The 121,896-nt window shown below is 44.8% G+C and overlaps 1 protein-coding gene across 1 annotated transcript; it reads right to left on the bottom strand.

Annotated features, from left to right (window-relative positions):
• Positions 1-637: 637 nt before the first annotated feature.
• On the bottom strand, positions 638-78,178 carry LOC121281424 (solute carrier family 22 member 4-like). The gene is made up of 5 exons (XM_041194369.1): positions 78,056-78,178; positions 48,893-49,046; positions 18,467-18,638; positions 2,298-2,424; positions 638-793 (listed from the first exon to the last, which is right to left on the bottom strand). The coding sequence occupies exons 1-5, from the start codon at positions 78,176-78,178 to the stop codon at positions 638-640; spliced, it is 732 nt and encodes a 243-aa protein (XP_041050303.1).
• Positions 78,179-121,896: the final 43,718 nt, after the last annotated feature.

Here is a 121,896-nt window from a genome sequence, read left to right as displayed (position 1 = left end):
ATTGGGGAAAAAGCCACAAGAAAATTGCAAGAAGTAGGAGGAAAGCATAGTGTAAACAAAGAATCTAGACATCATCTGGGAGCACTTCAATACAATGCATGTCTTTATGAACTGATGGAACAGCGCAAATGTGGCCTCATCAGTAAATCCTTATAAATTAAGAAAAGATTTCCCATTGGTTCAATGATTTTATCCAGTGAGAAATTAAGGCATAAAAGTTTGCTCCCATGGACTGTGATGAGACGGTGGCAGTTGGGTCAAGACATTCAGCCCCATGAGAAAAGGATTGTAAAATGGCTCAATGAGTCAATGCAGAATGTACTATGGAAATGAACCAAACAAATCATGTTTGATCTCTCGTTTGTGCAGCCGATGGCACTAAAGTTATCCTAAGACCCCATGGAAGAAAAAACAAATCAGTCCGAGCTTTCACGACGTAAGCTTTTTGAGGGTTTTTAACTTCCAAATGTGTGAGTCTGCACTCACTCAACATTAGCTTGTTCTTTTGAGACTTTAATCATTCAAGCAAAAGAAAACAATCTAGTGATGTAACTGAGGAAATGTTTATTAAGCAAGAGAAGTAATCCTTAAGCAGTGCAGTGACTTTACTGGCTCAATATGGTTCTTGCTTCCCCATTCAACCTAGGGCACAAGGTGCCTCATGGTCTTCTCTCTCGGTCAGTTCTGTTGTCTTCTGCTCCCAGTTGGTAAGCAGTCTCTTGCCTTCAGTTTTCAAATTCAGCATGCTTGGAAGCTCAAAACTGGTGCTTTTTAATTCTTTCCAAACCACAACCTATGTGCGTTATCAGTCATGTTCCTGAATTCTGATTGGCTCAGGGAGCATATGATCAGTCCCTGATTGCTTTAGGTGTTGCATGATCAGTTTCTGATTAGGTTCTCGAGGGTGATAGTCATCTATTGATGCTATTTCCTGTTGTCTTTACTGGTTCTCTAATGTGCCAGTTACTTGCGGGACCGTACCCTCATTATAGGTTTTCTGTTATTTCATCAAATTTTATGGCTGTCACTGAGATTGTGGGGTGCCCCTTTGTCTGCTTATTTGAGATATGAGAGCATGTGGTGTCAAGCTCTAATGATTAACATTTTGACTCATCTTTGCAAATGTTTAATTGATGTTTAGATATCCAGTAGAGTTGTCATTAAGGCAGGCACCAATCAGTATGTCAATATATATCAAATACTGCTTGCTGGTGTGGAATTCTAAAGTGACTGCTGGTACTTGGCACAAGTTAATTAAAAATAGTAAAACAGTACAAATGTTGCATAGCCTTATAGAAATTACAAAGTTACAACTTCAATAAGATCTACGTTAAAATATATAAAATCAGTGCTTAAAGATGATGGTGTGTTAAAGTTAAGGTAGCAAGATACACTTGTAACATCACATTCAATTAGTACATGTTTCCCAGTAACAAGAATCAAGAGAACTATATAGTTCCAAAAAACTGATTACAGAACTTAACTAAGCTTACAGATGGTTACATATTGTAAAGCAAAGTGATTGTTGCTCCTTTAAAGCATTACAAGTTAAAAACTACACTAATTTAGGACATAAGAATGAATGTTTCACAGTTGCTTTCTTTAAACAATGGGCCTTTCTAACTTCCCTCTGAGTCATAGGTATGAGTATCATTGATATTTTTAAATTGCCAGTAAGTATCATGGTTCCAGGCTCGGACTGCTCAACCTTGACGATTTTGCAGCATTTGCTCTGTAATTAGGCCATTAAAACACATTACATGGCTTGGAGCCAAGTTTTCTGTGTAAACATTTTGTTATGTTACAGTTCCATTGGGGTCAGTCACTTTGTCAAGTGGGGATGTGACTGCAAACAGAGCTAGTCATGTGATGTATTAGTGTCCTACACTGACTACAGTTAAACAGAATATCATATTGGATTAATTGATTAATGCACTTTGCTTACTTGATCATTACACATAACTAAGCTGCAAACTAATTGTAAATAATGATTAAACCTAAACCTTTCTACAATGCTTAATTGCTACATGATAAATTTGTTTTTGGGTGAAGTCGGATTTGGGTTTTGAGATCCTTAATGACTAAATAATGTGATGGCGCTCACTATCTAGGCTCATATATAAAAAATAATAGCCATTTGGACAAAGGAGGTGACTGACCCCCATGGAACTGTAACATAGCAAAATGTTAACACCTTCAGAAAGAAGGATGATGAGAAAATTGACAATTAGGGAGTAGGCCAATATTAAAGGGTTGAACAACCGCACAGGAAACAAATGCAGTATTGCTGTCAATACCTCAAGATCATTGAAGGACACCGCTGGTGGAGTGACACCATTTTTCTTTACAACGTGTCGGAGTATTGCTGCAGTCTCCTGTACCCTTCCCTTTATCAGCAGCCAGCATGAAGATTCAGGAATAAACCTGGGATTAAAAGTACTTTATGTTAAATAAATTTGCACCCTGATATGGCCTTTAGTGTATTGAGATCTAAAGGGAAAGAAGAAACTGGGGTAGATTTTTTTATCATTATTGCCCCATTTTATTAAGCATCACCTGGAAACAAAATCCAGGGTCAGGATTGCCTGTCTCTGACACAACACAGTGGATTTTCATTCTTTTAATCTGAATTTTTTCTTGTTACCAGCCTGCAAGCTTCCCTCTGCACTCTGACCCAGATCCTGGAATACTTCACAGAATCACAGAATTGTTACAGTGCAGAAGGAAGCCATTCGGCTCATCATATTTGCACCAGCTCTCTGAATGAACATTTCACCTAGTGCCATTCTCCTGCCTTTTCCCCAGCAGCTTGCACATTGTTTCTTTTCAAACGATCTTCTAATTCCCTCTTGATTGCCTTGATTGAACCTTCCTCAGGCAGTGCATTCCAAACCTGAACCAGTCGCTGTGTGAAAAAGTTTTTTCTCATACTGCTTTTGCTTATTTTACCACTTACCTTAAATCTGTGCCCTCTGGTACTCGATCCTTCCATCAATGAGAAAGGTTTCTCCTATCTACTCTGTCCAGACCCCCCATGATTTTGAGTACTTTTTCAAATCTCCTCTCAGCCTTCTTTTCTTCAAGGAAAAGAGTCCCAACTTCTCCAATCCATTGCCATAAGTGGAGTTTCTCATCCCTGGAACCATTCCTGTGAATCTTTTCTGCACTCTGTCCAATGCCTTCACATCCTTCCTAAAATGCAATGCTGTACACAGTACTCCAGCTAATGTCTAACTAATGTTTGAAGGACCGGCTGTACCTGCAAGAGTTGAGGAAACAGATTTGCATGTGCCCACCGAAGAACCTGTTGTTCGAACAACATCAAAAAAGCAGGTCACTGGCAAAATACCTGAAGCTGTAGAGCTGAGACATTCTGCACATGTAAGGAAATCCCCAGAAAGACTGAATTTGTAAATTACTTATCTATATAAATAATGATATATTGAGAAAATCATAATTGTAATTGTAAAGGTGTACAGCGTAGAACTTCAAAAGGACATAGACATGTTAGTGAAATGGGCAGATAGGTGGCAAATGAAGTTCAATGCAGAGAAATGTGAGGTGGTACATTTCGGTAGGAAGAACATGGGGAGACAATATAAAATAAAGGGTACAACTCTAAAGGGGGTGGCAGGAGAAGAGGACCTGGGCATAAGCTATGAAAGGTGGCAGGACAGGTTGAGAAAGCAGTTAATAAAGCATTTGTATCGTAGGCTTTATTAATAGTGGCATAGAGTTTGAGAGCAAGAAGGTTAAAGCAAAATAAAAGCAAAATACTGTGGATGCTGGAAATCTGAAACTAAAATAGAAAATGCTGGAAAAATGCAGCAGGTCTGGCAGCATCTGTGGAGAGAGAAACAGAATTAATGTTTCAAGTCCGTATGCCTCTTCTTCAGTAGACAGTTCTTATGTAGAATATATTTTATTTATTTACAAAGTAACTCAGCAGCTACACTTATGTACTTGCAACAAAAACCCTGTGTCTACATTACAGACTCTTACTCTAGACTATAAACTACTGACTACTAACTACAGCCTACTAAGGTAGCCCATGCTACTCGGTCATTGGATAATAAGATCATGTGACCTTCTGTTATAACATTCTTCTTAAAGGTATATTACATATCAGATTACCACCATTCCTCTCACTTTACTCAATTACAATTACAATTTTCCTCACAATATCAAATTATTTACATAGATAAGTAATTTACAAATTTGGTCTTTCTGAGGATTTCCTTATGCGTGTAGAATGTCTCAGCTCTACAGCTTCAGGTATTTTTGTCAGTGATCTGCTTTTCTGGTGTTGTTCGAACAACAAGTTCTTCGGTGGGCACCTGCAAATCTCTTTCCTCAACTCTTGCAGGTACAGCCGATCCTTCAAACAGGAGATGTTGATGCAGTCGTGAACACTGGAGGGATCGTTCTCTGATATTTTGTTTCTCTCCTCCTTATATGATTTATATGTCTCTGTATGACTTGGTCTTCTACTTTCACATGGTAAGAAAGAGGTCCAGTGACTTCACTTATTTCACTTGATAACCGCTTAGGTCCTTCACAAAAGTTTTTCACATATACTGTCTCTCCTATGGTAAACTTTCTGTCATGACTATGCCAATCATGCACAATATTCTGACTTCCCTGACTCCTTTCCACCTTCTCCCTTAAATTTGGCATTACTAAGCTCAATCTCGTCCTGAGACGGCATTTCATCAACAATTCCGCAGGTGTGACACCTGTTGTCGTGTGAGGGGGTGGTCCTATAATGGAACAGAAAACGTGCTCACTTGGTCGCTATGGAGTCTCCAGTTAGTTTCTTCATAACATTTTCGAATGTTTGAACTGCTAACTTAGCCAGTCCATTCAAAGAAGGGTGGTATGGTGAAGCTTTTAACATGATAATACCATTGAGGCTGATAAACCGTTGAAACTCAGCACTTGCAAATGCCGTGCCGTTTTCTGATATGACCACTTATGGTAGTCCGTTGATGGCAAAACTTTGTTGTGGCTTGTCAATTACAACAGAAGATGTTGGTGACTTTACCTCATATATGTCCATCTATTTTGAATGAGCATCAACAATAAGGAGAAACACTGTTCCCGTAAATGGCCCTACATAGTCAATATGCAATTGCACTCATGGTCTTCCTGGCCACTCCCAAGGGTATAACTGAGCTGTTGAAGCTAACTTTCGCACTTGCTGATTCTGCATACAAATTTTCACTAAGCTCTCTATTTCTCCATCCATTCCAGGCCACCATAGATAGCGGCGTGCTATGGTCTTAATTCGGGAAATACCTGGATGTGCACTATGTAATTCAGTTAACAAAAGTTTTCATCCTTTTGGAGGAACAATCATTCTAGCTCCCCACAATAAGATACCATCCTGGCTGGTTACCTCCTATCTTCTGTTTCATTTAGTCAGATTCCTGTTCTTGTGACCAAACATGAAGAACTTGTTCTCGTACTTTGGATAAGATTGGGTCTCAACTTGTCCAATCTCTGATCTGTCTAGCACATACTGGTGGTGAATCTAAGACGTTCAATAATAAAATGAATTCTTGAGGAACTGGAATATCCTCATCATTTTCTTTCAAAGGCAAATGACTAAGTGCATCAGCGTTTGCAATCTGATTTCCAGGCCTGTGGATGAAAGTAAACTCATACGTTGCTAGAATCAACAGTATTTTTTGTGTTTCTGTGTCTTCTTTCAATGATTCTTCTTCTTTCTGACACTGATTTTATTTTCAGGCTTCTTTTCGACTTCCATATTAGCCAGACTGCTCTCAGATGTAAGCTTGTCTTGAGCGAACTCAGTGGTTGAGTCTCGTAGAATTTCATCATTTGTCTGTTTCTTGGAAAATTCTACAGGTTTTGTTTCCAAAGACTCTTTGGCTCCATGCAGCTGCTCCTTCAGTTCTTCCATCTCTTTTTTGATTTGGTGTACTGCCTCCTGGAAAATTAAGCCGTGTCGTGTCTTCTCTGCCAACTCATCCTTCATTTTACTTAGAGGAGTGCAGAACTCTTTCCACTTCTCTTCATTCTTTTCCAGAGGTGCATACTTCAACAGGAGGGAAACTGGTAGTGCCTGAAGTCTTTTGGCAGATTTTCACTTTCTTATTGGAGGTTGTTCACCTCGGCCTGGACTCTGTGCCTCAGGATGGTCTCTCCTAGTTCTTCTTGCTGTCCTACCATGCCTTTGCTTGAAACATCCTGCATTTCTTTAGGTTGTTGAGTCTTTATATGCTCCTTTTCCAAAACAAGCAGGTTTTCAGCTTCCTTTTCAAATCTCTGTGACAAATCAAGGTTGATTTCCCTCAGCCAGTTTCATCCTAATAGGCTTGGTCCTCTGCCTCTCAATACCAACACTGGTAGCTTTGCTGATTGGCTTCCATACTGTTCAGTAACCCTGCTTATGCCTTTGATTTTGATGTCTTCTCCTGTGTAAGTTTTCAATTTGGCGTCTGTTTCTTCCAAATTTAATTTACATTCCCCATGATTAAGGTATTTAAAGGTACGCTCACCTATCACCATAGAGGAAGCTCCTGTATCCACCTCCATTCTGAAAGGCCTATTATTGACCCTCACAGTTACGTAGATTGGTTTTGTTCTTCCTACCTTTAAATTATGCAATGAATAAATATCAGAAGCTATTACTTCAGGCTCTTCTATGTTAGGAATCTCATGGGGTTTTTTCTTTTGATTGAAAGTCTGCCTGATTCTATCCTTGCAATATCTCATGAGGTATCCGTTTCGATGACAGGAAAAACATTGATTTTTTCAAACTTCTATTCATTACAAGGTTGTCTGCTTCCATCTCTGTTACCATTATTCCATGTTTTTGCTGCAAAGTCATTTCTTTTCATTTGTCTGAAAGCTATGGCTGCTTCCCACTTCTCATCAGAGCTGTGCATTTTCAAACCCATTTTGTTTGGGGTTCCCCACCCAATGTGGAGGATGACACCATTTTGCACTCCCTGCATGGCTTTCGAGTCCCTCACTGAGCTCTCCATGGCCAGTGGTATTTCCTGTGCCTTCTGAAAAGCCAAATTTGTTTCAGACAGTAATCTCTTCTGAATTGAATCTTCATTTATACCACACACCAGACGACCTCTAAGCATATCATTTATAATGTACCAAACTCGCAATATTCTGTTAACTGTTTTAGACTTGCCACATAACAAGCAACTGTCTCCCCTAGGGCTCTATTTCTTGAGTTAAATTTGAACCATTGCATTGTTACCGAGGGCTTGGGCTGGTAATGATTCTTCATAAGGTCCACTAAATCATCAAAACTTTTTGAATTTGGGGCAATGGGTGCCATTAAATTTTGGATCAACCCATAAGTCTCACGCCCACACGTGTATAAGAGAATCGCGCGCCTCTTCTCCCTCCTGCAATGTCATTAGCTTGGAAAAAGAATGTGAGGAATTCAGCATATTGAGATAAATCGTCCACCATTGTGTTGAAAGGATCAACTCTTCCAAACTGCGGCATGCTTCAAGGGGACTGCTTTGACGATTAGGATGGAAATTCTACTCACAATTAGCATGTGGAGTATGGCCCGATTTCAGTTCACTTGATTTCCTTCCTCGCTTTTCTTTCATGTTTTTTTCATCCTTCCTTGCTTTCTCTTGCTTTTTTCAACTTGTCGCCAGTTTGTTGGAACCTTGGTCACTAGTTTAATTGGACTAACGGATCCGGGTTGCATGCTTGTTTTGGGATGACTGAGTTGATACCATGGATATATCAGATTAGTAGACAGTTCTTATGTAGAACACATTCTATTTATTTACAAAGGAACCCAGCAGCTACACTTGTGTATTTACAACTAAAAACCTGTCACTGTATTACAGACTCTTACTCTAGATTACTGACTACAGACTACTAAGGTAGCCTACGCTACTCGGTCATTGGATAATAAGATCATGTGATCTTCTATTATAACGTTCTTCTTAAAGGTGTATTACCATAGTGGTCCTCAACTTCTTCATCTTGGGTCCATTTTAGAGCCCTGCTGCTGATCCTTCTGGAATATCTCAGTTGGCTGCCCTCTGCTGCATTCTTGCTGATATAGGTGCCTTCATTGCAAGGGTGGCTGACTTCATCAGCTTCCCAAGGATTGGATGTGGCCTCATAAACAAGGAGGACGATGGCTTTTACATCAGTAGCCAGCTTCCCTGAGGTCCAGGTGTCATAGACCAGGGCATCAGCTGCACCAATCTTGTCATGAAGGCAGCTGCAGAAAGACAGACTCATTTGTAGGAAGGGATGGCATTCTATTAATGTCCAGGTGGTCTGTGACCATAGGAAGAACTTCCTGCACGTCTGTGGATGCTTCCCAGGAAACTGCCACTATTATTTTATACTCCACAAGTCAAAGCTGCCTCAGCTCTTCTACTCCACCCCTCATGTATACAGATAGATTCTGGGTGACAAGGGCTATCCTCTGAAGCAATGGCTTCTAACCCCACTAAGAGATCCTCAAACTGAGGCCCAGTGCAAATATAATATGAGCCAACTGCACATCTGGACACTCACTAAGCAGGACATAGATAAGATTTCAATGCCTTGACCACTCTAGTGGAGCCCTACAATATTCACCTGCCAGGGTCTCCCAAGTGGTTGATGTATGCTGCACAACATGGCTTAGTAGAGGGCTGTGGTGCTTGAGGGGGAAGAGAGAAGGGGAGGCTCCAGAGAAGGAGGGGCAGGAAGAAGAAGAGGAGGAGGCTGATAGAGAAGGAAGTCCAGGAGATTCAGAGGCAGAGGAGGCAGAACCACATGGAGGATCATAGAGACGGGCCTGGAAACGTGGGGAGGAATCCATGCAGGACCCCATTGTTACAAGGGGCCAACTAATCCAGCAGCAGTTCAGGCGAGGGCAGCCTGAGTAGCTGATGATAGAGAACGAGGAACTGAAAGAAATTAACATTACTAAAAAAGTAGTACTGGAGATATTGATGGGACTGGTATTTGTTAAATTCCCTGGACCTGATGATCTACATCTCAGAGTGTTGAAAGAGGTGGCTGTCGAGAGAGTGAATGCATTGGTGATGATCTTCCAAAATTCTATATTCTAGAATGATTCTTGCAGGTTGGGAGGCAGCAAATGCAAACTCACTATTTAAGGAAGGAGAGAGAGAGAAAATAGGGAGCTACAGACCTGTTAGCCTGACATCAGCAGTAGGGAAAATGCTAGAGTCCATAATAAAGGATGTCATAACTGGACATTTAATAAATAATGGTCAAATTGGGCAGAGTCTTATGAAAGAGTCCCTTATGAAAGGAAAATCCTGTTTGACAAACCTGTTGGATTTTTTTGAGGATGTAACTCGTCAAATAGATAAGGGAGACCAGTGGATTTGGTGTATTTGGATTTTCAGAAGGCTTTTAAAAGGCCCCATACATAAGGTTAGTAAACAAAATTAGATAGCATGGGATTGGGGGTAATAAATTGTCATCAATTGAGAATTGATTAACAAACAGAAAAGAGAGAATAGGAGTTAGCAGGTGTTATTCTCAGATTGGTGGGCTGTGATGAGTGGGGTTACTACAAACATCAGTGCTTGGGCTCCAGCTACTTACAAATTATATCAATGATTTGCATGTGGGGAACAAATATAATATTTTCAAGTTTCCTGATGACACAAAACTAGGTGGAAATGTGAATTATGAGGAGGATGCAAAGAAGCTTCAAGGAGATTTAGACAGGCTAAGTGAGTAGTCAAGTGGCAGATGGAATATAATGTGGAAAAATGTGAAGTTATCCATTTTGGTAGGAAAAACAGAAATGCAGAGTATTTCTTAAATGGTGAGAGGCTGGGAAGTGCTGATGTCCAAAGGGACCTGGGGGTCCTTCTTCATCAGTAACAGAAAGCTAAGACGCAGATGAAGCAAGCAATTAGGAAGGCAAATGGTATGTTAGCCATTATTGTAAGAGGATTTGAGTACAGGAGTAAAGAAGTCCTGCTGTAATGATATAGAGCCTTGGTGAGACCAAACCTGGGGCAGGGCCTGCTCGCCGATACGTAAAGTGACGCGCGATGATGTTGGGCAGAGCTCCCAACATCACCGCACCCCATTTAAATTTTCAGGTAGGCGGGCGCGTAGCAAAATCAGCTGCGCACCCGCCAACCTGACAATGGCCAATTGAGGCCATTGACAGATCAATTAAAGTAATCAGTGGACCTGCCCGTCCAACCCTAAGGTTGGCGGGCAGGCCAGGAGCCCCGGTGGGAAATAGAAAATACATGAAACCTCATCCACAGGCGGGATGAGGTTTCATGTAGGGATTTAAACATTTTAATAAAGTTTTTTTGGAAACTATGAACACGTCCCAGCTCATGTGACATTGTCACATGAGGGGACATGTAAGGGAATTTTCTTTTTCTATTTTTAATATTTTTGAAAGTAGAGGCCATCTCCCTGAGGCAGCGCTTAGCCTCAGGGAGATAAGTGCGCTCTTTCATGCGCATGCACGAAAGAGCGCACTCTTGATTTTAGGCATTCCACCCTGCCCTCACAGGGAGTGCATAATGCCTTAATTGGCCCACCATATAAAATGGCACCCCTCCCCTCCGATCGGGGGCCCCAATCAGAAGTGCGCCCGCATATGCTCGCCATCAACTTCCCGCCCGATGGGGGGAAAATTCTTCCCCTGAAATATTGTGGATAATTTTGGTCTCCTTATCTGCTGGGACTTGTGAGTCCCAGTTGCCGCTTGTTGTGGGATGGCTGAGTTGGTACTGTAGATAGAGTTGATCAGCTACAGAGGTAGCCCGCACTATTCCACTATTGGTTACAGAAGGTCATGTGATCTTCCTTTATAACATCCTTTTTAAAGATATACTACACATTACATTAAACCATAATTACCACATCCCTCCCCATTTACTCGGAAATACATTTTACACTTATAATTACAATTTTCTCAAAATAATAAATTATTTATACAGATAAGTAATTTACAAATTCAGTCTTTCCGGGAGTTTCCTTTGCCGTGTAGAACGTCTCAGCTCCACAACTTCAGATGCTTTGTTAGGAACCTCATTTTCTGGAGTTGTCTGAATAACAGGTTCTTCGGCAGGTACCTGCAACTCTGTTTCCTCAACGCTTGCAGGTACATCTGACACATCAGATACATCTGTACTAGGTTGAGTTCTCTCAACAGGAAACGACCTGATCGTAAACACTGGTGGAATTATTTCTTGGTCATTTGTTTCTCTCTTCCTTTGATGATCCACATGTCTCCATGCGACTTGGCCTTCCACCTTCATGTGGTAAGGTAGAGGTCTGGTCACGCACTTATTTCATCTGGTAACCAATTTGGTCCTTCTCCAAAGTTCTTCACATATACCGTCTCTCCCATGGTAAATTTCCTCTCACGACTGGCATAGTGTATCGTTTTCTGACTTCCCTGACTCCTTTCCACCTTCCCCCCTAAATTCGACATTATTAGGCTCAATCTTGTCCTGAGACAGTGTTTCATCAATAATTCTGCAGGTGTGACACCTGTTGTTGTGTGAGGGGTGGTCCTATAATGAAAAAGAAGGTGTGCTAGTTTGGTTGCCAAGGAATTGCCAGTTAATGTTTTCATGCCTGACTTGAACATTTCAGCCAGTCCATTTGAGGAAGGGTGGTACAGTGAAGTTTTTACATGAGTGATACCGTTGAGGCTGATAAACCATTGAAACTCAGCACTTGTAAATGTGGTGCCGTTGCCAGAAAGAACCACTTTTGGTAGTCCATTAATTACAAAACCTTGATGCAGCTTCTCAATTGTAGCAGAAGACGTTGGTGACTTCACCTCATATATGTCCATCTATTTTGAGTGGGCATCAACAATGAGCCGAAATATTGTTCCCATGAAAGGTCCCACAAAGTCAATGTGTAACTGTAACCATGGTCTTCCTGGCCACTCCCAAGGGTGTAACGGAGCTGTTGGAGGTAACTTTTGCAATTGCTGACATTGCTCACAATTCTTTACTAAACTCTATTTCTCCATCCATCCCATGCCACTGTAGATAGCTGTGTACTATGGTTTTCATTCGGGAAATTCCTGGATGTGCGTTGTGCAGTTCGATTATCAATGGCTCTCTTCCCTTTGGAGATACTATCACACGTGCTCCGCACAATAAGATACCATCCTGGCTGGTTATTTCATGTCTGCTGTTGAAGTACAGTGTTATTCCATCAGATACAGGTTCTTGTGACAAACCAGGAAGCACTTGTACTTGTACTTGAGATATAACTGGGTCCTTACTTGTCCAGTATCTGATCTTTCTAGCACATACTGATGATGAATCTAAGAAATTTAACAAAAACACAAGTTCTTGTGGAACTGGGACATCTTCATCATCTTCTTGTAAAGGCAAGTGACTAAGTAACGGCATTTGCAATTTGATTTCCAGGCCTATGTACAAAAGTGTATTTGTATGCTGCCAGGATCATTGTATTCTTGCCGGCTATGTGTGGTATAGCCTTGTCTTTGCTGAACAATCCTAGCAATGGCTTATGGTCTGAAACAAGAGTAAAATGTTGACATAGTAGTGAAATTTCTTGACACCAAAGATGATTGACAAGCCTTTTTCTATCTGTGAGTATTCCTTTTCTGCTGTGGTAGGCGTTCTTAACACATATCCAATAGGCCGTTCCGTGCCGTCACCCATCTGATGGGAGAGCACTGCTCCCGCTCTGTAGGGGGATGCGTCACGTGTCAACACCAATTCTTTCCTCTGATCATAATGTACTAATAGGTTGGATGAGTGCGACAATTGTTTCACCGTAATGAAGTCTTCTTTTTGGGGTGCCTTCTAAGACCAACGTTGGTTCTTCTTGAGCAGATAATTCAGGGGTGCCAGTTGTGTAGGCAAATTGGGTAAAAACCGCCCATAATAATTGATAATTCCCAAGAATGATTTGAGCTCTGAGGCGTTCTTTGGCACCGGCGTCTCTCTTATGGCTCTCACCTTTTCCTCAACTGGCTGGAGGCCCTGTGAATTTACCCGCTGACCAAAATAGATTAACTCCCTCGCTTGGAAAGTGCACTTTTCTTTTTTTAAACGTACTCCAGCTTGCAAAAAATGTTTTAAGACTTCCACTAAGTTTGCCAAATGCTCATTTTCAGTGAGTCCAGTCACCAAAACATCATCTAAATAAACTACAAAGTGGGGCAGTACCTGCAGTAAACTTTCCCTTTTTTTTGGAAGATGGCGCCAGTTGAGGAGATACCACAATGCAATTGAGTATATTGTCACAACCCCTTGTGGGTATTAATTGTGACAAATTCCCGGGTGGCCTTCCCTAACTTTAATTGTTGATAAGCATGACTCACATCAAGCTTCGTGTTGGTGGTTCCACCTGCCAGCTTGGCATAGAGGTTTTCGATTTTTGGTGTGGGGTGTTTGTCCAGCTTAACCAATTTATTAGTTTGTAGTCTCCACAAATCTGGATGCTTTGGTCGGTTTAATTACGGGGACTATTGGCACTGCCCTTTCTGAGAACTGCATAGGTTGTATAACTCCCAATTTCTCTAATCTATCCAGTTTGGTGTTGACCTTTTCCTGCCTTTATGAATCATGGAGTTGCCTCTGGATCCACATTAATTTTTGCTTGCAGCCGCTGGATCTTCTCAAGTTCATCCTCAAAGACTGAGGTGTATTTTTGTCGTAGCTCTGGTATCCCACATGCTCTCAGCTGGAAAATTTCAGCCCATTCTAACTTAAGCTCCTTTGGCCAGTTTCATCCCAGAAGGTTTGCCCCCTCAACTGCTACCATCATCAATGGAGTTTTACCGATTGACTTCCATAATGGACAGTAACTCTGCTTATGCCTTTGCCTTGGATGTCTCTGCCAGTGTATGTTTTTAGTTTGGCATCAGTTTCCTCTAAATTTAATTTATGTTCGCCATAATTCAGGTATTTGAAGGTGTGTTCACCAATTACTGTAGCGGAAGTTCCTGTGTTCACTTCCATTCTAATAGGTCTGCCATTTATCTTTACTGTTACATTTATTGGTTCTGTCTTTCCAACCTTCAAATAAAATAACAAATACACATCTGAATTTGTTGCTTCAGGCTCTTCTACCCTGTAGGTCTCACGTTTTTTTTTTCTTTTGTTTGAAAGTCTGCCTTATTCTTTCCTTGTACTGTCTCATTATGTGTCCACTTCTATGACAATAAAAACATTTAATTTTTTTAAACTGCCAATTGTTATAAGAATGCTTATTTTCACCTCTGCTGCAATTATTGCTCATTTTCGCTGCCAAGTCATTTCATTTTATTTTTCTGCCAGCAGTTACTGTTTCCCACTTCTCGGCAGAGTCTTGCATTTTCGTGCCTTTTTTGGCTGGGGCTTCCTGCCCAGTGTGGAGGATGGTGCCATTTTGCGCTCCCTATACGGCTTTTGAATTCCATACTGCACTTCCCTTGGCCGGTGCTATCTCTGGCACCTTCTTAAAATCCAAATTTGTTTCGGACAGTAACCTCTTATGAATCGTGTCCTCATTCACACCGCACACTAAACAATCTCTGAGCATATTGTTTAAAGAGGTACCAAGCTCCCAATGTTCTGTTAACTGTTTCAAACTTGCCACAAAACAAGCAACTGTCCCCCTGGGCTCTATTCCTTGAATTAAACTTGAAATGTTGCATCATTACTGAGGGCTTTGGCTGGTAATGACCATTTACTAGGTCCACCAATTCATCAAAATTTATTGAATCTGGGGCACTGTGTGCCATCAAACTTTGAATTAAGCCGTATAGTTTATTCCAACATGTAGGTAAGAGGTTCGCCTGCTTCTTCTCTTCCTCCCTGATGGCGTTTGCTTGGAAATAGAATGTGGGGCATTCAATACAATGAGACCAATCATCCGTGGCTGGATCGAAAGAATCAATTCTTCTGAATTGCAGCATTCTGTGAGGGGATTACTTCGATGATTTGGAAGTTCTAATTATGATTACTGTGCGAGGTAAAGCCCGATTTTGTTTCTCTCGGCTTCTTCCGTTTAGTGATTTTGCTCTCGATGCTAGTTTGTTGTATCTTCCTTCTATCCTCACTTTTTCCTTGTTGCCAGTTTATTTCATCCACGTCGCAAGTTTGTTGGGTTTTTGCTTTATCCTCGTTTTATCCTTGGTATATCCTCGTCACCACTTTGTTGAGACTTGTGAATCTCAGTTGCACGCTTGTGTGGGATGGCCGAGTTGGTACTACAGATGTAGTTGATCAGAGGACACTTCTTAGGTGGAACACATTCTATTTATTTGCAACGTACTCAGCAGCTACTCGTGTGCTCTCCCATCAAACCCTATCTTCATACTTCAGACGCTAACTACAGACTGCTGGCTAAAGAGGTAGCCCATGCTATTCCTTTATTGGTTACAGGAGAACATGTGATCTTCCTTTATAACATTCTTCTTAAAGGTATACTACACATTATATAAAACCACAATTACCATATTACCTTTTCCACAGAGGGAGTGCAATGAAGGTTCATCAGACTGATCCCTGGGATGTTGGGATTGTCTTATGAGGACAGTTTGAGGAGACTAGGTCTGTATTCTCTAGAGTTTTGTCATGAAGAGATTTTAATGTCTGGAATGATTTCTGTAAATAATATATGATATAGCTCATGGTGTAGGTAACATATTGGCATGGATAGAAGATTGGCTAGCTAACAGGAAACCAAGAGCAGGCATAAATGGATCATTTTCTGGTTGGCAAGATGTAATGAGTGTTGTGTCACAGGGAGTGTTGTGCCTGGGCCTCAACTTTTTACATTTTATACAAATGATTTGGATGAAGGGACCAAAGGTATGTTTGCTAAATTTGCTGATGACACAAAGTTAGGTAGAAAAGTAAGTTGTGAAGAGGATATAAGGAGGCTACAAAGGGGTATAGATAGGTTAAGTGAGTAGGCAAAGATCTAGCAAATGGAGTGTAATGGTGGAAAATGTGAAATTGTCCATTTCGGCAGGAAGAATATAAAATAAGCATCTTATTGAAATGGTGAGAAATTGCAGAGTTCTAAGATGCAGAGGGGTATTGGTGTCCTAGTGCATGAATCACAAAAAGTTAGTATGCAGGTAATTAAGAAAGCTAATAGAATGTTATTGTTTATTGCGAGGGGAATTGACTATAATAGTAGGGTGGTTATGCTTTGGTTATACAGGGCATTGGTGAGACTACATCTGGAATACTGTGTACAGCATTGGTTTCCTTATTTAAGAAAGGGTGTAAATGCATTGGAAGCAGTCAGAGAAGGTTCACTAGACTAATGCCTGGAATAGATGCGTTGTCTTATGAGGAAAGTTAGGATGGGCTAGGCTTTTATCTGCTGGAATTTACAAGGCAAAGAGGTAACTTGATTGAAACATATAAGTTCTTGAGAGGTCTTGTTAGGGTGAATGTGGAAAGGATCTTTCCTCTTGTGGAGAATCTACAACTAGGGGTCACTGTTTAAAATAAGGAGTTGCCCATTTAAGAGAGATGAGGAGAATCTTTTTCTCTCACAAGGTTGTGAGTCTTTGAACTCTCTTACTCAAAAGGCAGTGGAAGCAGAGTCTTTGAATATTTTAGAGGCAGAAGTAGATAGATAAGCAAACAAGTGAAAGGTCATCGTGAGAATGTGGAATTAAGGTTACAGTCAGATCAGCCGTGAGCTTATTGAATTGTGGATCAGGCTTGAAGGGCTGAATGGCCTACTCCTGCTCCTAATTCATATGCTTGTATGTTTGTATGTTCGCAAATTGCATAAGGACCTTTTGTGAAACTGGACTGGAGTACAAGAATAAGGAAGTCTTGCTCCATTTTACAGATACCATCAATAGCTTATCTTGGGCGACTTTGAAGCAGAATTTTGAGCCTTATTCCATCAGCTGGTTTCAGAGCACCCTGGCTATGTTATGTGTTTCACAGACTGAATGTGATAATTACACATTGATCGGAGAAGGCCACATGGTATCTACATTATGCACATTTATTATTGTGGTGGTTTAGTGAGAGCACCATCTCAAATAATTTGTGTAGTTTTGGTCACCACATTTAAAGAAGGAGATATTGTATTGGAGGTGGTACACTGAAGGTTCACCAAATTGGTTCCTGGGCTGAGAGGGATGTCCTATGTGGAGAGGTTGAGTAAATTAGGCCTATTCTCTCTGGAGTTTAGAAGAGTGAGAGGATCTCATTGAATCATATAAAATTTTGATGGGGCTTGATGGTTTGACACAAAGGTTTTCCCCTGATTGGGGAATCTAGAACAGAGATGCACAGTCTCAAAATCAGGTTTCAATCATACTGGACTGAGTTGAGGAGAATTTTAATTCATTCAAAGGGTTATGAATCATTGGAATTCTCTACACCAGAGAGTTGTGGATGTCCCAACACTGGGTATATTTAAGGCTGAGATACAAAGTGTTTTGGTCTCTCAGTTAATCATGGACATAGGGTACAGATATGAAAGTGGGGTTGAGGCCAAGGATAAGCCATGATCATATTGAATGGTGGAGTAGGCTCGAGGAGCTGTCTGCCAAACTCCGGCTCCTAATTATTATGTTCAATGGTCTTATGAAAAACCGGCACTATAGAGGCAAATTTTGTGGTTGGTGATTTAAAACAAATTATTTCTATCACATCAACAATGGTACACAATGTTCACATCTTGTGGTCTTCTCCCACCAATGAGTACTTCTCACATTGAGCCTGTGAACCACATTACATGGCCAGGATTCTCTGAAACCAGTTGCTGTGATGAGGTGCAAAATCCTGCTTCAAGGTATCCCTAGATAAGCTATTGATATCTATATTTTTTTGTTTGCTAATTATCTTTACATTGTTTAACCTTTTTGAACAATCTACCAATATTCCCATTGCTGAGACAGATATTGAACCTCACAACAAGACCCTAAAACTGCTTCCTGATGTGTGGGGATTGCTAACAATTTGGAACCTACCCAATTGATGTTGAGAGTCATTTCTGACTCTGTAAACCAGGCTTTTTGCATTTCCTTTGTTTTAACTTTGAATTTTCCAATAGATAGATTTATATTATTGGTTACTTCTGCTTTCTGTCTTCTAAATATCAAGCAACTTATTGAAGTTCTAATAGCAGTTTCATTTCCCTCCACCTCAAAATCATGCTGTTAGAATCACCGGCCCATTTTAAAACCCACTTAAGTTTCAACCCATTGATTTCAGTCTGGCAAAACAGGGCTGGCAATTGGTTCCATTCGATTACTCCTAAGCATTGAAGGTAAAAATTACCCCTCCTGAATGTCCATCATCTCATTACAGTCAAGGAGACATCACTATACCTCTTTATTACACTGCTAATGCCAAACGCCACCCTTATCTTCATTCGAGAAAAACTCACACTTTCTTTACCTTGGTTGGAATCAGTGGCAGAAGTTAACAGCAATAAAAGTTCTTACCTGTTGCTTACCCAGGTTAAAGTTTCAATTCCTACCTACCACCATAAAGGAATGTACAGCAGGCTGGAGAGGGACAGGATGAAAAGCAACACCGGCCAGCTTTGTATAAAGTACGCAACCAAAGGCAGGGCCATGTAGCCGATTGCAAAAGAAATGTAGAACCCTAGTGCACCAAAAAGAACATGAATGGATTTCCCAAGACGTTCTGATCCTGTAAGAAGAGAATAATCAGGTCAAGGACAACAGTATTGTGAGTCATTTTAGACTTTCATTTCACTGCCTATTATTGCCACTCTGAAATAAATGATTCTTTAGTCTTCATTTCAAAAAAAAACTTTCAATAAAGAAGGTGAATGCTCTCTAAACTAAGTCACAGACCAAGCTGTGTGAAAGATCCTAACTGCAGATATGTCACCACAGCCTAGCACATGCATTTCCCAGAGGCCATGATTGAGCAGCATAAATTTGAAGTAGAAAACAATGGATAATAATTAAACACGAAGTAAAGTTTTAAAAGCAAAAAGGAAATCTGTAACAGGCATTATTGGAGATCATTACAGTTGCGCCTGTTTCCAAGCCTGGACAAAGTTGTTCGTCGATGCTCTGTGCTGACTCCTACCTACTTCAATGTTACCTGTCATGCTCTGGTATATTATGAATTTTCAGTCAAAACTTTATATTGTAAAACCGAACTCAAAAGGTTGAAAAAGATGGCTGACCAATGGCCACCTGACTCCTTTTATAGCTTGAGACTGCCTCAGGAGGGAACAAAAGGAACATTGCGAACTGTTGTTTAATGAATGCCTTTTCCTGAAACTAATCCAAGAGGGTATTGCCAAATTGAATGTGTCATCCAAACACAAAGACCCTATTTGTCTCAAACTCTCAATGTGTCAAACAACAACATAGGATGTGTAATCAACACATCATTTATTCAGGAAAAGGACTTACAGGTTGTGGAAGTTGCATGATGAGGAAGCCATTTTGTTGTCTGTTTTTTAAATAAGCTAGAAGCGATTCTACAGAGCATTTCACTGCAAGTCATCAAACTAGCTGTAAGTCATCCAAGCTGCCAAGGTAATAAACAAGAATACCTTGAAAGTCAGAGATCCTAACAGAGAGAAAGACCCTTTCCAACCTGTTCAAACTTCAAGTTGATCTGAGAACCAACCTCCTGGAAATTTGTTAACAAGAAACTTCAACTTACTGAGAATCCTTCACTTTACCATTTCAACTTTAAAATATCAACTGCTTCTAAGTAAAATATGGGCTTGCCATGAAAGAGGCTGAGATAATTATAGATTGTAACCATACATCACTTTCATCTGTCTCTACTCTTTGTGCAATCGAGAGTGTGCGTGAAATGAGTGAGTGAAATGTTGGAGTTGTGTTTTAAAAATCCATGGAAAATATGTGATACTAAATAGCATTCTTTATTTTGAAACTCATAAAAATCTTCTGCTAGAATTATTGAATTGGGATGCTTATTCCAAGGTTAAGAAAACACACACATCTTATATACAAAAATAATGACCACAGGCAGTAAAAAAGTCCATTTCATAGCCCACCATAGGCCCTTTGACTTTAAGTATTGACTCCAACATATTGACTGCTATTGACTTCTCATTTGTTATCGTGTTTTTATGTATCCTAACAATTGTTAGGTAGCCAGGCCTGTGGAACTGGAGTTTTCCCTGTGTTCATTCTGTTGCGATCCCAGCTGATGTTACAACTGGACAAGCCTGACCCCAGGTGGGAACCCAGCTTGATAGATCCTAACTTTTATTTTTTGTTTAGATACATGGAGAGTGGCTACTGAACAGAGTCATAAGTGTCAGCTGATTAACTTTTAACTAAAGATTAAAACATTTATTAAGCAAGAAAAGATGGGGGAGAATTTTCCCTATGTCGGGTGGGCTGAGCGGGAGCTGGCGCGGGTGATCGCGGATCTGATCACTGCCCGTGATCGGGTCCGCACCACCATTTTGCGCAGGCGGGCCAATCATGATTCCCGTGCACAGCGGGAGTGGGTGGGTGGCAGTGGGCGTGCTCAGCCTGCCAGGTCCAATGGCGACCTGGCGGCCTGTATAAAGGAAGGCCTGGCAGCCTTGGAAAGGCTGCTTGCAATGGCTGGGCGAAGGGCTCTGCAGAGGGCCGATGGCAGTGACGCAAGTCTGGAGGGTAGAACATCGGGGCAGACCAGGCCGGAGGGTAGGCCAGTTGAGGCAGTGTGCCCCTTGCGTTTCAGACGAGTGCCTAGCTGCCCTCCTGGAGGAGGTGGCAGCGCGGTGGGAGGTCCTTCTTCCGAGGGACGGGAGGTGGACACCCGCAAACCCCCCCCCCCCCCCGCCTGACGAAGCGTGTGGGGGAGGAGCTGGCCGAGAGTGTTAGCTCCCATGATGTGGTGTAGCGGATATGGCTCCAGTGCCACAAAAGGTTCAATGATCTGCGCTCGGGAAGGGTGAGTAGCATGTTGCCTCAAGTCACTTAACGCAGCTGTCACCCTTTCCTCCCAAACCCCCCCACACCCTGCCCCACACCTGCACCAACTCTGAGTACAGTAACGTCACTGAATCCCTCACGGCATGAATCCCTCGCTGGGTGTGACAGCAGTGATTGCCCATGCCCAGTTCACACTGAGAGGGTTGATCTAGGATGTGTTCTGCATCTGCAGCCTGTGTGACACTGACCCCCAGAGTATAGAATGAGGTTGAAAGTCAATGGTCTGCACCTAGGCAGAGTGCTGGAACTGAGAAGCATGTCGAAGTCAGGGTGCTAACATGCTGGGAAGGGAGCTTCCAGTTGGCGGGGCACCAATCCATCTTCTGGTGTTTGCGCTCCATGTGCTTGCGCCTCCTTGCTTATCAAGGAGTCCATGCAGAGCATCACCGATGCACTGAGCCTTATGGCTGAGTGCCATGCTTCCTCTATGGAGAGAGAGGTGAATCTCATGGAGAGGCACCTTCAGGAGTACAATCAGGTTCTTCTGGGGTTGTGCTCGGACTTGCAAGCCCTCACAGCGGCATTGGCCACAGCTAGTCAGTGCCAGTGTGGGAGATGGTCTGGGCAGCAAATATCCCAGCTCGACCTATGGTGAGCAGGGAGGTCCGAAGTGACCTCACGTCGGTGCAGCATCTGCCTGTCAACTCTGCAGGCTCCTCTCAGGGCATTCCGGATGAGGGCAGCAGCTCCTCCACCCCTCTGCCAGTGACCGTGGCATCTGATAAGGCTGTGGGGACTGGGGAGAAGCCAGCTGTAGAACTGGCCACTCCCTCCCAGGCGGGGCCACCAAATGCTTCGCGGACCATAGGGCGTCCACTAAGGTCATCGAGGCCAACAGGACAGCACAGTGAGCAGGCTGCCTCAGATGCCAGCGTCAGTGAGGGGACAGCACCTAGACATAGCACCCATAAGCATAAATTTAAGGCACCTTATGCACACCATGGGTGCTTTTATGTTGGCCCATAGTACTCAGTCGAAGACTCGGTGTGATGTCCAACACCATTTTTGTTTTGATTTATGAATTTACTTTTGTTTACTCAATAAATTTTGACACGTTGCCATGCCTCAGGGTGATCCCTTACTTCTGCAGGTGTACGGAAAGCCATGATGTTTTGAGTCAGTTGTTTGACATTGACCTTTATTGACAAGGGCCTTAGTTAATATCCAGGCTGTTTTCGCACTCAGGTATCGAGTGTGGAGCCTGCAGCCCTGGCATGTGTTGAAGGTCCATCTGTGGTATGCTAGCTGAAGGTTCTTTGGATTAAAGCCTCCCACGTGTCCCTGCCTCCCTGGAGTATGCCCGGGTCAGCGTCTACCCCCTCAGCATTTCCCTGTGCGTGATCATCCTCGGACTCACTGCTGGACTCATCGTGTGCATCCGGAGCAGCTGTGTCCACATCTTCCTCACACATTGTGTCGCCCGTTTCCAGTGTTAGATTCTGGAGAACGCAGCATGCAACCACTATCAGTGACAAACGATCTGGGGGGTACTGCAGTGCGCCCCCTGACCAGTCGAGGCATTGGAAGCACATCTTGAGAAGACTGATGGTTCTCTCCAACACAGCCCTTGTGGAGGCGTGGCCCCTATTGTACCACTGCTCAGCCTTTGTTCTTGGATGGAGGAGAGGCATCATGAGCCACCTTTTGAGGGGATAACCCTTGTCACCCAACAGCCATCCATCCAGCCAGGCTGGAGCACTGAAGAGCCTCAGCACCTGGAGACATAGAAGGTGAGGGCAGCTGTGACCTTTAGAGCCACTGGTACGGGGTGCCCACCCACGCAGTTTGCAGAGATCTCAGGGCCTATCATCTGACAGATGGAGGTGACTGTTGAGAGAAGGAGCCTCCTTTGGCACTGGAACTCAAGACATTTTGAGGTAGCTGCTTCGCCACCTGTAAACCCTGGCAGCAGGATATTGGCATCTTCTGCGGCCCCTTCCACCTTGGGCTACCTCTTGGCCCAGCACCCCTTGTGCCTGCGCCTTTCCTCCCAAAGATGGCTCCCCTGGAGGCTAAGTGTGGACTCCTGGCCTCCCCCCCACCATTCTGGCTTCCCCCCCCCCCCATTCTGGCCCTCCCTTCCTTCTCGGAGGAGGTGCCTCCAGAGGAGAGCACAACTCCTATTCCCAGGCTAAGGGAAGGCTTCCTGAAAGCTGCAGGCCCCAGAAATGATTTCTACTGTGGAGTCCTGACCAAGGCTTTTACTCCTGTCCTAGCGGCTGGTATGAGGTTTGAAGTCTTTCTGTTCACTCAGGCAAGTACAAGTAACTTTCACACTTAAGCCCCTCAAACACCACATTCGTGATCCCACTCACTCCTATTATCCCACCTGTGGATGAGATTTATACAAATGTTTCCTACCCGCCTGCCTGTTGCACCTGTGTGACATCCTGAAGATCACATGGGCTGGGAAAAATCAAGATCAATTGCTGCCTCAAGGGCCTTAACTGGCCCGTTAATTGATGGTGGGCACGTATCTGAACTTATAACGTGCCTGCCTTCCCAAATATTGAGATAGCACGCAGTGACATCAGGACACTCGCTCAATGTCACCACGCATCATTTTACATGCAGGCATGCAGGGCCTGCCCCCGCATGCCAATGGGAAAATTCTGGCCATGAACTATATTACAATACTCCTTCACCTACAATTATACTTTTGCAGATATATACTAATTTGTAAGGATAACATAAGTTATAAAAACTGTCCTATACTTTAATGTTCACAGTCAGTACACAGTCCATGTAAACCAGTTGACAACCTGTGGTCAGGCACTCTACACTCTGAAACCAAATGACAGATGCCACTCCAAACAGATGCTATGGATCACTCATCAATTCCCCCCAAATACTTGTTACACCGTAATTTAACCAGTCTCATTGAACTCCGTCTTTCACACAAGGGTTTCTAATCTCCACTCTCCAAGAACTCGCTTTGGAATCTTCTTCCAGACTGATGCTTTCTCTCATTTCTCTTCTGCAAGGGTCCACCTCCAGGGTTTCAAACTCTCCTTCTGATGTTCCCCTCCCCTGGATCACCACATCCATTCAAACTTCCTTCCATGCACTTTCTTTTAAATGCTCAGCCATGCCAACAGTACCACTGCTCCACATGCCCAGACTAAAGAGTTATAGACCTTCAGCTGTCTCTTTGGACCCTCTGGCCTCTTGCTTTAAATCTGCTTCCTGCAGCTTTTCTTCCTTTATACTTGAAGCATGGAACCTTCCTCTGCTCCTCACTCTTAACTTCACTTAACAGGGCCTTTTCCAGGTTCCTATCCTTTCTTTGACTACAAGGTCTTCTTGGGATCTTTCCTGTTCCACTCACCTGGATTTGGGGGCTTTCTTCTTGAGCTTGGGACTTGCTATTGTCCCTTTGCCCCATTCTCTCTACTTTCAGCTGAACTGAAACTGCTTTCAACGTGTGTGTGTGCGTGTGCGTGTGTGTGTATGCGTGCGTGCATGTGTCCGGCCGTCCCTCTCTGGACCCCTGTTGCTAGGCAACAGCATAGTTTTTTCTACTCTTGTGGTTGCTTTAACTTCTCCGCAAGAGTCGTAAAACTCATTAGAAATGCAGGTATACAGACTACTTGAGACCTACTGTCCCCCTCAAAAATGAAACTAAACCCTAGGTTTCACCTTTTTAAAGTGAACTAAAACTCAACCTGCCCTTTTCTTAACATACAGATAGAGAAATACAAATCAAGCTTAAACTTTAAAGCTAAAACTCATTCCTAACACCTACAAATACACACATAGGGCAGAACCTTCCAGTTGCCATGCGGGGGCGGGACCAACACGCCGATGTGTAAAATGACGCGTGATGACGTTGGGCGTGCGTCCTGAGGTCAGCACACACCATCGTAATATTTCGTTCGGCAGGCACTTGCCGGAGTCTACTGCGCACCCGCCAAAATGTCAGCAGCCTATTAAGGCCATTGAGAAATCAATTAAAGCAGTTAAGAACACTGCCCGTCTAACCATAAGGCCTTCGCGTTTTTCAGGAAACCTCATCCACGAGTGGGATGAGGTTTCCTGAAGTTTTTTATTCAATAGATACATTTTCCCATCTTTACAAACATGTCCCAACTCGTGTGACACGGTCACATGAGGGGACATGTTTGAATAAATTTTAACATCGATTTTTTAACTTTCTTCAGATCCATTCAGTCTCCCTGAGGCAACTCCATGCCTCAAGGAGATTGCTGCGCTCTTTCGCACGCATGTACAAAAGAATGCTGGCCCCGACTCTCCCTCCTCCCCCCGCCCACACAGGTAGCGTTGAATGCTACTGTCCGCACATTACGCTGGGTGGGCCTTAATTGGCCCACCCTTGTAAAATGGCGGCGTGCAGCTGATTGTGGGTGGCGATCGGCTCCGCGCCTGCCCCCTCCCCCTCCTGTGCAGCTCGCCCGCAGAAGGAAAAACACAGGCCATAGTTTATGTAAACTACCTCTATTTCCTAACAATTCATAAAGGTCTGGTTAGGCCACAACTAGAGATTTGCATCTAGTTTTGGTCACTTTAGCAAAGATGTGAGAGTTCTTGGGAAGGTGAAGGGGGATTTACCAGAATTATTCCAGGGGTGAAGTATTTTAACCATGAGGTTAGGTTGCAGAAATTGGGGTTGTTCTCATTGGAGCAAAGGAGATTGTTGGGAGAGTTGATTGAAGTTTACTAGATTATGACAGGTTTGGATAAGTTAGACAAGTAAAACTGTTCCCATTAGCTGATGGTACAAGGACTAGGAGATATTAATTTGGCCTGCTCCTGCTCCTAATTTGTATGTTTGTATGTAAGGTTTTCGGCAAGAGATAGAGAGGGGATGTGAGGGGATGTTTGTTGCTAGAGAAAACTACCCTCCAATTCACTTGCAACTGCAATTTGAAAATCCCAACAGCCTAGCCTTTGGCCATGTTCACCATGTTCACCACAACATTTCTGCCGCTGTTACTTTGCTCAACTGTACCCTCACCTCCACCTCTGATACTAAAGTTTCCAATAATACCATTACTCTCTCCCACCATGTCCATGGGCAAGAACTTTTCTCTCGTCGAGTGGGTGTGCGCCCGACCTGAATTAGTGTAAAATGACACGCGATGATGTTGGGCGAGCGTCCCAACGTCGTTGCGCACTCACACAATATTTTGGTCAGTGGGCTCATGCTGGAATCAGCAGTGTGCCCGCCGACAATTAATTATTTGGAATTTTTCGCTGCCCATTTTTGGTGAAACCTCATCCATGGGCAGTCAGTTTTCACCCCACTTCTTGAATTCTTTATTCAAAAAATGCAAATGCACGCTGTCTCTCTTACATATTAAAACTAGTACACATCAAAGCACCCAGACTAGCTGGCTTTAATCCAATTAAGACACACCCACAGACTAAACCTCTATTTTAAAAGAAAAATATTTTCCAGTAGTATTATATACATTAATAGCTTCATGACATCCCCCTCCTTATTGGAAAATGAACCATCATAATTCTAAAAGATGGCTACATTTTAATAACCCATCTCACACTATCTCCTATACTTATTACACTATTACATTATCAGATGCATGCATTAACTATATAACTATATATAATAAATATACATGCACACAAGTCCTTGGTGTCAACAGAAATCACTCCAGTTCAGAGTCCAGGTTTTTTCTTAATGTCCCATTTTCCTTTAAGTTTCACACTCTTGACAATGCATCTGCAAACAGATTTTCTCTCCCAGCAATATTTATAATATGTAGATTAAATGGTTTAATAATAGACTCCATCTGAAAAGCATGGTACTTTTGACTTGACATTTGTCCAAAAACTTCAAAGGATTATGGTCTGTATAAACAATTATTTCTGATGAATTCTTTGCAACATAAATTTCAAAACGCTGCAATGCTAGCACCAAATTCAAAGTCGCTTTATCGATCGTTGAATATCTTCTCAGTTGTACATTCAGCTTCCTTGAAAAATACCCTATTGGTTTTCAATTCCAGTGTCACCTTGTAACAGTACAGCCCCAATGCCTATGTCACTTACATCAATGGCCAACTTGAATTGCTTGGCATAATTGAGTACTGCCAACACTGGTGTCATAGATAATACAGTTTGCAAACTATCAAATGACTTCTGACACTCCAGTGCCCATTGAAACTCCTTGTTCTTTTTTAATAGTTCAGTCAGTGGAGCAACCACTTGGTTAAAATTTGGTACAAATTTCCGCTAAAACCTTCTCATGCCCCGAAATCTCAAAACTTCTCATTTTGTTGTGAGAAATCCATGATAGCCTTGACTTTTGCATGTCTCGGAGCCACCCTCCAATGTTAAATGTTATGGCCTAGATACATAATTTGCGCTTTTGCAAATTCACTTTTAGCCAAGTTCATCACCAAATTAGCTTCTTGTAGTCAAGTAAGTAATTCTTCCAGGTGCTGTAAAGGCTCCTCCCTCTAATTGAAAACAATTAGATCATCAATATAAACCATACAATTGCTTAGATCCACAATTACTTTGTTTTTTAGTCTTTGAAATGTCGCAGGTGCATTCTTCATTTCAAATGGCATGACTTTAAACTGATATAGTCCACTTGGCATTACAAAAGCTGATATCTCCTTTGCTCTCTCTGACAATGGTACCTGCCAATATCCTTTTAGCAAATCAATCTTTGTGATAAAGTTTGATTGTCCCACTTCCTCAATGAAATTCTTCAACTGTGGCATGGGATATGAATCTGCTATTGTCACCGCATTCACCTTTCGATAGCCCACACATAGTCTTTTTGTTCCATCTGGTTTTGGTACCAGTACAATAAGCGAACTCCGGTTACTGCAACTAGACTCAATTATATCATTTTGAAGCATGAAATCAATTTCTTTTTGTACTTGTGACAACTTTGCCGGATTTACTCTATAAGGACATAATCTATCCTGTAAAGCTAAATATGTCTTTCCTAACTTATTTCCACCAGTAGGTTTGTGTGGTTGCAATACCTTTTCCAAATCACTTTGACACTTGTTTGGAAGGTATCGCAATATTTCATGAAAACGTTCAAGCACCTCCTCATTTTCCAATTTGATTAGAGGAAAGTCAATTTCACAGTTCTGTACTTCTACTTCTTTCTCATCATCCACCATCACTAACACCTCTTTTTGTTCCTCTTCCCTGTCAAAGTGCTTTTTAAGCATTTTACTGAGACACTCTCTGCCTCTTTCTTCTATCTGGAGTATTTATTAAATAATTTACTTCACTCAATTTCTTTTCAACCCTGTAAGGCTCACTAAAACTTGCATTTAATCAATCACTACGTACTGGTAACAAAACTAGTACTTTCTCGCCAAAAACAAAACTGTGAATTTTAGCTTTCTTAACTGCTTTCATTTTCATCATCTGCTGCGATATTTTAAATGTCCCCTAGGCAGCTCGCATGCTCTGCCTAATCTTTCTCTGAAATTTGATGCATAATCCAGGAGAGTAGTTTCTGAATTTTGACCCACCAATTTCTTATGAATCAATTTCAGTAGTCCCCTTACCTCATGACCATAAATTAGTTCAAAAGGGCTAAAACCAGTCGATGCATTAGGAGCGTCTCTAATAGCAAATAACAAGAATGGAATTCCTGTATCCCAATCCTGTTGATAATCCTGACAGTACACTCTTATCGTTTTTAAAGTTTGATGCCATTTTCCAAAGCTCCTTGTGACTCCGGATAATAAGCTGTTGACTTAAACTGTTTTACCCTCAAACTGTTCATTACTTCCTTGAGCTGTGATATGAAATTTGACCCCTGATCTCATTGTATCTCTTTAGGTAAGCCACATCATGTGAAAAATGTAATTAACTCCTCCACAATCTTCTTAGTTGTAATATTTCTTAAAGGTATCGCTTCTGGAAACCTAGTAGACAAATCCATTATTATCAATAAATACTGGTTTCCACTTTTAGCCTCAGGGAGGGGTGCTACACAATCAATCATGACCCTGGAAAAAGGTTCTTCAAATGCTGGTATTGGGATTAAAGGCGCCGGCTTAATCACTGCTTGTGGTTTTCCTGTTATTTGACATGTAAAACAAGTTCTACAGAATTTGACACATCCCTATGCAATCCTGGCCAAAAAAAAACATCTGTGTCTTTTCCTAATTCCTAAATGTCCTCCCATTGGAATTTCATGAGCAATCCTCAGAATCTCAATTCTATACCTTAATGGGATAACAATCTGAAGCACCTCCTTCCAGCTTTAATTTGCTGAGACATGATCCAACCACCATTTTCTTATTAAAATAGTCCCTCGAAGATAATAATATATTGGAATACATGTTGCTTCTGTTTCTGAATAAGCTTTCTGATATAACTGTTTTAATTGCAAATCATTTTTCTGTAACTCCGCTAACCTCTTTGAGTGAAACACTTCAACTGAACTGTCCTGCATTCCTTCCTCCTGCACACTGTTATCAAATACAGTGCCAGCTAATTGGATTTTGACACCTACTTCTTGCCTTTGAACTGCCTGCTTATCTTGTTCTTCCCTATGGGTCTTTGATCTCATTATACCACAATCAGGAAACAATCCAGGATGTTCATTCTGTAACACTTCTGTTGAAAATGCTTCTAAGGCTGCTCAACTACCAGAGGCATCACCCACATTTGCGATCCAGCTGTAGCATTACCTAGAATAAATTGAACCACTGCATTGGGTAATTTTTCTCCACTCCAACTATAACTTCATCATTCTTCCATTTGCTCTTTAAATTTACCTTCCATGACAGAATAGATTTAGCATCTCCATGAACCCCACTTATTATTACCTTCTCCTGCAACACTTACTTTGAACAAAAAATATCACTATCCCACAACATTAAAGATTAACTAGCCACTGTGTCTCTTAAAATTTTAACATCTCTACCTACTCCACCCTATATACATGGAAATACTTTCCCTTCACATACAGTCTTTAAACATTTCTACAACCTGCTCCCCAGAATTCTCTTGAGTAAACTGTGAACACAATCCCACTTCTTTACCTTTCACTGATTCTCCCTGTTTCATCTCTACACAAACCACTGTTTCTCCTGTGCCTGAACTTCAGAATCCACAGAATTTTTCACTTTCATTGCTTTTCTGTACCCCAACAATTCCTACAGATTTTTCCTGCAATCTCCAACACACTGACTTTGTGTGCCCCACTTAATTACAATGAAAACACCTCAATTTTTGAATGTCACTTCTACCTTCAGCACCTTCCTTTTTAATCTGAGAAAAAACTTCCTGGGAATTTCCAGCTACTCCTTCTCTCCTCTGACTACCTAATTCACTTTCACCTTCCCACTTTTTTTTAATCCTTTTCCAATTTGAAAGGGTGATGGAGAAAAGGTTTAGCTCCATGAACGAACTCATAATTATCAGCTATCTTTGTTGCTTGTCTTACAGAATCAACCCCCTGTTCCTCCACAGGAATTCTCACTACTGAATGGATTGAATCTTTAAATTCTTCCAAAAGAATGACTTTCCTAAGAGCTGCATAGATTGTCTCTATTTTTAACTCCCGTATCTACCAGTCAAAATTCCTTTGTTTTACTCTTTCAGACTCAATATAAGTTTGCCCAGGCTGTTTTCTCATATTCCTAAATTTCTGCCTGTATGCTTCAGAAACCAACTCATATGCACTCAAAGTTGCTTTATTCACCACATCATAATTCACCAACATTTCTTCTGAAAGTGAAGCATATACCTCAAGTCCCCTCCCTAACAACTTAGACTGCAATAATAATGTCCAATTTTCCTGTGGTCATTTTATCTTTTAGCTAGCTTCTCAAATGAAATAAAGAATGCTTCAATATCTTTTTCCTCAAACTTTGGAAGAGCTTGTACAAATTTAAACATACCTCCACTGGGTTCTACTCTGGAGGTAAATCCTTCCTCACCTACTGAAATCTCTTTTCTAACTGCCAACATTTTCAGTTGGAATTCTCTCTCTCTCTCTTTTTTCCTCCTTCTCCATCTTAACAATTTCTAATTCCCTTGCATCTAATTCAAGCTTTTTCAGTTCCTTTGCTTGTTCAAATTCAAGAATCTTCATTTGAAACTGAAGTCTCACTACCTCCAGCTGTGACTCACTAGTGTCAGGTTTCACTTCCAACTGTAGACGCTGTGCTATACTTTTAACTATATCTGATTTCCTAGTCCCCACAGGTAACCCCAATTTTAATTTATCTGTCAACTCTGTTAGCTTACTTTTGGTTATTTTCTCCAACCCAGCCAGAGTTATCTCTTCTACTCCCAGACAAGTCTTGGCAATTGCCAAAGCCATTTTGCAGTCTCACCATTTCTAAAATACCTCACCAAATCCTGAATTCAAAGTGCCTCTCATACTTGTAAACTTAAAATTCACCAATTCCTAACCAATCAAGGAATTCGAAATACAATTTATCCTGGCAAGAGCCCCCAATTGTTATGACCAATGCAGTTGGTAAAGCTGAATTATTAAAAAACCCCAGAGGGAATCTTTAAACAACTGTCATAACCTATAATTTTAAGTGTTATGTTTGAGATGTGAATCTAAATTCAGGAATCAGACCACCAGTTCTGACATATGAGGAAAGATTGAGTGGGTTAGGATTATATCGTCTGGAGTTCAGAAGAATGAGGGGGGATCTCATAGAAACCTATAAAATTCTAACAGGACTAGCCAGGATAGATGCAGGAAGGATGTTCCCTATGGTGGGGGGGAGTCAAGAACCGGGGTCACAGTCTGAGGATACGGGGTAGACTATTTAGGAGTGAGATTAGGAGAAATTTCTTCACCCAGAGAGTGGTGAGCCTGTGGAATGCGTTACCACAGAAAGCAGTTGCGGCCAAAACATTGTATGTTTTCAAGAAGGAGTTAGATATAGCTCCTGGGATGAAAATGATCAAAGGATATCGGGAGAAAGCGGGAGCAGACTATTGAGTTGGATGATCAGCCATGATCATAATGAGTGGCACAGCAGGCTTGAAGGGCCGAATGGCCTACTCCTGCTCCTAGTTTCTATGTTTCTATGTAATTACAACTATCATAACTTTTAACAAATTCCCAAACTAATCTGCATTCAGGCAACAGAAATCCATAGACTTAACCAAACACCAGGCAAAGCATTTTCACATTATGAATTCAAAATGCAGTTCTTTTCACTTTGTTTTCGGGGGAGACAGTTGGATGCTCACAGCTGCTTTGATGTTACATTGCCTTGGCCCTGCACACCCGAAAACTGCTGAAACAGTCAATGGGCACCACCGCCCATTGAATGTAAATTCTCGTTGTATCTCCAGCCTCTTCTAACAACAAAACACCTTTCATAGTGCCAATTTTATTAGTAATATAAACATATGGCTTGCTATCTGCTATATAGGTGTCAGTTTTCACCCCACTTAAATGCTCTATTCAAAAAATGCAAATGCACGCCACCTCTCTTACATATCAAAACTATTACCCATCAAAGCACCCAGGCTAGCTGGCTTTAATCCAGTTAAGATTAAACCTCTGTTTTAAAAGAAAAATATTTTCCAATAATCTATACGTTAATAGCTTCATGACAAGGTGAGAGGGTGAGGCGTCGCAGACACAGCAGCAGAGAGCGTGAGACATCGCAGACACAGCAGGAGAGAGCGCGAGATATTACAGACACAGTGGGAGAGAGCACGAGACATCGCAGACACAGCGGGAGAGAGTGCGAGACATCGCAGACACAGTGGCAGAGAGCGCGAGATGTTGCTGACACAGCAGGAGAGAGCGCGAGACATGGCAGATACAGTGGCAGAGAGCGCGGGACGTTGCAGACACAGCAGGAGAGAGCGTTAGACATTATAGACACAGCGGTAGAGAGAGCAAGACATCGCAGACACAGCGGCAGAGAGCGCGGGACATTGCAGACACAGCAGGAGAGAGCGCGAGACATTACAGATACAGCAGAACGGGACTCGCCCTAGTCTATGAATTTGGAGCCCCTGTTCGGAAACAAATATCAATGTGTGACGTCACATGGAAGCTGGTAAGTGAATGATTGGCGAGTATTTCATATTTATCTAAACTGGAGGACTTCAGTAAGTAGAACATTTATTGAAATAATGAGAATATTGTGCTGAAACAAGAGCAGAGTTATTTAAAAAAAAGAATAAAATTAGTTAAGTAAAATGTAATAAAGATGGCAGGGCAGGCGATTTGTTGTGGCTTCATTGTGGGGAAGTTCGTGGACACCAGTGTGATCCCTGACAGCTACAGGATGTGTCTGTAACTCAAGAAGCTTCGGCTCAAAGTCATTGAGCTGAAGCTACAGACACCGCAATACATCAGTAAGATGGAAAGTTACCTGGACACTTAGTTCCAAAAAGCAATCATAACCCTTAGGCTAAGGCTGTATGATTTGGTCAGTGGACAGGGACCACAGTGCCACAGCAGTCAGGGTGTGACTGTGAGTGAGGTAGTTGTGGGGACCCAGAAGGTAGAACTGGAGGAGCCTCAGCCCTTGCAATTGTCCAACAGGTTCGAGGTTCATGCAGCTAGTATGAATGAGAGTGGGGGCTGTAGGCTTGATGAGCGAACTGACCATGTACTAGAGACTATTCAAGGGGTGGGGGGACTAAATGGGAACGTAGTGGTAGTATGAAACAGTGTAGTCAGCAGGATAGATACAGTTCTATGTACCCGAGAACGAGAGTCCAGAGGACTATGCTGCCTGCCCGTTGCCAGGATTTGGGATACTTGTAGAAAATGCTGGAAAAATTCGGTAGGTCTGGCAGAATTTGTGGATTGTAATAAACTTGGTGTACCGGACAGGTTTCTTGCTTAAAACAGTTAATTTTATTTACAGAGCCCTTGAATAAGCTATGTGCTTGAACCAGGTCCATGAGTAGAAGCTCTGTCCCTAAGATTACCCACGCTTAGGGCTGATTCGTTAATACAATCACGTGATCCCTAAAACAGTAGGAAAGATTTTACTTACAATCAGTACATTCCTCCCCATTTAATTTTTTTACCATCTCTTATTTACAAGAATATCTTAACCCATAACGTACACATGTATACACAGGTCATGCAATTATAGATTAAATCTCTGAGGTGGTTTTCTAACTTGGTGAGAGTGACGTAGCTCTACGACTTGAGATTCTCCCACTGGGAGAATCAATAATTCAGATGGTGTTGAATCCGCAGTTACATGAGGAGTTGTGCGATAGTTGAGAAGAAATCATTAAATTCAAGTTTCTAACGTTCTTTCGGATAACTTCTTTTGAAGTTTTGAAGGAGTGCTCTGCTCTTTCTGCTGACCCATTGGTTGAGGGATGATATGGTACTGTTTTAATATGTTTAATCCCATTTAAACTCGTGAATTTCTGGAATTCCATATTAGTGAAGGCAGTTCCTTTATCCAAAACAATGACTTCCAGTAGGCCATGTACACTAAAACATTGGTGCAACTTTTCAATAGTTGCACATGATGTCGGTGATCTAACTCCATTCACATCCATCCACTTAGAATGCGCGTCGATGATCAATAAAAACATGGTAACTCAAAATGGACCTATATAGTCTACATGTAGTCTAACTCAGGGTTGACCAGGTGGCTCCCATGGATGCAGTGGAGCTGAAACAGGCAACTTCTCTTGTTGCTGACACTGGAGACAATGTTTAAATGTTTAACCATTTTCCCTATATCACAGTCTATACCTGGCCACCAAACATACCTTCGCGCAAGTATCTTCATATTTGAAATGCATGTATGCACACGGTGAAGCTCTCTCAAGAGTGGTTCTCTTTCTTGTGAAGGGATAATGACTCTTGATCCTCACAACAGGATTCCATCTTGACAAAACAAAAACAGAATTACCTGGAAACACTCAGCAGATCTGGCAGCATTAGCGGAGAAGAAAAGAGTTCTCCGCTGATGCTGCCAGATCTGCTGAGTTTTTCCAGGTAATTCTGTTTTTGTTTTGGATTTCCAGCATCTGCAGTTTTTTGTTTTTATTTCCATCTTGACAACTTAACTCAATTTTATGGGCATTGAATGGTTTTATCTCTTTAGAGACTGGTGCATTCAGCCATTCTCGAACTTTGGATAAAATTGGATCCCTATTTGTTGAATGTTTTATTTGCTTCACACAAACTGGCGAGGAGTCCAGGAAATTCAACACAAGTACAACTTCTTGTGGCACTGCAGCATGTATGATGCTGTCTGACAATGGAAAATGATGGAAGGCGTCTGCATTTGCTATATGCATACCTGGAGAAACATAAAGGTGTACTTATATGCTGACAAAATCAAGGCTCATCATTGAATTCTGGCAGAGGCTATTGGCAGAATTGCTTTATCTTCACTAAACAAATCCATTATTAGCCTATATTCGGACACTATGGTGAAGTGGCAATCATGCAGATGTTGATGAAATTTCTTTACTCCAAATATTATGGGTAAACCTTTTTCAGGTTGTGAGCACCCTTCTTGGCCACAGAGAGGGTTCTGGAGACATATCCTATTGGCATTTTGGATTTGATTTCTGTCTTCTTCTTCTTGCAGAAAGAGCAGTGCAATCCTTCAAAACAGGAATGAAGTTATCCAAAGGAATGTTAGAAACTCGAATTTCATGATTCCTTCTTAACTATCACATGATTCCTCACGCAATTACAGATTCAACACCATCTGAATTTTTACAAACCTGCCGATAAAGCGGTTCATTCACGGGATGTGGGCTTCGCTGGCTGGGCCAGCATTTATTGCCCATCCCTAGTTGCCCTTGAGAAGGTGGTGGTGAGCTGCCTTCTTGAACTGCTGCAGTCCATGTGGTGTAAGTACACCCACAGTGTTGTTAGGAAGGGAGCTCCAGGATTTTGATCGAGCAACAGTGGAGGAACGGTGATAAATTTCGAAGTCAGGATGGTGAGTGATTTGGAGGGGAACTTCCAGGTGTTGATGCCCCTGTCTGTCTGTTGCCCTTCTCCTTCTAGATGGTAATGGTCGTGGGTTTGGAAGGTGCAGTTGAAGGAGCCATGTTGGATTCCCTCAGTACATCTTGTAAATGGTACACACTGTTGCTACTGTGTGTCAGTGTTGGGGGGAGTGAATTTTTATAGATGTGGTGCCAATCAAGCAGGTTGCTTTGTCCTGGATGGTGTCAAGCTTCTTGAGTGTTGTGGGAGCTTTACTCATCCAGGCAAGTGGGGAGTGTTCCATGACGCTCCTGATTTGTGCCTTGTGGATGGTGGACAAGCTTTGGGAGTCAAGAGGTGAGTTACTTGTCGCTGGATTCCTAGCCTCTGACCTGCTCTTGTAGCTACAGTATTTATATGGCTAGTCCAGTTCAGTTTCTGGTCATTGGCAACCCCTAGGATGTTGATAATGGGAGACTGAATGATGGTAATGCCATTGAATGTCAAGGCCGATGTTTAGATTCTCTCTTGTGTGGTGCAGGTGTCACTTGCCACTTGTCAGGCCAAGCCTGGATATTGTTCAAGTCTTGCTACATTTGGACATGGACTGCTTCAGTGTCTGAGGAGTCACGAATGGTGCTGAACATTGTGCAATCATCAGCGAACATCCCCACTTCTGACCTTATGATGGGAGGAAGGTCATTGACGACGCAGCTGAAGATGCCTGGGCCGAGGACAATACCCTGAGGCACTCCTGCAGTGATGTCCTGGAGCTGAGATGACTGACCTTCAACAACCACCACCATCTTCTTTTGTGTTAGGTATGACTCTAACCAATAGAGAGGTTTCCCCTTGTTTCCACTTGACTCCAGTTTTGCTAGGGCTCCTTGATGCCACACTCCATCAAATGCCGTGGCAGTCACTCTCACTTCACCTTGGTAGTTCAGCTCTTTTATTCATGTTTCAACCAAGGCTGTAATGAGGTCAGGAGCTGAGCGGCCTGAGCGGAACCCAAACTGGGCATCAGTGAGCAGGTTATTGCTAAGCACTTGCCCGATGTCATCACTTGCTATTTTACGCTCGAGCAGGTCAGGTGCACGCCTGCACGCCAAGCTAAAAATTCTGCTCCATGTTTCTACTGATTATAGATTCCAAGTGATTAGATGTTTATGAGGTTAAGTCACCAACATCAGGTGCTACTACAGAAAAACTATGCCAAAAATTTGCTATCCATGGATTGCCAGAAGTAAACATCTCAGATAATGGTGCTGCGTTTACTAGCACTGAATTTCAAAGGTTTGTCAGCCTGAACAGTATCAACCATATGAAGTCTGCACCATACCATCCATCATCTAACGGACTGGTGGAAAGAGCAGTACAAACTTAAGGCAGGAATGAAAAAGTGAACAAGTGAATCATTGGAAACTAAACTTGCTCATTTCCTGTTTCACTACAGGAAAAACCCCACACTACTACAGGTGCATAATTACTGATGAGGCACCGTCTTCGATATTTCTCAACTTGGAAGGGAAGGTGGAGAAAAGTCAAGGGAACCAAAAAGCGACACATGATTTGCATAATTGTGAGTGACAGTTTACTGTTGGAGAAGCCCACATACTACGTGGAAGTGGAGGACTGGATCACCCATAAGCATGTGGATCGTTTAGGAAGAAGAGAGATACCCCAACAAAATGATGTTCCACCTGTAACCATTGCTGAACCCACGGTTCCCATTGAAGTCACTCAACCAAGGATAAACATGCCCGATATCTCTGTCGGAGTGGACGTTACTGAGAAGTCTGTGCCTAATGAACTACGCGATGTTAATGCAGTTCCAGAGAATGTGGTTCCTGTCAAAAAATTGGAAATCTTGGAGCTACGATGTTCCGTAAGGATCAGGAAACCACCTGAAAGGCTAAACTTGTAATTGCATGACCTGTGTAGATATTGTAATGTCATGAGATAAATATCCTTGAAAATACAAAATGTATAGAAAAGTTAAAGGGAGAGGAATGTAGTAATTGATAAAAGTAGGATGTAGCTTTAAGAATAATCCTGTGTTGTAAGATCACATGATCTGTGCAAACCAATCAGTTAGCAGCGCGGGGAAACCTCTAAGGGGGAGTTCTTCTTTAGTTATGAAGTTAGATGCACACATGTAGTTGCTGCTGCTGTCTTGTAAATAAAGTTTAATGTTTCCACCAAGAAAAGTTGCCTGGTAAATCAACACTATAACAAAAAGAAAGTGTGAAAAGGATTCAAAGAGGCTGCAAAGAGATATAGATAGGTTGTGTGAGTGGGCAAGATTATGATAGATGGAATATAATGTAGGCAATTGCAAAGCTACCCACATTGGTAGGAAAAATAGAAAAAGTAGAATATTTCTGAATAGTCAGAGACAGAGAAGCATTGGTATTTAGAAGGACCTGGATGTTCTTATAAAGGAACTGCACAGAAAGTTAACATGCTGGTTTAGCAAACAATAGAAAGGCAAATGGTATGTTACCCTTTATTACAAAGGTATTACAGTACAAGAGTAAAGAACTCTTACTATAACTTATAGAGCCTTGATGAGACCACAGCTGGATTACTGTGTACAGTTTTGGTCTCCTCACCTAATGAAGGATAGAGGGAGCAAAGTAGATTCAACTAGATTGATTCCCGGCATGAAGGGATTGTTCTTTGAGGAGATATTGAGTAGTGTAGGCCTATATTCCTTAGAATTTAGAAGAATGAAAGGGGATCTAATTGAAGCATACAAAATTTTAAGTGGCTTCTGGGAAGATATATTTCCGGGCTGGAGAATCTAGAACTGGGGGGTCACAGTTACAGAATAAGGAGTCGGCCTTTGAGGACAGAGAGTTGTGAACCTTTGGAATTCTTTATCCCAAGGAGCTATGGGTGTTCAGTCATTGAGTATATTCAAGACAGAAGGTGAAAAGTTTTTGAGTTCAAATGGATTTAAAGGATATGAGAATAATGTTGGAAGATGGAGTTGAGTTAGAAGGCTAGCCATGACCTTACTGAATAGTGAAGCAGGTGCGAAGGTCCAAATGGTTAACTCCAGCTCCTATTTGGTATGTTCTTACTTTTTTAAGCAGAACCTTAAAAGTATAATCCTGAACACTGCAGGATAAAAACATTCCCACAACCAATAAATCCAGGCTAAGCAAACACAATGTGAAACAGTGGAATTTAATATAAAATAAAGTGGAAAAATTAAGTACAAATCCCGCAGAAGGAAAGAAAAAGAAGCCCTAGGATGAATGCTTGAAAATCGCCGGCAACTAAGAAGGCTGATCAGAGGCACAAACATAGAACTGGATAAAGGTTTAGCATCTGAGCCTTAGAATAATGAGAAAACAAATGTTTCAGTGTCATAACAGCAAGGACAGTCAGAAAATAGTTGGAACAATAAAATAAATAAGCTTGAAGTAGAGGGTGAGCACAAAACAGTAATATTCTAAATAACTATTTACTCTGGTTTTCACAGGTCATGAGCAAAATGCTTGGAAACTCCTGTTAAATCATAGAATAAAATCATGGAATGGTTACAGCACAGAAGGAGATCATTAGGCCTATTGTGTCTGTGTCAGCAAGATCAACTTAGGTCCACCCACCCAGTCTTTCCCCATGGTCCACCAGTTTGTTTCTCTTCATCTGCCAATTCTCTTTAGAAAGCCACGATTGAACTTGCCCCAGCACAGTCAGCAGTGCATTCCAGATCTGAACCATTCGCTGTGTAAAGAAGTTATTACTTTTGCCAATCACCTTAAATTGGAGTCCTCTGGTTCTAGAACTTTCTACCAATGGGAACAATTTCTCCCTATCTACTTTGTCTTGTCCCCTCATTATATTGAGCACCTTTGTCAAATCTCCTCTCAACATTCTTTTCTGTAATGAGGAGAGAGATGGGTAGAGATGAGAAATGATAAAGGCAAGAAGTCACTTGTAGGAGTGGTGTACAGGCCCCCTAACAATAACCATATAGTAGGATGATGTATAAAGGAAGAAACAATGGGGACTTGTCAGAAAGGTACAGTGAAAGTCATGGGGGATTTTAATCTGCTTATAGACTGGGAAAATCAGATGGGCAAAGGCTGCCTAGATGAGGAGTTCATAGGATGTCTTTGGCTACAACACATTCTGGCACCAACCAGAGAGCAGGCTATACTAGACTATACTAGGATTAATTAATGACCACATAGTGAAGGTGTCACTTGGTAGCAGCGATCATAATTTTATAGAATTTTACATTCAGTTTGAGGGAGAGGAGAGTGGGTCCAAGACTAGTATTTTAAATTTAAATAAGGGAAATTATGAGGGCATGGAAGCATAACTAGCTGAAGTGAACTGTCAAATTATATTAAGGGATAGGTCCACAGAGATGCAGTGGCAGTCATTTAAGGGGATATTTCAGAATATACAGAATAGATACATTTCAATGGGAAAGAAAATTCTAAAGGTGTATCCACCACCCATGGTTAACTAAAAAAATTAAAGTCAGTATCAAACTTAAAGAAAAGGCATATAATAATGCAGGTTTGGGTGGCAGATCAGAAGATTAGACAGAATATAAAAAATAGCAAAGAATGACCAAAAGCTTGATAAAGAAGGAAAAATTAGAGTAAGAGCGAAAGCTAGCTAGAAATATAAAGACAGATAATAAGAGTTTCTATAGATAATTAATTAAGAAAAGAGTTAATAAAGTGAGCGTTGGTCCAGAAGAAAGTGTGTCTGGGGAATTAATAATGGAAAATAAGGAGTTGGCAAATTAATTGAACAGGTATTTTTCATTTGTCTTCACTATGGAGGATACATTAACATCCCAGAAATAGCTGTAAATCAGGAATTGGAAGGGAGGGCGGAACCCAAGAAAATTACAATCACCAGGAAAGTGGTACTGAGAAAATTGTTGGAGCTGCGAGCTGACGGATTCTGATGGGTTTCATCCTAGGGTTTTAAAAAGGTTAGTGAGATAGTTGATGCGCTGGTTTTAATTTTCCAAAATTCCCTCGATTTGTGGGTGGTTCCATTAGATTGGAAAATAGCGAATATAACTCTATTCAAAAAGAGAATGAGACAGAAAGCAGGAAACTACAGGCCAGTTGGCTTAACATCTGTCATAGGGAAAATGTCTGAAGCTATTATTAAAGACATTATAGCAGTGCACTTGAAAAAAATCAAGGTAATCAGGCAAAGTCACCATGGCTTTGTGAAAGGGCAATCATGCTTAACCAATTTATTGGAGTTCTTCAAAGTAACATATGCTGTGGATAAAGGGGAACTGGTGGATCTATTGTAATTAGATTTCCAGAAGGCATTTGATAAAGTGTCACATCAAAGGTTTTTGTGAAAAATAAAAGCTCATGGTGTAAGGGGTAACATATTGGCATGGATAGAAGATTGGCTAACTAACAGGAAACAGAGGGTAGGCATAAATGGGTATTTTTCTGGTTGGCAAGATGTATCAAGTGGTTTATCACAGATATCAGTGTTGGGGCTTCAACTTTTTGCAATTTATATAAATGACTTGGATGAAGGGACTGAAGGTATGATTGTTAAAATTGCTGATGACACAAAGATAGGTCAGATAGTGAGATGTCAAGAGGACACAGGAGGCTACTAAGGGTATATAGATAGGTTAAGTGACTGGACAAAGGTCTGGCAAATCGAGTATATTGTGGGAAAGTGTGAAATTGTCCACCTTGGCAGGAAAAATGAAAAAGAAGCTAATTATCTAAATGGTGAGAGATTGCAGAACTCTGAGATGCAAAGGGAGTTAGGGGTCCCAATGTGTGAATCGCAAAAGGCTAGTATGCAAGTAAAGCAAGTAATTAGGAAAGCTAATAGAATGTTATAATTTATTGCGAGGGGAATTGAATACAAAAGTAGGGAGATTATGCTTTAGTTATACAGGGCACTAGTGAGACCACATTTGGAGTACTTTATTTAGCATTTGTTGCCTCATTTAAGGAAGGATGTAAATGCATTGGAAGCAGTTCAGAGGAGGTTGACTAAGCTAATACTTGGCTAGGGTGGGTTGTCTTATGAGGAAAGGCTGGACAGGCTAGGCTTCTATCCGCTGGAGCTTAGAAGAATAAAAGGCAACTTGATTGAAACCTATTGGATTCTGAGGGGTCTTGACAGGATTGATGTGTAGAAGATGCTTCCTCTAGTTGGAGAATCTAGTACTAGGGGTCACTGTTTAAAAATAAGGGGTCGCCTATTTAGGATAGAGATGAAGGGAATTTTTTTTTCACAGAACGTTGTGAGTCTTTGGAACTCTCTTCCTCGAAAAGCAGTGGTAACAGAGTCTTTGAATCTTTTTAAGGTAGATGTAGATACATTCTTGTGAAGGGTTATCGGGAGTAGGTGAGAATGTGAAGTTGATGTTACAATCAGTTCAGTCATAATCTTATTGAATGGCGGAACAGGCTCGAATGGCTTACTCCTGCTTCTAATTCATACGTTCGTATCTATAATCCAATCTATCCATGTAACTGAAGTCTTTTGTCTCTAGAACTTTTTTTGTAAATCTTTTCTGCAAACTCTACCAGCTTTCAAATCCTTCCTAAAGTGCAGTGTATAGAATTGGATACAATGGCTCAAATCAGTGTTGTACGTTTAACGCTGACTCCGATTCAATCTGCTCACTTACCATTTTACACTGGAGCCACTGCGCTTTCAGATGCCAGCTCCAGCAGAGATGCAGAGGGAACAAATTGTTAGAGGTAATTCCAGCACAGCCACACCCCCTTTTCTCATCATTAACTGACAACATGCCCCTTAAGGTCTGTTCCGGTTCATTGACTCACATTGTTTAAAATGGAGCTGTCAGCCTCCGAAACTCACTGCCTCACCCCAGTGACAGTGCTAACCTTTCCCTCACCCCCTAACAATGCTGACCCCGCCCTACCCCCAACAGTTCACTCCTTCCCTCACATCCGACTGTGTTCTCCTCCCTCCCTAACCCCTGACAATGTTCACTCATCTCCTTCACCGCTGACAGTATTCACCCCCTTCCCTCATCCCAACAGTGTTTATCTCCTTCATCCCACAATGCTCACTCCCCTATCCATGGTGTGGGAGGGGGTGAGCACTTTCTGTGATGTGGGAGGGGGTGACCACTCTACGTAGTGTGGGAGGGGGTGAGCACTGTCCTTGATGTGGGAGGAGGTGAGCACTGTCCGTGATGTGGGAGGGGGTGAGCACTATCTGGGGGAGGGGAGCAGGGGGAGTTGAACACTGCCTGGCAGATGGGATTTGAACACTGACCACACTATGAGAGGGGGTAAGCACTGTTTGTCAGTCTCTGAAACTCTCAGCCTCACTGCAGTGACAGTGCCAGCAGTGGCGTGGGGGGCTTGGGTGAGCACTGAACATGGAGCGTGGGTGAGTGAGCACTTTCTGGGGGGGTGGGGTGGGGGGGGGTTGTGGGGGAAGGGCAGCGGGTGAGCACATCTGAAGGGGCATGGTGGGTGAGCACTGTCAGGGTGGGAGGTGAATGAGGGTATGAGCAAAACCGGGGTAATTATACTGCAAACAGCCTTTGTCTCCATGCTCCTGGCCATCTGATCCCACTGTCATTGGAATCATGGAGCAGTCTGGACAGGGTAAAATTGGCAATTGGAACTTTAAATATTCGCCCAAGTATTGCAGATGTGTGTACATCAACACTTCCTTAGGTTCCTGAAGCAATCTGTACTCTCTCACCATATTGGAAGATTTGGGCCAATACTCCAGTTGTGGCCAAACCAGTGTTTTTAAAAGGTTCGTCATGACTTTCTTGCTTTTGTACGTTATGGGCAGAATTTTACCGTGAGCCTCGGGATCTCGACCTTGGGACCATATGGGGGATCCCAGACCCGCACTTGCTGGGAGCCAGACTGGGGGAGCTATTTTCCTGGAGACAGCCTCCTAATTGGCCACCTCCACTCTTGCTGTAACATTAAGGACAGTGGGTGAGCTCCTGATGCTGTGACTGGGCTGGCAGCTCTGGAGTCTTGGCAAACCAACTGAGAGGTGTGTGCTGCTTAGACAGATAGGGAACCTTGAGGTTATGTCAAAATAAAGGCATTAATTTAAAATAAAAATTCAGAGGGGCCAAGAAGGCAGACCCTTTGGAATGGAGATGGAAATCCCTCCTGTGGCAGCATTCCGAGTGCGGACTTTGCTACCAGTGGCTCTCTTTATGGAGGATGAGCCTCCAGCTCGGATGGATCCCAGTCTGCACAGGGAGGACTGCTCTATCTCTGGCAATGCACCAATGAGCCCACTAAATTGACCCTGATGGAGATCTTAGTAATTCAATATTAAGAGTTCAGAGGGCAGCCACTTTGCATTAGCTGTGCACTGAGATGCAGAAGGATCTGAGTGTCCTCATGCATGTATCGCAAAAGGTTAGTAAGCAGATGCAGCAAGTACTTAGCAAAGGTAATAGAATGCACTCACCACCCACACAGGTCGGGCATACTTATCATTTGGCCCGGCAGGTGCCCTGATACACTCTCCCCATCTCTATCCATGCAGGACAAACTGACTCATAATAGGAGGGAAAGGTCGGAGGCGGGTGGAGGGATGCCGGAAATCAAAATTCTTACAGAATTCGAAAACAGAGCTGTCCAGCTGACTGGCGATGACCGGGATCAGTCCTGTGCTCCACCAAGTGAGGGTTCCAGCACTGCAATAACCATCAGACAACCATGCTGTGACTGATGTGTCCTGTTTCACAGGTCACTGTCATACACTAATTATCTCCCCTTGCTTTTGCAGGCACATCTGTCAAACAGCCGACAGAGTCCATGGCCCAGGGCTTCCAATCAAGATCCGAAGAAACCTCTGAGGAGGAATTGGAAGGCACCCTCCCTGAAGTCCTGTCACAGCACTCACCCACACCCTCCAACAGCACAGAGACACACACTTCAGTGGGACCTAGCTTCAGAGTAACCCCAGGATCACAATCTGGTGAACACTACACTTTCTGATCCACAGCAGGTATAGGCAGGGACTTCCTAGGTCCCCGGCACTCGGAGGATTTCTGGAGGCCAGGACATTGCTGGGTCTGAGTCAGATGACGAGCCTCTGGACTCGGTCATGTCACAGTTGCTGGAGCTGCAAAAGCAAGCTCGGGAATATCAGGAAGTTATGTCCGCTGCACTCCTCAGATTGCAAGGCATGATGGAGAAGTCCATCCATCTTCAGGCTGAGATGATAGTGCCGGCATTGCAATGCACTGAGGTCAATACTGGCAGGATGGCGGGTGCCATGGACACCTTGATCCAGGACATCATCTGGAACTGTTGTGCGGGCTTAACTCCGTCACTGGCGCTATCGTTGGCCTCCAACAGTGTGTACGCTAGAGGGGTGCTGGGCAGCTTGATCTCACTCCAGCTACCCCTTCCACTCATAGAGTCAGCCAAGGGCCCTCGGGCACCCATAGGTAGGAGGATCAGCAGGTGCACACTCCAGGGCCATCCACCCAGTTGACTCTGGGAGTGACTGTCCCATCTGGCTCTCCTCTTCCTGTGACCTCCACAGATCCAACTTGACAGGCCAATGAAGGTGCCACTGCCACACAGCAGGACCCCAATAGCAGGCCGGGGCCCTCCAAGTCTCAGCCCTCTAGAGGACGCCTGCCAAAGTCATCACAGACAGGGCGTCACACTCATCAGGCTGCCTCCGCTGTAGATGTCTGGGGAGCATCAAGACCTAGCAGCAGGGTTAGAAAAGTTAGGCAAAAGTTGTTGCACAGCCTGGCCACGGGTGTTGATCTTTTGCACATATTGTTCACTCTTGTCAATTAATCCAAATAATGTTACCCTTCCCGTGGCTCCTTGTTTTGATGAGCAGTGTTCTTGTCTCCCAGATGTGGAACTTTTCTGCACAAGATAAAAGGCAGGTCTCTCCGTCCGGGTCCTCCTCCCTTGTGCTCAGTGTGACCTTCAGACCACAGTGACAGTCCAGCCTCACACTCCCTGGGAACATTACTGATGCCTGCACCTCGGCAATGCTGGTCATTGCTGCCAGCATGTAGTGGACAGGCACCAAAGAGTTCTCTCATACAGTGTGCTCTCAGCATCTTTAAGGTGGGGCTGGCCCCCATCATGCCAGCATCTGCGACCAGTGATGCTGTGCACCAGCTGCTGAAGGGCTGAGGTGCTGAAGGCAGACACAGCATCAGATGCGTCTAAAGTTTCATGGCTGTGTCTCAGAGATGGCCCCGATCATGGAGCACAAGTGAGCTGCCCTCGGCCAGACAGCAGTCAGACATTCTCAGAGGCTGTGAAAATCTATGGAGTGTCCTCACTGCATGTTGTCATCATCTTCCTGCGATTGAGTGACTATTAGGGCCTCTACTGCATCTCCATGACAGGAGCATTCTCACAGTCAAATGTTCACAACTGCGATGTGAGGATCTATGGCGAAACCTCACTGCATGTAGTCTTCATCCTCCACAAATCTGGCAGCTATGAGGGCCTCCCAAGTGTGCCTGCCTCATCTAGCCAGTGCGGGGGCCTCATCCCTGTTGTCCTCACCACCGAGGACCCCCCCTCACCTTCATCCTCATTGGTGTTCTCCTCATTGGGGTAAACTGGCAGCTCCTCCATTTCCTCCTCCGCTAGCTCCACACCCTATTTCAGCACCAGGTTGTAAAGAGCGCAACAGATGATGATGATGTGTGATGCCCTCTGTGGAATGAATTGCAGGGTTCCACCATCTGTGGCGGATTGTGAAATCTCACAGAGGTCACCTGTGGAGCATTGAAAGGAGCCACTGGCAAAGAAATTGAATGCCGTGGGCACTTTCATAGCCACTGGCAGTAGATGCCCTCCATGTCCCCTTGGTGCCAAGTCCTGCAGTACATGGCAAATGTGAGCCACCAGGTCCCTAGACATATGTAGTCATTGGTGACACTGGTTCTCAGTCATCTGCAGGAATGGCAGGTGGTGTCTATAGACCCTGGGTGTTGCTAGGCACCGACCAGCCAATGTTCGCTGTTGCTCCTGGGCAGTGTGTGCAGGAGCCTTAGCAGCCCCTTCTTCATGATGTTGCTGTTCCTACCTTTGTGTGGCCAGGAGCCTCAGTCACTCTGGCCTCCGTCTTCTACGGTCTCTGTTGGCCATCAGGCACGCAGCTAGGTCACCAGGATCCATAATCCTGACGTGATCCTCCTGCAACATGAAAGAGAGTGATGTGGTTATCATGGCTGTACTTAGCACCTTTCCTGGCCCTGTGTGACCGCCCCTAATGCTTCCTGGAGAGTGCTGGTCACTCCCTCGGATGGCCAGAGATGAGTGCGCTGCATGGCTGCCCTGTCAACCTGTGATATGGGGGACACTGGTCCAAACTGGGATGCTGAGATTGCAAGGGGCTGTCAGCACCTCCAGCAGTGACTGCTACAAGGCCAGCGTTGGTGAGGAGATTGTACAATGTGTGCAGTTCAACTGCTCCGCAGTCCAATAAAGTGGGGGCAGACTCGAAGTCTGTGCCAGGGGAGGTGTGGTGGGTAAGGTATGGAGCGTTTGGTGGCCCTTTGTTGCCTCCGCGTTGCTTGCATGGGCGGGCAGGCCAGGAGCCTGACCCCAATCATGTCACTGTGGCTGTGCCTGATCTGTCTTAGTTGCAGAGGCATGGTCAGTTTATACAGGTTCTCCTTATGCCTGACCCCTCCCTCGCTTACCCTGCGTCCCCTCCACCTCAATTGCCTGTGCGCGGGTTACAGCACCAGGGCAGCACTTGACCAACACCCCCACCCTCCCCAACACCTTAGCAGCTGCCTCCGAGATTGGCCAGCCCCCTCCCCCCGCCTCAGCAGTCGCCTCCTGGGCCAGGCATCAGTTTCCACCACCCTCTGGCACCCTTGAGACCTGTAAAGAACAGGTGAGCTGTGGAGAACGCTGCTGCTCACTCAGCTCATTTCCTCCAAAGTGAAGGCTGCCAAGTGCATGTCTCTTGTGTGCTGTTGTGAAACGCGCAGGCGTGCTTTCCCGCTGACGTGGACAGACGATACGGTGGGGTTCCAAGAGCCTGGTGGGATGGCCTTTCAATTATATGCTAATGTATTACAATTAGCTTCCCACCGACCGATAGCGGGAAACGTGGCCCGCCGTCGGCAGGCTGAGCAGAACATCGTGACCTGCCTTCACGCCGTCGTGAAGTGGGTCTCGCCATATTTTCCACTCATGCCACCTATCACACCCGCCGCCAGTGGGCTGGGAAAATTCCACCCTATATCTTGCAAAAAAAATATAATTTTAAAGGACTGGAATTCAAGATGGCTCTGAGAGCAGCCAGCCTGATTTGTGGATCAGACTGTGTTTATCTTTCTAGAGGACAAAGACTCTCTTTCTGACATTGACTCAATGTTTCTCAGGCCAGGAGATAAATTACATTCCATTAACACCTTCATTGTTAAAAAATGGGAATTTGTCTTTCTCAGAAACAAAACATTTTTGTTTATCAAAACCATGTGTGGGAGAAAGAATCCAACTGCCTGATAGGACTACCACAATGCCTTATTTGGAAGTTGGCTTGGCATTTGTTACAGGGTCACATGATATAGTGGGCATCTTTACTCCCTGTTGAAAATAAAGCAAATTGCTACAAGCATACAGAAAATCCAAGACAGAACTTCAACATAAAACTTCATCACACAGAAAATGAGGGACCAACAAGCACAGCCATCGAACTGTTGCAATCAACCAGGCTAAAAAAAGAGAGGCCACACAACAGTTCTTTGAAAGGGAAAGAAAGAACCAGCTCTCTCCCCTAATCTAGTCCCATTTTCAAGATTACGTGAGAAAACCAACATCGTGCAGATCGACCACAGGCATCATCGCAACTGCTGAGCCATCCCTGGAATCTCAAAGACTTCACTTCAAGCAGAATAATAACATGACTACAAAATATCAGGCCTGCATTGAAACCGACACTGAGATCCATTCCATTTTCATAAGTATTTCTTTTATATTACTGAAAGAATGATACTTTTTGGCAGAACTTAGTGTCACACTGAGAGTGACAGAAGCATCAAAAGTACTGAAGGACTAATAGAAGTATTGAATGGTGTAGATACTAACCAAGTACAAAGGCAGCCTGATAATTTGCCATCTGTCCAAGGCCCGCAAGGAAATTAAGAAGACAGAATATTTCCCAGTTGGGAGAGAACACTTGAAGCACACTGAATACAGTCTGTATAGTCGCAGTTCCAAAAAGAACAACCTTTCTCCCAAACTTGCAAAGCAGAAGCAAATAATGTTTCAACTATATACACTGCTGCATATATATACTAATATACACATAAACTCATGCATGTAGTTATTAACATGCTAAATCATGCACACATTTGTAATATACTGGTACACTGGTGTATTTGACATGTCTGTGTTCTCTCAGTTACATAGCAGTCATACAACAGAGGGCACTGGTGAGAAGTGACTGAAGCATTCTGGGAGAAGTCGCCACAGACACCGCAACTCAGGAGGGAATTGTGGAGAAGGACTCTTGCACTCAACAGGAGGAAAAGCATCCAACAGAGGGCGCTGGTGAGAAGTGACGGAAGCATTCTGGGAGAAGTCACAGCAGAAAATTAGGGGGAGTGGCAACTGGTGAAGAGAGCCAAAAGGAAGAAGGGGCTAAGAAGGAACCAAGCCACTTCCCAGACAAGTGGCAGGAGGCGTCACCCATCCGACACAGATGACAAGGGCAGCTGCTCTTCGGACGAAGAACTGAAAGAGCGGCACCTACAGAAGAAGCGGGAGTTGGAGGACGAGACACCTGAGCTCCAGAACATTGGAGACAATGAGGAGACCTGCGCACCCCAACTTTGCCCACAACCCGAAGAGGCCAGCGCACCCCATCCCCAGGAATCTGGGAGCAGTGAAGTGCTCAGCGCACCCGAGGTCCAGGAAGCCGGGAGCAGCAACGCCCCAGAGGGGGAGAGGATTGGAGAGACTTCTCCAGCAGAGGACATTTCAAATCCCGTTCTTTGCACAAACCCCCAGATGCCACCTGAACGGAAGATCTCCAATGGGGTAGTTCAGGATAATTCCCTCAGCCCATCCAAAGTGAGGCAATTTGTGAACACTGTTCGTATGCAGGAGCAGACCAAAGGTCTGGGACTCTCAGAGACAACAGGTTTGGTAAGAGACTAAATGCTTCAAAATGGGTTTAAAGATTGTATCCATAAATGTCTGGAGCATTAAATCTACTACGCGATGTGTTGCGACCTTGGACTACCTTGCCAAGGTCAAAGATGACCTGTTGTTTCTGCAGGAGTGTGCGATACCGCAACTCAGCTCCTACAGGCAATGGTCACGATGGTGGTCCCATGGGCCATCGATCTGGTCGAGAGGAAATGACTCTCGTTCCTCCGGCCTGGGGATTCTGCTGCGGGGAGGCAATTTCACCATCTCCAAGGTTAAGGAGGTGGTGGGCGGGCGCCTCCTCGTAGCAGACGTAATGTACAAGAATGCTCCACTCCAGTTCATTAAAGTGTACGCCCCGGCACAAAAGGCCGAACGGCTGACGGTTTTTCAGCAGGTCCCACTGCTGCTGGTGACCTCCAGGCTGCTCATTCTGGGCGGTGACTTCAACTGCATCATCAAAGCGGCTGGACGATCTGGCAGGGCCAGCAGCAGATTGGACGCTATGTCCAGATCCCTGATGGAAACAGTTAAGGATGCCAAGTTGCACGACGTCTTCAGCAACCCTGCAGATGGAGCGCAGCGTAGATGCACCTGGTCGCGGCCAGACGGGTCCATCCGTTCCAGGATAGACTTCCTGTTTGTGTCCCGTGCGTTCGCAGTCAGATCCACCGACGTCAAGGTGTTTTTCTCTGACCACTGCCTCCTACTGGCTGACTGTCACTTAGAGGAAGACCAGAGGGTGGGTAAGGGGACATGGAAGCTAGACGTGCAACTACTGACCCCAGAGAACATTGAGGAGCTCAAGAGGGATTACAAAGGATGAAGAACCGTGAAACCCCTCTTTGAGTTCCTGACACACTGGTGGGAAACGGTCAAGGGAAACATCAAGAGGTTTTTCATCCTCAAAGGCACACAGAAAGCTAGAAAGGAACAGAGGGAAATGTCCCAACTCCAGAAAAACATGCAGAATCTGCTCCGGCTGCAGTCGATATCAAGGAAGAACTCCAAGAGGTGAAGCACCAGCAAGCCTTGCTCTTTGCCTCGGAGGCCTCCTGGATCATCTTCTATTCCAGAGTCCGCTCCGTGGAGCAGGATGAGACGTACTCATGTTTCTTCTTCCAAAAGGTACACAGAGAGAGCTCTGTGATCAGCAGCCTGAAGGAAGAAGACTGCTCAGTTCAGTAAAGTCATCGCAATCTGACATTTTGAGGATCAGCAAATCCTTTTATGCCGGATTGTATGACATGAGGCCCACAGACAGCTTCCCAGTCTTTCCTGTCCTCTATCACGGAGGTCTTAGACGACAGTACACGGGAAAGCCTAGACAAACTGCTAACTCCTGACGAACTGACTAAGGCCCTTGAGCCCTTCGAGAAGAGTAAAACTCATGGAAGCAACGGCTTTCCGGCGGAGTTCTATTCGGCTCTATGGGACTGGATTGGCCCAGACATGCTAGAAGTGTATGAGAGTATGCTTCTGGCCAGCAGCATGTCAGAATCCATGAGGAAAGGCATCATCACCCTCATCTACAAGCACAAGGGGGAAAGGGAGGAAATTAGAAATTGGTGAGCCATTTCACTGTTGAATGTGGACTATAAGATTCTGTCCAAGGTCATCGCCAATTGGGTCAAGTCCGCTCTGGAATTGGTGATCCACCCTGACTAGACCTGCACTGTGCCGGGCAGGAAGATCTCTGACAGCCTCGCGCTGCTCAGGGATATGATTGCCTATGTGCAGGACAGGGGTGTGGACACCTGTCTCATCAGCCTGGATCAGGAGAAGGCCTTTGACAGAATATCGCACACCGACATGGTGGATGTGCTCTCCAAAATGGGGTTTGGGGAGGGAATTTGCAATTGGATCTAACTGCTCTACACTAACATCAGTAGTGCAGTCTCAATCAATGGGTGGAAATCAAATAGCATTGCTATTAAATCTGGAGTCAGGCAGGGCTGCCCTCTCTCCCCTGTCCTTTTTCTGTGTTGCATAGAACCCTTTGCTGAGTCCATCAGGAAGGATCCAGGCATAAGAGGAGTGACGATCCCAGGCAATGGAGGCACTCAGGTCAAAGCCTCCCTGTACATGGACGATGTCACCATCTTCTGCTCGGATCCGCTGTCAGTGCGCAGACTGATCCATATCTGCGACCAGTTCGAACTGGCCTCGGGAGCCAAAGTAAATTGTGGGAAGAGCGAGACCATGTTCTTTGAGAACTGGGCTGACCGATCCTTTGTTCCCTTCACCGTTAGGGCTGACGGCCTGAAGGTGCTGGGGATATGGTTCAGAGGGACCAGGGCATGTGTTAGAAACTGGAAGGAGCGAGTGTCTATGGTGAAAAGAAAACTGGGCATGTGGGAGCGAGCTCCCTCTCCATTGCGGGTAAGAAACTGGTCATCAGGTGTGAGGCACTCTCGCTGTTGTTGTATGTGGTGCAGGTCTGGCCCATTCCTCACTCCTGCGCGATGGCGATCACCCGAGCCATCTTTTGCTTTATCTGGAGGTCGAAAATGGATCATGTCCACAGGGACGCGATGTACAAGCCTCCAGATAAGGGGGGAAAAACGTGCCTAACATCGCCCACATCCTAATGGCCACCTTTGTGTGCGGCTGCATCAAGCTGTGCATAGGCCCTTGGTACGCAAACACCAAGGGTCACTATGTGCTGAGGTTCTACCTGTCCCCAGTGTTGCGAAGGATGGGTCTGGCCACTCTGCTGCGGAACGCTCCAAGTAGTTGGACCGTGCCGCACCACCTGTCCCAGGTGGAAAAATTTATGCAGAGAAACACCTTTGACCACAAGTCCATTAGGCAGTGGTCAGCACGTAACGTCTTAGAGGCCCTGCAGGAAAAGGAGAGGGTGGATCCTGTCGGATGGTTCCCTGAGCAGACTGTCAAAGTCATTTGGCAGAATGCCTCATCGCCAGAACTTTCCAACAAGCACCAAGACTTAGCTTGGCTGGTGGTGAAAAAGGCCCTCCCCCTCAGATCCTTCCAACACACCAGGAGTCTCACTCCCTCTGCACGTTGCCCTCGAGGTGGCTATGGTGGGGACGAGACCGTTGTTCACCTCCTTGTGGATTTTGCCTTTGGAAAGAAGGTCTGGAGAGAGATGCAGTAGTTTCTGTCGAGGTTCATCCCGAGCAGTTCTGTGACACAGGACTCTGTGCCCTATGGGCTGTTCCCAGGGACACACACCGAGACAAACATCAACTGCAGCTGGAGGATCATCAACTCGGTGAAAGACGCTCTTTGGTCTGGTTGAAACTTGTTGGTCTTCCAGCGCAAAGAGTTGTCCCCAACCAAGTATTGCAGACTGGCACATTCCAAAGTCCAGGACTACGTGCTGAGGGACGCACTAAAGCTTGGGGCAGCCGCCGCAAAGGCGCAATGGGGAAAGGTCACTGTCTAAGACCTTTCTGCCACAGTGCACCGAGGGGCTGGGAACTGTTGAGAGCCCCTCGGGCTGTACAGCTCAAAATGAATGTATACATTGAATACTAATTGTATTATAATTGTATTGAAGCACCTCAGAGTGCAACATGATGTATGTTGATAACTCCAATACCATTGTCTGATTGTCTGCATTGACCAGATTGAACTGATTGTAATATTCATTGATTGTATTGATGCACCTGTGATTCATGTGTAAAAGTTGAATCTGATTGTACTTTTGTGATGGTGATTTTGAAATGTTTTGGAATGTTCTTCCAGATATTTTATGAATAAAGTATATTTTTCAAAAAAAAAAATTCTGGGAGAAGTCGCTGCAGACACAGTGACTCAGGAGGGAATCGATGAGAAGGACTCTTGCACTCAACAGGAGGAAGAGCATCCAACAGAGGGCGCTGGTGAGAAGTGACTGAAGCATTCTGGGCGAATTCACCGCAGACACCGTGATACAGGAGGGAATTGAGGAGAAGGACTCTTGCACTCAACAGGAGGAAGAGCATCCAACAGAGGGTGCTGGTGAGAAGTGACTGAAGCAGAAGGGAGAAGTTGCCGCAGATACCGCGACTCAGGAGGGAATTGAGGAGGACCCACTGTCAAAGAATGGAATAGACCCAAACATTACAATGCCGTAGTGCTTCCATCCCTCCCTCCTCCTCAAACCTAAAAAAAAGAGAGGAAGAGGCAGTGCTTTCAGGAGTGCACCAGACCTGTGAGAGACACTCTTCTGAAAGTTGGTTTTAAAGAAAAAGCAGCTGATTGGTGAGTAAATCCTAGGAGCAGACTTGGAGGGAGGAGCACCGGAGCAGTGAGTATAAATCTAGCTTACCTCGGGGACTCGTGGCCTTGTCTCCAGGAAGCAGACTCGGAGGGAGGAGCACCGGAGCAGTGACCTTGGGGCACAGAGTAACTGAAGCCAAAACTGAAAAAAAATGATATCACAGGAAAGCTGTGACCTGATTGGTTGATAGGAAATCTGCACCAAATTTGAAAAAAAAACACTGCAAAGCTAATTAATAAATTAATTATCTAAGTCGAGATGGCTGGGCAGTGATGTGCTGTAGCTGTATGATGTGGCAGCTGGCAGATCCCATTGTAAGCCACAATGACCACATCTGCAGCAAATGTTGGTTGCTGGAGGAACTCCGGCTCAGAATTGATGGGTGGGAGTCCGAGCTCCGGTCGCTGCGGCACATCTGGGAGGGGGAGAGTTACCTGGTTGCTTTGTTTCAGGAGGCGGTCGCACCCAGTAGATTAAGTACCTCAAATTCGGTCAGTGGTCAGGTTCAGCAGGGTGTGACTGCAAATGAGGCAGGTAGAGGGATCCTGTGTTCAGGAACAGAGGAGCCTCAGTTCTTGACCTTGTCCAACAGGTACGAGGTACTTGCTCCCTGTATGGATGAGGAACAGGGCTGTAGGGAGGATGAGCCAGCTGACCACGGCACTGTGGCACAGGAGGTCATTCAAGAGGGGGAAGCAAAAAGACAAGTGGTAGTTGTAGGGGATTCTATAATTAGGGGAATTGATAGCTTCCTTTGTAAGCAGGATCGAGAGACCGCATGGTATGTTGCCTGCCCGGTGCCAGGGTGAGGGACATCTCTGACCGGCTTGAAAGGATATTGGAGAGGGAGGGGGGGCATCCAGTTATTATGGTCCACGTCGGGACAAATAACATAGGTAAGACTAGGAAAGAGGATCTGTTTGGGGATTATCAGGAACTAGGAACTAAATTAAAGAACAGGTCCTCTAGGGTTATAATCCCCGGATTACTACCCGAGCCACGTGCAAATTGGCATAGGGATGCCAGAATAAGGGAAGTAAACACGTGGCTAAAGGAGTGGTGCGGAAAAGAGGGGTTCCATTTTGTGGGGCACTGGCATCAGTATTGGAAAAGGAGGGATCTGTACCGTTGGGACAGTCTCCACCTGAACCGATCTGGGACCAATGTTCTAGCGAAAAGGGTAAATAGGGTGGTCAACAGGACTTTAAACTAGAAAGTGGGGGGGAAGGGAAGGGTAAAACTCCAAGAATTATGACTAATGGGAAACAAAGCAGCAGGTTAGCGTATGGGAGTGGGGGGGTGGGGGGGTGGATTCAACTTCATGGAAAATTATGAAAAAACTGAAAAGAAAGGAGAGCCCAGGAGAGGCTATTAAATTCTCCAGAACACAAAATAGGACAGGAGTGTTTGGAAAGGGCTAGGAATCTAACTTCAAGCACATCAGATAAAGGGATGACAATGAGAAAGGGGATGGGAAATACAGGACTGAAAGTGTTGTATCTGAATGCATGCAGTATACGAAATAAGGTCAATGAGCTTGTGGCTCAGATTGAAATTGGCAGCTATGATGTGGTAGACATTACGGAGACATGGCTGCAAGGGGATCAGGACTGGGAGCTAAATATCCAAGGATATACATTATATCGAAAAGATAGGCGGGTTGGCAGAGGGGATGGGGTTGCTTTGTTAGTAAGAAATGAAATTAAATCGATAGCAAGAAAAAATGTCGGGTCAGATGATGTAGAATCTGGGTGGGTAAGGTTGAGGAATCGTAAAGGTAAAAAAATCATAATGGGAGTTATGTACAAGCCTCCGAACAGTAGTCAGGATGTGGGGCACAAGATACACCAGGAGATAGAAAAAGCGTGTAAGAAAGGCCAGGTTACAGTGATCATGGGGGATTTCAATATGCAGGTAGACTGGGAAAATCAGGTTGGATTTGGATCTCAAGAAAAGGAATTTGTGGAATGTCTACGAGATGGCTTTTTGGAGCAGCTTGTGGTGGAGCCCATTACGGAACAGGCGATTCTAGATTTAGTGATGTGTAATGAGGCAGATTTGATAAGGGAACTTAAGGTGAAGGAACTCTTAGGAGGAAGTGACCATAACATGATAGAATTTACCTTGCAATTTGAGGGGATAAAGCTGGAATCAGATGTAACGGTATTACAGTTGAATAAAGGCAACTACAGAGGCATGAAGGAGGAGCTGGCCAGAATTGACTGGGAGATGAGCCTAGCAGGAAAGACAGTGGAACAGCAATGGCAGGAGTTTCTGGGAGTAATTTGGAAGACACAGCAAAAATTCATCCCCAGGAAGAAGAAGCACACTAAAGGGAGGACAAGGCAACCATGGCTGACAAGGGAAGTCAGGGACAGCATAAAAGCTAAAGAGAAAGCATACAATGCAGCGAAGAGCAGTGGGAAACCCAGGGGATTGGGAAGCCTACAAAGACCAACAGAGGACAACTAAAAAAGAAATGAGGGAGAAGATTGAATATGAGTGTAAACGAGCCAGTAATATAAAAGAAGATTACAAAAGTTTTTTTAGACATATAAAGATTGAGAGAGAGACAAAAGCGGACATTGGGCCGCAGGAAAATGAAGCTGGAGAAGTAGTAGTGGGGTACAAACAAATGGCGGAGGAACTGAATAGGTACTTTGCGTCAGTCTTCACGGTGGAAGACAGGAGTAACATCCCCAAAGTTCAAGAGAGTCAGGGGGCAGAGGTGAGTATGGTGGCCATTACCAAGGAGAAGGTGCTAGAAAAACTGAAAGGTCTAAAGGTGGATAAATCACCTGGACCAGATGGATTACAACCCCAGAGTTCTGAAGGAGATAGCTGAAGAGATAGTGGAGGCGTTAGTGGTGATCTTTCAGGAATCACTGGAGTCAGGGAGGGTTCTAGAGGACTGGAAAATCACTAATGTAACCCCCCTGTTTAAGAAGGGAGTGAGGCAAGAGACGGGAAATTATAGGCCGATTAGCCTGACCTCGGTCGTTGGTAAGATTTTAGAGTCCAGTATTAAGGATGAGATTTCAGAATACTTGGAAGTGCATGATAAAATAGGGCAAAGTCAGCATGGTTTCATCAAGGGGAGGTCATGCCTGACAAATCTGTTAGAATTCTTTGAGGAGGTAACGAGTAGGTTAGACAAAGGAGAGCCAATGGATGTTATCTCCTTGGACTTCCAGAAGGTCTTTGACAAGGTGCTGCACAGGAGGCTGCTCAGTAAGATAAGAGCCCATGGTGTTAGAGGCAAGGTACTAGCATGGATAGAAGATTGGCTGTCTGGCAGGAGGCAGAGAGTGGGGATAAGGGGGTCCTTCTTAGGATGGCGGCCGGTGACTAGTGGAGTTCCGCAGGGGTCAGTGTTGGGACCACAAATTTTCGCTTTATACATTAATGATCTAGATTAAGGAACTGAGGGCATTCTGGCTAAGTTTGCAGATGATACAAAAATATGTGGAGGGACAGGTAGCATTGAGGAGGCTGGGAGGCTGCAGAAGGATTTGGACAGGTTAGGAGAATGGGCAAAGAAGTGGCAGATGGAATACAACGTGGGGAAGTGTGAGGTCATGCACTTCAGTAGGAAGTATAGAGGCATAGACTATTTTCTAAATGGGGAGAGAATTCAGAAATCTGGAGTGCAAAGGGACTTGGGAGTCCTAGTCCAGGATTCTCTTAAGGTTAACTTGCAGGTTGAGTCAGTAGTTAGGAAGGCAAATGCAATGTTGGCATTTATTTCGAGAGGACTAGAATATAAATGCAGGGATGTGCTGCTGAGGCTTTATAAGGCTCTGGTCAGACCACATTTAGAATATTGTGAGCAATTTTATGCCCTAGATCTCAGGAAGGATGTGCTGGCCCTGGAGAGGGTCCAGAGGAGGTTAATGAGAACGATCCCAGGAATGAAAGGCTTAACATATGAGGAACGTTTGAGGACTCTGGGTCTATACTCATTGGAATTTAGAAGGATGAGGGGACATCTGATTGAAACATACAGAACACTGAAAGGCTTGGATAGAGTAGACATGGGGAAAATGTTTCCATTAGTAGGAGAGACTAGAAACCGAGGGCACAGCCTCAGAGTAAAGGGAAGACCTTTTAGAACAGAGATGAGGAGAAACTTCTTTAGCCAGAGAGTGGTGAATCTATGGAATTCATGGCCACAGAAGGCTGTGAAGGCCAGGTCATTGAGTGAATTTAAGACCGAGATAGATAGGTTCTTGATTGGTAAGGAGATCAAAGGTTATGGGGAGAAGGCAGGAGAATGGGGTTGAAAAACGTATCAGCCATGATTGAATGGCGGAGCAGACTCGATGGGCCGAATGGCCTGATTTCTGCTCCTATGTCTTATGGTCTTATGGTCTCTTACAGATGAATACACTAACACAAAGATTTACTTAAAAACACATGATAATTATAAGTCTACATTCCTGCCAGCAAGTAACTGACATCACCTTGCTCAGAGTGCCACAGAGGAATTGGAAATTAAATTAGAACACAGATTTTCAAGATCCCAGTCTTATCTCTAGGTTTGTTAGGGGTGTAACCTATGCTTGTTACCCAAAATGCTATTTATATAAGGAGTGAGTCTGAGTTTGGATCAGGAGTTCTCACATCTCTGGCCCTGATTAGCCAGCATAGGATGAGTGGAGATATATTTGCTGGGATCAGGCACACCTATCTGAAAAACAGCAGAGGTGAGTCTCCTGGGTGTTGGGAAGTGGTGGAATTCTAGTTTGTACCCTGAAGGACAGGATTTCCAATTTTGTTTTTCAGTGCTGTGTTACAAAGGGGACTGCAGCAACAACTGGAAAATGCTTATTTGGACAGTACTAGTACCCCCTCCATAGCCAGCTACTTGGTGGTCCTTCCAACCAGTTTTCCAGGCATGGGTCCTAATTGTGTCCCAGTGGATTTTTAAAAGAATGTGTTCTCTCAATTTGGCCATCACAAGCAAGGGCAGCAATTATTACTATCTTTAGTCACCCTGAGTAACAGTTTGTTGCAAGCAATTGGCTTGATAGACCACTTCAGGAGACAGTTAAGAATGAGCCATATTAGCATGGGACTGGAGTCACATAAAAGCCAGGACACAGGAGTAGTTTTCTTAAGTTAAAAGCAAAAAACTGCGGATGCTGGAAATCCAAAACAAAAATAAAAATACCTGGAAAAACTCAGCAGGTCTGGCAGCATCTGTGGAGAGCAACACAGTTAATGTTTCAAGTCCATATGACTCTTCAACAGAACTAAGGAAAAATAAAAGAGAGGTGAAATATAAGCTGGTTTAAGGGGGTGGGGGGGGCGGGGTGCGGTGGGACAAGTAGAGCTGGATAGAGGGCCAATGATAGGTGGAGATTGCCAAAAGATGTCATAGACAAAAGGACAAAGAGGTGTTGATGGTGGTGATATTAGCTGAGAAATGTGCTAATAGGTGACATTAAGGGTAGAAAGCAGGACGAGCAAGGTACAGATAGCCCTAGTCGGGGTGGGGTGGGGGGAAGGGATTGAAATAGGCTGAAAGGTAGAGATAAAACAATGGATGGAAATATATTTAAAACTAATTGAAATAGGTGGGAAAGGAAAAATCTATATAAATTATTGGGAAAAAAAGGGGGGGAATTGGAAAGGAGTTGGGATGGAGGAGAGAGTTGAAGTCAATATTCGGTCTGGAAAGCTGTAAAGTGCCTAGTCAGAAGATGAGGTGCTCTTCCTCCAGTTTGTTTTGAGCTTCACTAGAACATTGCAGCAGACCAAGGACGGACATGTGGGCATGAGTGCAGGGTGGAGTGTTGAAATGGCTGGTGGGGTAATAAGTGAGGACAAGGGGGACCCTATCATGGTTCTGGGAGGGAGAGGAAGGTGTGAGGGCAGATGCACGGGATATAGGCCGGACAGGGTTGAGGGCCCTGTCAACCACCGTGGGTAGAAAACCTCGGTTAAGGAAGAAGGAAGACATGTCAGAGGAACTGTTTTTGAAAGTGGCATCATTAGAACAGATGTGACAGAGGCAAAGGAACTGAGAGAATGGGATGGAGTCCTTACAGGAAGCGGGGTGTGAGGAGCTGTAGTCAAGGTAGCTGTGGGAGTCGGTAGGCTTGTAATGGATATTGGTGGACAGTCTATCACCAGAAATTGAGACAGCGAGGTCAAGGAAGGGAAGGGAAGTGTCAGAGATGGACCATGTGAAAATGATGGAGGGGTGGAAATTGCAAGCAAAATTAATAAATTTTTCCAGGTCCAGACGAGAGCACGAAGCAGCACCAAAGCAATCATCGATGTACTGGAGAAAGCGTTGTGGAAGGGAGCCGGAGTAGGACTGGAACAAGGAATGTTCCACATACCCCATAAAGAGACAGGCATAACTGGGGCCCATCCGGGTCCCCATAGCCACACCTTTTATTTGGAGGAAGTGATAGGAGTTTAAGGAGAAATTCCTGTGTGAGAACAAGTTCAGCCAGATGGAGGAGAGTAGTGGTGGATGGGGATTGCTTGGGCCTCTGTTCGAGGAAGAAGCGGAGAGCCATCAGACTATCCTGGTGGGGGAAGGAGGTGTAGAGGGATTGGACGTCTATGGTGAAGAGGAGGTGGTTGGGCCAGGGAACTGGAAATTGTTGGTATGATGTAGGGTGTCAGAGGAATCAAGGATGCATGTGGAAGGGACTGGACAAGGGGAGAGAGAATGGAGTCAAGATAGCAAGAAATGAGTTCCGTGGGACGGGAACAGGCTGACATGATCGGTCTGCCGGGACAGTCCTGTTTGTGGATTTTGGGTAGGAGGTAGAAGCGGGCTGTCCGAGGTTGGGAGGCTTTGAGTTGAAAGCTGTGGAAAGAAGATCTCCAGAGTAGATGAGGTCAGTAACAGGCCTGGAAACAATGGCTTGATGTTCAGTGGTTGGGTCATGATCTGGGGGAGATAGGAGGAAGTGTCTGCGAGTTGACACTCAGCCTCTGCTGTTAATGACCTCATCTCCTCTGGAGATCTTCCTTTCACAGCTTCCAACCTCATAGCCTCCCAACCTCGGACGGCCCGCTTCTACCTCCTACCCAAAATCCACAAACAGGACTGTCCCGGCAGACCGATCATGTCAGCCTGTTCCCGCCCCATGGAACTCAATTCTTGCTATCTTGACTCCATTCTCTCTCCCCTTGTCCAGTCTCTTCCCACCTATATCCGTGATTCCTCTGACACCCTACATCATATTAACAATTTCCAGTTCCCTGGCCCCAACCGCCTCTTCACCATGGATGTCCAATCCCTCTACACCTCCTTCCCCCCACCGGGATGGTCTGATGGCTCTCCGCTTCTTCCTCGAACAGAGGCCCGAACAATCCCCATTCACCACTACTCTCCTCCATCTGGCTGAACTTGTTCTCATACTGAACGATTTCTCCTTAAACTCCTCTCACTTCCTCCAAATAAAAGGTGTGGCTATGGGTACCTGCATGGGCCCCAGTTATGCCTGTCTCTTCATGGGGTATGTGGAACATTCGTTGTTCCAGTCCTGCTCCGGCCCCCTCCCACAACTCTTTCTCCAGTACATCGATGATTGCTTTGGTGCTGCTTCATGCTCTCGTCTGGACCTGGAAAAATTTATTAATTTTGCTTCCAATTTCCACCCCTTCATCATTTTCACATGGCCCATCTCTGACACTTCCCTTCCCTTCCTTGACCTCGCTGTCTCAATTTCTGTTGATAAACTGTCCACCAATATTCATTACAAGCCTACCGACTCCCACAGCTACCTCGACTACAGCTCCTCACACCCCGCTTCCTGTAAGGACTCCATCCCATTCTCTCAGTTCCTTTGCCTCCGTCACATCTGTTCTGATGGTGCCACTTTCAAAAACAGTTCCACTGACATGTCCTCCTTCTTCCTTAACCGAGGTTTTCTACCCACGGTGGTTGACAGGGCCCTCAACCTGTCTCCCCTGCATCTGCCCTCACACCTTCCTCTCCCTCCCAGAACCATGATAGGGTCCCCCTTGTTCTCACTTATCACCCCACCAGCCTCCGCATTCAAAGGATCATCCTCCACCATTTCTGCCAACTCCAGCGTGATGCCACCACCACACACATCTTCTCTTCACACCCCCGGCAGCATTCTGCAAGGATCGTTCCCTCCGGGACACCCTGGTCCACTCCTCCATCACCTCTTACACCTCAACCTCCTCCCACGGCACCTTCCCATGCAACCGCAGAAGGTGCAACGCTTGCCCCTTTACTTCCCCTCTCCTCACCGTCCAAGGGCCCAAACACTCCTTTCAAGTAAAGCAGCATTTCACTTGCACTTCCCTCAATTTAGTCTACCGCATTCATTGCTCCCAATGCGGTTTCCTCTACAATGGAGAGACCAAATGCAGACTAGGTGACCTCATTGCAGAACACCTTCAGTCTGTCCCCAAGCAGACCTCCCTGTCGCTTGCCATTTCAACACTCCACCCTGCACTCATGCCCATATGTCCGTCCTTGGCCTGCTGCATTGTTCCAGTGAAGCTCAATGCAAACTGGAGGAACAGCACCTCATCTTCCGACTAGGCACTTTACAGCCTTCCGGACCGAATATTGACTTCAACTCTCTCCTCCATCCCCACCCCCTTTCCGATTCCCCCCTTTTTTCCAATAATTTTTATAGATTTTTCTTTTCCCACCTATTTCCATTATTTTTAAATGTATTTCCATCCATTGTTTTATCTCTACCTTTTAGCCTATTCTGATCCCTTCCCCCCACCCCACCCCCACTTGGGCTATCTGTACCTTCCCCGTCCTGCTTTCTACCCTTAATGTTGCCTATTAGCACATTTCTTAGTTAATATCACCACCGTCAACACCTCTTTGTCCTTTTGACATCTTTTGGCAACCTCCGCCTATCACTGGCCCTCTATCCAGCTCTACTTGTCCCAACCCCCTTAAACCAGCTTATATTTCACCTCTCTTTTATTTTCCCTTAGTTCTGTTGAAGAGTCATACTGAGTTGAAACACTAACTGTGTTGCTCTCTACAGATGCTGCCACACCACGTATTTTTATTTTTGTTGTGGCAGATTTTCTTCCCTGTAGGACGCTAATGAACTAGTTAAGTTTTAATAACAGACCAACAGCTCCATTTTTATTTTCATTTTTATTTAAAGCTGATTTCAAATTCACATGATGACATTTGAACTCATGTTCTGCAGGATTATTAGCCAGGGCCTCTGGATTACTGGTTCAATAACATAAACAGCATGTCCCAGTTATTGATAGGACATCCACCATTGCCTTGATAATGAAGAAATCTCACTTTTGTGAATTGAACTTTAACAAAGTCAGTGACAGAAGCCCTTTGACAATGCAATTCAGCACTTAGTGTATAAGACACCATGTCACAGATTTTCAGTCTTAGTCAAGTGTCTTCAACAAAAAGTGTTACATGGGTGATCTTATTTGTCCATTCTTCGAGGTCTCCTCCATCATGGATGCCTGTGTCCCAGTGAATTCAGTCCACATTACATGACATTAAAGATTGTCTGACTGCATTGGAAATAGCTCAGGTTAGGGACAATATGCTGGCTGTAATACTATAGTCCTGTGCACCAGTGTTAGCTGATTCCAGAGCTAATCTGGTAGAAATGACTTAGGTAGGAAAGGGGATGAGGTCCTGAAAGCAGATTTCAGGGGGCTAGGAAGGAGATTGAAAAGCAGGACCTCTGAAGCAGTAATCTCAGAATTATTCCCAGTCCCATGTGCAAGTGAATATAGAAACAGGAGAATTAAGTGATTAAACACATGGCTGGAAAGCTGGTGTAGGAGGGAGGGCATCAGATTTCTGAGGCATTGGGACAGTTCTGGAGAAAGTGGGATCTGCTTAAGCCGGATGGTCTACACCTGAACAGGACTGTGACGAATATCCTCGCAGGGCAATTTGCTAGTGCTGTTGGTGGGGGTGGGGTTTAACCTAGATTGGCAGGGGAATGGGAACCTGAGAGCAAATTCAGAGCAGGGAATTTGAGATAGAACATTATTGAGTGACTCTGAAAGACAGAAGGAGCACGTGTTACAAAGTGTACAGCACAAGAATTTGGCACTGTTATAAGGTATGTATATAAACGCAAAGAGTATAGCAAATAAAACCGTTAAGCTGAGGGAACAGATAGACACATATCATCGCTATAATGGAAACTTGGTTTAAAGAGGGGCAAAAATGGCAGCTCAGTATCCCTGGATATAGAGTTTTCAGGCAGGATAGAGAGAGGAATTGTAGTGATTGTAGGTATAACCTTTCCTACTGCCTTTAGGGGTCACTTGATTTTTCTGACGAATGAGCCCAAAGCGCGGGTAATCCTGGGGAGTGGAGCTTTCTAGTGGTGGGCTTGGTTCAAGCTTCTAAAAGAGCTCTGTAATAAAATTATCTGTTTCAAGTTGGAAACCTGTCCATACATCAAGTTCATTACAGGAATAAAAAAGGTGGGGTGTAGCATTATTCATTAAAGAATCAATTACAGCTGTGGGGAGAGATGATATACAAAATTAATCATCAAATGAGGCCATATGGGTTAAGCTTAGAAATAAAAAAGGGCAGCCACATTGCTCGGAGAGTACTATAGACCCGCAATTAGTGGAAGGGCAAATACATAGGCAAATTTCTGAGTGAAAAAATAGGGCAGTAATAGTTGGAGACTTCAGCTACCATAATATCAGCTGGGATATGAACAGAGGGAATAAAGGTCTTGAACTGCATTCAAGAGAACTAACTACTTTAGCCAGCATGCAACAAGCCAAATGAGAGGGGGTGCAATTCTAGATTTAGCCTTAGGCAATGAAGCTGGGCAAGTGGATGAAGGAGCAGTGGAGGACCATTTTGGAGATAGTGACCATAATCCAGTTAGATTTAGCATCATTATGGAAAAGGAAAAAGATAGAACAGGAGTAAAAGTTCTAAATTGGCGGAAGACAAATTTTATAAAACTGTGAGGTGAACTGGTGAAAATGGATTGGATACAGCTACTAGAAGGGAAAACAGTGTGAACTCAGTGGGAGGTTTTGAAAAGCAAGATTCTACAGGTACAATGTAGACATATCCCCACAAAGAAAAAGGGTGGCACTGCCAAATCTAGAGTCCTCTGAAAAAGCAGAAAAAGAAAGCTTATGGCAGTCACAAAAAAGCTTAATCCTGTAGAAAACCTGAAGGAGTATAGAATGTACAGGGGGTGTCATGCAGCTATTAATGTATATAATGTTATTGGAAATTATTTTTTTAAATAGAGGTTTAGTCTGTGGGTGTGCTTGTGTATGCTTTAATTGGATTAAAGCCAGCTAATCTGGGTGTTTTGATGTGTAGTAGTTTTGAGATGTGAACACAGAGTTAGAGGATATTTGCAATTTGTTGAATACAGCATTCAAGAAAGGGAGTGAAATCTGGCACCTAGCTAGGAGACACCAGTGTTTATATTACTCATAAAATTGGTATTATTAAAGGGGTTTTATTGTTAGAAGAGGTGAAGTTCAAAGGGCCTGATTTACATTCAAAGAGAAGTGCTGGGTGTAACAGAAAGCAGTTTTGTGTGTGCACAGCAGATGCATATAACATCAAAACAGCTGTAAGCCTACAACTGTCTTCCATGGAACCAAAGTGAAAGGAAACTAATTTTGAATTTGTAAGGTGAAACTGGGTACCAGACCTCCCTGTCGCTTGCCATTTCAACACGACACCCTGCTCTCATGCCCACATATCCGTCCTTGGCCTGCTGCATTATTCCAGTGAAGCTCAACGCAGACTGGAGGAACATCAGCTCATCTTCCAACTAGGCACTTTACAGCCTTCTGGACTGAATATTGAGTTCAACAATTTTAGATCGTGAACTCTCTCCTCCATCCCCACCCCCTTTCCGATTTTCCCCCTCTTTTTTGTTTTTTCCAATAATTTATATAGGTTTTTCTTCTCCCACCAACTTCCATTATTTTTAAGTGTATTTCCATCCATTGTTTTATCTCTACCTTTTAGCCTATTTCGATCCCTTCCCCCCACCCCACCCCCACTAGGGCTATCTGTACCTTGCTCATCCTACTTTCTACCCTTAATTAGCACATTCCTTTATATAATATCACCATCTTCAACACCTCTTTGTCCTTTTGTCTGTGACATCTTTTGGTTATCTCCACCTATCACTGGCATTCTATCCAGCTCTTATTGTCCCTCCCCCCCCCCCCTCAAACCAGCTTATATTCCACCTCTCTTCTATTTTCACTTAGTTCTAGTGAAGAGTCATTCGGACTCGAAACGTTAAGTGTTCCTCTCTGCAGATGCTGCCAGACCTGCTGAGTTTTTCCAGGTATTTTTGTTTTTGTTTTGTAATATTTCCAAGTTTGCTGATGACACAAAGCTTTGTGGGAATGTAAGTGTTGAGGAGGGTGTTAAGAGGATAGGCTTCAAGGCATTTTAGACAGGTTGAGGTGAGTGGGCAATACATGGCAGCTGCAGTGTAACATGGATAAGTGTGAAGTTGTCCACTTTGCCACTCTGTTTTTCCCACCAGAGTATTATTTAAATAGTGATAGGTTGGGAAATATTGATGTACAAAGGGACCTGGGTGCCCTTGTACACCAATCACTGAAAGCAAGCATGCAGGTGCAGCAAGCAGTTAAGAGGGCAAATGGTATGTTGGCCTTCATTGTGAGAGGACTTGAGTGTAGGAGCAAGGATGTCTGTACAGGGCCTTGGTGAGACAACACCTGGGGCAGAATTTTGCCCTTAATGGGTGGGCAGGCCCGACCAACTCGGCGGCAGGCGGGCAGCCAATTGCCGCCGCCGAAACGGGCCACGCCGTTACTTTCTGCAGGCGGGCCAATTAAGGCCTGCCCAGCGGGTTTGCGACTCTCGTATACAATGGGAAAATAGTCACAGAGGCGGGCGTGCTCAGACCGCCGGTTCCAATGGGGAACCGGCAGTCTGTATAAAGAGTGGCCAGGCAGCCTGCTTGAGGCAGTGCACCATGGCCACTCGGGGAGAGAGAGAGGCAGCTGTGGTTGGACAGGAGCATGAGCAGGAGGAGGGGTGTAGGCCGCAGGAGAGGCCAGCGGGGGGGGGGGGGGGGGGGGGGGGGCGGGGGGGAAAGGGGGACAGGGGGGGGGCACTGTGCTCCTCGCTTCTCCGATGCATGCATTGCTGTCCTCCAAGAGGTGTCCAGCCGTTGGGATATATTGTATCCGGACGATGGGAGGAGGAGGGTTCCTCATGTCACCAGGCAGGCGTGGGAGAAGGTTGGTGACACTGTAAGCGCCCATGACGATGTGCAGCGCACAGGCACGCAGTGCCACAAGAGATTCAATGATTTGCTGCGCTCTGGAAGGGTGAGTACCATGTCAGCCTTGGCCATTTGACCCAGTAGATAGCCTTAACCTTTGAGCCCCCACCCTCCATGTCTTACTGTCATTACTGCATTGGGCATTTGGCGCGCGCTGGGTGGGCAAATGGGTACTGATCATGCTTGCATCAGCCTTAGTGGTTGAGGAGAAGAAGGGTTCTCCCTGCAGCATATGTTGGTGTTTGTCACATTTGAGTAGTCTGGGGGCAACCTGCAGGGGAGGTCGCTAGACACATACTCAGAACTCCAACTCATGTCATATTTATGGTGATGAGATGGTGGAAGGGGAGCCTCAAGGTGTGATGACCAAGTGCCGCACCGCACCTAGTTGCACCTCCTTGCCATGGGCCCTAAGACCTGTGTTATTCAAAGTGATGGACGCCGAATGTGTCCAAGGTGGCCATTGGGGGAGGGGGTAGGGAGCAGCCGTACTATCTTCTGGGGACAGATCACCAGGAGTGGGGACAGGAGCCGCTGGAGGCCTCAGATGTGCCACTGAGGTTGGAGTGGGCGTGCGCGTGCAGAATACATGTGTGTGCAGAATACTTGAGCGATCAGCCCCAATAAATCCTCTTCTCTGTTCTGCAGGCAAAAACTGAACACAATCAGCGGGAGCGCCAGAGGACTGGTGGTGGGCATGCCCTGCTCCAGCGCCTCACGATCTTTGAGGAGCAGGCCATGGAGATGGGGAGGAGGCAGGCGGCCACGGCTGCAGGTGGCGGCGAGGCTGGGGTGCAGCGGGCAGGTATTTGAGGCCCACAGTCCCATCAACTCTGTCTCCCCACCATCCAAACCACTGATGGCTGCTGCAATCGTTAATGCTGCAACATTGCTCATTCACAGACTGATACACTCTGACGTGTGGGTCTACACAAAGGTCCCTCGTCCCCTTGAGGAATTGTGTCCCCACCTCCTTCCAAAGTCACCTTACCCCATTTGTGACCAGCCATGGCATCGCTGCTGCACAGCCAAAGACTTATTGCATTTTAGTGGGGTTGGACCCTCCACCACCCTTTCAGCCAGTGCACCCCATATTACTCTGTCCAAAAGCACCTCAGCTGTGAACCTCATGGCACTCAACGTAAATAAATGCCACCACGTTACTCATCCCTGTGCCAAGGGGAAATGTTGCCTTCTGCCCACCTGGTCTATGCCCCTCCTAACGGTATGAAGGTCAATAATGTGACCTCTCAATCTCCTAAGATCCATGGCAAATGTCGCAAGTGTTTATGATGTTTCCTCAGCACCGTAACTATCCAGGCCAGCATGCTTCCAGGTCAGGTACCTCTGCACTTTCCCCACTCCAGTGACACACAACATGCCATGTGGCATTCCTGAGGCCATCTGACTAGCCTAGCTGTTTGCGCATCTAAAGTTTGGGCCTCCTCTTGACTCTTTTCCACCCTACCAATGTTCATCTCCTTAGGGTCTTGAAGGGTGAGCAACTTATGAGGCTGGGGGCGGAAGGGATGAAAGGTGTTACTGACTGAACGCTAACTGATGCACTGTCCTTGTTGTTAATTTCAGCATCACCATCGCATGGCTGTGCCCAACAAGTCCGCAGCCTCCCCTCCACACCTGGGGACCAAGACATGCAACTTGCGGCACATCATTTCAGCCAGCCAGGCACCAGCACAGACACAAACACCTCGGTGGGAAATTTACCATCGGCTAGTGTCCCGCGTCACAGTGGAGAGGGCACTTCACAATCACTGGAGGAGATGTTAGGGACAGAGAGTGCCGATGCCGTCAGCCACTGGAGGGCTGCAGGGCACAAGGTACATGCTGAGTCCGGCATTGATGACGTGACTCTGGAGTTGTCCCCAATGCAGCAGCTGCAGGACAAGTGACAGGAACTGCATTTGCATCTGGCAGGGTTGCATGAGGGTATGCTTCAGTTGGTCTCTGTGATGCAGGAGTCCAGGCAGAGTGCACGTGAAGGCATGAACCTCAGGACAGAGCTTCACGCTTCCTCCACTGAGAGATTGGCGACTCTCATGGAGAGGGGGTTCGATCGGCTGGAGAATCTTCTGATTGGGTTACGCTCTGACCTGCAAGCCCTCACCGCGGTACTGGCCACGAGTGGTCATTCACAAGGTGAGAGATGTTGTGGGCACCAAGCATCAGTGCTTAGTGCCCATGCATCTGCGGTGAGCAGGGAGGTCCAATGTGACCTCACGTTGGCGCAGCAGCTGCTTGTCGTCGCTGTGAGCTCATCTCAGGGCGCTCCGGATGAGGGCAGCAGCTCCTCCGCCCCTTTGCCAGTCAACGTTGCTTCCATTGAGGCTGCGACAACTGGGAGGTGCCAGTTCTGGAACTGGCCACTCCCTCCCAGGTGGGGCCATCACAAGCTCCACGGGCCAGAGGACGCCCACCAAGGTCATTGAGGTCAACAGAACAGCAGAGTCAGCAGGCTGTCTCACAAGCCACTCCGGGCGATGGGGCAGCACCTAGACGTAGCACCCGGAAACAAAAGCATAAGGCACGTTAGACACTCAACGGGTACGTCACTGGTGATTTTGTGTTGGCCTTAGAATAGGGAAAAATATACTTATGTTTGCAATAGAGACGTTTCTGTTATATGTTGGACATAATAGAGTCAACTTTTCTGACCATGGCTGAGGGTGTTTCCTTTGTGCTGCATTTGTCTTTCTCACAGACATATCATGAGTGTTTGAGTGGACATTGATGTTTCTGTACTAAGCCCTTAGTTGCAGTTGATGAGGTGGAAAATGTAGCACCTAAGTGCCACATGTGGAAGCACCAGGCAATGCTGGTCCTGCTGATCCATGTGTGTGGAGCGAGCTGAAGGTTCAATGGATTAAAGTGTCCCAGATGTCCCTGCCTCCTTGGTGTAGTAACGGGTCGGCGTGCTGCCCCTCATCACCGCCCTGTGCTTCCTCATCCTCTGAGCCACTGCTGGATTCATCATGTGCAGCCTCATCCAGGGCATCAAGGTCTTCATCATCAACTGCATCCCCCCTTTTCCAGCGCAAGATTGTGCAGAGCACAGCATACTACCACTGTCAGAGATACGCGATCTGGGGGGTATTGCAGTGCGCCCCCTGAGCGGTCCAGGCAACGGAAGCGCATCTTGAGAAAACTGATGGCTCTCTCCACCACAGCCCTTGTGGTGCCGTGGCTCCTATTGTAGCGCTGCTCAGCCTCTGTTCTTGGATGGCGGAGAGGTGTCATGAGCCACCTAATGAAGGGATAGCCCTTATCACCCAGCAGCCATCCATCAAGCCGAGCTGGAGCACTGAAGAGCGCCGGCACCTGTCAGTGTCTGAGGATGTAGGCGTCGTGGGAGCTGCCTGAGTACCTTGCACAAACTTGCAGAATCAGCATCCTGTGATCACACCCTATCTGCACGTTCATGGAGTGGAAGCCCTTCCTGTGGACGAAGGCATCGGGCTCACCTGCTGGTGCCTTGATGGCCACATGTGTACAGTCTATTGCACCCTGGACCCTGGACGCGGGGGAAGCCAGCAATGGCCGCGAAGCCTCTGGCTCACTGTGCCTCCTTGCCTGGTCACAGCGGAAGTGGATGAAGGTCAATACCTGTCTGAACAGAGCGTCTGCAAACTGCTTGACACAAGTGTGGACAGCTGATTGGGAGACACCGCAAAGATCACCCACCAAGCCCTGGACGGAGCCAGAGGCATAAAAGTGGAGATCAACTTTGAGCTTCAGAGCCGCTGGCATGGGGTGTCCATCCACACAGTTTGGAGATATCTCAGGGCCAGTCATCTGACAGATATAATTGACTGTTTCCCTTGAGAGGCGAAGCCTCCTTCGGCACTGCACCTTAGTCATATTGAGGTAGCTGATTCGCTGCCTGTATACCCTGGCAGCAGGATAGTGGCATCTTCTGCGGCCCCTTCCACCTTGGACAACCTCTTAACCCTGCGCCCCTTGTGCCTGCGCCTGGCCTCCCAAAGGTGGCTCCCCTGGCGGCTGATTGTCCAGTCCTGGCTTCCTCCTTATTCTATCCCTCCCTTCCTCCTCAGAGGAGCTGCCTCCAGTGGAGATGTCAGAACCCATACCCTCAGGCTAAATGGAGGCCTCCGGAAAGCTGCAGGCCCGAAAAGATTACGGTCTGCGGACTGGTTTCAAAGTACACAAAAAGCTCTTGGAAATCAATCTGAACTGCTAACAATCAAACAGGCAACTTTAAAACACTTTCTGCAATTAAAGCTTCGTGGAAAACATGAACAACCCCTCTGAGTCCACAAATCCCACCAGTGCATGAGTTTTATTAAAAAATGTGCAACCTGTCTGCCCCCGTTGGGCCCCTGTGTGCAGACTCGAAGTTTGCATGGGCCCCTCAAACTCCTGGACAATTGGCAAGTTAAGGGTCTTAACGAGGCCTTTAGTTAATGGCGGGCGGATGCCCCGCTGCTGTGCGCACCCACCGACCGAAATATCGTGATGCCGTGTGCTGGCGTCAGGATGCTCGCACGACGTCAGAGCGTGACATTTTAAGCGCTGATGTGCGGGCTCCGCCACCCACACGTCAGCTAGAAAATTCTGCCCCTGGTGTATTGTGTGCAGTTTTGGTCTCCTTAGTTAAGAAAGGATATACTTGCCGTAGAGGGAGTGTAGTGAAGGTTCATCAGGTTGATCCCTGGGATGGCAGGATTGTTGTATGAGGAGAGATTGGGCTGAATAAGCCTATATTCACTGGAGTTTGGAAGAATAAGAGGGGATCTCATTGAAACAAATACATGGATGGACAGAAAGGATGCAGGTATGATATTTCCTATGGCTGACGGTCTAGAACAAGGGGTCACAGTCTTAGGTTACGCGTAGACCATTTAAGACTGAGATGAGGAGAAACCTCTTCACTCAGAGGGTGGTGACCCTATGGAATTCTCCACTCACTTTAAATAAAAATCATTACCAATTTAACAGGCTGACTTTTGTGTGCCCCCGGCGGGCATATTTCCCACGCCTGCTCACCCCCGAGCTCATCCCCATAATATGGGGGCAGACAGGCACTGAAATCAGCAGCCCGCCTGCCATATTAATATGACCAATGAAGGGTTAATTGGGTTTGTTATCATTCTATTGACCCTAATAATACACTGACCACGCCATAATGCATTTGGCGTTGACAGCAGGACAGGAGCAGGAAGCCTGATATTTGGGCTGAATAACATGATGGGTGGACAGCACATCACCCCCACCCCCCCACCCCCACCACCACTCCACATCCCCGCTCCCAGCCCCCGGAAACTCCACGTCAACATGAAATTGACCGACTCCACGTAGAGCAGCCCCACAGCAATTAAGCACTGCGGAGCTCATTAACCAGAGCTGAGTGGGACATCTTTCCCTCATTGGGTTGGAAGTCCAGACCTCTATGGCTGCCGGCCAACTGGATTGGCTGGCAGCTCCATCAATCCCGGCAACAGCAGGATGGCATCTGCTGCCACAGCCGGGACTGCAGCTGAAGTGAGGAGGCCAAGGCTTAGGAACCCACAAGAAGGTAAGTCCAGGTTCTTGGGCCTGGAGAGTTTGGAAGCACGAGGGACTGGAGCAGTGGTGGGGGGAGGGTGAGTTTAAGAGAGGGAGCGGGTAGGAAAGAAATGGGGGTTCAGTTTAAGGCAGGCAGCTACACAATGGCAAAGGTCAGTCCCCGAAGAGCCCTGGGAGTCCTCAACATCGACTCCAGACCCCATGGAGTGTTATGGAATCAGGTCAAACGTGGGTAAGGAAACCTCCTGCTGATTACCACATATCGCTCCACCTTAGCTGATGAAACAGTGCTCCTCTATGTTGAACACCACTTGGAGGAAGCAATGAGGTGGCAAGGGCGCAGAACATGCTCTGCATGGGGGGTTTCAATGTCCATCACCAAGAGTGGCTCGGTAACACCACCACAGACTGAGCTGGCTGAGTCCTAAAGGGCATAGCTGCTAGACTGGGTCTGCGGCAGGTGGTGATAGAACCAGCAAGAGGGCAAAAATAATATTTGACCTCGTCCTCACCAACCTGCCTGCCGCAGATACATCTGTCCATGACAGTATCAGTAGGAGTGACCACTGTACAATCTTTGAGGAGCCAAGTCCCATCTTCAGATTGAGGATACCCTCCATCATGCTGTGTGGCACTACCACCATATTAAATGGGACAGATTTTGAACAGATATAGCAACACAAGACTGGGCAACCATGAGGTGCTGTGGGTCACCAGCAGTGGCAGATTTGTACTTAACCATAATCTGTAACCTCATAGCCTGGCATATCCCCCACTCTACCATTACCATCAAGCCAGGGTATCAGCCTGGTTCAATGAAGAGTGCAGGAGGACATGCCAGAAGCAGCATCAGGAATACCTAAAAATGAGTTGTCAAACTGGTGAAGCTACAACACAGGACTACTTGCATGCCAAAAGGCATAAGCAGCAAGTGATAGACAGAGCTAAGCAATCCCACAGCCAATGGGCAGATCTATGCTCTGCAGTCATGCCACATCCAGTCATGAATGATAGTGGACAATTAAATAAACTTGCTGGAGGAGGCTCCACAAATATCCCCATCCTCAATGACGGAGGAGCCCAGCTTATCAGTGCAAATGATAAGGCTGAGGCATTTGCTACAATCTTCAGCCAGAAGTGCTGAGTGGATGGTCCATCTTGGCCTCCTCCGGAGGTCCCCAGCATCACAGATGCTAGTCTTTAGCCAATTTGATTCACTCCACGTGATATCAAGAAATGGCTGAATGCACTGGATACTGCAAAGGCTATGGGCCCTGACAATATTCTGGTAACAGTACTGAAGAATTGTGCACCAGAACTTGCTGTGCCCCTAGCCAAGCTGTTCCAGTAAAGCTACAACACTGGCATCTACCCAGCTATGTGCAAAATTTCCCAGGCATGTTCTGTACACAAAAAGCAGGGCAAATCCAATCCAGCCAATTACCGCCCCATCAGTCTACTCTCCATCATCAGTGAAATGATGGAAGGGATCATCAACAGTGCTATCAAGTGGCACTTGCTTAGCAATAACCTATTCACCTATGCCCAGTTTGTATTCTGCCAGGGTCACTCAACTCTTCACCTCATCACAGCCTTGGTTCAAACATGGACAAAAGAACTGAACAGAGTCACTGCACTTGACATCAAGGCCGCATTTGACAGTGTGTGGCCTCAAGGAGCCATAGCAAAACTGGAGTCAATGGGAATCGGGGGGAAACTCTCCAGTGGTTGGAGTCATACCTAGCACAAAGAAAGATGGCTGTGGTTGTTGGAGGTCAATCATCTCAGTTCCAGGACATCACTGCCGGAGTTCCTCAGGGTAGTATCCTAGGCCCAAACATCTTCAGCTGCTTCATCAATGACCTTCCTTCCATCATAAGGTCAGAAGTGGGGATGTACGCTGATGATTGCACAATGCTCAGCACCATTCACACTCCTCAGATACTAAAGCAGTCCATGTCCAAATGCAGCAAAACATGGACAATATCCAGGCTTCGGCTGAGAAGTGGCAAGTAACATCTGCGACACGTGCCAGGCAATGGGCATTTCCAAGAGAGCATCTAACCATCTCCCCTTGACATTCAATGGGATTACCTTTGTTGAATTCCCCACCATCAACTTCCTGCGGGTTACTATTGACCAGAAACTAACCTGGACTAGCCATATAAATACTGTGGTTCGAAGAGCCAGACAGAGGCTAGGAATCCTGCTGTAACTCACCTCCTTACTCCCCAAAGCCTGTCCACCATCAACAAGGCACAACCCAGGAGTGTGGTGGAATACTCTGCTTGGCTGGCTGGGTGCAGCTCCAACAACACTCAAGTAGCTTGACACAATCCAGGACAAAGCTGCCCACTTGATTGACAACCCATACATAAACATTCACCCCCTCCACCACCGACGAATAGTGACAACAGTGTGTACCATCTACAAGGTGCACTGCAGAAACTCACCAAAGCTCCTTCGACAGCACTTTCCAAATTCACAACCATTGCCATCTAGAAGGACAAGGGCAGCAGAGACATGAGAACATGAGTTCCCTCCAAGCCAGTCACTATCCTGGCCTGGAAATATATCGTCGTTCCTTCATTGTCACTGGGCCAAAACCCTGGAACTTCCTCCCTAACTGCACTGTGGGTGTAGCTACCCCACATGGACTGCAGCAGTTCAAGAAGGCAGCTCACTACCACCTTCTCAAGGGCAACTAGGGAAGGGCAATAAATGCTGGCCCAGTCAGTGAAACCCACATCCTGTGCATGAATAAAAAAAATTAACATCTCAAAACTACTGTACATCAAAGCACCCAAACTAGCTGGCTTTAATCCAATTAAAACACACACACAGACACACCCATAGACACCACTAAACTCTATTTTAAAAAATAACTTCCAATAACATTATAGAAATTAATCTCTTAATAACACACTGAGGAAAGATAGCAAGTATGTGCCACTTTCCTGGACAGGCAACTCAGCAACTTTAGTAATCTGTTAAGAGTACAGAAGCCTGGACTGCCGTGATAGCCTGTAAGCCCCTTTGAACACAGGTATCTGCATCATGATGTCAGCAGTTTGGGTCTGCATGGCAACCAGCTGAGATTGCATGATGTCCATCTGAGTTTACACTACAGCACTGAGACATTGGGTTGTTGCTATTTGTGCTGCAATGAAACTGCAACATCTGCTACTGGACTCGGTATCATGGTTGGGTTTGAACGTGTTCTCCTGGGGCAGAATTCATGCTTGAGCGTGAAATAGCACATGATATTTCGGACGGCGGGCACGCACGAAAGTTGGAAGACAATTAAGAGAGCAATTAAGCTCATTTAAAGTTCCAGTTGACTCCAATTTTTCATGGTACATCCAACCTTACGGTTGGCGGATGGTCAAATCTGCCAGCAGACTTGTCCTAGATCTTTGAACTTCTTTCAGCACTACATCCAGTTCCTTGGCACCAGGTCTGCTAACATTGGCTATCTCCTCCTTCTGGCTTCATGGTGTGTGTCTGGAGGATATCCTGCCTCTAGTGGATACAGAACCTCTTTTCCCCTGTACACCTCCTGCACCAAAACCTCCAGTGCTGCATGTGAGAACCTTGGAGCACGCTCTCTGCAATGTTCAGACATTAGTCAGCGTTTGTTCTGCTCAGAATATCCTTCCCGTCCACTTCCAGTACCTGCCCCAGCCAGAATGCACCTCCCCTTCACAGGTCAGGGCAGCTTTCAGTAATTATCATTGTCATCTCTTACAAGCAAGGATGATTGTCTTCCATGGGTCCGAAGATGGCCGATGAGGCCGATTTGGATCTGTAAACTTTATGGCACATGGGGCATTTGTTGTCACGTCGAATGTCTGCTTAATTATTAATGATTAATAATGAATTATTATTCAGATCATGGTGTATTCTCTTTTAAAGTTTATCCCTAAGGCATTGTTGGAATCACTCTTTTTTGAGTCCTTCAGAGCTTTGACATCGATCTTTTGTGGATTCTCTTCTGTTGCACCTGTCATTTTGGAGCCAGTTTGATGGACATAATTGAATGAATAAGTCAGTGATCGATTCAGTAGTCATCAGTCCTGCAATTGCTCTGGTGATGCAGACATCTTTATGATTTTGGGCACAGGCGATGATGTAATCAATCAAATGCCATTGCTTGGGCTGAGAGTGTTGCCATGATGTTTTGTACTTGTTCTTCTGGAGGTCATGTTACCAGTGATAATAAGCTCACGTTCTGCGCATTTGGCAAGGAGAAGAATGCTGTTGGAGTTGACAATTTTCAATCCCTTTCCTGCCAATAGTTCCATTCCAGAGATTGGAAGCTTGACTAAGTCTCTGTGAAGAAAATGCCTGTCCTCTTTTGAAGCAGGCATAGAAATCATGGTTTTGTCATCGGCATCTAGAGTTGGGACATGTGCACTGAACATGGTGGTGAATTGGCTCCTTGCCAGTTTGAGATGAACAGTCATGAGGTGCTAATTTCTTCCAAGAGGGAACTCATGAAGCTGGTTCACAAGTTCATTCTTGATAGCAGATCCAACTCTGTGAACTCCACATTTTTCTTCCAATTTCCCTTTCCAGTTGAAAGTATAGCCACCTTGGAGTTCCTTGAGATCTCCGCTCCAGCTTGCTGGTTCTCACTCTGAGCGGCAGTGTCAATGTCATGTTGCTGGAGCTCAGGCAACAAACACAGTGTGTCCTTCTGGGTATTCATGTGTGGATGAGTTCGTGAGGGTCCTGATGTTCTGGGTCCCAAACTTTACTACTTGTTTATTTTGTGTATTTCTACTGCAGAAGGTGATCACTCTGGAGAGGCTATCCAGTCAGGAGAGGTGAGGCAGTCTATATTTAGGGCACCTTTTTTACGCGCCTGCGCCCACTCCCACTCCCATCCAACCTTCCCTCTCCACCCCCCTCCCACCCCGCCATGTTCAAATGCATGTGCTCTTTTTAAACAAAAATCTAAATATATTGGTTACCCTCATAATCTATTCTCAGACTCACTATTGCCAATGAAATCACTGTATTCCTTCCGGCACTTACCTCACCAATGGTGGTGGAGATGTACTGATCCTTACTGTACTCCCAGCCACCCAAACAGGGCTCCTGTTCTACCTCATGCATGTTGAAGGAATCTGGGTTGGGAAATATCTCCGAAAGATTCATTATCACATCCAACCGGTACCATCTACATTTGCTGTACTGGAGTTTGGTATCTTTTGTTCCAGGGGATAGCCCGATTCATTCATGTTTCACTCAGATTGAGATTCCCACGAACTGAGCAGCGATGCTGTGGAACATCCCTGACAAAGACTTTGGACATATGGCAGAAACCATTGGGAAAGATGCTGAGGCTCAAGAGGAAGAAGCTAACTTTCTGGTAGGGTCCCCATTCTCTGAGAAAAGCAACGATTTCATCGTAATCCCGCATGTTAGTGACAGCGAGAGGACTGGCAGCGAATTTCTTCCTTAAAACTGCAGCAATTTTCCCTTGGAGGGCAGACCGGAACCACACTTGAGTTATTTCAAACTCTGGTTAAATCTCAATCGCTTCCATCTATAAATACTAATCCAATCTTAACCTGGCCCAGAGAGCTCCTCCCAATCCCACTGTACCATTAAAGAGGGTTCTTTTAATTGACAGTTTGTTTGCCAGCATTGAAGTGTTTCTTATGCTTTTGGCAGGAGAGACACTTGTTATTTTAATTACAAAAACAGATATCACAAAGATTACAATTTCTGTTTATATACTGACTCCTGGCAAGCGATGGAAATTATTTTTTAAAATGTTGAAGGTGGGCTATGGAGACAGCTCAGTCATTCCGCAATACAGGTGTTATGTTTTATTTCCTGGAATTAAGGTTATTTTGGAGGAAGGGTTTGGGACAGCATTTGGTGGATACCCAAACGCCATGGGCGGGATTTTCCGGTTTTGTCAGCGGAGGACATCATGGCACTCGGGGTGGGAAATTGGGGAGAATGGCCAAAAGTCAATTTCCTGCTGGTGTAAAAAGTTTTCTGCTCTTGACTTTCATGGCGAGTCAAGTAGGCCGCCACGCCAGGTCAGGAACCATGTTTGAATGCATTTAAATATCACGAATACTCATGAATAACTCAGCTTGCTGGAAATATGCCCCCATTCCAGATCAAAAGGCTAATCAGACCCATGTGATTCACAATCGTATATAAGTGACATGCACCTGAAGAGCACCCCTTCACTCGTGACCTCAAGGTATGTTTGTCTACTTTTCACTCTGCTGTACTTGTGGCTCCTCCAACTCCATGCCAGACTGCACAGGCAAGACCAGCTTGAACTCAAGGTGGGGAAGGGTGGGGGGTGGGTTTGGTTGGTCAGAGCCAAGGTTTGCCATGCAAGACCAGCAGGAAGGCAGGGGGCTGTTGAAGGGGCTCATAGACCCATAGATGTTTACAGCACAGAAAGAGGCCATTTGGCTCATCATGTCCGCGCTGGTCAACAAAAATCTGACTACACTAATCTCATTTTCCAGCGCTTGGCCCATAGCGCTGAAGGCTATGGCAATGCAAGTGAATGTCTAAATACTTCTTAAGTGTTACGAGAGTTTCTGACTCAACCACCCTTTCAGGCAGTGAGTTCCAGGCTCCCACCACCTTCTGGGTGAAAAATTTCTCCTCAACTCTCCTCTTAGCCTTCCACCTCTTACCTTAAGTCTATGCCCCCTGGTTATTGACGCCTCTACTAATGGAAAAAGTGCCTTCCTATCCATCCAATCTATGCCCCTCATAATCTTATACACATCTCAACCTTAGCTGCTCCAAGGAAAGCAACCCCAGCCTATCCAATCTTTCCTCATAGCCCAGACCCTCCAGCCCAGGCAGCATCCTGGCAAATCTCCTCTGCACCCTCTCCAGTGCAATCACGTCCTTCCTTTAATGTGGTGACCAGAACTGCATGCAATACTCCAGTTGTGGCCTAACCACAATTTCATACAGTTCCAGCATAACCTCCCTGCTCTTATATTCTATGCCTTGACTAATAAAGGCAAGTACCCCATTTGCCTTTTTCACCACCTTATCTACCTGCCCTGCTACCTTCAGGGATCTATGGATATGCACACCAAGGTCCCTTTGATCAGTACTTTCCAGGGTCCCACTATTCATAGTGTAATCCCTTGCCTTGTTAGCCCTCTCCAAATACATAACCTCACACTTTACTGGGTTGAATTCCATTTGCCACTGCTCTGCCCACCTGACCAGTCCATTGATATCTTCCTGCACTTTATGGCTATCCTCCTCACTATTTACCACCCTATCAATTTTCGTGTCATCTGTGAACTTCTTGATCATATCCCCTACATTTAAGTCCAAATCATTTAAGTACACCACAAACAGCAAGGGCCCCAGCATCGAGCCCTGCGGAACCTCACTAGAAACAGACTTCAAGTCCACTCCACGATGGGAGGGATTTTGATGGTCACAGAGTGGGTGGTGCTTGAAACTGGTCTGGTAGTAATAGCTCAGCACCACCATTTTTCAAGATGATCCAATTGAAAAATAAACTAAGAAAAATATTGCTGGGGAGCGCTCTCAGGACTTAAGGAGGAGTTGACAACTGCACTTGTGGATCGATTGAAGGGGTATCCAACTAATTTGCACTTAAACAAATGGAGAGGAAGGCACAGCTGAGACATGTTAGGAACAGCCAAATGCCAATGTAGGGATTGTGGCACCTTAACTCATGTTCTGCATTCTTGCAAGAGTATAAACTCAATTGGAGCAGGGGCGTAGTGCCAAATTTTGAGGTGCAGGAGCTCTAAGAAAATATGTTGGCCATATAATTTCTAAATCTTCTATTACATTGTTTTTCTATGTATTAATCATTTGGGTCCTCAAACATCAGTAAAACTATGCTTTCTAAGTGAAAAATATTAGTCCAGGTAGGCATTTTATTTCAAACCATGTGGTATTTTGTATCATTTGTCTTTACCATAGCTAGAATTTCATTATGCAACAGTTTAATTATTTAATTCAAACTTACTAAACACATGAATTACGGAAAGCTTTACTTACTTCTGAATGGGGATGGTGTATAAAGGCTCCACTGCTTTTCTTGATTTATATTAATATAACCTAGACCTGGGTGTACAGCGCACAATTTCAAAATTTGAATATGATGCAAGAATTGGAAGTATTGAGAACTATGTGGAGGATAGTGATAGACTTCGAGAGGTTATTGACAGGCTAGTGGAATGGGCAGATACATGGTAGATGAAATTTAATGTAGAGAAGTGTGAAGTAATGCATTTTGGTCAGAAGAACGAGGAGAGGTGACATAAAATAAAGAATAAAATTCAAAAGGAAATGCAGGAGTAGAGGTGGCCTGGGTGCAAATGTACGTAAATCATTTAAGGTGACAGCGCAGGTTGAGAAAGCAGTTAAAAAACATACTGAATCCTGGATTTTATAAATAGGGGCACGCAGTACAAAAGCAAGTAAGTTATGAACCTTCATAAAACACTGGCTCAGCCTTAATGGGAAATGCGGAGATTTTAGAAAGGGTTCATAAAAGATTTACGAGAATGGTTCAGAGGTTGAGAGACTTCAGTTATGTGGAAAGATCAGTAAAACTAGGGCTGTTCTCCTTGGAGAAGAGAAATTTGAGAGATTTGTTAGACGTGTACAAAATCATAGGGGCCTGGATAGAATAAATGGGGAGAAACTGTTCCCATCAGCGGAAGGTCAAGAACCCTAAGGTGACTAACAAATGAACAGAGGCAACATGAGGAAACACTTCATTATGCAACAAGTGGTTTGGATCTGAAATGCACTGCCTGAACATGTGTTGGAAACAGATTCAATTGCGGTTTTCAAAAGGGAACTGGATAATTATCTGAAAAGTAAAGATTTCACAGGTCTACAGGGAAAAGGTGGAGGAGTGGGACCAGCTGAGTTGCTGTTGCAGAGAACTGATACAGGGAAGGGATTTTCTGGCCCTGCCCACCGCTGGGATCGTCCGGTCCCACCAAAGGTCAATGGACTTTTGTCTGGGCCACTGAATCTCCTGCGGCGGGTCCTGCCACAACACAGCTATAAAATCCCAGCCAGAGGCTTTGTGCTGAATGGCCTTCCTCTGTGCTGTAACCATCTGATGATTCTAGTATAGATACATTCAAGGAACTTGCTAAACCCATGAGGAAGAAAGAAGCTGAATGTTACCCTCACAGTGTGATCAAGAAGGATGGGAGGAGTCTTGTGTGGAACATAAACACCAACATAGATGAGGTGGGCCAAATGGCCTGTTTCTGTGCTGTTAGTTCCATGTAAAGCTGCCAGCAGGGAAAGCAAGCATGATACCATGTTTCATATCCTCAGGCCACCACAGCCAAGGAGTTAATGTTCAGTTGGCAAATGCAGCAGGGTGTTTGGGGCCATTGATGCTGCTTTAGATCCTGAAATTCCTGCTTATGAGAAAGCTGTTTGCAGGCAGTTGTAAGGTCTTTTTTTTTTACAGTCAGGGAGCTGTATAGGAAGGTTACTGCTGTTGCTGCGCATTGACTCACAGTCATTCAGCAACATCAGCATGAGGTCCTGAACCTGGGCCCAGTTTTTCCTCTGCTAACTCTTAACCTCCCCAGGCTCCGGATTCACAGCCACATCATGAGCTCCAAACATTCCGGTCAACTCTTACTGCCTGGCCTGAACTCAAACTCCAGGAACTCGTGGCCAAACTTGCTCATGTACCCCACATAATACTGCAGGTAGAATTCACTCGACATCTTCCCAGTGCCGGCCGTCTCTGTGTCACAAGTCACGCAGCCCCATGTGGTTGTGAGAGGATTTCCTTTCAGTTCTGATTATTGACAACAATGAGCCAAATTCCCCTGCGCGTTGACTCCCGGAAAGAAGTAACTTCAATATTGGATGCAGTGAGGATTAAAATCCAGTCAGACAATTAGTGGATTGGATTCAACTGAGATCAGTAGAAACAAAAATCAAGTGGGAGGTTTAATGGACGGCCAATCAGCAAAGGAGAGTTTACCATCAACGGTGAATATTAAAGCCTTTAAATAGATGCCAGAGCAGCACTCTGGTGTGGTTCGTAGCAATACACCCCTGCTCTCAACACCCTCTTCCCCACTCCCCAAACCCTCCAACCTCTCCAGCAGCAGCGCAGCAACGAGTGAAATTAACCTGACAGACCAGCTTCAAAAAATCAGAACTCTCAGCCTCAACGTCCTGATTTTTATAACCCGTTCTGTCAGCTCCTAAACTCTGGCTGCTCAGCGTGGATAACGGGAACGCCCTTTAAAACAGGCGTGTCCAAACTTTTCAGTTGGGCGGGGGGGGGGAGGGGGTATATTTCCATTTTTAGCTCTCGCAAAGGGCTAATGAGCACAATTTAGAAAGACAACGTTTGGCAGAAGTTTAAACTGAATTTTTTAAAAAATTAAGATATTAAGAAAAGAAACAAATGCTGAGTAAAAGTAAAGCAATGTCACAGCAATAAGTTGTTAAGTTAAAAAAAGAATAATTAATAAAAATGACCAGAGTGTGAGAGGGCCAGAGTATGTGTGTCAGGCTCATTCCCAGCCTCAGGGTGCTCACTCATACATTCACCCTCATCCATTGTGAGTGGGTATGTGTACATGTTGATATGTGTGGTGAGGGTAAGTGAGAAACCTGACACTGGGAGTAAGGCAGACACAATCACACTCTCACTCCCACACACACACTCACTCGCTCTCTCACACACATGTACTCGTGTTCTCAATCCTACGGACACACGCATACACTCCGTCTCTCTCACTCCCACACACATGCACTTCTTCTCCCACTCCCACCCAAGCTCTCACGTACACACACACACATACACACTCTCAGTCTCTCACTCCCACACACGTGCACATGCACAAACTCACTCTCACTCCCACACACAGTCTCACTCAAATGCATTCAAAAACTCACTCAATCCCACACAAACACACACACTCAATTTCCCGCAGTCAGCATCATCCACTCTGCCCCCTTCACCCCCCCCCTCCCCACCCATCCCTCCAAAGATTCCAAAGCGTCTTTGTCCCTCTCGTGGGAAATCCCGAGTGTCAGAAGGAACCAACTGAAAATGGGCCACAGGCCAAAATGGATATGTTTATTGGCCCTTAGACTTCTAAACATTGCAGTTGGCAGTTTAAGATTTTGAAGGCTCCCTCCCCCACAATACTCTCATATTGTGAGTGCGAGTTGGGGCTGTTGTGTAACACTAAGGATACAGTCTGACGGCAGCCTTACTGAGGCCTCTTTCAGTTGGCAGAACGCAGTCAGATCAAAGCCCAGCCATGTCTGCGTCTTTCGGGGGCCTGGGGGGGGGGCGGGGGGGGGGCTCTCCTACCAGTTATTCAGAGGGCTGTGATAGTGCTCCTAAGGACTCAGAGGGGATGTAATTGCTGGGATGAAAGTGACCCAAGGGTTCCAAAATGACTTCCTACTTAGCGACTAGAAGGTGACCATTGCAGGCTTATGTTTATTCATGGGGGCGGGGGGGAAGATTTTCCCCTCATTGGGCAGGTGGCGGGTGGGCCCGGGAGCGGCTGCAAAACAGTCCATCGCCCACGATCGGGCCCCGTCTGCAATTTCACATTGGCTGGCCAATTAACCTCAGCGCTGCCGGGGTGGGGAGCAGGAGGAGCATGAGCATTGAAGTTTGCGCTTGTGCGGGGGGGATACACTCAGTGAAAGCTCCCTGAAGGCACAGAGCTGCCTCAGGGAGCTGAAGATTTTTAACAATAAAAGTAAAGAATTCAAAAATAAGGAAAACATGACCCCTCATGTGACTCTGTCCATAGGCACTACAGATCATCCTGCCTGTGGATGAGGTTTTGCAAAAAACGCAAAGGCCGCTTGGCCTATTCACCTGCCCGCCAACCGTAGGGCTGGAAGGGCAGGGTAACTTTCACTTTAATTAATTAATGAATGGGCTTAATAGCCCTCTTAATTGTCGGTGGGCATTGGCAAAAATATTGCATGAATGCGTAATGACGTCGGGATGCTCGCCCTACGTCATCGTGCGTTATTTCTTGCTTGTGCGTGTCAGGCACACGCCTGCAAGCTGAGCTGAAAATCCTGGCCCGTGTTTCTGTTCAATGTTTCTGCAGCCACAAGCATGATTGTCTTTTGGCTGGAACAGGCAACGTTGCCTTCATCCTGGCAATCAGGCGACTAAAAAGGAGAAGAAGGGCCCATCGTCACCAGGCTGGGTTAAGGGAACAGCCTCACTCTGATGAACAAGAGCCTGCGCAAGGTAGGTGGGGGGCGGGGGGGGGGGGGGGGGTGGTGGTTGGGGGCGGGGGCGTCCTCGAGATACAGAAGCTGAGGATGACAGAGCCATTGAGCAGAAGCATCTGGCAAGATCGAGGATCTACAGAAGACACTTCTCATACCCCCCAGATGAGCGAGAGACAGTGCCTTAGATACCTTCGTATGTCTCAGGATGTAATGGCTCACATCTGCCACATTTTCTGGGAGGAGTCAACACTACAGGGGCTGGGAGACCATCCATTGCCAGTGGCTGTAAAAGTCACAACTGCTCTGAACTTCTTCATTATTGGCTTGTTCTAGGGCTCCACTGGGGGCGTCTGTTGGATTTCTCAAGATCTGCTCACAAATGCATTCAAGAGGTTACAGATGCCCTATTTAGCAAGGTCCAAAATTACGTTCAGTTTTCCCTAGATAAAGCCAGCTAGGCTGCCAAAGCAGTGGGCTTTGTGATGATCTCTAGATTCTCACAGGTTCAGGGTCCCATCAATTGCACTTTTGTGGCTTTAAGAGCTCCCTCAAAACAGCCACTACAGTTCATCAACAGGAAAGGGTTCCACTCTCTCATTGTGCAGCTGGTCTGCAGTCATCAGAAGCAGATTAAGCAGGTCTGTGCGAGATACCCTGGGAGCTTCCATGACTCATACATCTTGAGTCACTTGGAGGTGCCACAGATCTTTGAGGGCCCCCAGTGCATCCAGTGTTGGCCCCTCAGTGACAAAGGCTACCTGCAAAAGATGTGGTTGATGACACCAGTTCAGCAGCCACAAAGTAACTCAGAGGAGAGCAGTATGCCTGCGGCGTAGCAATGTGCCTCAAAGAGGGCAATCAGCAATCAGTGGTTCTCGCCTTGATGTTTGAGGTCAATCTGAATCCACACTACAGTATTTCCACACAGTCAATTGTTCATGCAACACAAGAATTCAGGCCTCATCATCCTACTGAGGCCCCAGCATGAAATCTTTCTTCAGGACAGCGTCATCTGCAACTCAGTAATGAATGCGAGCCTGCACTTCAGCTCACCTTACCGTGGACCATGACAGTTTCAGCTGCAGCAGCATGGTCTGTTCTCTGTCAAGCACTCATGACTGTGGCTCAGTTTGGAGTCTCCCAAGTTACCGTACACCTGTGGCCTTGGCACCTGTGACCCCAAAAGTGCTGACAGAGGCTCGACATCAAACCAAGACTCAGCAGGAGTCTGGCCTCCAGCCGTCCTCCAAGTGCCAGTGACCTAAGATTTCCCTGCCTCTGCCTGCTGTGGACCAAAATCTGTGCTGTGCTGACCAGATTGTGATCCTGTTCTAGAACTAAGTCCTACTGAGGTCTGTGTCTCTGCACTGGTGGAGGGTACGGGTGAAGGCTGTGATTTCTCTATATATCCTTGTCCCAGGATCCACATCAGAGGTCGTGTGGGGGCTGGGGCTGATGGGCTGGCTGCTGGTGGGCCTCTTCTTCTTCTTGCTGGTGCCTGTTAGAGAGAGAAGAGATAATGAGTAATTGGCTGCATAGTCACCAACGTAAAAATACACACAGTTTTGACTGGAAGAGCTGGTAATGGGTGCTCACTGGCTCAGGAGACTCTGATCTCACCCTTGAATGCAGGGACAGTCCCAGTCTTTGCTGGCCAGCTCTGTCGCCCATTCTTCATATTGAGTGAGGAGCCTGAGCTCAGGCATCCCCCTCCAGTCTGGGATCTCTCAATTGTTGTGGGCAATTTTCTTCTGCATAACGACAGATGGACAGGTTGTGAGCAGGAAGGATGGTAAAACTGATGATATGGATGCCTGCCTTCTGTGTGTGCTGAGTGGACCTGTATAACGGCTGGGGACCTGACTTGTACTGGAGAGATGGAGATGTCAAAGCATGTATGAGAGCATCAGTGGCGATATCCTTTGTGTTGTAAATGTGTGAAATCCCTGTAGAGTGTAACCCTGCAAATGGCTGAGAGGTTGTGAGAGTGTGAGTTGAGAGTGAGGAGAAAAATGTTAGAAGCTACTTAGAAACGTTCAAGGCAATCAGGCAGAGTCAAAATGGTTTTGTGAAAGGGGAATCATGTTTAATCAATTTATTGGAGTTCTTTGAGGGAGTCACATGTACTGTTAGATAAAGGAGAACTGGCAGATATACTGTACTTATACTTCCAGTAGGCATTTGATAAGGTGCCACATCAAAGATTATTACGGAAAATAAAAACTCACAGTGTAGGGGGTAACATATTGGCGTGGATAAAAGATTGGCTATCTAACAGAAAACAGAGGGTAGCCATAAATGAGCTTTTTTCTGATTGGCGGGATGTAATGAGTGATGTGCCACAGGGATCAGTTCTGGGGCCTCAACTTTTTACAATTTATATAAATGACTTAGATGAAGAGACCAAAGATGTGGTTGCTAAAATTACTGAAGATGCAAAGATAGGTAGAAAAGTAAGTTGTGAAGAGGTCAAAAGGAGGCTACAAAGGGATATAGGTAGGTAAAGTGAGTAGGCAAAGATCTAGCAAATGGAATATAATTTGGGAAAATGTGAAATTGTCCATTTTGACAGAAAGAATAAAAAAGAATGGTGAGAGATTGCAGAGCTCTGAGATGCAAAGGGTGTCTTAGTGCATGAATTGCAAAAGGTTAGTATGCAGGTACAACAAGTAATTAGGAAAGTTAATAGAATGTTATTATTTATTGCGAGGGGAATTGAATACAATAGTAGGAAGGTTATGCTTCAGTTATATAGGGTATTAGTGAGAGTACATCTGGAGTATTGTGTACAGTATTGGTCTCCTTATTTTAGGAAGGGTATAAATGCACTGGAAGCAGTTCAGAGAGAGTTTACTAGACTGGAATAGATGGGTTGTCTTATGAGGAAAGGTTGGACAGGTTAGGCTTGTATCTGCTGGAGTTTAGAAGAGAAAGAGGCGGCTTAATTGAAACATATAATTTCCTTAGGGTTCTTGGCAGGGTGGATGTGGAGAGGATGTTTCCTGTTGTGGGAGAATCTAGAACAATGGGTCACAGCTTAAGAAATAAGGGGCCGCTCATTTAAGACAGAGATGAGGAGAATTTTTGTCTCTGAGGTTTGCGAGTTCTTGGAACGCTTTTTCTCAAAAGGCAGTTGAAGCAGTTCCTTTGATTATTTTTAAGGAAGAGCTAGATAGATTCTTGGTAAGCAAGGGGGTGAAAGGTTATCGGGGTAGGTGGGAGGTTACAATCAGATCAGCCATGATTTTATTGAATGGCGGAGGAGGGTTCAAAGGCCAAGTGGCCTACTCCTGATCCTAGTTTGTATGTTCGTATGTATTACTTACCCTGGCGGATCAGATGAGATCATTCATCCTCTTCCTGTGCTGGATTAGGGTCCTCTTATGGGGCATGTTGGCGCCGACCATTCCGACGACCTGCTGCCATGCTGGCTGGAGTTTGGTGGACCTCCGGCTCCCATCTCGGGGGTAAACTATCTCCCATCAGCCCTCCACTGCATCAAAGAGTGCCAGCAGTGCAGCGTCACTAAACTTCAGAGCAGCACGTTTGGTTCTCATGGGTGACCATTCTGATGTCTGCCCTGACAAGTCCTGGGCTGCAGCTAGTTGTGAGCGTGAGTGCAGGTTAAGTATGGCACCCGGAAGGGTGATCCAATGAGGTAATGTTGGGGCGGATGAATCCCAGGCCACCCCATCACGAGATATGCTGTGTTTCATGTTCATGCATATTTAATGAGCTTAAAAGCAGACGATCTGGCGTGGAAACCCGCCATGATGGGCGGCAGGAAATGTGCTGCTTTTCCTGCCCGTCACCTCACTTAATCTCCGGAGTGGGAAATTCTGCCCAATGAGTCTCAGATGCCCGTTGTGAATGGCAGAGCAAATTACATTGTTATGATAGTGTGATGTCAGATGGTTGTGGTTAAGCTGGAGCCTTTCCTACCTGGTATTTAATTTTTCTGATTGTCTTCCAGTTGAGACATCTACATTGTTTTCAGCTTTTCCTTTCCGATGTGTTGGCAGCAAATTTATTTTTTTATAAACTATTTCCGAATGCTGCCCCTCCTCTGGGTTAGCCTAGATTTCCAATTGGATGTAAACCTGACACCAGTTTATAAACAGACATCCCAGAGAATGTAGTCCAAGAGCAAGAGTTCACTGAGTGACACACATGTCAGGAGTGAGCAGGAGCAGCTGATGATAGAAGAGGATAAGGAAACTGTTTCTGTCTCATCTCAGCTGACAATTTCAAAATTTCTTAAAGTGAAATGCAATGTTCTGGAGAGGATGAATTACTGATAAACAGCTGAGTTTGGAGATACGTCCATGTGATCTAAGGTTGTCATGGGAAGGGAAACTCAAATTGAAACTCATTGAGTGGTCAACTGGAAGGTTTGTCACCTTTCCCACGGAACAAACAGCTGCTGCTGAGGTGCAGAGGGGAGAAGTGGAACTCTCCCTGGAACAGGTCATCAGTGCTCTGTAAGAAATGATGGGAAGCAGAAGTAAAGCTCTCAATGGGGAAAACAGTTTTACCAGAGCCGACTAAACCATTTAAAGGGATTGGAGACAGGAATCTCTGGAATTCTGGATTGTCAGGACTGTAGTGAACTGAGGCAGAGAGGAATTTGTTGAGATGTGCCTTGCTGGTGATGATAGGATCTACAAAACACAGGTAGTGTGGAACAATTACCAAAGGACACTGGAAGTTTTGGCCTGGCATGGCGGGGGGAGGTGAACATCTGACGGAGAGCTGGTAGTGACTTTGTGACTGTTCCTTTAATGCTACATATCTGTGGCATAAAGTGGAAATGTTTCATAAGACCTAATTCAGTTGTGTTAGTGAGTTAATGTGCAACTTACCTTTTCCTTTAGTTTGATCAGTTGTCTGAAAATTGTTTGATTAATTTCGATTTTAGTCTGTATGTTCCAATAAAAAGTGAAATCACGTCCATCACTTTATTTCCATTGGTTGTTTGGGAAATTAATTTCTTTAAGAAGTTATCGGTTTCTACGGGATCGGAACATCCTGGAGATCATGGGCAGAAAATTATGCTTGGCATGTGGGCATGTGGCCGACCTTGTGGATCATGAAATAAAGCGCGTTGACGTCGGCCGAGTGTGCTGATATCAACGCGCACTCTCGCGATAGGTTGGCGGGCGCACTCCGGAGCTGGAAGCACGTCTGCTGACAATTAAAAGGCCTATTAAGGCCATTAAGCTAACAATTGTACTGGATCTTTCCCTGCCCGTTCAACCTAACGGTTGATGGGCAGGTGAAAAGGCCAAGCGGCCTTTTAGATTTTTTAGGAAACTTCATCTAAGGGCAGGATGAGGTTTCCAAAATCAAATACAAATAAAATAAATTTTTAACACTTAAATTAAAAACATGTCCCTGCTCATGTGACAGAGTCACATGAGCAGGGACATGTTTTTAATTTAAGTGTTAAAATTTTATTTTATTTGTATTTGACAGAGTCACATGAGGGGACATGTTTTATGGCATTTTCATTTCCTTTATTTTTTTTTGAACAGCGCTTCATCTCCCTGAGGTAGCTCTGTGCCTCAGGGAGATAGAAGCTCTCGTGCATGTATGAATTGTGCACTTGGCTTGCTCGCCCTCCTCCCCCCGCCTGGAGAGGCAGCTCTCAGTGCTGCCGCTCGTGTTCCATGCTGGGCGGGCCTTAATTGTCCCGCCCACGTAAAAAAGCGGTGCGGAGCCAATCGGCTCCCTGACTGGTCCCGCCCGCCCCCGCTGAGTACACCGCCAAGGGCAAAATCCTGCCCCATGACTGCAGTCATTGGAGACCATGTCCAGCCTGTGCTGTCAATGATGTGGATTTGCCAAACTCTAGGATTGTCGTGGAGTCTGCAGTAATTAAAGAGTAATCTTCTGGACACTGCTGTGAGCACCCCCAGAGAAAAATCGTTGGGGCACTAAAAAGTTTGTCTTTTTCACTTTTACTTAACACTGTTGTTTATTAGCTCTGAAAAAAAATTGCAAATGGAGAGAAAAATATTGTGTGACTGGGTAAGACGTTTGGAAATGGGATGTGATGAAAACTTTAGTAATTAATCATGCTAGAGTTAGCAGCCCTGTGGTTAAGATGGGTAAATTAATTACCTGCATTTGTGTAAATCTAGGGCAATATTGCAACTTTGTTAATAACTACAGGTAATAATGTAACAGAAAAGTAGGTGTCACACTCCATTCACAACAATTGCCTCAGCAATATCTATTCCTTGCCATGCAAAATGTGACAACTCCAGGCACATATGTAGCAGAGCCCTGCATGTTAGAGACTGTGACCAGGATTTCCGGGACACGCCATAGTGGGACTTGCTGTGGGAGATTAGTGGCCTAGCCAAAAGTCCATAGGCTCTTTGATTGGTTTACAAGTGGATTCAGAGTCCATTTGCCTCCCTTCTCATGCAGTATAAATTGATGTTTCCCCCTATTTTGGTTTTCTTGCGAAGTGTCCTGATGAGTGCAAGATGTAAAGCTTCGATATGTCTCTTTTTTCAGTGACATTGCTTTTGTTGCCTCTATTGTTTGGGGTCAGGCTAATGGAGATGGAATATTTGATAAGGTGGTGACTCCAGCAGTTACTGGTCTTTACCTGTATGGCACGGGTGATGCGGACATCTCTGCAATCCCTTGCTCGGATGATGATGTAATCAGTAGGTGCCAGTGTTTGTTCTGTTGGTGTTGCCGTGAGGTCTTGCACTTGTCTCAATGATGGCATGGGGTCTTGGTTATGACAAGGTCATGTTCTAGTCATGAGTGACTCATCAGAGGCTCTATCTTAGCAGACAAGGTTTTCAAACAACACAGTGTAAGGGGACACATGGAGAGGAGACTATTCCAGAGTGAAATGTAGACAGAGCGTGTAATTAGGAATGTGGTTAACATGGTAAGTTCTTGTAAGTTTATTCCAAAGTTCAAATTTAGATTAAGAGTCAGGCTCTGCCATAGAACTTTCAGTATTTAAGTGAGTTAAATAGCCTTGTTGAGCAGGGAGCAGCTGTCACAGTGGCAGTTATCTGTCAATCAGCTGAAAGTAGTTGGCTCAATTGGTGTTAATTACTGTAGCAGGAAGCTAAGCTAGCTAAAAGCAAAGTACTGTGGATGCTGGAAATCTGAAACAAAAGCAGAAAATGCTGGAAAAACTCTCCCTCCTCCCCCTGCATTGCACAGGGAGTGCTCACATAAAATGGTGGCACATAGCCGATCATGGACGGCAATTGGCTGCGCACCTGCCTGCGCCCGCTCCCACTCGGCACCCCCGATGAGGAGAAAATTCTTCCTCATGGTTACAGGATGATAAAAGTTGGGATAAAAATATTCCAGGGTACACTATTTGGCAAAGACAGAATGGCAAATAAGAAAGAGGGGAGGGTTAGCTTGGATAGTAAAGGATGATATATAGACATTAGTCAGAAGATTTGGCCTCAAGATGAAGTAGAATCAGTATGGGTGGAAATTAAGAATAGTATAAGTCAAAAAACACTAGTGTGAGTAGGCTCTTAACTGTAGCTATACCATTGAACAGAGCATTAAATAATAAATTATTGCTTTTGTTACAAGCTCCAATGTAATAATTGTGATAGATTTTAGTCATCTTATAGATTGGGACAATCAACTTGGCAAGAGTGGTCTAGAAGATGAGATTGTAGAATGCTTTTGTGACAGTTTCTTAGAGCAATATGTTGTGGAACTGACAGGGATAGAGTTGTCTTAGATCGAGGGTGTTGTATAATGAATCAGGGTTAGTTAGTAATGTTTTAGTAAAAGATGCACTGGGAAAGTGATCATAATAACATTGAATTCTGTTAACAGGGTGTAGAGCTGCTGGAGTTCACCAGAGCACTGCTCTGGAGCATTCTTCTAAAGGCTTTAATATTCCCTGCTGGATGGTAAACTCTCCTTTGCAGATTGACCATTTGATATATAAGAACAAAAGAACTAGGAGCAGGATTAGGCAATTCAGCACCTCGAGCCTGCCCCGCCATTCAATACAACAATGGCTGATTTCATTTCGGCCTCAACTCCAATTTCCTGCCCTCTTCCGATAACCATAGAACCATAGAAAAGTTACAGCACAGAAGGAGGCCATTTGGCCCATCCTGTCCATGCCAGTCTGTGGTCACCCAGGTGCCCTTTCTAATCCCACCTTCCTGCACCCGGCCCATAGCCCTGCAGCTCACAGCACTTAATTTGCAGACCCAGGTACTTTTTAAAAGAGTTTAGAGTTTCTGCCTCTACCACCAACTTGGGCAGCGAATTCCAGACACCCACTACCCTCTGTGTAAAAAAATTCTTCCTCATATCCCCCCTAAACCTTCTGCCACTTATCTTGAATCTATATCCCCTGGTTCTAGAATTCTCCGCCAAGGGAAACAATTTTATCCTGTTCCCTCTATCTATTCCCCTCATAATTTTATACACCTCAATCAAGTCACCTCTCAGCCTTCTTTGGTCTAAGGAAAATAACCCTAACCTATCCAATCTCTCCTCGTAGCTACACTTTTCTAACCCTTGCAACATTCTTGTAAACCTCCTCTGCACTCTCTCCAGAGCTATTACGTCTTTCCTATAATGTGGTGACCAGGACTGCACACAATCGTCCAGTTGTGGCCTCACCAGTGTTTTATACAATTCCAACATTATATCCTTAGTTTAATATTCTATACCTCTGTCAATGAAGGAGAGCATTCCATATGCCTTCTTTACAACCTTGTCTACTTAAACTGCTGCCTTCAGGGATCTGTGTACTTGTACGCCAAGATCTCTCACTTCATCTACCCCTCTTAGTATATTCCCATTTATTGTGTAACCCCTGTAACTGTTTGACCTCCCTAAATATATGTCCTCACATTTCTCTATGTTAAAATCCATCTGCCACTTTACCGTCCACTCCACCAACCCATCTATATCGTTTTGGAGATTATGGCTATCCTTTACACTATCCACTACTTGGCCAATCTTTGTGTCATCTGCAAATTCCCCAATCGTGTCCCCCACGTTCACGTCCAAATCATTAATATATAACACAAACAGCAAGGGTCCCAACACCAAGCCCTGTGAAACACCACATGAGACAACTTTCCATTTGCAAGGGCATCCATTGACCATTACCCTTTGTCTCCTGTTACAAAGCAACCTTTTATCCAGTTTGCCACATTACCCTGAATCCCATGGGCTTTTACTTTCCTGACCAATCTGCCATGTGGGACCTTGTCAAATGCTAAAATCCATGTACACAACATCCACTGCACTACCTTCATCAACCCTTCTTGTCACTTCCTCAACGAATTCAATCAAATTTGTGAGGCAAGACCTTCCTTTAACAAATCCATGCCTACCATCCCTGACTAGTCCATGACTTTCCACATGACAGTTAACCTCATCTCTCAGGATTGATTCTACTAATTTGCTTAGCACCGATGTAAGACTAACTGCCCTATAATTGTTCAACATTTCCTTTGATCCCTTTTTAAACAATGGAACTACGTTTGCATTTCTCCAGTCCTCTGGTACCTCCTCTGTATCTAGTGAAGATTGGAAAATCATCCACAGAGCATCTGCTATCTCCTCCCTGACTTCCTCCAGCAGCCTCGGAAACAATCCATCTGTTCCTGGTGACTTATCAACTTTCAAGGATTTCAACCCCTCGAGTACTTCCTCTCCCTTTATGACTCCCATCCAATATCTCTCAGTGTTCCTCCTGGACTACTATATCTATGTCCTCCCTTTCCTTTGTAAACACGGAGACAAAATACTCACTTAAAACCCTTCCCACAGCCTCTGCATCTACACACAAGTTTCCATCTTCATCTCTGATAGGTCCCACTTTTTCCTTAACTAACCTTTAAGCATTAATATATTGGTAAAACATCTTTGGGTTATCTTTAACTTTACTTGCGAATATTTTTTCATGCTCTCTCTTTGATTTCCTTATTTCCTTTTCTACTTCATCCCTGCACTTCTTATATTCGTCTAGGCTTTCTTTTGTTTAGTTCTTTGTGCTTATCGTACGCTTTCTTTTTCTGTTTGATCTTCACCTGTGTTCCTCTAGACAATCAGGTAGGTCTAGATTTGGCAGTACCACTGTTATTTTTGTCGGGGACATGTCTACTTTGTACAATTAGGATTTTGTTTTTTAGTGCTTCCCACTGGTTTTCCACTGTTTTATCTTCTAGCAGTGCTGTCCAGTACATGTCAGCCAAGTCCCTTCTCATTTCTGCAAAATTTGCCTTCTCCCGGTTCAAGACTTTTACTCCTGCCTTATCTCTGTCCTTTTCCATGGTAATGCTAAATCTAACTGAATTGTGATCACTGTCCCCGATACGGTCGCCAAATGTCACTTTACCCACTTGCCCTTCTTCGTTCCCCAAGACTAGGTCTAGAATTGCATCACCTCTTATTGGGTTTGTCACTAATTGGTTGAAAAAATTTTCCTGGATACACTGCATGAATTTTTCTCCCTCAGTGCCCTCTATATTGTTTGAATCTCAGTTGATATTCGGATTGTTGAAGTCTCCTGCTATTATTGCCTTCTTGTTCTTGCAAGCAGAAATTTGCCTACATATTTGTTCTTCTATCTCCCTTTCACTATTTGGGGGTCTGTAGTATACTCCCAGTAGCGTGACTGCCCCTTTTTTATTTCTAAGCTCAATCCATAAAGCCTGGTTTGTTGATCCATTTAGTATATCATCCCTCCTTACAACTGGAATTGATTCTTTAACCATTAGTGCAATCCCCCCTCCTTTTTTCCCCTCCAACTCTATCATGTCTGAAGACTATAACCAGGGATATTTAGCTGCCCGTTTTGTCCCTCCTTTAGCCAGGTCTCCGTTATAGCAATGATATCCTGCTGCCATGTGTCGACCTGTGCCCTTAACTCATCTACCTTGTTTGTAATACTCCTTGCAATGAAGTATAAACAGTTTAACCCCATCAATTTCCCTTGCTGGACACTTTGTAAACTTTACTTCTCCTGTAACTCCATGTCTATCACAACATCTCTAGCTAATGTTCTACCTCCATTTTTCTGATCTGAATCTGACCTATCTGACCATACTCTTGGGATCCCATCCCCCTGCCACACTAGTTTGAATACTCCCCAACAGAACTAGCAAAAGTCCCCACAAGGACACTGCTCCCAACTCTGCCTGGGTGCAGCCTGTCCAGCTTGTACAGGTCCCACCTTCCCTAGAACTGGTCACTTTCAACCCGTTACCAATTAAAAATCTGTCTATCTCCTCCTTAAATTTATTCAGCATCCCAGCATCCACTGCAGTCTGAAGTAGTGAATTCATATGTGCCCCGCTTGATTTTTGTTTCTGCTGATCTCAGTGGAATCCATTCCATTAATTGACTGGATTTTAATCCTCATTGCCTCTGATATTGAAGTTACTTGCTTCTGGGAGTCATGCATGCAGGGAGATTTGGCTCATTGAGGGGCAACAGCCAGAACTGGAGGGAAATCCTCTCGCAACTATGTGGGGCTGCGTGATTTGTGAAGTGGGGTGGCTGGCATAGGGACCATGTTAAGCGAATTCTACTTATGGTATTATCTGGGGCACAAGGGCAAGTTTGGCCATGAGTTCCTGGAGTTTGAGTACAGGCCGGATGGTAAGAATTGACTGGAATGTCCAGAGCTCACCGTGTGGCTGTGAATCCAGAGCCTGGGGTGGTTAGGAGGTGGTGGAGGAAAGGCTGGGCCCAGGGGTTCTGGGTCTCTTGCTGCTGAATGTCTCTGATTCACTGTGCCTCTTTCTTCCTCATGTGTTTATCAAGTTCCTTCAATGTATCTATACTTCAATCATAAAACAGTTACGACACCAAAGGAGGTCATTCAGCACATTGTTGCAGAGAACTGGCAAAGACATGAACTCAGCTAGTCCCACTCCTCCCTTTTCTCTGTAGCCCTGTAAAATCTTATCTCTTCAGAATTATCCAGTTCCCTTTTGAAAACCACAATTGAATTTGTCTCCACCACACATCCAGGCAATGCATTCCTGATCCAAACTACTTGTTGCATAAAGGAGTTTTTCCTCTTGCCACCTCTGGCTCCTTTGTTAATCACCCTGGGATTCTTGACCTTCTGCTGATGAGAACATTGTCTCCCCTTTTATTCTGTCCAGACCCATCATGAGTTTGAACACGTCTAACAAATCTCTTCTCGATCTTCTTCTCTAAGGCGGAGAGTCCCAACTTCACCAATTTATCCACAGAACTGAAGTGTCTCATCCCCAGAACCAGAACCATTCTTGTAAATCTTTTCTGAACCCTTTCTAAAATCATATCCTTCCCATTCGCTGAACCAGTGTTTTATGAAGGTTCATAATTTTCTTGCTTTTGTGCTGTGCCCTTATTTATAAAACTCAGGATTCAGTATAATTGATTGACGGCTTTTTCAACCTGCCCTGCCACCTTCAATGATTTACGTACATATACACCAAGATCACCTCTGCTCCTGCATTTCCTTTCGAATTGTACCTTTTATTTTTATGTCATCTCTCCTCATTCTTCTGACCAAAATGTATTACTTCACATTTCTCTACATTAAATTTCATCTACCATGTATCTGCCCATTCCACCAGCCTGTCTATATCCTCTTGAAGTCTATCACTATCCTCCACACGGCTCTCAATACTTCCAAGTCTTGCATCATCTTCAAATTTTGAAATTGTGCCTTGTACACCTAGGCTTAGGTTATTGATATAAATCAAGAAAAGCAGTGGTGCCCCTAAATACCACCTCCCCATTCAGAAGTAACTAAAGTTTTCTGTAATCCATGTTTTTAATTGACTTGAATTAAATAATTGAACTGTGGCATAATGAAAATCTAACCAAAGGCTAATGATTCAAAATACCACATGGTTTGAAATAAAATGCCTACTGGCACTAATAATTTTCACTTAAGGCATAGTTTAACTGACATTTGAAGGATTCAAATGATTAATACATAGGAAAACATCAGAAGAGTAGATTTAGAAATAATATGGCCAACATTTTTTTTCGAGCTCCTGCACTTCAAAATTTGGCACTATAGCCCTGCATTTTAAGTGTGGAAGTGACCTACAACAATCACAAACAAGAAACTTAAACTTAAACAAAACCAAAAATAATTCAAAATGTTCAATAAAATGCATTCCATTGAAAAACAAAAACTCAACAAGAAAGGCCTACCTGTGGCTTACTCAGGAAATTAAAGATAGTATTTGGTTAAGAGGCTCACAAGGTTGCAAAAAGTTGAGGCAAATCTGAGGATTGGGAGTGTTTTAGGAGCCAATGAATGTCCACCAAAAATTTGATTAAAGGGAAAAAAAGAATGGAAGTGTAAACCAGCCAGAAATATAAAATCAGAGTATAAGAGCTTTTACAAGTATGTAACAAGGAAGAGGGTAGCTAAAGTAATGTTAGGTGCCTTTGAAGTGGAGAAGGAGAAATTGTTGTGGAGAATGAGGAAATGGCAGAGGTATTGAACAAATGTATTGTGACTTCTTCACAGTAGGAGACACACGTTCTAGGCCAGAAATCGGTGACTAAGGGATAAAACAAGTGAGGAAATTATAGAAATTAATATCTTCTGAGGGGAACAAAGTGTAAGACAAACTCTCCAAGCTCCTAATTAAAGGAGATGGTGGTGTAGTGGTAGTGTCACTGAACTAGTAATATAGAAGTGTAGGCTAACACTCTGGGGGCATGGGTTCAAATCCCACTACAACAACTAGTTGAATTTAACGTAAATAAAAATCTAGAATCTTTAGCTAGCCTCAGCAATGGTGACCATGAAACTATTATGGATTGTCATAATATCATGGTTTGCTAATACCTTTTAGACTTCAGACCCATGGTAATGTTGTTGACTTTTAACTGACTTCTGAAATGGCCTAGCAAGTCTTTCAGTTCAAGGGCAATTAGGGATGGGCAAAAAATGCTGTTTTAGTGAGTGGGCAACAAAACGGCAGGTGGAGTATAACATAGGAAAGTATGAAGTTATTCACTTTGTAACAATAGAAAAGCAGAATATTTTTTAAAAGGTGAAACTTGTTCAAAGAGACTTGGGTGTGCTCACACTAAGAATTCACAAGGAAAGCATGCAAGGTGCAGCAAATAATTAGGAAGACAAATGGCATGTTGGCCTTAATTGCAGGGGATTGGAGTATAAGAAGGAAGAAGTCTTGCTACTATTGTACATAGTTTTGGTGAGACCACATCTGGGATACTGTGCAATTTTGGCCTCCACATTTAAGAAAGGAGGTGCTTGCTTTGGAAGTGAAGCAGTGAAGCTTCACTAAATTGTTCCCAGGGATGAGGGAGTTGCCCTATGATGAGAGGCTGAGTAAATTGGTCTCATATTCTCTGGGGTTTAGAAGAATGCGAGGTGATCTAATTGAAGCCTACAAAATTCTGAAGGGGTTTGATAGGGTAGGCACTGAGATTGTTTCTGCTGGTCAGGGCATCTAAAACATGGGGGCTCAGTCTCAGCATAAGGGGCTGATCATTTAGGACTGAGATGAGGAGAAATTACTTCACTTGAAGGGTGGTGAATCTTTGGAATCCTCTACACCAAAGTGTCATGGATGCTCCATCGTTGAATACATTTAAGGCTGGGATAGGCAGATTTTTGGTCTCTCGGTGAATCAAGGGATGCGGGGAGCAAAGAGGAAAGTGGGAGTTGAAGTCCAAGATCAGTCATGATCATATTCAATAGCAGAGAAGGCTAGATGGGTCATATCATCTACTCTTGCTCCTACTTGTGTTTTTGTGTTCTTGTAGGCATTTTTTTTCAGGAGGAGGTCTCCATTGGAATTTTTTTCCCTACCCCTTTCCAATCACACCCCTCCAGAGATTTGCTGGAGTAACACCGACTCTGGTGTTGAAATTGCTGAGGAGGATCAGTTTGTTGCCTGCTGGTACTTGGGCTAAATATTTCTTGAATCATTATAGAATCATTCCTTGACCCTGTCTGTTGCCTCAAGTGTAATACCGTATATGCTGATGAGGAATTAGCATGCCACCATCAGGGTGAACCAAGCAGTCATGGGGTACTTGCTGATCCCACAGATGAAGTTGTTGAGGCACCACACAAACTCATTTTGATGTTGAAGCCCACCCCACGTAGGCCTCGTTCCTATTCTCAAAGGCAGTTCCAGAAAAAGGTGCATCCATACCCTTGTTCCTTCAGTTGGCCTTCCCCTGCATCTTCTGCCCTACTGAGGGCAGCAGTATCGATGTTGGAGTGTCAAGTTCCCAAGCTATAATGGCAGTTCGCAGTCAGGTCTGTCACTGTCAGGGCCTGGGAGAAGGGATTGCAGACGATGCTAATCATGGGCCAATGCCTCTAAAGGGACCCAGCCTCACTGGCCAAGTAGCATGTCATTCTGGATGGTCAATGACCAAAGTAGTCAATCCTGATGGACAGGCTAATCAGCCACTGATTTCTCTTATTCTGGACAAACGCAATCATTGGCCAAGTAGTAGGATACACTACACTAGATTCCCCAGTTCCTCCTTGTATACCTCATGGACTTCTGTTTGGGACTTGCTGTCACGAGCTGCTTCCTTAATCTTCACTCTTTCTTCAGGCCTGTCTGGAGGCTGCTGGAGCATAAGGTGAGAGGTAAGTCACATAGTGCCTCACTTCTCTGGCCCTTGCCGACCCCCTCCAGTCACCACTCTTGGTGCTAATACGGAGTTCCACCACATTGCCCCATCCTGTGAAAAATTGTTTTGGCTCCGTTTCATCAGAATCATGAGGCAGGTTCCAGACAAATAATTGGTGACTGTCAGGGGATGGGATTTTGTGCCAAGTTTCTGTATCCCCCTGTTCATTTTCACTGCAACCTAGCCTGGAGTCCTGTGGTGGCTCACCCTGCCATTCCCGAATTCACTGATCACCAGGTGGAACCTATATTTCTGCTTTTGCCTCTGGTTGGGGCTGTGGCCTCAGGGCTTTAACAATATAAGGTGGAATTCCAATGGTGGTCAGGGTGGAGGAGGGTGGGGTGGGGGTGGGTGGGGGTGGGGGTGGGGGGGCACCGGCACGGCAATGCCACTAGTGGGAAGATTCTTTCTTGTTCCTGAAACTGGGGAGAACGTCCTGGAATCCTCAGCTACTTTGGGTACTGGATCAGCAGGTGGAGGGGATGGAAATTTTACCACAGGTCCCTCAGTAACTCCTTTCTCCAATACAGGCTCTAGTTTTACTCCCTCCACAGGGGACCACTGGCTCTGGTTCTGAATGTATGAAGTGTGAGTGAGTTGAGACTAGGATTGAACCAGACACACACGTGTTGTTTATGTGTGGGGGTTGGGGGGGGGGGTGCGTGGGGATGCTGTGGGGAGTGAGGAAATGCTGCCCTTGCCCTCACCCTCACATTCCATGGGCATTCTGATCCCCACTTTCATATGAATTCCACCAAGACCAACTCGGAGTGTACATCAACAGTGGTAAATGTAGGGTTATTGTTAGTTAATCGCAATTCCTTAGCTAGATCCTTGTCCCCTTCCCTGTTAACTGGACTTGGAGCCAAGTCTGTCTGTCTCAAGTTCTGCTTTTTTAAGCAAAAAAGGCTTAAATGGTTTTATTAGTTAGCTTTGTTGCTTGGCACTTTTTAATGGTCATTTTTATTAATTGCTCATTTTAAAAAATATATCAATCTATTGCGTTGACATTGTTTTTTTTTGCTTAGCAAGTTGCATGTTTTCCTCACACCTTAATTCTTTTTTTGAAATTCATGTTTAATGTACCAAACTAAATCTCAGGCAGGCACTGCTGGGTTTCTTGCTGAAATGAAAGATTCTCAAGCAGTCTGATTGCTTTTTGCAGGGATGGCAAAAAGTGTTATTTTTGCTGCAATAGAAACAGGAAGTGGTGGAAAAGCTTAGCACGTCTGGTGACATATGTCCGGGGAGAAACAGAGGTAAGCGACTCTTTGTTAGTGGTGGATCTGAAATGTTGCTTTTCTCTCTCCACAGATGCTGTCTAGTCTGCATATTTCCAGCCATTCAAGATATTTTCATTTCTACAAATGAACCTCACACACCACAAAATAATTAAGTTGCTGTCCAAATATTGCATTGGGCCAGGTTCACTAGCAGAGCTGGTTGCATAATATGAACAATCATGTTGTGTGTAATTGCCTGACAAAGCTGTGGTTGTAAATGTATTATGCTGAAATCTGAACTTTGGACAATTTTATAAATAGAGGCATAGAATACAAAAGTCAAGAAGTTTTGCTAAACCTATATAAGATAGTTCAACCCCACATTGACTATGCTTTGCAATTCTGGGCACCCAAAGTTTGTGAGGGGGAGGGTTAAAGGTGGAGTGGATTGTGGAAAGTGTTTAGTTTACTAGTCCGAAAATGGGAGTAGCACCAGGGCCCATGATTTCTCCCCCTGGCCCTGGACACGGTTGGGGGTCCTGATGTTACAGGTCCCAAATTTCATTCAGATTGCAGGATGTCTGTGCATGATTTTTTTTAAACATGATATCGTAATTGCATGCTGACTACCACAGTCTTGACATTGGTCCAATGGCAAGAAGGTTCCAAGACAATTGAAGGTTTGGCCATGCTGTGAAACATTAGCATGGTCTGTACATTATCATACACAGCTGCATATTCCCCCGGTGCAGAATGGGCATGCTGCAACCCAGTTCTCCACACACCCTCCAAATTATACCCTGCTTAATGGCTGCAGCCCTGGGTTGCTGGAGTCTGGTCACTGACCTTCACTGCTAACCAGGCCACACTTTACCTTCCCTGATTTGCCAGCTGAAGCTTAAAATACAGTTGAATCAAAACTGGTGAGGAGAAAAGAGGTGATAGTATTGGTCAGGGAAGACATTTTTTAAATATTTGTTCATGGGCATCACTAGCTAGGCTAGCATTTATTGCCCATCCCAAATTGCCTTTCTTCATTTAAGAATCAACCCCACTGCTGTTGGTCTGGAGTCACATGTAGGCCAGCAGATTTATTTCCCTAAAGGGGCATTAGTGAACCAGATGGGTTTTTACAACAATGGTCATCATTAGACTTTTGATTTCAGATATTTTTTATTGAACTCAAATTCCACAATCTGCTATAATGGGATTTGAACCCAGATCCTCAGAATATTACCCTGGGTCTCTAGATTACTAGTCTAGTAACAATACCACTACACCACTACCTCACCCTAGAGTGTCCTTGATGGGGCAAGGACAGAAACAATTTGGTTAGAGCTGAGAAGCGAAAAGGTATGATCACATGATTGGAGATATTTGATAGTGCTCCAAATAATGAGTGAAATAGAGAAGCAATCTGTTGGGAAATCAGAGCTGTTCAAGAACTATGGAGTGGTAGTATTGGGAGACTTTAGTTAGTCAAATATTGATTGGGATAATGTTTGAGTGAAGTAAAAGGATAGGAGGAATTTTTGAAGTGCATTCAGGAGAACTTCCTTGAACAGTGTGTTCTTGGTCCAACTAGAAATGGAGCTTTGCCGAATTTGATGCTGAGGAATAAGTTGGGCCACATGGACAGTGGTCGTGGGGGAATACTTGGGTAAGAGTGATCATTGTATCAAGGACCAGAAAACCCTGCCTGCATTTCAGACACTAAGGTGAGGCTTTTTCCCACAGGCTTCAGAATCCTGACGTGAGTGTTAAATAAGGGTCAGAGGAATGCATTGTGGAGAAAGTAGTCTTTGATTTTCCCTGAATCTTTAAAACCTATTTAACCTCTTTGACCAAGATTTTGGTCATATGACCAAATATTGCATATGTTGACTCACCCTACCTGAAAAGTTTGCCTTTAGAAAGTTTGGTGGGGGGCGGTGTTGTGGTGGGGTGGTGGGTAGTGGAAAGGGCAGAAGAAAAGGGGGTTTCAGGTAGTGGAAGAAAATTGCTTGGAGGAAGCAAAAATTGCTCTGGGCAGGCTGGTAGGGGAGAAAATTGCTCCAGGGCGGTGAAGCGGGCTGGGGGTGGTTGATGGGGAAAGGACATCTGCAATCTGTGGGGTGGGGGTGGTGTTGGATGGGCATAATGTGGAGTGGGGGCAGGGTTATTCTGCATGAATTATAGATTATAAAGAAAAACATAAAAGTACCTCATTAAAACAGAGTCAGCTTTTTTAAAGTTAGTTCAATTTTTTGATGTTTGAAGCTATTGAAATTCAAAAACTACTGCTGAAAGTTATTTAGGTGAAAGTGACAAAGTTATTAGCTAAAATACAGATACGAAAATTAAATACAGATGAAGAAAAAGAGATGTGTAAGACCCTCTACCTGGTGTAAATGTTCTTGGATATCAACAGCACACAACTTAGATGAAGTTTCAGCTTTATTAAACCACTAAGTAATAGTACGTAGTCACAATAATACCAGCTTCCCTGCAGGCCGGAGTCTGTTTTGGTGGTCAATCTGATGATGAATCCCCCATGTGCGTCTTCTGAGCGATTGACCAAATTGCTCCAACCTACTGCAGTAGCAATGGTTCTCGTGGACTCTGTATACATTTTTTTTGCCACGATGCTGTGCCATAGAAGGTGAAGCCTGCTCTTAGTCCATTTAGTTGTTTTCTAGTTATATCACTGTACATCTCTATGCTTTCTCCAGATGTTCCCTAGCCAAGCCCCCTTTCAAGGCCACACTTGAGGTACCATAGCCAGCTTGACTCCACTTTGTTATCTCTGAAACTCTTATCAATCTCCAGAGCTGGGAGAAGGCGGCACTTTTGTTGCCCCTTAATGAAGCCCAGTCAGTTTATGTTCACTGATATGAGCCGTCTTACAGGTTCAGTCATTGTGCAGAACTTGCTGATTCCAGCAAGGCTTTCACTTGACTAAATTAACCATCATGCTTTGTGTTTTGAGCCCACAATGAAGTTCAGTACAGTTCTTTACATATCTTTGGTCTGGGTTCTTTTTTTACCTCAATGCTCCATGTTACCACCAGAGACAGACTCCACATGCAGGGTTACACCACAACTGGTCTACATTAATTAATATAAAAGAAATAAAGGAACAGTTAAGTAGTTAAGAAGTGATTGTATATTGAAAAGGTAAATAATATGTTGGCTTACAGATGCTTAAAGATGAGGTTTCAAATCAGCCTTGAGATCTTGTTGTGGGCCTGTTGCTTGAATTCTTTCTTTCTGAAGCTAAGAGGTTAAAACTTGAGGTTTGCTTTAACAGTTGTGATGGCTTCTGTAGTTGAAGAGTTGGCATTTGCCTTTGTGAGTGGACTCAACAAGCAGAATAGGTTGCAGGCTGCTCTCCTACCAAAAGGCTAATAGAATCACTTAAATTGCCAATTAAGGGCCTTTTCTCAACTCCACTGGCATACTGCTTTGGGGTGGCACTCATTGGCCTGTGGACTAGCTGTCAGCCCTTACCAGCCCCATCTCCCTCTCACTGGGACCTGCCGCACTAGCCTAGGTGAGCTGAGACCCCACTTACCTGTTTGGGAGGTCTCCATCCTTCCAATGAGTCCGCTTCTTTCAGGAGCTGTTCCAGTACTGGTCATGTTTCCCAGTGGCTGCAATTGGCTGGCACCTCCTGGGGACAGGCAGCCATCCTTAATAGGGACAGTGGCAACCAATTTGTCAGCTGCTATTCACAAGATGCAACCCCTGGTTCCACAGATGTCCAAAGGAGGGTTGCCCCCCTGCTTTTGGGCCCATCAGCTGGACTCCCATGCGACAACAAAATTCAACTCCAGATTTCTTCACCTCAGAATGTAATGTGAAGTGGGGTAACTGATTAGGATCGACATGTATTAATAGCTTTAGAATAGAGAAATGTAATTATTAGAGGTCTTTCTAAGCATGATGGGAAATATAGCCAACACATGAGCATGATAGGTACATAGCTAGTACTGTGGGAACCCAACTAACAATCAAGTCATAAAACGTAATGACATTCACAGGATGGACAAACAAAAGTTAGTGATTAGGGCACAGACTGGGAGGCATTAGAACCGAGATGTTCCCAACCTCCCAGTGAGATAACGAAGCATCTACAGCCTGAATAATCCTGCTCATTACATATGTAACTGGAGGTTGTACCAGGCAATACATTAAAATATGATAACTAAAAGATATGATATGTTACACAGCATATGTATTGGAGACACCCTGTAGAATCAGGCTGTGTCCTCCCAGCATATGCTTGTAAATAAAAGTCCTTGGTTACTCTAAGCTTACAGACTCCAGAGTTGTTTCTCTTCCCACAATAAATGTGTAAGTTATAACCTAGAACACCCATTCATGCTTCAAAACAATGAGGCAGTTGAAATACAATCCAATAAGTAGCAAAAATACTCATGGTTAAAAACAGTATATAACACAAGCCAGCATATTTGTTATCATTGGCAACTGCATCCTTGTTTGTCTGGAATTAGTTGCAACCTCCTCTAACCAATTGTCAAAGCATGCAATTAATTAGTTATAGCAGTTAAGGCAATCTAACAGTTAATGAGCTATTATACAGATCCAGATTCACTCCACTCTCTAGCTTCACCCACCCAATATTTATAAAGAGTTAATTTATTATGTTCTAAGATATAAAATTTGTAATATCATCATGTTTCCACGCTCCCCAAATTAAAAGAAAACCTTCTTCTGATATAAGACTATTATTGATATTATTGTTCCCTTAATAAAGCTGCTATTTCATTTTTACTTGTGTTACTGACAGGAGGGGGTCAGTTCAAACAGCACTTATTTTTCCTCTTATACCTGTCCATAAATAAGTGTTTTGAATTTTTTTTGAATAAGCAGTAGCATATTTCCCAACCTCTCAGTTTTGTGTTTCAATTTCTACAAATAGCCTCACAGCAAATTCGAGGTAGGATTACCTCAGGACGTTAGTTTATTGCACACATTCAAAAAAATCATGAAAAGGAGTCCGCAACTTCCCCGCCACATTTATGCAGTACAGGGAGGGATAGAGAAAAAAAGGTTTTAGACTATAGAGACCAGAGAGGAAATAAATATTGGTTCATGTGAATTCCAGAGTCCAGAATCAAAGCCTAATGAGGAATTTTTTCATGGAGGTTCGAAGGCTGGAAACCAATGTTGTAAAATTCACTTTTCTGATGGTGTTGACATCACAAGATGAAGTGGGCACATGGAGATGAATCAATTTTATGGGTGATGAGTCCTAGGTCATGTGACCTTACACCTCCACAAGGTCTTCAACAAATAATGTTTACCCAGAGTCTGGAAATTGGCTTTGTGTCCCAGCTTGTGTCTCAGTCATTATGGGTTGAAAGAGGACTATTTGTTGAGGGCTTGGGAAGTCATTGTCTCCATAGACTCAAAGACTTCACGAGGAAGCATGATTTGTCAAATGCAAATGGCCTTCTGGTAGCTCCCTTTGAAGTTGGGCTGTACAGGTCCCAGGTGGCTTTTCATTGTCACTCAGATTATGGTCCTGGAAGCTTTGCCCAATCCAGTCTGTTAGTTCAGATGCAACACAACACTTAAATAAGTGTGACAGAGCAGGATGTAACCCTGTATGTTTTTATAAAATATCTCATTGTTACTTACTTTTAAACCAGACTTTAAGACCCTCTTCAACACAAAAACAGAATTACCTGGAAAAACTCAGCAGGTCTGGCAGCATTGGCGGAGAAGAAAAGAGTTGACTTTTCGAGTCCTCATGACCCTTCAACAAATGCTGCCAGACCTGCTGAGTTTTTCCGGGTAATTCTGTTTTTGTTTTGGATTTCCAGCATCCGCAGTTTTTTGTTTTTAAGACCCTGTTTCTGTGACTAATTATCTGTAACAAACTTGATTCTGTTAATTCATGCTTGCATGATTGAAGTTTTATTACTTGGAATTGATAGAACAGAGAGAGAGAAATTGAACAGAATTTTGCTGATCTGGCAGTTGGCATATTCCCTCAGTTGCTCATAATAGCAGAGTACAGACCACATTCAAGCAGCCAGCACTTGCAAAACACAAAACAAAAAGTCTGCTTTAGATGTGATTCCATGATTGGGCAGCACTTGCTGAACAACCCTGAGTGCACTAACAGACACACTAACAATAATCAGTCCAGCTCAAAACCTGGCTCATTCACACATTTTAGATCTGACAAACATTCATACACAGGGACAAGTTCTCTGCCAGGAAGAGAAATATGTTCAAGCCTTGTGTCTTTTATGAAATACCCAGGAGCCTATAGTTGCCCTTTGCTTTCTCCATGGCTTCACCTTGGCCAATTAGAGACGATTTGGCAACCTATCAGCACCCTTTCTCCTGTAGCAGCATTGTAAACAGCAAATCTAGTATACAAAATTGAAAGAAGTGCAAGTAAAGTTCTGTTTCATCGGAAGGAGTGTTCGTGGCCCTGGACTGAGGAAAGAAGAGATAAAAGGGCTGGTGTTGCATTTTCTGGGCTTGCCTGGAAAGGTGCCATGGGAAGGAAAGGGTGTGTTTGGAATGATTGTGGAGTGGATCAGGTGTCATGGAGTGAATGGTCCCTTTGAAATGCTGGAAGCAAAGGGGAGGGGAAAATGTGTTGGTGGTGGCATCATGCTGGAGGCGGCAGCAATGACAGAAGATAATGCATTGATTACAGAGGCTGGTGGGGTAGAAAGTCAAGACAAGGGGAATCATAGCATGGTTCTGAGAAGGAGGGGAAGGGATGAGACCAGAAGTGTATGAAATGGGAATGATATGGTCCAGGGACCTATTGACCACAGTGGGGAGAATCTTTGGCTGAGAAAAAAGGAAGACATCTCAGAAATGTTGGTATGGAAGATTGTGCTCTGATGATGCAGTCAACTGGGAAAGAAAATTGAATGGAGTCCGTACAGGAAAGGATCTGAAGAGGAATAGTCGAAATAACTGTGTGAGTCAGTGGCCTGTAGTGAAACAGTTAATTATATCTGTTTCTATTCCTGGCAGTAAGTTAAGTTGTGGAAGAGAAAAAAGTCAGAGATTGATCACGTGAAAGTGAGAAAAGGTTGAAAATTGGAAGCAAAGTTCAAGTTTTCCAGTTCAGGGCGAGAACAGTAATAGTGCTGATACAGTCATCAATGTACCGGGAACAGAGGTGAGGGAGGGTCTGGAGTAGGATTGAAACAAGGTGTGTTCCACATATCCCACAAAAGGCTGACATAGCTTGGACCATATGAATGCCCATAGCAACACTTCTTTTCTTTGGGGGAAGTGAGTGGAGAAATAGGAGAAGTTACTCAATGTGAGAACAAGTTCAACCAGGTGGAGGAGGATGATGGTGGTTGGGGACTGGTTTGGCCTTTTCAAGAAAGAAGCAGAGAGCCCTCAGACTTTCCTGGTGGAGGGTGGAGATATGGAGAAATTGGATGTCTACAGTGAAGAGAAGATAGTTAGGGCCAGGAAATTAGAAATTGTTAGAGCAATATGTTGTCAGAAGAGTCACAGATATGGGTGGGAAGAGACTGAGCAAGGGCAGAAAATAGAGTTGTGATGGGAAGCATTCAGTTCAGTGTGGCAGAAACAGGCTGAAATAAATATTCCTCTTTGTGGATCTTGGGAAGGAGTTAGAATACTCTTTGGATTTGGCCCTATGATGTTACAGGCCATGGAGGGAAGATCTCCAAGGGAGTTAAAGTCAGTATCAGACGTAAAGATGATGATTTGATGTTCAGTGATTGGGGGCATGGTCCACAGAGGTAGGAGGAAACGTAAGAGAGATGACTTTCAATCTCCGCAAGGCTAGACAACAGCACTGTTCTTGACAGCAGGTTTGTTGACAATGCTAGGATTGGACTTGAGTGAATGGAGTACAGCAAATTCAGAGGGGGGTATGTTAGAGCGAGTGAGAGGAGCAGAGATATTGAGGCTGCTGGTGTCACGCTGGCAGCTCTCAATGAAAAAATTGTGAAGGTAGGAGGCCAAAGGAAGGGTTCCAGATGGAGGGAAAATACTGAAGACGGGTAAAAGGGTCTGTTGTGCATGTGGAGGACTCTTGCATGGCCAAAGTAGTGAGCTTGGAGGCAAAAGCAACGGAAGGAGATGCACAGAGGAGGCATTTGGGACTCTGCACTCTGTATGGGTTGCCCCTCAGCACCTACTGAGACAATGGTTCCTTGTGAATATTATACCTTCACCATCTTTGCTCCACTATTCCCCACCTTGAAATCCAATTGATATGTTCCATCTCAGTGTCCTTCTGGTCACTGATCATTTTGCAATAAAATCCACCTTTCCAAATTACTTTATCCAAAACACATCCAATGGTGCCATTATAGATTGATAGCTTGTTTTGCAGACTTCAGTTGGTTGTGGTGGTGGGAAGTCAGAACATGGCTGCATGAGTTCCTGAGGGTAGTGTCCTAATTCCAACCATCTACAGCTGCTTCATCAATGAGCATTCTTCCATCATAAGATCAAATATGGATTTTCCCTAATAATTGTACATGTTTCAGTACCATTCACAACTCTTCAGCTAACTGAAGCAGTTCATCCCTGCTCGCAGTAAGACCTGGACAATGTTCAGGCTTGAGCTGATAAGTGGCAAGTAACATTTGTGCCACACAAACACCAGGTAATGACCATCTACAGCAATGGAGAATCTAACCATCTCCCCATTGCATTACCATCACTGAATCCCCATCAACATCCAGGGCTTACCATTGACAAAAGACTTAAGTGGTACAACTATATGAATACAGCGGCTACAAGAGATCAGAGGCTGGGAATCCTGCAGTGAGTAACTCACGATCTGACTCCAAATCTTGCTCACCATCTGATGTCTGATATTACATGTTGACCAATTTCTGAAAGGTTCCATTGTGGATTGCAATTATGATATGCCAGGACAGCCTCTATGGAATTTTGACATTTTAACCTGCTGATGTCAAGAATTACTTCAAAAGATGAACTGAAACTGTACTGGACCTCATAATTTGCATTTCTATAAAGCTACACTTCACAGAGAAACAGAAAGTCTACAGGAACAATGGCTACAAAGAAGGTGTTCTTCCTACCTCATTAAGATTGATGATGGATCATTTAGAATTTAATGCTGGGACATTGCAGAATCTAAGTACCTAGGCCATAAAACAATAACCATGATCTGTCCAGTATTGAACTAATTGATTACCTTCTGAAATCATTATAGGGAGAGAGGTCATGTGACTTGAATAACCATTTTTGAATGCCTTTTTTTTCCAACACGCAAGCTGCTATGCAGGAGTCTGGAATGAATCTGCCAATGGAGTAGGAACATTATTCCTCTCCCCTCTCAAGTTCAAGACTCTATCTATATTACAGTTTGAAATCCAGCACAGAGAGAATTTTCAAACACCAGCAACATCAGGTGCAAAAATCATTGATTTTTTGAAAAGGTAGGTTAGGTTTATAAAAAAGACTGTCTTCAGAAATTGCTGTTTATGTCGGCTTTAACTCCACTGAAATTTCAGGACCACGGTGGAAAAATTATGCTTCAATCATGGATGCCAGCTAGAACTCATAAACAATGAACTTTCGATTTTTTGCCATTTATCGGTGAACTTTAATTTGGCCAAAGAGTAACTTTCTACTGCAGAATTAGTAAGTTTGCATTATTTGTGTGTTTGTTTGTGTGTGTATATGCTGTGAAGGTCAGGATGTGTGTTTAGATTTTTAAAAATCTTTATATCTTTACCTGGGTGGGTTTTTAGCTCAATAAAAACTAACCCCTTTTGTTTAAACTCAGGAAAGTTGTCAGTTTGGGTTTATTTTCAATGAGCACATAACTGGTTAAGTGCAGACATTGAATTAAAGCCCTCAACCTTATAAGTTCACAAAAGAAAGCCTGTTATGGTCTGAGCTGGAGTGGTAGAGTAGGTGAGTCACTTCAACCCTCCTTACATGGTTGTAACAGATCCAAAATAGGAAATTTGGCATAACATTATTCAGTTGGAGAGCACACATTCAGTTGTATCAAGTGTTTGGAGGGGATCCCTATGCAAGCACACCACATGGGCCATGCCTGAAACAGTTGGCAGCACAGCATACAGTCCTGGAGAGCTTAAGCCTTACATAGCAGTATCTCCACTGGTGCTACACTAAGACTTTCATGCCCCAAAAGTTCTGTCTGAAGGTGTCTTGCAGGAAAAGCAAAAAGATGGTCTTAGCAATTATAGTGAACAGAGCATATCTGCCAGATGTAAAAACATAGGCACTAACATGTGAACTGGATTATTGCCCTGTCGAACTTGTAGTTGGTGAATCACACTGAATCATGCTGCAGTTGATAATCTAATACAGAATTATTATTATTCAGCAATACAGGCCTGAGGTCAAATTAGCGATACCTGAATGCCACCATTCTTACTTTGAGTTTTGAAATGAACTAATTGCCTGAGGAATTTTTTTTCAAAGCACAACAACTTGTTTTTGTTTGCCTTGCCTGAGGAATTAATGTCAGTAGCTGATTCAACACAAATTGATGTAGAAGGTTGAAGCCATTGAGTCTGTGACAGCCTCTAAGTACAGGGTGGATCCAAAATTGGCTCAGTAACAGGAAACAAAATGTAATGGTTGATGTCTGTTTTTGCGAATGGAAAACTATTTCCAGTGGTGTTCCACAGGGCTCAGTGTTCGAGCCCTGTTTGTATATATTAATGATTTAGACTTAAATGTGGGAGGCATGATTGGGAAATTTGCAGATGACACAAAAATTGGCCATGTAGTTAACAGTTAAGATGATAACTGTCGACAATGGTTTGGTTGGGTGGGCAGAGAAGAGGCAAATGGCATTCAATCTGGAAAAGTGTGAGAAAATGCATTTGTGGAAGGCAAACAAAGCAAGGCAATACTCAATAAATGGGCAGTTATTGAGAGGGGTTGAGGAGGTGAGAGACCTTGGAGTGCATGTCCACAGGTGCTTGAAGGTGGCAGGACAGGTGGACAGGGTGGTCAAGAAAGTGTATGGAATGCTTTCATTTATTATGCAAAGCATTGAGTACCAAAGCAGGGATGTAAAGAGGGAACTGTATAAAACGCTGGTTAGGCCACAACTGGAATTTTGTGTACAGTTTTGGTTACCACATTCCAGAAGGACACAATTGTTCTGGAGAGAGTGCAGAGGAAATTTACAAGAATGTTAAAAATTGCAGCTACAAGGAGAGATTGGATAGGCTAGGGATGTTTTCCTTAGAACTGAGGGGTGACCTAATTAAGGTGTACAAAATTGAGGGCCTAGAGAGGGTAGTCAGGAAAGACTTGTTATCTCTTGTTGAGGGGTCAATTACCGAAGGACATAGATTTAAGGTGATTGGTAGAAGAATTAGAGGGGACATGAGGAAAAACTTTTTCATCCTGAGGGAGGTGGGTGTCTGGAAGGCACTCTCTGAATTGATGGCTGAGGTTGAAACACTCAACTCATTTAAAAGGTACCTGGATCTGCACCTGAAGTGCTGTAACCTGCAAGGCTACAGGCCAGCTGTTGGAAAGTGGGCTTAAAAATAAGTGGCTAGTTTCTTTCTTTTCTCTTTCTTGGCCAGCGCAGACATGTTAAGCTGAATGACCTCTTTCTGTAGCGTAACTTTTCTATGGTTCTAATTTAACTTAGTCAAAGATTATACCACAAGAGGCACAGCCTCAAATTTAGGAAAGGGATCGCGTGTGAAAAGACAATTTTTTTATTCAATGGATATTGGTGTTGCTGGTTAGGCCAGCATTTATTGCCCATCACTAATTGCCCTTGAGAAGGTGGTGGTGAGCTGCCTTCTTGAACCACTGCAGTAGGTACATCCACAGTGCTGTTAGGAAGGGAGCTTCAGGATTTTGACCCAGCGACAGTGAAGGAACAGTGATATAACAGTGATAAGTGACTTGGAGGGGAATTTCCAGGTGATGGTGTTCTCATGTGTTTACTGCCCTTGTGCTTCTAGATGGTAGTGGTCGTGGATTGGAAGGTGCTATCTAAGGAAGCTTGGTGAGTTCCTGCAGTGCATCTTGTAGATGGCACATACTGCTGCCACTGTGTGTTTGTGGTGAAGAGAGTGAATGTTTGTGGTTGGGTTGCCAATCAAGCCGGCTGCTTTGTCCTGGATGGTGTCAAGCTTCTTGAATGTTGTAAGAGCTGCACTCATCCAGGCAAGTGAGGAATATTCCATCGCACTCCTGACTTGTGCTTTGTAGATGAGTGGACAGGCTTTGGGGATTAAGGAATTGAGTTATTTGCTGCAGGATTCCTAGCCTTTGGATCTATCTATTCAGTAGAGAGTGTTGAATGTGTGGAATGTGCTGCCAAAGGAAGCAGAATGTTGATTGTATCAGCAGAGTTAAGAAAGTATTAGATACGCCAAGCCAAAAACCTGTGAGCAGGGTATAGAAGTCTTGTTCCACTTGAAAAATATTGGGACCAGACGGATCAAGGTGCAATATCTTTTATGCTACTGTAAATTCCTAGGTAACTTAATTCCTTTTTATATCCAGAGCCTTTAGTGTAACTTTACTTTTCGCCTCTGTTCAGTTTTCCCCCTGCTTTCCTGAAGATAGTAACAGGAAGCAACAACAACTTGCATGTAAAATGCTCCTTTTAAAATAGTGAGTTGTCTTTTTTAAATTCATTTAAGGGATGTGGGTTTCCCTGGCTAGGCCAGCATTTATTGCCCATCCCTAATTGCCCTTGAGAAGTCGGTGGTGAGCTGCCTCCTTGAATCGCTGCAGTCCCTGTGGTGTAGATACACCCACCATGCTGTTAGGAAGGGAGTTCCAGGTTTTTGACCAGTCAAGCAGGCTGCTTTGTCCTGGATGGTGTCAAGTTTTTTGAATGTTGTGGGAGCTGCACTCATCCAGTCGAGTGGAGCATTCCATCACACTCCTGACTTGTGCCTTGTAGATGATGGACAGGCCTTGGGAGTCAGGAGGTGAGCTACTCTCAGCAGGATTTCTAGCCTTTGACCTACTCTTGTATTTATATGGCTAGTCCAGTTTAGTTTCCGGTCAATAGTAACCCCTAGGATGTTGATAGTGGCGGATTCAATGATGATAATGCTACTGAATGTCAAGGGGGTGACGATTAGATTCTTCAATTATCCCCTCATTTGAAAGCATCTTTGGCAGTGTAGCACTCCCTCAGTAACATACTTAATTGTCAGCTGGGTTGTATGCTCTGTGTTGGCATGAACTCATGAAATCATAAACTCACAATCCTCTGAGAAAAAGAAAATTCTCCTTATCTCTGGCTAAAATGGAAGGCCCCTTATTTTTAAAATGTGCCCCTTGTTCTAGTCTCTCCATAAAGGGAAACATCCTCTCACTATCCTCCTGTCAATTCTCCTCAGGATATTTCAATGAAATCACCCCTCATTCCAGCCAAGACCCTGGAACTCCCTACCTAATAGCACTGTGGGTGTACTTACACCACATGGACTGCAGCGGCTTCAAGAAGGTGGCTCACCACCACCTTCTCAAGGGCAATTAGGCATGGGAAATAAATGCTGGTCTAGCTCACCCTTGAAAGAATTAAAAAATAATCTTCTAAATTCCAATGGATATAAGCCCAACCTGTCCAACCTTTCCTCATAAGACAACCCCTTCATTCCAGAAATCAGTTGAGTGAACCTTCTCTTTGCTGATCTAATGCAATTATATCTTTTCTTGATGAGGTGACTAAAAATGTACACTGTATTCCAGATGTCAATTTGGGAGCAGCTATATTTGGGTTTCATGCTATAAGAAAAAGCTGGAAGTTGTCTAAAGAGAGAAGCGTCTTGAACATCATGAGTGAGATCCATTGAAACAGAAACTGCTTCTCAACATCGAGAGACTAAGAAATGTTTCCAGAAACAGCTATTGGACTGCCGAACTAAATCAAACTACCACCTGCAGTACCATAAAAGTTAAAACAGGAGCCTTCACTCAGTCCTAGGACCTGTTTCTGCTTGTTGAGTCCACCTGCAAAGGCAAACCCCAACTCTTCAGCTACAGAAGCCATCGCAACTGCTAAACCGATCCTCAGATTTCATCCCCTTCACTTCGGAAGGAAGGAATTCAAGCAATGGGCCTGCGACGATATCTCAGAGTCTGATTTGAAATCTCACCTTTAAGCATCTCTTTTTCTTTATCTGTTTTTAATCTTTGTATCTGTATTTTAGCTAATAACTTTATCACTTTCAGTAGTAGCTTTTGTAATAAACTAACCCTAAACTTGTTTAAGGCTAAAGCTGGTCTGCTGGGTTATTTGTAAATTGAGCTAGACATAAATTAAAAGAGGACTAGACATACGTACGCTCGCTCTCACACTTACACTCTCTCACACACTCTCACACACACTCTCACACACACTCTCACACACTCTCTCACACACTCTCTCACACACTCTCTCACACACTCTCTCACACACTCTCTCACACACTCTCTCACACACTCTCTCACACACTCTCTCACACACTCTCTCACAATCTCTCACACTCATACACTCTAACACACCCTCTCACACATTCTTTTACACACTCACACACTTTCACACACACACTCTCTCACACACTCTCACTCTCTCTCACACTCTCACACATTCACTCACACATTCACTCACACATTCACTCACACATTCACTCACACATTCTCTCACACACTCTCTCACACACTCTCTCACACACTCTCTCACACACTCTCACACACTCTCACACACACTCTCACACACTCTCACACACTCTCACGTACTCTCACACGTACTCTCACACTCTCTCACACTCTCTCACACTGTCTCACACTGTCTCACACTGTCTCACACTCTCTCACACTGTCTCACACTGTCTCACACTCTCACATACTCTCCCACACACTCTCCCACACACTCTCCCACACACTCTCCCACACACTCTCCCACTCTCCCACACACTCTCCCACTCTCCCACACACTCTCCCACATTCTCAGACACTCTCACACTCTCACACTACATTCTTTCACATTTTCTCACATATTCTCACACACACTCTAACACACTATTTTAAGGAAACACCTTTTACACGGTCGTGCCACTTTGCAAACTCCTTATGTGCGGAATCATCCTGGATTTGCACGAACGGCGGGAGTGGGCGAAAAAAACGTTTTATCCGTTGGCTACAAAGGCGGATTCTCACACCATATCATAGAAAACCTGCCGCATTAATTTTGCATTCCCGGGAAACACGCCATTTCAATGGTCTGCAGGCTCTCATTTGCCTGCCATGCCATCACCTCACCGCTTCATTACACCGGACATCATATTTGAAGCGCCGCTGCTTGTTCAGCTCTCAGTGTTCCCAGCCCAGGGCTGTTGCACAGAAGACAGGGTGGCCCTGAAAGCCAAAAGACTGCAGCCCCCCCACCCCCTGCTTTAGTGACACATCCCTCGAGTGTGATGCCGTGGAGGCCCACCGTGATGTCCTGTATCCCCGCTCTGGCCACAGGAGGGGCGGGTGTATCACCAATCCAGCATGGGAGGTGGAGGCAGCAGTGGTCAGTGCCAATGCCCGGCCAAAGAGGACAGCCACCCAGTGGTGCTACAGGATGAATGGTCTCATCTGTTCCGCCAGGGTAACCACCCTACTCATCAATCTCAACTCACACACTCACAAACCCATCACACATCAACAGGGATCTCACACCTCAAGGGACATCACCACTAACTCTCTCACACACACACCCCTCACATCTCCATCAGGCTCATACCTTCCAGAGCTTACGTCCTCATCCTGTCCATGGCTCTGCTCACCACACAAACATTCCATGCAGTGCCATGTGTCCTGCTCATACTCTCTTCATCTCTTTCCATGCAGGAGAAGTCTGCTCACAGCAGGGAGAGGTCCGAGACCGGGGGTGGAATGGCCCACATTAGGCCCTTCCCTCACTTTGAGGAGTGTGCCATCATGCTGACTGGTGAGGATGGTGGCAAACACCCTCGTGAGGACCCTGCACCATATCATCCCTCTCTCAACACAACAGTGAGTGCTCTCTCTCCTGCTTTTGACTCTGCTGCCATGCACTCATTATTTCCACTTTGATTCACAGGAAGCTCTGCCAAGTGACTGACACCATCAGCCAGCCAGTCCTTCGGCTCCACCCAGGTGCTCACCTCCAGCCAAGAGGACATCTCCTCCATTGAATAGCTGGAAATAAGCAGCCTGGAAGACCCAACACAGTGCTTACCTACACCCTCCACCAATGCAGATACAGACACTCGGTGGGACCTAGATCTAGAGCAGGCTTGGGTTCATAGTCTGGTGATCACCGCATGGACAAATGACGGCAGCAGGAGGAGGCAGGTTCAGCTGTGTTCCCTGGGTCTTGGAGGACTGCTGGGAAAGAGGCATCTATGAGGTCTGAGTCAGATGATGAGCCTCTGTACTTGTCCTTCCAATTCATCATGGACAGTCAGTATAAGATGTGGGAACATCATGCAGAGCTGTTGGAAACCCTCAACAGAGTGGTACACGAGTCAGAGGAGTGCGCCTGCCTGCTCTCTGATGAAGTGGTGCCCACATGTGTGCATCTGGATGTCTCCATGGGGACGATGGTGAATGCCATGTCCAGCAGAACGTAGAGATGTGTGCAGGCCTGCACTCCATCACAGGAGCCATGGGTGAGTTCCTGCAGTGGCAATATGTGAGGGAATCAGAGTACCTCAACATCTCTCCTGGTGCTCCTTCCCCTCAATGAGTCAGGCCGGGGCTCCTGGGCATCCAAAGGAAGGAGCAGTGGCAACTAGACATCCCTGGGCCATCCATTGAGGAATCTCAGAGTTGGCCTCTCCCTCTGAGTCCCCTTTGCCCGTGACCCCCTCAACCTTGTCCTCTGTCACTGCAGAGGGAGCAGCTGGTCAGCGAGTGATTCTGGAGGGAGAAGTATGTGTGTGGTAGGGCCTTTCAGAGCTTTGTGCAAGCACTCTCCTACGCATATGGATCCTGCCTGTATCATACTGATCTCATTGTCCCGGGAATTTTCAATGCTGCCTGCTGATATTCGCATTCATTTGTCCATCTGAGCCGATCTGCATATCTGCCCACCCAATGATCACACACCCTCACAGCACCTGATCTCGCCCACCACGACTCTCGTTTCACTCTCGATTTAGAAAGCATGGTCATGATTCAGCTTTTTGTGCGCTCCCCCATCTTTCCCCCTCCCCCAGTCACCCATTTCCTTTCCCCTGTTGACCTCCCTGGCATCACTTTCCACCACCCCTCCGTGACCCACCAGCCACAACCCTTTTCCTTTGGTGATGTCCAGGTGGACATGTACATTCTCTTCCTTCCTGAAAGCCCCTCCCCCATCCACATTAACTTCCCTGACCTCCTCCTTCCCAACCTCAGGATCTGTGTCTGCCTCCAAGTCCCCACCAACAACCCTGGCCGCCCCTTCTATCGCTACCGTCAAACCCTCACCCTCGCACCCTACCGCCTCACTCTGCCCTTGCTCATTCTCACCATTGCCTCCTTCCACACCCATCCTCAACATGTTCCTCAGGAGGCGGTCATGGACTCATCTGAGCCCTTCCTAGCACATACCCCCACTCCGGAACCCCTTCACCCCGAAACACCTTCTCCCCCTCCACCCCTCCATCCCTTGGAACTCCTCCCCTGCCCCCCTCCCAGACTCCCCCAATCTTAGTCCTACACCGTCTGGACTGCCCCTCCTTTGGCCTCCCCCCTACCCCCAGACTCCGCAACCCTTAGTCCTTCACCTTTCCCAATTCCTCCCTCCACCCTTACTTCTTCCTCCCGCCTTACTCCCTCTCTGCACTCCTTCACCTTTTGAACTCCTTCCCTTACATCTTCCAACCGCTTATGCCTAACTTCCCAATTGCCGTCTTCTCCTGTTCCCCCTCCCCCCTCCCAACATCTCTCCCCACCACCTTCATTCCCCCCACCTCAACCTCACCCCATCCTGACACCTTCATTCCCCCCCTCCCAAACTCACTCCATCCTGACACCCCTTCCTCTCCCAACCCCAGATACCACCCACCCCACCATCTCCAACCCCCCCCCATACATCTTCATCTCCCAAACACAGCGGGATCTTCCTCTCCACCCCCTCAGCCATCATCCATTGTCAGTAGACCCTCAATGGTGACTTTCCAACTTCTGCAGGTTGCTTTGCAGCAGAGCCATGTCCATGAGAATCCACCCAGCATGCCATGAGTGTTCCTCCAGTGTGCCGTTGGTGGCAACTGAATCTTCTGCTCCTCAGATGTCTACGATGTGAGCAAGGGCCTGGCAGTAAGTCCCGACCTCTGTACATTACACTTGTCAAGACATGTTCTGCACTGGCATGCAATCACGTTGATGTGGGCGGATGATCCAATGTGGGGGAATGATTCCAACGGGCTGTAATTATAATCTTATGCAGATATATTACAACGTGGTTTCTGATGTCCGATGCCAGGGAATGCGGCCCGCCATCGACAGGCTGAGCAAATGCTCGTGAAACCAATTTCTGGCCTTCTCACCATATTGTCCGCTCATGCCGCCGAGCACCCCCCAATGCCAGTGGGCACAGGAAGCTCTGCGCTTACTCTCCTGCCTATTCTTAGGTCATCAGCAAATTTAGCAACCATACAACTGTTCCCTTCATCCAAGTCATTGTTATAGATTGTAAATAGTTGAGATCCCAGCGCATGTTTCATGTGGCACTCCACTGGTTATATCTCGGCAACCTGAAAATGACGCAATTATCTCTACTCTCTGCCTCCTTTTAGCTAACCAATCCCCTGCCCATGCTAATATGTTACCCCTTACACTATGAGCTTTTACTCTGTGCAGCAACCTTTGGTATGGCACTATATCAAATGCCTTTTGGAAGTCCAAGTATATTACATCTATAGATTGTCCCTTATCCATGTTGCTCACCTTTTACTCTAATAAATTAATCAAACACGATTTCTCTTTAACAAAACCATGTTGACTCTGTCTGACTCATTACGATTTTCTAAATGCCTTTCTATAACCTCCTTTATAATAGACTTGAGCATCTTCCCTATCACAGATGTTATGCTAACTATGGCGTGTAGCGTCCTGTTTTTTGTCCATCTCCTTTCTTGAATAGAGGAGTTACATTCATCATTTTCCAACCTTGCCTTTCCAGAATTTAGGGAATTTGGGAAAATTAAAACCAATGCATCTACTATATCAGCAGCCAGTTCTGGAATCCACATTATAGAAAGGATGTGATTGCACTAGACAGATTGCAGAGGAGATTTACCAGGATGTTGCCTGAGCTGGAGAGTTTTAGTGATGTGGAGAGATTGGATAGACTGGGGTTATTTTCCTTGGAGCAGAGGAGATTGAGGGGGGGATAATTGAGGTGTATAAAATTATAAGGGGCATAGATAGGATAGACAGGAAGGAACATTTCCCCTTGGTGGAGGGATCAATAATCAGGGGGCATAGACTTAAGTTAAGGGGCAGAAGGTTTAGACGGGACATAAGGAAGAATTTTTTCACACAGAGGGTGGTGGGAATCTGGAAAACACTGCCTGAAAGGGTGGTAGAGGCAGAAACCCTCATAACATTTAAGAAATATTGGGATGTGCACTTGCGATGTCATGGCATACAAGGCTCTCGGCCTTGTGCTGGAAAATGGGATTAGAAAAGTTAGTTACTTGTTTGACCAGTGCAGACTCAATGGGCCGAAGGACCTGTTACTGTGCTGCAGAC

Source organism: Carcharodon carcharias, chromosome 8 (genome assembly GCF_017639515.1).
Source record: "Carcharodon carcharias isolate sCarCar2 chromosome 8, sCarCar2.pri, whole genome shotgun sequence".
NCBI classification, from domain to species: domain Eukaryota; kingdom Metazoa; phylum Chordata; class Chondrichthyes; order Lamniformes; family Lamnidae; genus Carcharodon; species Carcharodon carcharias.
Note: the sequence above shows the minus strand (reverse complement) of the source record. Positions and strands in the feature narration are given on the sequence as shown.

What these genes read in the sequence shown, in the direction of transcription:
- LOC121281424 (XM_041194369.1), bottom strand. Translation starts at nt 78,178, where the DNA reads ATGAATCTTTCGGAGATATTTCCCAACCCAGATTCCTTCAACATGCAT. An exon ending in TCTCCACCACCATTGGTGAG is followed by an intron (nt 49,047 to 78,055) that starts GTAAGTGCCGGA and finishes CTGCTTTGCAAG; the next exon opens with TTTGGGAGAAAGGTTGTTCT. An exon ending in CTGTACATTCCTTTATGGTG is followed by an intron (nt 2,425 to 18,466) that starts GTAGGTAGGAAT and finishes TTTTAATCCCAG; the next exon opens with GTTTATTCCTGAATCTTCAT.